Source organism: Mesocricetus auratus, unplaced genomic scaffold (assembly GCF_017639785.1).
Source record: "Mesocricetus auratus isolate SY011 unplaced genomic scaffold, BCM_Maur_2.0 Super-Scaffold_100006, whole genome shotgun sequence".
NCBI lineage: Eukaryota > Metazoa > Chordata > Mammalia > Rodentia > Cricetidae > Mesocricetus > Mesocricetus auratus.
Window position 1 is genome coordinate 85,300,251 of NW_024429190.1, and position 144,179 is coordinate 85,444,429.

Below are 144,179 nucleotides of genomic sequence, written 5' to 3' on the forward strand. Positions count from 1 at the left end.
ATTCATTTAATCAAGTTTGTTGGCAGTGCTGCAAACACTGGGAAGGAACACCATTAGAATTAGGAGTTTAGGGGCTGGAGAGATGGCTCAAGGCTAAGGCTGCTGGCTGCTCTCGCAGAGAACTGGAGTTTGGGTCCCAGCAGCCACATTAGGTGGCTTTCAGCTGCCTGTAACTCCCATTCCAAGTGATACAGCTCTCTTTCTGATCTCCATAGGTACCCACATTCATATGCACATGCACAACATACACACACAACACACAGGCTCATACACTGCATACACACAGACATGCACAACACACACACAGACCCACACACACACAGACCCACACACACACACACACAGACACACACACACACACACAATGTAGTGACAAACAGATGTGGAACTCAGGCCTGGGGTAAAACTGACAGCTATGTCAAGTGGATTGCATGACCCCCAAAACATCAAATGATGTAGTTGACCTATTGAATAAATCTGAAAGTAATTCTACAGAGAAGCAAGGTCCCCAAAATGAGGTCAGTGTTCAATCAAGAAACCCCACTCATGGAAGCAAGGCATTTACAGTTGAGTCTTGCAGGATCCAATCAATTTCATTAAGCCATCTAGGTAGGACAGATCATTAAACCTTCGTGTGAGGCCTTATGATCACAGCATCATGCTGCACTTTACATGTGTCATCTCATTTAATCCTCTTAACTCTACCAGAGAGCTGTCACCACCTAGTGTTGTACGATCAAGGTAAGAACACTTGTCACCAAGACCTCTGACCAGTTAGATCTACAGAACGTACATGAGAGAAGAAGAGAACCAACTCCTACAGGTTGCTATTTGGCCTCTACACCTGTGCTGTTAGCAAGTCCATGATCCCCATACAATCGAACAAGCAATCAATTACTATAGTAAAAGAGGAAACTGAGATTGAAATACTCAAGGAAACCTCCATAGAAAATGGAAACTCCAAGATTGCAATCTGGGTCTATCTCTATGGACATAGCATGATGTAGGGAGAGATTTTACGTGTCCGTAGTGCTAACCACTCCCATGTGGGTGTGTTCACAGGTATGTAGAACATCAGGGGTAAATAGAGTTAGGAGGAGGAGACTCTCTTTGGGTTTCGGTTTTGACCTGGAGAGCAGCGTGTGTACCTTTGGTTCCCGGCTTTCTAGGCTTTTCAAGTAAGTGATTTTCTTTCAATAAAATATCATGGGACATCCATATTTTGTGTAGTTCAATATTTCTGCATCAGCATGGGTTATGAGATACCTTTGGTAATTCATTTCAGGCTATGATTCCTATTCGTGAGCCTTTAACACCAGAATGAAGAGGGGAGGAGGAAAGGGAGAAGGAAGGAGAAAGGGAGGCAGAGAGAGGAGGGTGGTTGGGGGTGTCATTGATGCTCTAGATACCTGTCTCTGGCTGGAAGAGCAAGCACAACACTGCTTGAGCAGTGGGTTAATGTGCTCGTAAAACCTCGATGAATCCCACGTCCACAGCTTGTAATTATCCAAAGTTTTACGATATTTCCAGTTCAGTATTCAGGGAAGCATTCAGACATAGACATTGGCATGGTTGGAATCAAGCTTTTCTATAGCTATTTTTGGGCGTGGATGAAATATTAATTGACACCTATGTGGACTGTCATTCATGTCATTTGTCAGAGTCAAAATGAATATACAACATGTTGATGAAGGATTTTTTTCCCCATATAATTTGGCAAAGGACGAGGATGGTTATCTCTGTGAGCAGCACATACATTAGTTCTCTATGAAACAAAGCAGCTATGACCTCCAGCTCAGAGTGCAGCAGCAGTGACCAATTTCTCCCTAGCATTAGTGTCATTCACTCACAGCAGGGGACAGAATCCTTGAGAGCTCCTTGCCTCATCTCTTCACCTTTAGTTGTATTGCTGATATCTTTTAGGGTTATCATAGTCAAGTGTTAGAACTGTTCTGCTGGAACCTCCAGTTCACTCCTGCGTGATCCAGAAAGCCCCATTTCTCTGTCTGGAACACCACCCCCTCAGAGAATCTCCAAGAAAGGGAAGGCACCAAAAAGTCAGTTCAGCATACTTGGTGGCTAAGGCAGCGCCTTCCCTGAAGTTGCCAGCAGCCAAAGTCCCCGCCCAAGCATTCCAGCTTTTGACCATACTTGGGCACAAACCCAGTTTGTGGAGGACACATCATCATCCCTCACCAATAGGGTATATAAACTCCCTGCTTTAGTTTGGTTCAAATTCTCCTGCCTGGATCTCTGGGGCTGGAAAACTCACCCAGGAATTAATTGCTTTGCTCAAAAAAAAAAAAAAAAACCTGTTTTTCTTTTTTCTTTTCAGTTTGACTTTATCTGGCTTACTGTGTCAGCAGAAAAACCTATTATCTGGCTACAGAAAACCTATTAGTAACCATAACACTGCCTAATGAACAACCAAATGTCTTAATGTCCTCAAGGAAGAAGCAGTTACTTGAGTTGCTCACTTTCTTGAAAATCAGCAAGGGTGATTGCTACCAAGTGGTCCATCTCCAGGAGTTAAGGAGGTCTGCTTTAGGGGACTCCCATTCTCCTTTAATCAAAAATCCTGAGATTTGTCCTTCTCATAATAAACAGCTGGCTCCCCGGGGTAGGAAAGGGAGAGTTTGCCACCGCTTGTATCTGGGCTGTGAATTGGCACACTGTTGCTCCTGCCTCCATGCCTGGGGTGTGGGGGGGGGTCAGACGTGGTAGGAAGATCACTAGTGAGCTTCTGTTTCCCCCTTAGCTCCTTAAGTCTCGTCTATACAGAAACAGAGCAAAGAGTTATGGGGGAAGCACATGCAAACCACCTTTCAATTTAGGAAAATTTAAACCCTAGGAAAATGAAAACTAAAATTACCCTCCAAAGCTTCTGGCCCTGGTTTTCTTTTTCTTTCATTTTCAAGACGAATCAGAATGTCATGTTTTGAGATATCTATCTTACTTAGGAAAAATCGCAGACTTTCTGCCAGAAAAACCAGCTATGTTGTGACTAAAGAACTCAGTTTATCACAGAGAAATCAATGTGAACATCCAAGAACGGGGTTCAGGAACTTCTGAGGTAAGACAGTAGACTCTAGTTGTTTCTAAGAGGCTAAAAGACTCAAAAACACTGGAACACCAAGCAGAAAGCAGTCACAGCTCCTGCTGGTGCCTCAGGGTAAGGGTAAGGGTCAGACACTTCATCATGTGGTTTAGTTTCATGTAACTGAGTGGTGCTGCAGACTGAGCTCTCAACATTGTTAAGATTCCCACACTGGGCTTGGCGTGGTGGTACACACCTTTGATCCCAGCACTCCAGAAGTAGTAATTTGATAATTTTTGGAATTACCAAATCCAAAAATAATGAAATAGTTAAAATGCCAGACAACTAAATAAAACTTTTACTTTCAATAATAGTTACTGACTTTGAAAGGGAAAAAAGCAGACGAAAGAAATAAGAGATTCAACATGTATAGATAAATCAGAAGGTCAAATTCGTTGGAAAAAATTCAGCAGCATGGGTGAGAAGTATAACAAGGAAATTGAGATCTTAAGGAAACTGTACTTTAAGCACAAGGCTCAGTTCGCCCAATAAATGCCTGTAAAGTATCACCAGTGCATTTGGTCAGACTGAAGAATAACATCAGCATTAGAAGACCAAGTTAATGAAATTCCACATTAAAACACCAAAAAATAAAAAGTTAAGTATAATCATTATGTTAAGAATGCTAAAGCATAATTAAAAGATCAAATCTATGAATCTATAAAGGAAGAAAAACAATTGAGATAAAAGTTAGAGGCATTAAAATCTATTCAATGAAGTGATAGGAGAAAACATCCCAAATCTAGGGAAATAAATGGATGTCAAAGGAAAACAAGCACACACACACACACACACACACACACACACACACACAACCATCAGGGAGATAAAGATACAAAAGGTGTCTAGATTATAAAATTAGAAATTCTACTAAAAAAGACAACTTAATCAGAATAGTATCAGATGTCAGTAGAAATTCCAAAATCAAGTAAAGTATGGAGTGATGTTTCAAGCATTAAAAGTAAATAACTGCCATCCAAGATTGGTAGGTGCATAAAAGTGAAGAAAGGAGAAGATATTTTTATAACAGCACAAACTAAGGCAATTCATGACCAAAACCTAACACTGCAGAATATACTTAAATTATCCTACAGACATAATAGAGAGAGGTCTCAGTCTCAAGAGTAGATCAGTTTCATGAGAGTAATGTATGAATGTAGAGGAACTCAATCACATCAACTCCAACAAAGCAACTAACCTCTACAACTAACAAAATTACAGGAACTGTTAAACCCTTCTCAATAATAACAAATGCAAATGGTCTTACTACCCAAACTAAGAGACACAGGCTAGCTAATTTGATTTAAAAATAATAACTACATTGAGTACAATGAACACTGTTTCTTTCATTGGCAAAGAAATAGAACAACGAAAAAACGATGGAAGTAAATGCATCAAGCAAACAGGAGCCTCAAATAAGCAAGATTAAATAGCCATATAACTGGTAACATACACTGAAAGTCAAAACTGGTTACAGGAGGCAAGATCATTTCATATTAATAAAAGGAAAATACAAATTAAGATATATTTTAACTATGTGTGCACTGAATGTTGACGAACATAATTTTGGAAAAGAAATGCTAATGACTGTAATAGGGCAGATGGACCCAAAGACAGTTATAGCTACTGATTTCAACAACAATTTCTCATAAAAAATAAAGATCATCTGGAAAAAACAACAACAGCAAAGAAATTCAGGGGTAAGTATACCAGAGAACAAAATAAACTTAGCATGTATTTTATAGATATTCCATCCAAAATCTGCAGAGCATATATTCTTCTCAGCATCTCATGGACCTATCTCTAAACTAGATGAAGTTTTAGTATCTATAGGTCTTAACAAGTAAAAATTAAAGTATTGTATCATAGAATAGTGGAATGAATCTATAAATCAATGTTAGAAGAAAATATAGAATGATATGCAGGCAGAAAAATATACTCTTGAATGAACAGAAGGGTGGGCCATGGAAGAAATCCCATAGGAAATTCTTAGAATAAAATGGAAATGAAAGTATAACTTCTCTGAATCTCTGGGATACAGCAAAGGTAGCTCTATGAGAAAGCTTTGGGGCTGTGAATTCTTAACTAAAAAAACAAACAAACAAACAAACAAACAACCCAGAGATTTTGATGGGGATTGCCTTGAATCTGTAGATAACTTTTGATAGGACTGCCAATTTTACTATGTTGAACCTACCTATCCAAGAGCATGGGAGATCTTTCCATTTTCTGATATCTTCTTTAATTTCTTTCTTTAACGACTTGAAGTTCTTGTAATACAAGTCTTCACTTGCTTGGAAAGAGTTGCCCCAAGATTTTTTATGTTATTTGTGGCTATTATAAACGGTGATGTTTCTCTGATTTCCCTCTCAGCCTGTTTGTCATCTCTATATGGGAGGGCTACTATTATTTTTTTAGTTAACCTTGTATCCTGCTACATTACTGGAGGTGTTTATCAGTTGAAGAAGTTCTCTGATAGGATTTTTGGAGTCACTTATGTAAACTATCATATCATCAGCAAATACCAAGTTTGACTTCTTCCTTTCCAATTTGTATGCCCTTGATCTCCTTTTGTTGCCTTAATGCTCTAGCTAGAACTTCGAGTACTATGTAGAATAGATATGGGGAGCGTGGACAGCATTGTCTTGTTCCTGATTTCTGTGGGATTGTTTTTAGTTTCTCTCCATTTAGTTTGATGTTGGCTGTTGGGTTACTGCATATCACCTTTGTTATGTTTAGGTATGTTCCTTGTATCCCTATTCCCTCCAAGATCTTTATCATGAAGGGGTGTTGAATTTGTTGAATGCTTTTTCAACATCTAATGAAATGATCATGTGGTTTCTTTCATTTTGTTTGTATGGTGGATTACATTAATGGATTTCTGTATGTTGAACCATCCCTGTATTTCTGGGATGAATCCTACTTGGTTACAGTGGATGATTTTTCTGATGTGTTCTTGGATTTGGTTTTTAGTATTTTATTATTTTTGGACCTATGTTCATGAGGGAAATTGGTCTGTAATTCTCTTAGTTGTGTCTTTGTATGATTTAGCCTCGTAAAGAGTTTGGCAATGCTCCTTCTATTTCTATTGTGTGGAATAATTTGAGGAGTTGATGGGGAAATCCTGTGTATATGTCAATAAAGCACTATTGGCCAATAGGGAAGCAAGATAGGTGGGACTAGGAGTCCAGGAGGACTCTGGGTAGGAGAAACACAGAGAGTCAAGATGTAACCTCCATAGGGGTAAGAAGCCCAGACCCTTTTCTCCGGTAAGAGAAATGCTTAGATTGGCAGTTATGGGGTAAATACTTAACTCAGAGATAGCCAGTGAGAAACAAGCAAGGCCAACAGCTTCATAATTAATACAGTGCCTTGTGTGTTATTTGGGGACTACAACACAGCAGAGCCCAGGCGACTGGCGGGGGAAAAAACCAAAGCAACAGTCAAGAAAAAGGCTTCTCTGTACAAGGAGTATTTGGCATTAGATCTTCTTTGAACATCTGGTGGGATTCTGTATTGAATCCATCTGGGGCTGTTCTTTTTTTTTGGTTGGGAGACTATTGACAGCTGTTTTTATTTCCGTAGGGGTTATAGGTGTATTTAAGTTGTTTATCTGTTCTTGATTTAAGTTTGGTATGTGGTACTTATCTAGAAAATTGCCCATCTCAATTTGACTATTTCTTGCTGGCTACCCCTTCTAGGTGAGTTTGCTTCTTTTTTTCCTAGCGCTTTCAGTTGTTCTGTTAATTCAATAGAGTGGGGTTTTTCCAGTTTCTTTATATAGGCATTTAGTGCCATGAACTTTCCTCTCAGCATTGCTTTCATTGTGTCCCATAAGTTTGGGTATGTGTGTAGTCATGCTCATTAAATTTTAGGGAGTCTTTTATTTCTTTCTTATTCAGTTGATCATTGTTCAATTTCCATGTGTTTGTGGGCTTTCTGAAATTAATGTTACTGTTGAATCTAACTTTAAAGCTGCGGTGATCTAATAGGGTACAGGGGTTTATTCCAATTTATTTATTTTTGTATCTACTAAGGTTTGCTTTGTTATAGAGTATGTGGTCGATTTTTGAGAAGGTTCCATGGAGTACTGAGAAGAAGCTATATTCTTTCGTGGTTGGGTGGAATGTTCTATAGATGTCTGTTAAGTCCGTTGAGTCATAGCATCTGTTAGTTCCCTTATGTCTCGGTTAAGCTTCTTTCTAGCAGATCTGTCCTGTGGTGAGAGTGGGGTGGTGAGGTCTCCCACTATTCGTGTGTAGGGTTTGATTTGGGATTTAAGCTTTAGTAGTGTTTCTTTTTACAAATGTAGGAGCCCTTGTGCTTGGGGCATAGATGTTTAGAATTGAGATTTCCTCTTGATGGATATTTTTCCTATGTTGAATATGAAATGCTCTTCTTTATCTTTTTTTGATTGATTTTAGTTTGAAGTCTTGTTTTGTTAGAAATTAGGATAGATATACCAGCTTGTTTCTTAGGTCCATTTGATCGGAAAAATTTTTCTCAACCCTTTAATTTGAGGTAATATCTGTTTGTGAAGTTGAATTATGTTTCTTGTATGCAGCAGAAAGATGGATTCTGTTTTCATATCTAATCTATTAGCCTAAATCCTTTTATAGGTGAATTAGGCCATTTATATTAATGGATATGAATGACCAGTAATTGCTAGTTCCTGTTATTTTGTTTTTGTTGTTGGTGATGGCATTGTGTGTTCAATCTCCCCCCAAAAACAGAGATCTCAGATAAATACCTTAATAATATACCCAATGTTTTATAGAAGGAAGAATAAGAAAAACTCAGTATCAATAAATAGAAAAATAATAATCAAATTGTAGAAATAAAGAAATTGGTCATTAACAGAATGATACAGAGAATAATGAAACAATGGGTTGGTTCTTGGAAAGGATAAAAAAGATAAAAACAGTCTAGGCTAAAAAAGTGAAGACCCAAGTTAAAATTAGGGATAACAAAGGCTGCATTATAACAGACACCAGTGGAAGACAGAGAAATAAGGTTATAATTTGAGAACTTATATTCTAGAGAGATTTTAGAAAGAACATGTAAATTAATAGACTAATAAGAGTTACCAAAACTACACTGGGAAGATATTAATTACGTAAGCAGGCCTATACCAAAATAATGGAAGCACTAGCGAAATTTTCCAACAGAAAAACTCAGGATCAGACTGATTCACTGTCACATTCTACAGTGTCCAAGAAGAACACAAATGCTCTTCAAACTGTTCCAATATGGAGGGCAAATTAATTCCGTAAAACCAAATCATTCTGTAAATGCTTACAATCTAAATCCAACAATACATTGAAGAAATCAGACATCAAAATAAGTTTGGTTTAATTCCACGGATGCAGGGATGCTTCGCCATTTTCAGTTCTATAAATTTAATAGTGTGCATAAAGCAGACACAGAGATCAGTGGAGTGGAAGGGAGGATCCATAAAATAAAACCATGGCCCTACAGTCAGCACCGAATTCTGATTAAAGTGCCAAATGCGTACACTGATGGGAATGCAGTTTCTCTGACATGTGATGCTGGGGACAGGGGATTTCTCCACGTAAAGGATGAGACTAGATCCATATCTCTTATCTCTCATGAAGTATGATGTAAAAGAGATCAAATACTTCAATGCCATACCTGAAATTTTGAAGCTGCTAGGAAATCTTAGGTAGGACACTGAGATATAGTTGAAAGCATTCACTCTTGAAAAGATTCCTGTGGCACAGGAAATACGAGCATGGGTTCTCTCACGAAGATGAAGCTGAAACTGCCCCCATTATCTTGCTATGCCTCTCCTGGGAATGTGATCAGAGAGGTCAGAGAAATCCAGCTCTCTATAGAAAGGCCCACACAGCCATGATTTTCGTTGCACTACTAATTACAGTCAAGATGTGAAACTGGTACAGTCTATGGGGTCCTGCTCGGGTTCTTTTCCCCAGCCTGTTAAAGAATTAAAAGGCAGGGGGGAAAATCTGAAGCTCAGCGGGCAGCAATAGAGAGATTTCATGTACTGCAAACAGAATCAGCAGTTGAAGAAAGGCGTTTGTTGGGGATTAGGAAACACAGGCACGCGGCAGACACACAGAGCAAAAGACCCTCTGTGATGCATGTGGGGGTCGGACTCAGAAATCAAGAACTCCAGTCTCTTCTCCAGGGCGGGGGTTTTGAAGCCTCTGGATAGTCTTCCTCCCCTAACTCGGTTGGTCAGTTTGAAGACAGTCAAGGATGGTTGATGTCCCAGAACTGCTGTGCGTGTTCCTGAGCTGGCCTTGAACTTGCTGAGTCAGTCCATCGGCAGTGTGCCCTCTGGTATGAGAAGCCGCAAAACCTTTGTTTTCAGCTGTCAGGTTTTTGTCTCAAGTAAGTAGGGTGTGGTGGAAGCTGGCCAGCTTGGAAATTCGCCACCTTTATTATCCAGCCCTGGCCCCTCTCCCTATTGTTTGTGGACTGGGAATTCTGTGTAACTCCCAGTCTCTCAAAATCAGCTTAGAGGCCCTTCAATAGGAAGCAGATAAATATGTGAAATATACATGTAATGGACCTCTGATTGGCCACAGTAAAGAATGAAATTACATCATTTGCAGGATAAGAACTAGAGACCATCATGATAAGCAAAATAAGCCAGGCTCAAAGGGACGAGAATTGCCTCTAGAATCGTGTGTGTGTGTGTGTGTGTGTGTGTGTGTGTGTGTGTGTGTATCCTTGAAGAAGAAAGGATACTCTCTGAAGTAGTGAAAATGTGGGAATAAGAAGGAGTAATGTGGGGAAAATAAAGGTGTTTTGAAAGTTGTGGCTCCTATTTGCAATATTAATAAAGGGAGTAGGAGGATATGGAAAGGTAAACAAAAGAAGTATAATGATATATGTACATGAAAGCAATATCATGAAAGCCATTGTTTTGTTTGCTGACTAAAATATTATTAATAAAAAAAACAAAGCAAAGACTGAATTAGGAAGGAAGTGAAAGGATGTGAAAATAGCCTTAAAGAGTACAATATACCAGGCGATGGTGTTGCATGCCTTCAGTACCAGGCAGAGGCAAGCAAATCTCCATGAGTTTGAGGCCAGCCTGGTCTACAGAGCTAGTTCCAGGACAGCTAGGGCTACACAAAAAACCTTGTATTGAAAAAGAGTACATTATGATCAAATGAAATAATTAAAGGAACAAAGAAACAATGATTGTAACATAGTAAAGACCAAGGATAAAATATCCAAGAACCCATAACACATAAATAAATGGTTGCTTAAACACAAAATCAAGGGAAATCCATGAATCTTTGCTGAATTTCAAGCACTGTGCAGATACCCCCTTCCTCAGTTTCACTTCCCTTAGGCCTAGGATGAAGCAGGCCATTTATTTTCAATGAACAGAGAATAAAAGGGGGAAATCACAACTTCCTGGGGGAAATATTGGCAGGACACTCTTATGAACTAAGTGATCAGCATTAGCAGCAGCATAACCTTGTTAAGGGATTTAATAGGTAAGAGTGTTCCCTGCTCCCAAAGTTTGACAACGAAAGCATTATGCCTCTATGTGTTCTTTATCAAAAATTGCACGCTTCCAATCTAATCATAGAAAATCTGTAGAAAAAGCCAAAAGCATTTTACAAAACATCTATCCAGTGCTCTTCATGGGTCAAGGCTATAACAAGTGAACAAAATGTCCAAGATTGTACTGTTGGGAGCACAAAGGTCCTTGTGCCCAAGAATTTCCAACAAAACCAGGAATGTTATGTACTCAGGATTGTCCTTTCAAAAGGAGGGACAATCTTGTTTTTCCAGAAAGCTTGGAATTGGAGGTTAATAATATCCTGTAAGGCCAGACCACATACAAGCTCCCACAACCAGGGTCAGAGGCAGCTAACAGCTCAAATGGCCTCTATGTTCGCTATATGATGGAGACCTGGCCAGGTATTTCCCTAGGCCCTTAAGCTAGTACAGGTAGGCTATCTTCAGATTCCATCTTCTGGCAAGAAATGACATGTTCCCTGAGTTGAGTTTCAATGTAATCACACTTGCTTGTGCACCAGGGGTTATATTACACCAGGAACCATGTTTTGAAATTATGTTGTGTTCAAATATATGGACAATAAACCACCTGGCATCAGACTCCCCACAGTCTGATAGAAGTTAACAAAGAGGTCCATCTGAACAGAGACTCTGTTCTCACCTCTTTGCTTCACGGATCGTTACTGGCGTTGACACTTACGGGGACCCCCATAGGGGATAACAGTAGCCAGTTGTAAATCTCAAATCATTCCATAACTCAGTTTTGAAAAGGTAGAAAATTCAAGTCCTATAAATAAAAATAGACCTGAAAATATTGTAGTCACTGAAAAGAAAGTGCATTATGTACAAATATGGCACATAATGGTAAAATTAATTATTTTGTAATTTAATTGCATATGTATTTCAAATAAAAATATTTGAACTGAAAAATATATGAACTGAAAAATATATGAACCTTAGTTCAGTTCATAACACGATACATTTTGATTTGAAGTCTCAAGTTGTACTTTTTCCTTGCCTATAACTATTAATTCTTTTTTTTTTTCATTTTGTTTTGTTTTTGAGACAGGGTCTCTCTATGTAGCTTTGGCTACCCTGGAACTACCCATATTGAACAGGCTAGCCTCAAATCCACAGAGACCAGCCTGCTTTTGCCTCCTGAGTGCTGGGATTAGAAGCATCAACACCACAACTAGCTAAACTACCAACTCTTAAAGTGGTGGACAGATACCCAGCACTGGCAGCACACGGAAACCAGGTGAAAGTCAGAAATTTGTTCAGTTCTCAAAATATCCAGCCTATTATTTTGATGAATGAGACTTTTGTATTAAATCATGAGAGCTTGGTTCAATGTTAATCTCTTCCCTGGGATTCAGTTGACTTAACCATCAGAAGCTGGATTAGGCGCGTCAGAGTGTTGACGTGTCAAGGGAGCATGGGGCCAGCTAGATGCCTGACACATAGGAATGACTGTTTTTATTGTTTTGTATTAAGTGTTGATTATGCTACACAACAGGGTCTTGAAGAGCATTTTATTATATTGAGTCCTAAAACCAATGTACTCCATCTTATTTTGACAAGCAGACATTAGTCCTTTACACGGCAGCATCCTAGTGATGACTCCCAAGTAGCTTTGGAAAGAACATTCAGTTGTTTGCATCTGTCCTTAAAAGACACCTCTGGTTTGAATTTGAGGTACAGCATCTCAACCCCCTTCCTGAACAAGGAGCACGAAGTGATATCGGGTTTACAGGCAATGTGTCCTTGAATGTGTGGGCACGTAGGAGAAGCTAGAAAGACAGAGATGCTAGATGATGGCAACTAACGGCCAAGGATTGATCAAGAAATGTAGTCAAGTGTGTAACATGAGTCCCATCAGTTTTCTGCGAGGTGACAGGCAGTTCCAATTAAACCTATTATTAAACAAAGTCTTTGGATAGAACTAGCTCCATCAATTTCAGACAGTCACCAGAGATTTCAAGCCATTTCATCTATGGTTCAGTTAGAATCAAGTCTAATTTTGATTATGTCAGGTTGAGCTCAGAAGAATAATTACCCTGGTTCATGAAGGCTCATTAGTTCTGTGTATTTTCATCATCAGCTTCACAACCATTAAATTTAAGGGGCAGAACACAGCAAAATAATAACTGCTAAATGACGACAATGACCATGAGGAGGAGGATGGCTACTGACTCATAGTGCCGAGGACAGCATTGAAACACCTCCCAAATTCACCTCTAGCCAAGACCGCAGACTTTTCTCACTCGGGATTAGAACAGCAAGTGCCTGGCTCTCTGGGCCTGGAAATCAGCCCTAATGCTGTTCTCAGGGAGGTTTTAGAAAGCAGAAGCTGGCCACATTCCCATTTGAGTTTAGTACTCTTCGAAGAACCTCAGAATGGGAAAGGGTGTTGTTTCTAAGAATTCAAGCTAGGGCGCTAAGCAGGACCATGTTAGCACTGGGTAACATGAGCCAGACCCATAGATTACACACATACATGTGCACATGCATATACTTACACACATGTGCACAGGACACGGGAAACTAGAAAGGAAGTTATTTGGGAATGGGAAGGGAGCTAGCAGAAGAAGGAGAAAGAGGGGGCAATGGATCATGAAGATGGTCATTTGTGTGAGACACTTCAGTAAAAACTATAATTATAAAATCCACTTAGCACAGTGAATATGCATTCATATAATTTTTCAGAAAAATATTCACATTGTCTGCAAGAGGTCTGGTATGAACACTAGGCCCACTATTCACAAAGAGCAAGGAATGGAAGGAACTCCAGTGTCCATCAACTGAAGCATAGGTAAGAAAAACATGGCACACATAAACAAGGGAATGCTATTCAGCCATAAGCAGAACAAAACGTGTCATTTGCAAGACGTAGATGGAGCTGGGGATCATTGTTTTAAGTGGAATAAAGCCGGCGCGGAAAGGCAGGCACCATGGGATAGTGTTCATTAGGAGAGGCTTAAAATCTTGGTCTCATAGAACTTGACAAAGGGATCACGTGTGATCAGAGGCTATGAAGGGACAGAAGAAGGCCACCCCGTGTACTGTTGCACAGCAAGTGACTGTGTGTCAAGAAGTGTTTCAAAAATGGGAACATGGGATTTAAATGTTCTCAGCATAAAGAGATGTTCAGTGTTTGAGGAGATACTGGGATTTGAACTCACACTGTGTTTGTTCTGATTTCAACTCACACTGTGTACACACAAAGATAAACGCCACACTGGAACCAATAAATACATATAGTCAAAACCATATTTAATTTTTAATGTACAATATTAATAAATTAAACTTATGTGAACACATTCATAATATATTCACTTATTGACATTTTATGATGTATATTCTATGAAGTAGTGATCATCTTTATCTCCAAGCGACGATATTTAGGAAGACATATTTTCCTTATTCTATTCCATATTATCACATTTTCGTATTCTAAAAGATTCTATGTCCTTAATTTATGTTGATGCTTTTTGTTTTGTTGTTGTTTTTGCACAGCTCAACTAAGCTGGCCTCAAACTTCCTATATCCCAGGTTGGTCATCAGCTTCCTGCTCAGGTCACACTGACCACACCCTCAACATTTTTTTAAACAGACTTTTTTATCAATTCTTTGGGAATTTCACATCATGCACTCCAATCCCACTCATTTTTGTTTTTTCATATCTGCTCTATACCCTTGTAGCATCTCCCCCCAAAAGTTTTTAAAAGAAATAATAAAAATAAGAACATTAATAAAAAACAAACATAAAAACTAACCAGCCAAAACCAAAACCAAAACACTTGGCTCCTCCATCTTTCCATCCTCTCCATCACATGTTAATTCGCTCCTCCATCTTTCCATCCTGTCCATCACATGTTAATTCGTCTCAGTGGGCCTGGGAGCTGCTGTGTATCATGCAGTGGACTCTTTTGTCCAAACAGCTTTATACCCATGTTCACAGTCCTGGTGAGAAGTTTTTCAATCTCTCTTCAAAGGGACAGTCTTGGAGCTACAAGCTGAGCCTGTCTGTAATGGAAATGTCTGGAACAGACCGAGACTACCCTATCTTTATTTCAAGCGTTCTGCTCTGAAGAGGGCTCTTATTAGGAACTTGGAGCTATGAGGAAAATTCTCAGTGAATCAATCCATGGGGACACAGGATAGACTAAGAGCTGCGTGTGACTCAATGTAGGACATGCAGATAATTACAGCAGTCTTCTGGTGTCCATGTGATGTCACCAATGGCTTTGAGAAGGATGACAAAATAGTTATGCAGACATGCAGCTATCAGGTCATTTTGTCACTTTATATCTGTAAGGAAACCCTCACTTCTGTACTCCTCAGCATGAATCCTATTCAGAAGACAAGTGAATTCATTAAAAACAAAAACAAAAACAAAGATGCTCCTGAAAGCCAAGGCCAACACAAGCACACATACATGTGGTGCTAAAGACTTGAGGGGCTTAATTACATTTTCTACCACTTTCCTTGATTGCCCCAGTGAAACCTTCCAAATGCTCCTTGGCTAGTGATCACGTACAGAGCTTCCTGGGTGTGCCTGTCTGTGTGAATGCGGCCTGTCTGTGAGGCAAAGGGGAACCTTCTTATTACAGACTCACAAGCTACTCCATGAGAGAATAGTGTCCATGTTTTTATGTCAGCAAAGTTCTGCCAAGCACAATGTTGCCCAACAAAACAAAACAAAAACAAAAAAGCCTGTATCACTGTGGCCTGTGGGTGAGCGTTCCTACCCTGACTGGTGGCAGTCTACCTGAATGGGCCAGCAGAAGATGGGAGGTTGATCCAGCCTCTGGAGATACCATCTCAGAAGATGTGGGTACAGCACAGGTAACTGGATGCTCCCAAAGTAATCTAAGTATAACTGATCGTCATGTGGGGTTTAAAGCGATGCTGTCTGGTAAACTATTCAGACAACTTAGTTTGGACTCCTCCAATATTTAGATACACCGAGTTAGTGATTTGTAAGCAGAATTTATTTGCAGGTACAGAAAATCCCAAGGAAGGCATGGGGAAGGGAGGGAATGAAGAAGTATGTGCCTCCCCAGACCTCTCCCCACAAAGGCCTGCAGAGATCTTTTCTATCAGGGAAACTAAACCCAGGCTAGGACCCATGATGCAGAGACTGAGAGAGATGGATTACATACACCAAGTTCTCAGCTATTATCAGGGGAACTCTTATTAGAGACTAAGTGTACCCTGGCATCCCTACTGTGGCTATCCTTGCCAGAGAAAACACTCAGGCAACTGCATGCAGGAGGTGTCACCACACATAGAAATGTCCTCAGCTAGGATTGGCCTGTCTGCTGCCAAGCAAAGAATTGAGTCTACCTTTGTTGACGTCCTAAGAGCAACCTGAAATGAAATCATTTTCATGGCCAAAACCTAAAAGTATTTTTTCTTAACTTTCACTAATTTTTATTATTGATTAAAATGTGATAATTAACAAAACTAATTATTAGTTTTATCAATTATATATTTATTCTTTCTTAAATTATTTAAATTATTTAATTAATAAGTGTTGTCATTTAATAATACTTAATCAATGTAATTAATTATTTATATTTAGATGCTCCTAAGTAGGTGACATAATATTAGCAGAACAAAGTTATTTGCACACAGCTGATCAGACTCCAACATTTCATCTTTCCTGCTGATCTTGGTGGAATGCTTTCTGGGTCTTATTTTACTCATCTGTAAAATGGGTCAAGGTCACTCCTTAAGTGTTATTGTACACACAGGGTTGAATTAATTATCACCAATATGCTTTTCATAAATTGTACTGAACTTAAATATGCCTAAAGTAAATTGCCCAGTGTAAGATAATGATGGTTGAACCAACAGTGGCTGTCGAGTTGGGTTGAGCTGGATTTCTTGCTTGTATCACAAGGATCATTGTTCTGCTGCCTGTGGTGTTTGCAGAGAACCCACAATACACTTGGTAGTAAATATTGTAGGAACTAAGGACAAGAGAAATAAAACTCTATACTAGGCAAAGTAAATGTCTTTTAGAAAATGTTTGAATCTGTTGTCTTTATTTGTGACTTAACTATGGATTCCTCTGTCTATATTTAAGCTTGAAGACACCAGTCTTGTTGATGATAAAGTGATGTAATGTCAGTCTGGTTTGTCTCCCTAGGACCTTCCTTCAGACAACACTATCCTGAGAGATCCTTTCTTTTGATTTTACATTCTCTCTAGCAATAGGAGCTGACTCCACAGAGTCTGGTAATTGGCAAGCTTGTTGTGGGATGAAAGGCTGTGAGAGATGGCCAGCATCTTTCCTGTTTTCCCACAGAGGAAATGCGGATGATACCAAGGAATCTGTGTGATGTAACCCATCCAACTCCCATGAGCCACTCTATTTCCAGCAATCAATGGCATTGGCTTAATCAACAGTTTAGTGATATCTGGCCAACAACCAGATTTCAGGTTGCCCTCTATTTTATAGACTCCAAGCATAGGCAAAATAGATACACATACAAGAAAGCATAAGGGTTTGGTCTGAAACCCAGAGAGAACAGAACAGTGAGTATTCTGTTCAAGGCAGCTTGTCAGGTAAGACTGTCTGCCATTCAGATGTCTGCATATGTACAAGAAAACAAACTGACTTTCTTCTTTTAATAGTAAGTTGCTGAACATTTGCCAGACTCGGAAGAAATATAGGTCACAAAGTTGATTAACTCACTGTTTACAGTGAACTTGGGGACAGCTTTAAAAATACTTTTACAAATTTCCCCAGAAATCCCAATCTTAAGTAACTCAGGTAGATTTACTGTTAGAGGTGATTTTTCTCCAGCATCTCACCAATTCTTTCCCTGGCTTTTGAAACTCAGCTGTATCATAGAAATATGAATAGAAAGGAAGAAAGGAAGGGAGAGAGGGAAAGGGGAGAGGAGAGAGAGGGGATAGATGATAGATAAATGGATAGATAGATGGATGAACGGACATACAGACAGACGGATAGAGAGACAGACAGATAAATGGATGGGTGGATAGAAGACAGATAGATAGATGGATGGATTAATAGATAAATGGATAGATAGATGGATGAACCGACATACAGACAGACGGATAGATGGATGGGGGGATAGATGATAGATAGATAGACAGATGGACAGAGAGACAGACAGATGATAAATGGATGGGTGGATAGATGATAGATAGATAGATCGATAGATAGATGATGGATGGGTAGATAGCTGGATAGACAGACAGACAGATGGATGGATAAAGTTAGCTAGCTAGCAAGCTAGATGATAGTTCCACTAATGCATGATAACGATGTTTCTCTGTACTGTCACCACTCAGGAAACCATGGGACTCTCTGTCCACTTTGTCGATTCAAAAGACTCAAAATAACCATTTTCTTGACCTGAACAAAAGTTTTCTTGGGCCCTGGCTTGGTCTTTGGGTGCATTCTGGATGTGGGTGGGCAAATGCGGTATGCAGAATGCAGGCAGGTCTTCCTTTCTTGCTCTCTGTTTCGTAACACGGATTTACACATGTGTGAGAATTGAGCTTGCCCCTGTATTAGTTTGCTTTCTACTGCCAAAACAATTGAGCAGAGGGAACTTGGGGAAGAAACTGTTTAATGGCTGCTACATCCCAGATCGCATTCCGTCACTGAGGTAAGTCAGGGCAGGAGTTCAAGCAGGAAGCTGGACGCAGGAACTGAAGAAAACAAGGAGGAATGCTGCTTGCTGGCTTGGTCCTCAGAGCTTGGCCAGCCTGATTTCTTATACAACCCAGGACCACCTACCTAGAGATTGCACTGCCCATCAATCATTCACCAAGACATTGCTCCAAAGGCTTACTCACAGGCCAATCTAATGGAGGCATGTTCCCAGTTCCCTCCTCTCAGATGACCCTAGTTTATGTTAAGTTGACAGAACCAAAACCAAAAATGACCAGCATACTTTTTGTTTCCATTTTCTGGGTGAGAACTAGCCAATTGAATGAATCAGTGACACCACTTTGGGAATCCAGGCAGACAAGAGGCCTGAAATGGAGAAGGGCATTGAGGAGGGGCAGCCTTGTCTTGTCAGCTTGGCTGCACTTGAATACTTGTGGCTTTGCTTAAGGAAATAAATGTGATATCTTTCTTTCTTTATGGGACATTGTACCAGCATCATTTTTTCCCATTTGGGAGGCCAGGTCATACACACTTTTAAACATGTTATTCTGGGCTACTTATGAAGGCAAGTAGATTCTGCTACCTGATCTTGAAGGAACATTTAAAATTGCAGAATCATGGGTAGTCTTTTGCTCACAGTAAAGTAGGAGCCCTCAAAGACAGTTGCTAGTACACAGTGACATTTTTCCCATGCGTGTTGTTATGATGTTCACGACTTATTTTTGATGATCGTGACAGAACTCATCAGGAAGGCAGTTAGTGTCCTACGGGAAAACGTTGAGTCAGATGCACATCCCCAAAGCTGCAAGCATTTCAGTGTCTGTACCTGTGAAGTGGGTAGATGAGACTATTCCAAAGACTCTCGACCCTAATGCTGTAGGAATGCATCAGCCTTCAGGAACTGAGCAGTGATAAGCAGAATTTTCCATTCCATCTCTCTGCCAGCAAACGGAGAGAACTGTGTGAAAGACTTGAGTCAATAAGGAAACCTCATGACACCCCAGACTGCCGTATGCTTGGTGCTATCAGAGCAAGAATTAATGTGGGGAATCAGAGACAGACAAGAAAAAGGGAAGCACTCACACTGTTCACCATACAGCAGTGATTACAATTTGTCCAAGTGTTATTGGAAGTTCAATCTTCCATTATGTAAGTTTTATCACTTTTAAATGTGTTCTAGTTGAGTTGGCATGTTTTATGGTTAGCTCTGCTTCAGAGATAAGCACATTGTCAAAGATTAGATTAAAATTCCCATGGGCATTTTTTTTAATCTGAAAGGTGGAGGTTGAGAGTAAACACAGCCAGAGAAAAGATACCGCCACTTAAAGTATTAGCATTTGAGCTGCTGTGTGCCAAGGACAATAGGATGGTGGTTAATTCCAAGTCTTCCCGTGGTTCACCATGAACAGAAACTCCCTCAGAGGGGTGGGAAATGAGGCATCAATCTACAATCAAGACTACGGACTCTGGTTTACCAGGTCCTCCACTCATCAGCTCGGTACATTGTTGGCCTTGTGGGTAGACATTCCCACATGCTGGCAATTAGATCATTTCCCTTCTGTTCTGGTCACAAATAGACATGTTAATCTGCTACATTAATTATATTTATTTGATTTTTATTATCTAATAAACTTCCATTCAGTTCATGGCGACCTCAATTAATGTTTGCCTGTTTGCAGCACCAAAGATGCTGTAACCTGGTAAACTACAGACCGAATCGGGGAGGGTGCCCTGTAACCTGTTGACTGTTTCTCAGCTCTACATAGAGAGCTGCCAACCAGGTGTGTGGGTGTTTAAATGTTTTCCAAAAGGTCAAGGCTATGACTCTTCCCACCAAATCCTGAGAGACCCTCCATCTACGTATGAGAACATTCACTGGATTAATGGATTAGCCAGGAGGAAAATAAGCTTTCATTACTAAGGACATAAAGACAATTTTAGAGGGAGTGACCTGAAATGGATTATCTAACACATTTGTGGATGATTTTCCAAAGTGAATGTGACTCATACATTCAAATAAACACACTTGTTTAATTTTCAAACGATTCCTAAAGCTAAACTTCTGTCCATTGAGGTTTTCGTATGTAGTACTTGCAGTGTATTATAGCACTGTCCTCCAGGGGGTGCTATACCTTCATCACAGCTCTGACTCTTCTGGCTAGTTCTTCCACCCAGTTTGAAGGCAGGCCATCAGACTTTAGTCTCCTGTGAGCAGGAGTTCTAGGCCCTAACACAAATTTCACATCTGAGAGTTATTTCTGAATTTTGGGGTAGACTTATGTATCTCAGGATGGTTAAAGTGTCTGTGAGCACACAATGGCCAATACTGTATCTTTCTGATTTCTTTAGCAATCCTTTCAGCAGACTATGGTTATGGTTAGACCTCCAGGGCTTTCTGAGAGTAGAACCATGAGTCTTGGCACCCTGAAGACAATCTCATGTGGGCTGGACAACGCCACGTGTATCACAAAGACACACTAACCCTCTTTCCTACACGGGCCTTATACAGAGCAATTTACTTCTGCTTTTTACATGGAATTGTCATGCAGGTGTTTGCAAACCCATGTCACTGAGGAACTGGTCACCTTATGTAGCAAGCCAAGACTATGACAGAATGGCAGGACGGGAGTAGTCCAGAGACTATGGGTATCACTGTATGTGTTCTGAGCAGGGCCATACAAATTTCGAAAACTCTCTAAACTTAGTGTTGGTGCATAAGCAATGCTTCTTACAAGGGTTAGAGTCCTGAATCTATTATATAACTAAATTATCTCATAGGGTCTTGCAAGCATTAATTAAGATGACTCAGAAAAGTATTTGGAGCAAAGTAAATGTTCCTTCCATAAGCGGTGTGTGATAGACTATGGCCATTCTCCAGTTTAAAGTCACTAGAGGGTTTGAACCCATGTCTCACTCTCCACATAGATTCCTTCACTGGGAATGGCTTTCCACCTTCGTTCCTATATGCCCTTAGCTTTGGTCCTTCATGCTTACTTGGTCACATTCATCCCCAAAATCAAGCCCACCATTCCCCACTCCAGGAGCCAAATGTGCCTCCAGTATTTCTGACCATAGTTAGGACAGGGCATCTCCTTTGTGTGGCAAACAGAGCAATAACAAAACTCATGAAACGTCATGTTAGTGCATTTTTACCACGTGAATTCTGTTTGCAAACCAATGTAGAAGGACTATCGATGAGCAGACTTCTATTCAGAAAATACCTGGCTCAAATTCAAGCTCTAATGCTCTCTACCAGGCAGGGGGCTGAACCTCTACTTTCTATGTACAGCCTGATGGTCACTTTCTCCTCTGTTGGTGAGAGGCTAGAGACATTAGTGGTAACACCATCCCCACCCAGTGCTCCCACAGAGTGGGTGCTCTCTTCCTTTCTTAGCATAGCTATTTCTGTATTCACCACACATTGCTGCCCACCATAAAGCAATCCCGAGGATAAGATAACATGCCATTGTTTTTGCTTTCCCATTGTGTCCAACACAGAGTAGAAGCAAGTATTTGTTTTTTATTGCTAAACCTACTCATTTTGAAAATCAGATGCTAGTCAGCGGCCATCCTCACATAGCCTGTCTGGGGGAAACACATTTGTAAAATCATCTTGGCTAGCTAAAGTCTGACAGACACTTAACCGGTCAATAATTCAGCTCTGCTTCTCCAGGGTACCCCAGGGCTTGTGATATACCTTTCAATATAACAGTCCTTTAGAGTAGCAGGATTGCCCTTTTCTCTTCAAAGCAAGTGGATCAACTGTATTGTTTCTTAACCAATAAGTCACACTCTTTTCCATGGTTCAAAGTTAAGCTTTTATTCAGTTTTAAATTAAAAAAATAAATTTCATTATTAAATAGTGAGATGGGTCTAACTAATGTTCAGAGAGCTTGTTACTTAGGAACCAGGGGCACAATTAATGGGGGGAGATCACCTAAACTAAAATCGTTAGTGTGGTAGTGTTTGTGAAAAGTTCAACAGTGCCATGATTCCAAAGAAACTAAAACACAAAGTTTGAAACGTGTACAATGGAAGGAGAAGTGAACCACTTACTCTACTACAACCAGAAGCTACTTTCCCAGTGCCAGTCAGCATGGTCACTATACCACAGTGCTAACATCATCGGGTTCATCTGCCTTCTTTTGCCTGCTTGGCAGGGATTTCAAGTATTCAAGGTGTCTCCGGGCATCCTCCTGATTCTGCCTCACATAATACACCACGTAAGAGATCACCATGGTGAACCAGCCGAACATGGTGACCAGCATGGCATAGTCAGTGGTCTTTTTAGGGAGGTTACAAAGGTCAGCATCATTGGCAGCGTTGAGGAACGGTCTCCCAGCATGTTCATCCAACACTGAAGTCTTGCAAATTACATTGTGTGCTGTCTCATGATTGGATGCCATGCTCCTCAGAACTTGCTGGAGAGTGCAGTCACAATGCCAGGGGTTGTTGGCGATTCTGGCCCTAGCCTTCAGATTGTTGAAGGCATTTTTGTGCACACTTTGAATCCTATTGTCAGACAGGTCAAGGGTCTGCAAGGTCTCTGCTACTCCTTTGAATGCATGCTCATCAATAAACTCAATGCCGTTCTTGGACAGGTTGAGAACTCTCAGTTGATGGAGGTCCTTAAAAATCTCATTGGGGATGGATGTGATCTGGTTGGAGTCCAGATACAGCAAAACTGTTTCAGGAGGGAGATCTCTGGGTATTTCCTTGAGGTTTGCATTGCTACAGGTAACATTTAAACCCCCAGAGGAAGAACAAAGGCAGCCTTTGGGACACATACTGGCAGAATGAAAGCACAGGATCATCAGAACAAAGCTTTGGAGGAGGAGACACATGGAGAGGGAACGGGATAGCCACAGGTCGACCAGATTCATTCTGGAATCTCAGCATAATCCCGAGTCCATCCCTCCTTTACTCCGAGTGCTGCAACAGTTCTGACCACACTCTGGACTTCTTCCTGGGTGCTTCAAAAGGATACAGCTAGCACACAGTCTTCATTATTTCTGTCCTCACTTGGAAACCTAAAGGAAAGGGAAGCAGATGCAATTAGCTCACTTGCAAGGAGAGGTACATGGCAATTAAAATGTGCCTCAGGTGTCTGGCCTTCCACAGGGGCAGGAAGGTGAGTTAGGCAGGCAGTTTCCGTCAAGGCCACTGGAGGTTTCCTGTGCAATGGGAATCTCCTGCTGAAGTCCCCAGTGCTGGGAAGAGACTCTCAACAGAGGTCAACATTTCCATATCCCATCACCTTGCTTTCAGCCAGGACAGAATTAGAACAAACTTAATCCCATCTCTTCTTGTCCACTCGTGGGCCTTTCTATGGCAATAAAATTTAATCACATCTTTCACCCTTCCTACAGTAACACAGGCATTATGCAATTCAACTCTGCACTGGGCAGCAACAAGAACCGATATCTACATTTCAAGGTTAATGATCATAGACAAAAATGTTTGTCATGGGCTTTGTGAAGATACTCAATGAAGAACATTGTCTCTAAAGAAACATCTGATTTAGTTAAGAAGTGGACGGATGCCTCTGAGCTTCACTATGGTGCTGGAGGCAAACTAATAGGAACCTCAGCAGGAACTGCTTTCTTCCTGAGCTCCGAGACTGCACGGTACCCAGGAGGATGCTCACAACTGCATCCCAAAGGATTTTCTGTCTGTTTCCTAAACAACATATCCTCTGCCCAGCTCAAACAAAGCATATTACTGTATGATGTTTTATATAAAAGATAATTAAGAACCCTGACTTCTAGACAACCCCAACAGGCTATTCTTTCATGGATGCTTACCCACACATACACACATATGTATACACCACATGTATTATTCATATACGTATTGTCTATACATACTGTTATATGTATATACTGTGTGTGCATAAACACACAGATACATATACACATGTTGGTGTTAGAAGCAGCCATGGAAATTCCCCATTAGTTGATTTTTCTCTTTCTTATATGTATTATATATATTATTTATAAATATGCACACATACACATAGACATTGTTAGTTTTGGGAAAATGTAGGAATTGCAAAATTGATTAGCATTAACAATATTGCAGAGTTTTCTCAACAGCAGAGAGAATGCAAGCTAACATTCAGAACTACCCTATGATAGTAGCTCATAGGAGGAGTGAATGGATTTTAGTGAGACATGTGTCTTCTCTAAGGTCAAATAACCTGTAGGTGTAAAGACAGGACTCCTGCCAGGGTATTGGCTCTGACTCATCCATCTCTCCTCTTTTTCAGATGCCCTCACAGCTTCCTTCACTCCCATCTGCTCCAGAGGTGCAAGCGGGCTCCACAGAGTACTGCTTTTAGGGATTTTCATTACTATTATATTGTAGGAAAAACCTCCCTCCTTTGGGTCTTGATCCACGTTGGAAACTCAGGGAGCTCAACTGATGGACCCATTAATGATAAAGGAACCCCAGTTGACTTCAGAAGCATCCTCCCAGGATTCAGGGAACAATAAGTACCTTCACTCTCAGCAGCGAGCAACAAACAGTTTTGTGCAAACTTATCTTTTATAGAGATCCCAGATGGATAAATTCATAGGGAAATGATTCCAAATGTTACCAAACTTGCAGAAAAGATGATTAATGTGCGCTGGAAACATAATGAACTAAGTTGTTAATCATGGAAAAAACTAGATTAACAACAACAACAGAGTGGTGTGGATGTGCTTTTGGAATTCCGCATTCCTGGAGTGCCAGAAAGTAAGAAAGAAGGAGCCCAGCACATTCCAGTGGGTTCCTGCTTTCCTTGAGTCCATTAAACACCAGGAAGCATCAAGGAAGAATCCGCAGATGCCCCAAACCCTCTCTAAATACCTTGTTTCATTTGTGGTCCGGTGTCCTTCCCTCCCATGTTCTCCTCTGAAGCTACACTGTGACGTTTGCGAACCTAATAATTATCATCTAGGTGGGAGAGAGACCCAGGGAACAGGAAAGGGAGGGAACATACAAACAAATCAGAGAGGGGTAGAAGTATTCACTGGGGATGCCGGGAGGACATGAGGGACAAGATGAAAGGTATTGTTGGAAATAGAGGAAGTCCACATCAATCAAGAGACTTCCAGCAACACGGTGTGCACGTCAGCCACAGATTAATTGAAAGGTGGCAATCTCTTTGGGGTCTTCACACTCCTGAGATCTTGAAGTGACTGGTTTCTGGGTAGACATGTTCCTTAGCTCAGGGTATGGATTTCTGGAGGGTATGGACTTGTGTCTGTCTCATGTGGAAATGACAGCAGATGGTCCATACGCTCTATGTGGCCAAGGTTTTGTCTTTGTTAACATTATTCTTTCTCTCTAAAGACTGTTCCTTTGTCTTTGATTCGATATCACAAAGGCACTTAATTATGAAGTTGATCTTCGGATTGTATGAGGTAATATATAGACAGTAAGAGCTCAATACTTCTCAGCTACAGTTACTACCACCCTTCTTGGATGCATGCCCACCATCTAATAGTGACTGACACGTTGTAAGATATAAATACTGTTAGTGGGTGAAGTGATGTGATATTGACAAGACTCTCTATGCTTTCATTACTCATAATGACAACTGTTACTATCTGTAACTTAAAAACCAACTCATTAAATATATTTGTTCCACATGCTAATGTAGTCAAGCTTGGATAAACTGTGAGAACAGGCCCTTGGGGAGATGGAAGGATGGATCTTTTTGTCATTAGACTCCTCTGGACTTGGTGATGGATTCTCTAGTCTTGCCATTTCAGCAGCCATGGCCACACATAAGAAATGGCTCTGACTCACACTGAGGTCTCAGCATAAGAGTGCGTGTAGCTCATCTTGAAATGGGACCCTTTGTTCCCAATTGGCATAGAATGCTTGTTAAGAAAACTAATACAGAACATCTCTTTCTTCCAAAGATGTTGGCTCCAAACAAGTGTTTCACTTTCTGTGATAAACGAAAAATGAAGAAAAATAAAGCCTTTTGAGATTAACCAGATGGCTCAGCTACTGTGACTTGGTTTATACCCCAATCTTGGATGTAGTGACAAGAGATACAGAATGTTTAGAGCTGCTATAGCCTGAATATTCACGGACTGTGATGATTCAGATGTTGAAATCTAATACCAATACAAGGGTAACAGAAACATGTCTATGGAAAAGCAGATCCCTCACGGGCAGCATTCATATCAGTGTAAACATTTCCAGAGAAATTCTTGTCTCTGCACTACATGAGGACACACAGAGAGTACCATCTTTGAAGTAAGAAATGAGTCTCCGCTACATACACAGACTTTTGAGACCTTGATTGATCTTGGATATCCTATTATCCAGAATCATGAAAAGTGAACCTCTGCTATATCACAAGAACAAGTAGATTGACATAGTGTCCAGGAGACACACCGCACAGTCAAAATAATCAATTAAGTTGGGTCATTTTTACAAGGGAGGAGGGAAAGGCTTTTGATGCTGAGTAACCAGTTCAAAGTGATTGGCAGCATGGCCTGACCTTAACTTACTGTACAAATGGACAATAACTGGTGGGCAGCTGAGGTTCCAAGAAAGAGATAGTATTCTCTCACCCATGAAGAACAATGCTAACAGAAGCATAGAAACATGGACCTCCCCGCAGTCTGTTTTGATTCAACTCAAAGAGCAAATAAGCTGTGGTGCTGGGAGAAGAGGGTTAGCAGATTTCCATGACAATGAGAAGGGCCTGGGTCACAGAGGGATGCCAGAGACAGTCACAGTAGTCACCAGCTGCCCCTCTGATACAGGGCTGGACTCACTGGTCACTGGCTGTCCCTCTGATAAAGAACTAGACTCGCTAATGAGAAAGACCAAGTTCAAAAGCACCTTTTCTAACTCAAAATGCCCCTTCACACCCAAATCACTGAAGTCCATTATCTCTATTCACTTATCCCCTTGCCCGCGACAACAGAAAACTGTGATATTTCCAAATGTGGTGTCTAGCTGCGACCTGTGCCAAAAAAAGGACCGTTTTATTCCAAGACTCATGCCTTGCTTAAATTTTCTAACTACATAAGCTTTTGAGTTACAAAATTAATGCTGGGGTTGGTGACAGCCATCAGATTCCTTTTCCAGAATGAAGAAAAGTAAGTCTACTTTACAGAGAGAGGACAGTTCCCTTGGCAGCAGACTGATTGTCCTTGCCCAGTTTTCTATTTTTTCCTTGTGATTAAGGGATAGTCAGGACTATTGAGAGGTGCTATCCCAAGCATTGTCAACCCTTCTGAGTAACAGCGTGAACCACTGCAGGAGAAACAGATGTACTAGCTTTATTCTCAACAATGCTGCTTCTGGCCAGTAGGGTTTAGTAAGAAGGCAAAAGTCACAGAACAGGAAAGCCTCTAAACACACAATCTAGAAGTCAAATCAATGGCAGAAATATCGCATAATTACATACATTTGCAATTTCTCTGTGTCAGAAAGTAAGACCATACACAAGTCAAGAGGAAGATGGAAAGACAAAGGTCTTGTGGTTGTCTATTTTTTAACTTACAGAAAAGTCTTCAAAAGAATAAGAAACTGATTCAAGAGAATGGGCAGAAATACATACATACACATGCATGCATACATACATACATATGACTTTATAATATATACACATGCATACATATACCATAAATGTAAACACACACATATATTACATTCCATGTAAACCATAGAATATCATTGTGAGTAAAACAAATTTAGTTGAGACATCTATAGGAAGAACATCTAATGTCAACAGATGTGAAAAGAACAAAACACTCTCAGCCCCTTTTGAGTTCAGAGCAGTGAACTCTTTTCTCGAGTAGTATCATCCTAAATTTATAGACAAGCTTTGCGGGTGCAATGATAGCCAAGGAGAACCCCAAAACTGGCTTGACAAAGGATGTTCTTACAGTAGAGTCCCAGGTATGTACAATGTTTTTAGAAGAGGTAAGCATGCAAATGAAAGCATACATTCACTCTGCTTACATAGGTTCAGGCAGTTTCCAGAAAGGAAAAGTTAGTAATGGCTAACTCTAAGCAGGACTAAGCCTGCCAGAAGAAAGACTGTGTATTGCCTACTTCCGTATATGGTTTGAAACTCGTAAGGAATAAAACATCAAAATGATAACAGTACAAAGGAACCATGGAGTAGCTAGAAAACTAACCCAATGTGGTTACTTAGCAAGGAATTGTTCTCCCCATGTAAGGGCTGGAGAGTGGCAGCCCAGCGAACAAAGGCAGATCACATTTCAGGATGAAAGATCAAAACATCAATGAATAAAATAAAAGTGTGAGCCACACCCTGAAACAATCAGCCTGGAGATCCTCAATAACGCCATTTGGGAGTGATTATTCCATGGAAGGCACGATTGCTCCCTGAGACCCCAACCTCTGCTTCTGTGGCATCCCAGCTGCCGCTTCTTATCCCTTTCTTTCCTAATAACTACTTACCTGTTACAGTTACTAGACCACATGGTCACAGAGAAGATTCAGTGTCCTACCGTTTTCACATCAGACATCTTAGTAAAAATTTACTGAAAATTAGTTTGGATGTGTTATTATTTCATCATACACAACTACCATTTGACATTTATTATGTGCCAGGCATTCATGTAGAGATACACCCATCTAATAAGGTGGTACCTTTAATTCTGACCAGGGTCTTAGTAAAATGAATGTAGAATTCCCAAGTGATGTGTTAAGTCACCATATGATGCTTGACTGACACATGTCATGGTAGTCTAACATCTTCTAACCTACTTGAAGGGTGAAAAGGGCACCCCATTCACCATCTTCTCCAAGGAGAGTTTATTACATGACCCTGGGTATTGGTGGAGAATCAGAGTCAAGCAATGTGCTGTTAGAAGATAGTCTTGGTAATATTTGGAGGCTGAGTGGGCCTGCTCCTTAATGTATGCTCCTTACTCTGTTTAGAGACGTTAAACTGGTTCTTATGGTCAGAAGATCACTAAAGACAAAGATGTCCTCCAAGGCAGAATAGGTACTATATAGTTTCCAGAGCAAAAATACTCCAGCAACAAGAAAATAAGGGAGAATCCTGAATCCTAATCAAGGAATGCCATGCTTAAGTTTAGATGTGTGAACATCTGGAATTTATATGGTTCCAGAATCATGAAACCATAGAGCAGCACTGTGTCATGGAAGAGTCTCAGGAAAGAGTCACCAGGTCAAGTGACCATGAATCTTCCCATCCATTTGTACGTTCAAGGGCAGCTGATACTTTACCTGACATGGAAGTGGAGTGGATAGAGAGGAGAATACAATTCCCCCTTTCTCTTTCAGTCTGAAACAAAAGATTGTAGGGAAAAGTTGAATATGAGATTCAATGTTATGCTTAATCTTCTAAAATAAATTTGTGCTTTGGTTTAAAGTTAGTTTGTTACTTAACAATGATGGTAAGGCTATCTACAACCTTATACTAATCATGAAACTATGGAGCTGACTGGTGCTCTCATTCGGAGGCTGAGGTCAATCAAAGGAATGGCGAGTAAGAAAATGCTGGAGGAGAAAGTGGAACCGCATTTTCTCAGGGATGCACAAAAACCCTCCTAACTTTCCATGAGCAGCTGTGGCCCTAGTGTGTTGAACAAGCGAAGGATTACATGGGTTCCAGCTTGTTTGTGGGACACCTATTCAGTGTCAGAAGCAGAATCCCGAGTCTAGCGTTTCAGCCTTGGTGGAATATGACATTGTGGGCATGCTGTGCTAATAGTTAACCATGGTCCTCTGTTTCCTGTTCATCTAATGCTACTTAAATGCCAGCCTAGATGGAGTTTGTCTCTACACAAACTTCTATGTGTTGTGAAAATGATGGCGGTAGAAGAGGAGGGAAGAAGGAGACTCTCAGGACAGAACCCTGACTACAGACTTGCCCCACGACAGAGCTTGGAATACATCACCTCTCAGCACAGATCTCAGATCCTCTGATCAGCTAAGGTCAGAATCCTGGATACCAGAAGTCATGAAGGAAAGAACTGGGAAACTACATTCTCAGACAGAATCTGGATCTTAGATGTCCTCCAGGACAGAAGATAGACCCCTAATGTCTGCCAGATAAAACCTGGAATCCCAGGTGTTCCCAGATGAGCAGTTGGTTGCATATGTCTTCAGGACAGAGCTTGGACCCTGGGATAGAACTCCAACCTCAGATACCTTCAGGGCAGTTTGTGGACTCTAGATGCTCCTAAGGCCCCCATCCACTGTTCGCTTGTTTTGAGCCTCTTTTCTTTCTTGTGTCCAATATTGAGAATCTGTGAATGAAAGTGCCTGGTTTTAATGTCAAACCAGCTCTCTGTGAATCCCTTGACTGGGTCCTGTGGAATTGAGACTACATACCCTCAACTTCTCTTGTGAGGCCCTCATATTTCATCCTGACATCACAATGGTGTGAGAACCATCTGCTCTTATTCCAGTTAGCTGTAGTACAGCTTTTCCTTGCCTAAAACCTACATCACAGAATATATCTTGGGCTGGCTGATTTTATGTCAATGCAAGCTAGAGTCATCAGAGAGGAAGGATCCTCAGTTGCAGAAATGTCTCCACAAGATCCAGCTGTAGAGCATTTTCTTAATTAGTGATTGATAGAGGAGGGCCAAGCCTATTGTTTTCCTGGTTCTATAAAAAAGCAGACTGAGCACGCCACCAAACATCACTCCTTCACGGCCTCTGCATCAGCTCCTGCCTCAAGGTTCCTGCCCTATTTGAGTTCCCATCCTGATTTCCTTCAGTGATGGGCCAAGATGTGGAAGTATAAGCCAAATAAACCCTTTCTTCTCCACTTTGCTTTGGGTCATGGTTTTATCACGTAAACTGAAACCCTAACTCAGGACACATCTTTAAGTGAAACCTTGACATAGTAGTCAAAAACCCAGCCTTCTGAACATCTTACCTCCTCTCTGCATGATTTATTGGGTACAGTGCCCATAAGGGTTAAGAAGTTCTTCTTGTCCATTAATTCACTGGAAAAACAAATAAAGAGTCCAAGACTCCTTTTGTTTCCAGCCAAGAATTTTTCCTACTGTGGGTTCAGAGCTCAAGGTAAAGATATTCCCATGTCTTGACTAATACCCATAATTATTATACAGTGTGCCATAAATTTATGAGATTAAATGGGAACCCATCCACCTTGGCTTCTCTCTACTTCTCTATTATTATTTCTCAGCATGTGCTTATATATCTACAGTAGTGAGCTTTGGAAACTTTTAAAATATAATCTCCATAAATTAAGCTCTCATTGTCTCAACAGAGTACAGGTTGCTTGAAGGTCACTTTTACAAAGACCTAACTGATGCTGGATTCAGATGTTGCTCTGTGTCGGTGGGTTACTATTACCTTTTTAATAACATCTTATCCTTTTTAACCCTGCCTCCTATCTATTTTATATTAAATTGATAATAGTCACTGGCTTGAGAGAGAAAGTATGGGATTGAGATCCCAAACCAATATCTATTATTGGATTCAACATCAGTTCCACTAGGAGCAGTGTCCAGGAATCTAGCAAGTCACATACTCTCATACTTCAAATACTTTACTACCAACCCAAGGGCAAACCAAAACATCCACCTCTGGGCTGTCAGAGTTTCCAGGAGATTGGTCAAAGTTCAGGAGGAAGATGTTTCCAGAAACTTTAGTCATTAAAGAGGATTCTTAGACTTCAGTAATTGTCACAAAAAAATAACACATAATTTTGTTGGAGAATTTCAGTTATTTTCTTATACATAAAGGAAATGGTTTGCACCTCAAGCATGCCAGACAAAACTCACCACCTGAATCCACTTGAGATGGGAGAGTTAAACTAACAGAACTGGAAGATTCCAGAGTGAGCTGTGACAGAAGGGAAATAGACATGGAACAAGACAAAAGGAAACCACAGCAACAACAACAGGAAGACTGGACATACAACTTCCAAATGAAAGCTACTTCACAAAGACATCATAAAAGATGGGCTTCCAACTTAAAAAAAAAAGTACTGACAAATAGGTGTTTCTTGAAGAGCTGGAGAAACCTGAGTGCAGAGTGACCTTTAGATGCTACTGTGCTAACTTAACATTTCCTAGGCATCATGACTATGCGAGTAGGACAGAGATGGTCCTTACTCTCAGGTTCCATGCAGAAGTACTGGGAATGAGTTCTCAGAACCACTGTTCAGCAAACCAAGCTGCATTTGCCTGAGAGTATGAACGGCACAGGGAGCAAAGGTTTATAATAGGTAATGGAATGCCAGGATACACAAAGGTCATTGTAACAATTTTTCAACCTCTCTTAAAGTTTTTTTTTTGTTTTCGGATGAAAATCTGGTGTAGGGGAGCTACTGAGGCATATAAAACAGAACCCCAAGGAAAGAAGAGGTCCTCTCAGTGCAGTGGGCGTGTCTCAGCAATCCCAGAGTTAGACACCAGTTCCTTTTAGCTTGTAAGTGAAAACCCAGTGAGGAGTAAGGAGGGGTTCTTTGTGACTGTGCTGTGTAATCCCAGGTCTCAGGCACATTTTTCTGTGAGTCTTACCAGGTATAGACATGGTTTTAATTGATGATTGCAGGTATTATGGGCTGGCCACTTTCTAGTCATGTCTCTCCATCTGGTTTTTCTTATCTGAACTTTGGGATAATAGTGATTCCCACGCCAGGATTGAAATGGCAGGAGTCAAACACAGAGCAGCTTCAGTCACGTGCTGAGCTGTCCATAAGTGATTGTCACTGGCTGTCAGACTTACAAATGTTCACATGGGAACCCCGAAGAACTGATCAGGAAAGCACACAGTAGCTACAGCCTGACCAAGTAGGCAGGAAGTAGATTTGAGTAGAGCAAGAAAAGGGAGGCTATACCTCATTGGCTGTGTTGCCCCTTGGTCACATAACCTTAAAGATGCAGTTAGATTCTTCCAGCCATACTAGAAATTACATATGAAGCCAGGCTACTTTCCCTGCAGCCACACATGGCCACCAGCTACCACCTTAGTAAGCTATAAGGGAATGAGTCACAGCGACATTTTGACCTTGGCACACATGCAGAAGAGTGAGACAAAAGGAAGGCGGTGCCTGGGGCTGGGCAGAAACTTGACAACGGCATCATAAGAAGGAAGTAAAAAATATTCTTAAAGTCCACAACACAGGACCCAAGGGGCTATGCCTATAAAGAAGATCAGAGTGGCCCACAGTGATAAATTAATCTGTAGCAGGAAAATGAAGTGGTACAGCAAATGCAGAATGCAATGAGTAAAGGAGGAGGGGATGCCTGCAAGGTAAGAGTATGTGGGCACCAACTGTGTGCAAGGCACTGTAGCAGATGCTTGACTTTCAAGATGGAAGCCAGAATCTCAGAGCTGCTCTTTCTCCGAGCTGTCTCATGTCTGACCTGAGACAATTTATGATGAGGCTTGGGACTTTTGAGCTGGTGGTATTTAGATGAGATATTGAACCCTGAATGGATTGTATAAGTGAGTAGAAATGTCCTGAGGTTGCTGAGATATAATGTGTATGTTTTATATGGATGGTTGAAGCACACTGTTTGTATAGCCCTGCAGGAAGGAAACAATGGGAGATTCAACAGAGAAGAAAAAGTCCTGTAACTACTGATGAGCTAGAGATTAAAGTGATGAGGTCAGAAATCCAGCCACTACTAGAAGCTGGAAATCTCTAAGATGGATTCTCCCTTGCAGTCTCTAGCAAGGTGTGGCTGTTTAGCAAACTGATATCTTTTAAAACAAACTTGAAGATTAACAAGAAGATGTTTTATATAGAATTAAGGATGAACATTAAGATATTGGTGGCAAGAGATTCATAAGACATTGACAGTAGCATCATAGTACCCACACTGGGCTGAGTGTGGGCTCTCAAGAAAGAGAATAATTCTTAATATGCTCTTGGTGACCTTTCAAACCATGTTGATCAAAGTGTTCAAAATATTTTGGCATGATTATTTTTGAGTAAATGTGCTTTCAAAATGCTTGATGGTGTTTGGTACAGGCTACAGGCTGACAAGATAAAAAGAGGTCACAAAGAAGCAACAGGATTCCTACATGCACAGGTTACAAAGAGGTCAGGACATGCATGTTGAATGTACATATAGTTCTCGTGTAGTTTGCATGTTCTTGTACTGGACACTGGGTTTCACTATATACCCAGGCTGCTCTCAAGCTTGCTATCCTCCAGCCTCAGCCTCCTGAAACACACATCATCACACCTGAGAAGCAAATTTGCTTTTGCCCAGTGAAACCAGCTTCAGTCTTCTGCCTCTGGAACCATCCATAAGATGACAGATGTATGTTAGTTTGGGTGTCAAATTTGTGACTACTTGTTGAATAAGCCACAGTGACCACAGATACAGCAATGGGAGAGAATGGAAAGTTGAGGCACTTCTGTTGAACTTCTCCCTACATGGGTGAAGAACTTTTGCTACAGTTGAGTACATTGTGGTGATATATTGTTTATGATCTAATAAAGCCACTGGGGATCAAAATGCAAAGCTAGCCAGGCAGTGGTGATACACATCTTTAATTCTAGTACCCACACTAGCTAGCCATAGAGGCCAGGAGGTGGTGGTACACACTTTTAATTCTAGGACTCAGCAGAGGCAGACGGATCGCTGTTAGCTCTGGGCCACACTGAGCTACAAGAAATTGATCCAGTCTAAAAGAGAAACAGTTCACACAAAGGTGATTCCAGCAGTTGGGGTCACACGCCTTTAATCCCAGCTCTATCAAGGTAGGGACAGGAGTGATATGGCTGGGCAGAGACAGAAGGACACAGGAACTCAGAGGATTGCAGTCTGAGGCTTGGTGGAGAGCAGGCAGTCAGTATTGCCCTCTGAGGATCTGTGGAGGCAGGATCACCCATTTCAGTCTGAGATAGAGGTAAGAGCTAGTGGCTGCCTGCTTTGCTTCTCTGATCTTTCAGCGTGAGCCCCAATATCTGTCTCTGGGTTTATATCATTTGTGTTATGGGTCATGTTTTAGCTCCGAGTTTCCTGGCATCCAAGGGAAGAAAGCAAAGACGTCAGAGTGGAAAAATGTGTGCCTTATAGTGCAAAGAAGGATGACCAGCTGCTAGAAGATATAAGCATTTTCAAATCTCAGGGTCGCCACAAGATCCTGGGAAAGAATATTGAGAACATGACACACAGTGTTGACTCCTTTGGTTAAGGTAGAATCCAAACCTGCCAGAGACCTTCCATACCATGCAAAGCTACGTTGATAATGAAGAATGGTGGGCATTAGAGACCGGCATGAAAGGAAGGTGGGATTGAAAACGAGGCAGAGCAAGCGTTTCCTCACAGAGGTTTTAAGAAGCCAGCCTCACATTTGACTAGAACGTTGTTGGCGTGGGACAACTGGTCCAGATGAGCAGTCCATGAATGGAAGATGTGGATTCATGTCACTTATAGACAGCATCCTAGAGATGTCTGAAGATTTATGTTTACTCTAGGCCAGGACTCAAGCGTACTATTTCTCACGGGCTTCCCAGGCATCAGCAGAGACAAGCTTGTATGAATTGTTAATGTAAAATTTCACAAATTATATTATAAAACAGATTTCCTTTTAAGTGAGATATTTTAGGAGTTGTTATATTCAAAAATCAAATTAATTCTTTCAGACATGTAAACAAAAAACATTTTATAATCACCAGCTAATCAAGTTTGTATGGCTGTCTTTTCCAAAGGACTAATGACCATGACTTCTTAACTCCAGCAAAGGAGGGCTTATACAATATTGGTTAATACATTAGCTTTTGGTTAGATATTTGTACTGTCTTCCATATTTTGCTATTGAACTGATGTCAAATGGAAACATTCTATGCATGATCCACATCATTGAGAAACCACTAAACAACACAATGGATGATGGCTTTAAATTGGGAGATCTGTCAGACCTGTCCAGTTTGTGGAGCATCTGTGCCTATAACATAGAAAGTGAACCACACAGAGTTGGGCTAGCCCCTCAGGAAGAGGTCTCTTGATTAGGCTGGGTCTCATTTTTTATGTCTAGCCAATTGTAGCTGAGGAGTCTGATGGGGAGACCACCTCAGTCTTTCCACTTCCTGTGTACAGAAGATCAGGAAGACAGGGTGCTACTTCTTTTATCAAAAATATATTTTAAGAAACCTGTTGGAGTAAAATGAGAAAAGATTGTTTTAAAGTTAAAAAAATTTAAAAAAGAAGCCTGTTGGCATCGGGGAGAAGGCTCAGTGGTAAAGTATTTGCTGTTCAAGTCTGAGGAATGGAACTTCATGCCAAGAAACCAAATTAAAATCAAGTTTGAGGTGCAAAGATGTAATCCCAGTACTATGGTGGCAGAGGCAAAGGGTCCCTGAAACTTGCTGGCTAGCCAGTTAACTGGATTGGAAAGCCCTAGGTGAAGAGAGATTGGAAAAAGTTCCACAATGTTGAACTTAGGCCCCCACATGCATGCATATGCACACCTGTACACTCTAACCTATACACAACATAGATGTATACACACACACACACACACACACACACACACACTGGCAAGAGCTTTCAAAGGATGAATGAACACCAACAATTGTTAACACTTACACCTCCAGGAGAAAGCTCTGGTAGCTAACTTACATTATAAACACTCGCCGTAAGTGTGATTAGAAACCAGAATAGAGAAAGGGTTTGGCCTGTCAATCCTGACTGTTAACCTAGCGCCCCCTTTAGGATGTACAGAGGATAAATGCATAGAGAAGAGGCATTTATCCTTACCACCTAGCCATCCTGGACACTTTAAGCTTTCTGAATCTTAGAAAAGTATATAGGAGATGGCACAGGCCTGAATCTATGCAAATCCAGGTTCTGCTCTCAATTCCCATTCCAGCTGAGGCCCCAGGGCAAGCCAATGTTCTGGTCTCAGACCCCACTCCATAAAGGAGTGTATTCCCTATTTTATTTTCACAGGCACTGGTGGAGCTGTGTATTACAGGCTGCTATATATCCGGACAGAGATCAAACCAACTTTGCATTTTCAAAGGGCTCCATGGGATTCCTAGTATCTATGAGTTTCATCAAATGAATATCCTAAAATCATCCTTCTGGCTTTGAGGAAACAGTGGACATCAGTCCCTTAGAGTTTCTGAGAGTCAACATCAGATGAACTCATATCCCAGATTTTCTCAAGCACGCCAGCCCCTGCCAGAGAGTCCCCATACAGTATTGTGTTTACACAGTACTACACTCTAAATTCAGAAGGAACTGAATGGTATCAACACTCCCTCTGCCATAGCTCCTGCTGGTGATGCCCCTCACAATATGCTCTGGGGGAGTAGGAGGTGAAGAGCTTGCATACAGGATTCTAGTTGCACACTTGATCAGTACCAATCTCTGCAGTACTACTTCGAGAAACACTCACCCAGCTAAGGCCTACCTAGGCAGAGATGTGAAGATAATAACTTGTAGCTATCACTCCAGGCTGGAATTTTGTTTAATTAAAGCAATGTCCCTTAACTGACACAATCCATGCCTTTAACAATGAAAACGAAAGGGCTACTGCTTTTTTAATTGCAAGATTCCTATTTCCTCATCTTTGGTCACCACTTTCATTGGGCGTTTACAATTCTAACACTTGGGCCAGAGAGGAGTTCAAGGTCACCCTTGCCAACATTCTGAGTTTGAAGCTACCTTAGCTACATAAGAGCCCATCCAATCAAAATAAAATAATAACCACAAAGCTTCGCCTGGGCCTGGTGGACATATGAATTCAGGTCTGTAATCTCAATATTCAGGGATGCTGAGGCAGGAAGATTACAAGTTTAAGGTCACCCCAGGCTACAGAAGGAGTACAAAGCCAGTCTGGATAACTTAGAGAGACTGTCTCAAATTAAAAAGTAAAAAGCTCAGTGCTTGCTTAGCACTCAGAGTCATTCATTATTCAACCAACTAATCAGTCGACCAAAAAATTTAAGGTGAAAAAGAGCCTTGGAATTAGACATGGCTTAACATCTAACTTTGTTCTCCAACTACCTGCTAATTATTACTGAGTTAGAGTACTTTGCTAGTCAATAGTTTTGTAGTATTTCTCTAGGGTATCCTATTTAACATTTCACATCAGCATATCCATCTGTAAAATTAATTTAGAAATATTTATTTCCAGTGCTTATTCCTCACACTATAGTAGCCATGCCTCTTTGCAACCTGACCTTAGGACTGTTCCCATCCAGGGATAGAGTCTTGGATCTACCTGACTAAAGACTTTCTTTAGCTACACCAGTAGGCAGAAGTGACAGGGTTACAGGTATGACTGAGATTGAGTGTCTCCGAAAGGACTCCTGCACTTGACTGTCTCCTGAGGACACTGTCAGCACACTCCATGGAACCTGCTGGATTATGGGAGGTCATGTGATATGGAAGCCAACTGTTCCACCTGAGGTTTTCAAGCTTGAGCTATCTGTAGCTTCACACATATGAGAAAGTCCAGCCGAAGTCATAAAATAGTTATCTAATCTTTAGTTGACCCATTTGAGTGAGTCAATGAGATCAGAACCAAGCTAACCACACTGTGAATGATGACAAGTACCTTTTAGATAATTTTTTTATGTAGATAAGAGGTACACATGATATACAAAATACCATCTTTCAATTAAATACCTTAATATATTTGCTCCTAATCACATGCATGACTGGTACGTGTTTACCATCTATAACTAATAAGCGTATGCTCTTTAACAAAGTGTAACAGAGACCTCATTCACAAGTGCTGTCATTGCTCAGTGCTGAAGGACACCAGCAATTCTGCTGTCATTAGAAAACAAATTACTTAATTCTATTTGCTGACCATCACGGTCAATAATATTCTGGGTTGTTATGGTAACCTCTGAGCAGTCCAGAAAACCTGACACATAGATGAAAGATATTCATGCAATCTGAAGGTCAAACCCGAATAACAAATTGAAATACTGTTTGCTCATGTAACCCTGACATCTAGAACAATGGGTGAAGTGGGAACATGCACCTTGTGCAAGCTCAGGACCAAAAGATTCTGAGCCAGACTGTCAAAACCCCAGCTCCTCCACCGTCCTTGCCTTGGTCCCCCTGTGTGTGAGCAGAGAGCCACAGACATCCTTGCTGCTTCCACGTTTTATGAGGATAACATGAGATTTCGGTAAGACACCTGAACAGAACCTGGATCTAGTCTGTGGACAGTGAATCTGAATTATGCGCTTTTGCTGAACTGTTGTTGTTTCCGATGTGATCATGGAAACGGAGCCCATGTTTCTCTCCAGCTCCCAGACTTGCTCTACAAACAGACAAATGTCAAAGGAAGCAAAGGTTGTAGAAATCCAGTGGGAATTGAACATTGTGCCTTGGTGATCCTATGAAACACAGGTGCAATAAATAACAATTTGTCAATTCAGGACTCACTGCCCACATGTCTGGCATGAAGTACCATCTCCCTCTAAACAGAGTCTTGTCCTTGCTACCCTGGAAATGCATGGAGTGCTCTCCCATTTGTACCCTGGTCATTTCTTTTCCAGGAGCCATATCCAGACATGTGGCCTCACATGGTTCTCTCTGAAGCACCCAAATGATGCAGAGACTGAAGCTTGCTCCTGACCTCATTTCTCAGCTTATCCATTCACCACCTGTTCTTCCTCATCAGGGCAGAGGCAGGGGAGTGAGTGAGGGCCGGCACGGAGGCAGATTACATGGATGGTACAGAAACGCCAGAAGAGTCCCAGATCGTCACATACTCAGAGCATCCTCTCGGCTGGACAGTTGTCCTTTCCAGGGTCGCTGCTTAGCACATTGAGCTGAAAGCCTCAAATCTTCCTGCAGACACAACTGGCAGAAAACCATCACCAACATCTCTGCAATGCCCCTTTGATTTCAGATTCCCATTTTCATTTTGCTAAACACCTGCATGTGCATTTTAAAATCCCACCTTCTCCATGACAGGAGGTCAAGGTTGATATCATAGGTTCCATCTTGTGATATATACTTTCAAAACAGCTGACACCCTTAAAGGTCATATGGAGGGTAAACCCTCTGACTAATGACCCTGGGCAGGGCATTCACACAGCATGGGTGCTGCTCGTGGGCCTTTGGTTCTGACAGAGGAGGGTCACAGAAAGGTCACCTCTGCTTACCTAGGATTGCAGTGGGCCCCTGAAGCAGTCATTTTTAGGCCACTTTAGGGCCCTCTCCATGCTGCACCTTTATTTTCTCATGTAAATATAGATGCTATTTTCCAACCAAAAGCAATCATTCTGTAGAAAGAAATGCCCCATATCAAAGGACGTGCAACCTGAGATTACTATCTTCTGTGTCCTGTGCAGTGTGGCAAGCTGTCCTGGGAAACTCATGGCTCTGAGTTGGCATGGGTCTCCTCTGGGAAGTACCCGGAAAAATTAACAGCCATCCTGGGACTTGACTTTGTCAACAACACCAAATAAAACTTTCCAAGTCCCTTTAATTGTCTTCCTGAAGCAGCGAGACTTCCCTGTCTCCTTGCTCAGACAGAACAGGACAGCTTTTCTGCATTTTCCTGGGGACTCTACCGTAAACCAGCTAGCAGGTGACAGGGCATGAAGGCAGGAACCTATTCAGGGGAGGCTGAGAGCCCAGGAGAAGGGAGCAAGTCACAGCATAAATCCCCATTCTGTCTTCTCTGAATGCTTGCATGAGCTCTAATTCAGACCATTAGCACTGACACCTGTTCTAAATTTCACTGCTTGTGGTATAGTTGCCCAAAAATGATGGAGGAAGGGAAGGATAGAGAGCTACTAATTGAGAGCCATTCCTAATGCAATTATGTTCAAAAATCGAAGCAGAGAGCCTGGCCCACCAGGAGATGCATCAGGAAATGGAGGCAGCAGGGTCCTCATGAAGGCTGTTATCTGGCCAGATGGGATTTACAGTGTTTTGTTTGGGAAAGGGCATCTCCCTTCTGCCGGCCTCTCCCCTTTTCCTGCATTGATTCCTTTGTTTCACCTGTTGGCTGGCTCACAGAAGACAAGTCAGCATAAGGAGGCAGAATGCCCATGCTGCCTTACAGAGCCAATCTTTATTCTCAGTAAGCTCACGCATAGGTTTAGCCAGGTGCTGCTGTATTATTTTTACCGAGTCACAGCTTGTGACGACCGGAACAATGTGTCTGGCACGGTCTCTCAGACTTATCGGGCTGAGGAGCACAGTCCACTGAGTACCTCGTTCCTTGCTTTGAGTTCAACAATGCCTAAGGTCACTGAGGGAAGTTTGGGCAGAGTAGAGCAAGATGTCCAGGCATGGTCCAGACAGCAGAGCATCAGAATATCACAGCTGTGGGCATCCCCAGGACTGCTGGGGGCTGATGGAACCAAACGTGTGCAGGACAAGCTGCTCAGTGGAGGCCCGAGTGGATGAAAATAGGACAGAACATCGCATGAACCTAAAATGTGCATGGGAAGAGCTGGTCTGTGGCACTACCCAGGGCCGGCTTTACCTCCTCTGAGCTGTGTGCAGGTCACAGGAAAACGAGGGAGGAAGGGAAGACCATAGAGCTACTTAATGAGAGCTGTTCTTCACAAACTTAGATTCCAAACAGGAGCAGACTTTGCAATCAGCCAGGGCTGATTCTGATGTCCCTAATCCTGTGACACAGATCTTTCCAACAAATTTCAGAAAATACACATTTGAAATATGAAGGCAAAATACTCAGAGGGAGTGAAAGGCAAGGAGAGACAGGTCTGGAAAGGGATTTCTTCCTCTTTCCATGTGTTTGGAGGGAAAGACATCATCGTAGACCCTAGGCAGATGGTGAGGCTACAGCTACAGGGTTCCCAGGCTTGGCTGCTGGGCCCCTGGGGTCAGCTTCTCCCTGGAAACTGAAATACCTGACACTTGTCTGTGACAGGAAAAGTGAGTCTCTGGCCACATGGAGAGCTGATACTTGCCAAATAGAAGAGTCAGTTCACAACAGCCTAAGTGGGAGCAGGGCCACAGAGGGACTGAGCAGTGATTATGGGGGTGAGCTAGGAACAGCCATTTCCCTTTGTTGGTGCTGGCAAATTTTTCTTCCCCAGGATAAGCTTTCCCCAGCATGAAGAATCAGCAGTATTTCTGCATTCTTCTATTAAAATGTGTGTCTGGTCCTTCTTCAGGGGATCCTTCTTTGCTGGCCAGAAAAGGGTGTTGTGGTGGTTGGAAGATGTCAACATATTTTTGAACATTCGTTGTCCTTGGTTTCATTATTGTTGTGACAAACATCATGACCAAATCACTTTAGAGGAGGAAAGGGCTTGTTTGGCTTACCCTGCCAAGTCACACTCCGCCACTGAGAGAAGTCGGGGCAGGAACTCAAGGCAGGAATTAGGAAACAAGAACCATGGAGTAATTCTGTTTTCTGGCTCACGCTCTGGCTTGTTCTCAAGCTCATGCTCAGCTACCTTTCTTATATAAGGTCCAGAAACACCTGCTAGGAATGGCAGTGCCTGCATTGGGCCGGGTCTGCCTACAGCAATCATCAAGACAAATAAAAAAAGACACAGACACAAACGAATCTGATCTAGGCAATTTCCCCACTGAGACTCCCCCAGATGACTCTAGGATATGTTGAGTATAAAGCTGAAGCTAACTGGGACATTCGTCCCACTAGCATTAATTTGTAATATTTTAAATGCTTCATTAGCCTCTATTAATTGGACACAATAGTTGAGTTTCACACAAACAAATAACATATGTTGATCATACTCACCCCCATTCCCCTATCTTGTCTCCCAGTGTTAGAACATTCCTGTCATCCTTAGTATCAAGGAGACACTTGCAGAAGCAATGCAAGAAAGAATTTGCAAGGGATCTTTGCTGAGGCTACAGGGAAGCCTCTGCCTGTGTGGCTGCTCTGCTCGGGAACCAGGGATGAAAGAGACAAGGCTGGGTTAGGTGACAGGCCAGTTTTTGACTAGTGCAACTGTGGATGACCTCACCCTTTCCAATCTGACTCCTCAGTGGTCTCTGGTCAGTTTTGCCACTCATTATCTCCAGTACCAGAGGGAAGGCAGAGGAAAGGAAGAGTGACGACATTCAAGTGAGTCAGTTCAGACACTTGTAAGCTGCTCAGCTCCCAGTACACACTGGGCGGAGGAGGAGGAGGAGGAGGAGGAGGAGGAGGAGGAGGCTGCAGTCAGTGCCACTTCTCTGTGGCTTCACTTCTCTGTGTTGTTCCCATCCGTCCCCCTGCTGCCAGGCAATCTTGAGTGGGCTATATGGAAATGATCTGTGGGATGAGAGAAAAGGGGGAGGTCTCTCCCTGTGAAGCTTCTCCAAAGAGGGAAAGGGGTGTTATCCTCAGAGCCGCATGCCACTGAGACCAGCCAAATTCTTATTAAACAAACCCTTGTTTGGACACACATGATCTCATTAACACCAGAGGAAACGGAAATGCAGAGAGTAAAAGCCCTGATTGCCACAACCACAAGAAGATAATGAGTGTCCCTAATGACCAAACCAAGGACCACAAAGGCAAGGGCCGCAAAAGTAAGACCATGTTAAATCATAACAGAGTTGGAAAAGGGGAGAAAATACAGGAAGACTTTAAACCACTGCACTGTGGGGGGCCAGGGAACACAACCTAGAGAAGACAAACTACTTTCTTTACTCTGGGTTGTTGAGTAGAGTAGAGGCAGACTGGTCAATAATCTCCTACCTTCTCTGTCATGGTGGTCAATGGGTATGTGGGTACTCCAGAAATGAGGGCTTGACAACACTGGAAGGGCTGGAAGCAGTTAGTTCTGTGGCATTGGCTTCTTTGAGGCCTGTCTCTGTGACAGACAACCACAGAGTCTCCAGGAACAGCCACAGCCAGTGAGTGACCATCAAAAGGAACAGGGCTTGGTGTCTCAGCCCAGCTTGGTACCTTGTAAAGGTACCTTGTAAAGGTTCCCAGAACCTGTTTGGGTGCCAGTCTTAATCTTGAACTGCTGCAAGGTGGGCTGTGTCTGTTGTGTGGCTGCATCAAAGCCACTGTTTCCCTGTCTGCAGTCCCACCCACTCCAAGTGTTAGCTGTCAGGGTGCTCCTCAGTAAACTTCCTGTGAGGCAAACTCTGCCCTCAGGCTTTCTAGAATCCAAACAGGCAGCTGTTTATTTGTTTATCATACTGCAATGAATCCAGCTCACCACTTCCCTCTTAGTTTAAGATTTACTTCATATGTTATATACAATTTGTCACAAAAGAGAGACTCTGCTATTCATTTAAAAAAAACAAAAACAAAAATCGACATGCAAGGTAGAAAGGGACAGACTCAGGAGAGAAGGTACGGGTGATGCACGAGGGGACTGAGTAAGCATTTTGAGCTTCTGGTACTAAAAGAGGCAAAGAGAAGTTAGTGTAAGAAATGAGATCACTAGGGACCAACAGCTACGTCCTTCGTTTAAAACGGAATCCATACTGGGCATGAGTACTGGGGAAAGGTGATCTTAGGGGATGGGTGTGACCCTGGGAGATCCCGTTCTGTGAATGAGCCGGCCACTGCTCATTTTGGCTAAGCCTGAGAACACGACATTTTCTATCTAGGGAAGCTATTGGAGATATACATTTAGCAAACGCTTGCCACCAGAGAAAGACATTGCAGCTGAGAAACTGAGTGGCCCATTTGACATGGGGGATCTGAGCATACTATATCATTGTACCACAGAATGGCATCAGGTTCATACTCCATATCTGAAGGGAATAAAGATTTGGGAACACGACACCTTTCTGAATTACTTTACAGAAAATTTCTATCAACTGGTGTGTCTAAGTAGAACAAGGGATGGATGCAAATCAGTATTGACAGCACAAGTTGCTTTTAAATACAATGAAGATGGGTATATTTGACTCTATGCACCCTGTCTTCATTCCAGCTCTCGATACCATCTTCCATATGGATGGTGTCACAGCATCACCACACTCCTTTAAGAAAGTCAAAGTGCCTGATTCTCCTAGGACATCGAAGAATTACCCTTCTCTACTCTTCCTGGTCATGGAAACCCGGGTGATATTGAAGTCTGAACACAACTTGCGTGAGCTTTTGTCCTCCCTCAAGTTAACATATACTTTCACCAGTCTCCCTACGTCAAGGTCTAACTGGGAAGTGCAGGTCTACAGGCTGGACAATTACATGAGTGGGAGAGAAACTCCCCTCTTTTGAAGAACTGTGATTTGCAGCACATTACTGCCCCTGTACTGTGAAGTCTACCTTCTGCAGATAAAGAGATGGAGACTCAGAGTCATACCACCCTTGTCCATGTCACATGCTAGTGAGATGGCCAGCACTTTGGAAAGCAATGTGGCGGGATCAATCACTGCAGGAGAACAGGACACTCAAGGCCAAGAAAGGTGAATAAGAGCTCTTAAAGCATCCCACATGCATGAAGACAGAGTAATGAAAGTAACAAAGTCACCCACTGCCAGCAGAACACAGGTCTTTAATGCCCCAAGAGAAAGCTTGTATGTTCCCGGAGTGAGAGGTGTGACTTGAATGTTTGCCATGTGAAAATTTACCATGAAAGCAAAATAGTCATTATAGCAGCATGACGATTAGGGACCTTTGAGAAAAGAAGATCCATGCCACAGTACGGGGGCAAGTGAGACCCCTTCTGCTCTTTGTCCTGTTTCTTGTCATCTAATGGTGTATCAAGAAAGACCCTCAGTAGACACTAGACTCTTGGACTGCTCAACCTTCAGGTTTTTGAGAAGTAAATTTCTGTTCACAATAATCCATTTGGATATTTTGCACAGCAGCGTAAAACATACTTCCAAGTGAGGGACTTTTCACTATGCCTTCCAGAAATGGTAGCAGTAGAACAGACATTGCCAAGAAGAGACAGAAGAGAGGTGGTAACATGCATCCCATGAACAGACATGGCCTTGATACTGTCCACCAACCCACCAGATTCCCAATGCTGCATGGTCCTTTGATGCCACATAGATTGAAGTTGACTTGATTTCACAAGAACCAGTTGGGCTGGTTCAGTATAATCTGCTCAGACACTCTTCATAACTAAGAAGTCTTTGCAGACAGACCAAAAATGTTCTCAACCTTTTCTCAAGACAAGAGGCATTTCCAAGAAATTGTTCAGCCAGCTATGGACCTGAATGGATAACTTGAGCAAATCATCTGAATTGGCTGATTCACCAACAGAAATGGGATGGATCCATGCAGGACCAGCCTGCTGGAAGAAGCCAAGACAATACTGAAAGGAGCAATCTGTGGAATAAGGGTCAGACTGCCTCACACCAAGATTCACCAGACAAAATGTACTGAAGTGAGAATGGGGAATTATTCCTGAGAGAATCTGATGATGTGCCATAGCCCAGCTCTCCCCAGACAGCAAGAGAGCAACACAGAGTGGAAATGTGACTAGACTGTGATGTTGGGTCTGACAAAACAGATGGCCAGTGGGCTGGACATGGTGGTGGGTGTCTTTGTTTTTGTAGGAAGAATTTTAGGCTTGGAGTCTTGAATTAATTTCACTTCTTGGTAGGGATGTAGTTCCTTAAGCACTGTGGGTTAACTTACCTATGACCTTTCTACTCCATGTTGGACTAAAGCATCAAAAACCCCCTTATGTATTCAGAAATCTTGGTGACACTCTACTATGAGTCAACCATGTGCATTTCCTAAGACCATGAAGGGGCTTAGACCTGACTGATGGGTATGGAACCATCATAGTGCAGTTGTACATTACAAGTTTTGCCAGCATTTGGAAGCCACCACCACAATATGCTCAACAGGTCAGAAGCCATGCTGTTGAGATAGCATCTTGAAGTATGCCAGTGTTCACCATGTAGTCCCCTCCTTTCACTTGACTTTTGACATTAATGTGCTGGCTAATTTCTAAAGAGAGACAGGTAGCTCAAAACCAAGAGCAAAGGAGGCCCTATATAGTTTCCCAGCTTTGCCTTTCTGCTATGAGCTCTCCTGACTTCTCTTACTAATTTGTACCCTGGAAGTCCTAGTATGTCCTAAATATGACTAGAAAACAAAAATTCTCAAGGTCTGATGAAGTGGTACCTGCAGATTAATGATTTCTAGGATATCTTGATCTATACAATGAGGCCCTGCCTGGAAAAAAAAAGAAAAATAGAAAAGAAAACAAAAATCTTCAAATTATGCTGACAGAGCTAAAGACCTAAATAAACAAAGCTGGGATTATATGGAGATTTAAGTAGGAATGATCGCCTACAGATTCATGTGTTTGAATGCTTGGCTCATAGGGAATGGTATTTTTAGGAGGTGTGGCCTTGATGGAGTACATGTGACCTTTTTGGAGGAAGTGGGTCTATCACCTTGAAGGCAGACTTTTTGGTCTTACATGCTCAAGCTGTGCAGTGTGTCACACAGTCTCCTTCGCTTTCCTGTGGGTCCAGATGTAGAACTCTTAGCTCCTTCTCCATTACCATATCTGCTTGCATGCTGCTATGCTTCTCATCATGACAATAACGGACTAAACCTCTGAAACTGTAAGCCAGTGCTAATTAAATGTTTTCCTTTATAAGAGTTGCTGTGGTCATGGTTATCTCTTCACATCAATAGAAACCCTAAGACAGATTGATTCTGCCTGCCACTAGTGTTTGTATAGAGAAACCTGGGCACCAATCAGGAAATCTTAGTTCTTGTACTGTCTTCAGTAAGCACACTGGAAAAGTGAAACAGGAAACACAAAGCTAACCAAGGTAAAGGGAAGCCAGTGAATGGACATGATAGTGTTGCAGCTTGTGATGTTCAGTGGCAAAGAAGAGGGCATCCTCTGGAGTACTGCCAATCTCACATGAGACACCAAGGAGGGTACTTACAGGGCTAGTACTGCATCATGGTGAAGGATAGCCATCTTCAAATATTTGTTCCTATTGGTCCAGGCAGGGGAATTATCTTTCCAACAGCATTTGGACTGGAACCAATGCCCTATCCCACAACAGGATTTCCTGGGGGAAAATAAATAACTCTTCCCACAAAAACACAAAGCATATAGAAATATGTTTTCTCAAGTAACCAGGAGACTTGATAGAAAGAGCTGGAGACCTTTTCACAGGGGACACTGGTGTGTGTGGGGTGGCACAAAGAGGAAGCCAGGGAGTACTTGAATTAAGCTGAGCATTATCTAGGACAGGATAGTGGTCGTGAGGGGCAGGTTACAAACAGAAGGGCTTGCATCATGGCCAAGGTGTCAAGCAAAAAAGGACCATGAAATAAACAAGTTAGGCATGATGATAGCCTGGCATAAAGCCATTGTCTGAGTCTGCATGATTTCACTGGACTACAGTACAGAATGGACCTAGTTAACCACTAAATCTGACAGACACACAGCATATACTGATTTATTAAATGAATCACTTGGTTTAAAAATTCAAGAACCTTCATTCATTTCAGAAAAGCTTTTATGTATACCAAGTTCATCAACTACCTGGTTGTTCTCCTACCAGACAGCAGTTGGCACTAAAGCTAGTGCAGCATAATAAGAATAACTATTGTAACTGCTGTGACTGATGCTGATGGAGTCTTATCCAGGACTTTGGGCTTTATGTTTACACATCCACCTGTTGTGCCTTCAGAGCCACCATAAAAAGTCTAAGCCATTAACTCTTGCCCTTTTAATAGCTGAGGAAATCAAGGCTCAGAGAAACATGCTGACATTGGTTGCAAGAGCTCGGATTCCTACACATTATGCCCTGCTGTCTCTTGCAAAGCAGAGACAATAGGTTTGTGTCTATTCTGTCCCAGGAGGCTAGAAGGAAGAGTGATTTCATGTGCTACTGCTATGATGCCATTAAAAGAAATGTAATGTAGTTTTAGCTTTCAAATCAATTGTCCTGTTACAACTACTTAGTCAGTACAACATTTTCCTCACAAAATCTATACCTATATTTAGTGTGCTCACACAGAATTGGCACCATGGTAAGTTAAAAAATATTTCATAACAAAAAGATTAATAAAAATACTTAAGCACACATCAGTGGGCGAAAGGATGGGCTTGCCTTCCTCCTTTCTTTTTTTTTTTTTTTCTTTCTCTTTCCTGCAGGAACACAGTCAGTAAATTGTTGCTCTAGTTAGGGTTTATATTGCTGAGATGAAACACCGTGACCAAAAGCAAGTTTGGGAGGAAAGGGCTTATTTGGCTTACACTTCAGCATTGTAATGCATGACTAAAGGAAGTCAGGACAGGAACTCAAACAGGGAAGAGACCTGAGGCAGGAGCTAATGCAGAGGTCATGGAGAGGTGCTGCTCACCGGCTTGCTCATCTTGCTTGCTTATAGAACCCAGGACCACCAACCCATAGATGGCGCCACATACAATGCGCTGTGCCCTCCCCCCATTAATCACTAACTAAGAAAATGCCCTTCAGCCTGATCTCATGGAGGCCTTTCCTCAATTGAGGTTCCCTCCTTTCAGATGACTTTAGGGTGCGTTAATTTGACATAAAACTAGACAGCACAATATCTTTCTCAGTATATAAATGGCAAAATAAATATTTGAGAAAACAAAAGATCACATTTTTCTTCTATGTCCAACATCGTCTTCAGCCTTTAGCTTCAGAGACAAAATCCAGTGGCTAACAGCACAATAGGAAAGCAAGGCACACCTAGGTAAGGATGATTTTTTAAAATACACGTAAATCTGTGTGTGAGGATATGTCAAAACAGATTCCCCGCTGTGTGGTAGACCATGCCCTGCTCTGATTTAGAAAAAAGCCATTGATATTCCAGAGGAATGAGCCGTGCAGTTTTCCTATGAATATTACAAGACAATCAGCTTCCCCACATTGCACGAGGCTCTGCACTGTGTGGGAAGGTGTGGAGGCCATCTGTGCCGTACATTAGCTGTTTGTTCTAGAGGGAAAGCTGCATGCTTGGCATGCGCGAAGGAGCGGCTGACTGGATTACTAAGCAATCTCATATGTGGCTTTTCATGGTGGGCAAACGGGTGAGGAGTAAACTCTCCTTTCCAGTGTCCACAGAGAAAGTCCCAATTCCTGACACGGCACAGACTGCAGACAAGAGAAACCCCCGCACAATTCTCATTCCCTGGACTTGTGAAGCTAAGGTACAGGCGGCTCCCTAGGTAGGAAGAGACATGCAGCTGAAAAGTGCAACTTAGCAGGATACCCAAGCACGCAGAGCAACCTGAATTGTGTATTTGACAGTTTCCTCCTCAATGAACATTTTGAGTGGAGAAATGAATGCCAAGGGCTTTGAGGAAATAAGCAAAAGTTATTGATATCTTTGGGTTCATACAAATAGTAAAATGTCGGCTGCGGCAGGAACCAGGAGATTCACATCCTTGTGAATTTTTATGAGCATTAATTTCAGTTAATAGTAACAGTTTGTGCTTCCTGGTTTCAATAAAAAACAATAAAATATGCTTAATTATCAACTATATTTGACATTGTTGTGCCCAAATTCTGAACCCCCAAATCACCAAGAGGCCCATTTCGATGCAAAAGCAAAGAGTCTTTTATTGTAGATGTTTAACGAGTAACCCCATTAGCTTGGGCCCTTCACCCCGCCACCATTGCGAATGGCTGGAGAAAGACCCCAAGCAACCTCGAGGCAGGGGTCTTAAAGGGCAGCATAAGGGGAGAGTCTAGGGGTATGAAACAGTCTCAGAATTGGTGCGCTTCCAGGTTTGGGTGACGTGCCCTGTGTTGATTGGTCAACTGGTTGTTATGGCCCATAGGCCATCCCAGAGCAATTGCTATGCTCTGCACGTCACTGTTGTGCACTGTCCGTAAAGCACACCCAGAGCCATAAAGCACAGCCCCGCCAGCTAACTTCTGATTGGTTCCTTGCCACAAGGAGGGCATCTGACCTTAGTGACCATGACAGGAGAGGCAAGGTCATGCAAGCACATGTTAGCCTGTCATGGCTGCTAAAATGGGGAGGCTGGTCACTACAGCATTTCTTCTATAAAGACAAACTCGACCTTGTGGACCTGCATCCACTGGTTATCAGCAGCGTAATTTCCAGCAAGTCATTTTCTTTCTGTTGCTCGGCCTTTTCACCTGCAAGCTGTCCCTTCCCTGAGGGTCACAGTCGTTACACTTTCTGCTTTGCCTAGATGGAGTCAGGACAGGGATCCGGGTCCACCCGGGCCCCACTGTTACTTGGAAATTATGATACTCTTGCAAAGGAGGCCATCCCTCTCAGAAGGCAGAAAACAGCCAGGATCCGTGGATCCTCGGGGCAGCTCTTGCTTCCTCACAACCGCCAGATACAGTGACACAAAGCTGCCCACTGTAAGCTGTAACTATGGCCGAGGAAAAGGATAGAGTACTGGCTTGCATGGTATGTGCTGCAGCAGGGGGATGCTAACCCACCACCTGAATCCTAACGCCTAAGACCGCTGGGCTGGGCCTTGCTTCTCTTCCAGGTGCCTGGCAGAGGAGACACACTGGCAGACAGTCTGTTCTTTGTTTTTAAATAAGGGATTTTAGGTAACGACTCCAAGGATGACTCTGCCCGTTTGAGTAGGGATAGGGTAGTGACAGCATGAGAATGGACACCTAGAGGACAGGAAAAGATATGTGACTAAGGTAAGCCTGAGACCTGACACTGACAGGGCATATCACCATGACTTGGCCACAGACACACATTGCCACAGACTAGACAAAGTCTCTGTGAGACAGAACATTCACCGTAGCAACTGTCAGCAGCTCCATCCATTCAACCATTTGTTTGGAACCAACTATGTGCCAGATACTAAGAAGCAGTGGGTGCAGAATCAAGACGACAGAGTCCAATGTTCATAGCAGTGACTAGACATTGCATAAGGGAGCCATTGCCTATCATTTGACAATTAACTCCCAAATCTAAACACTGGCGACAACAAGGGGTCATGGGGAGAGAGAATGAGCCCCGAGCTCACTGTTACACAGTCTGGATTGCAGATGGCCTAATGGATCTAATATTATGTGAGCTTTCTATAAAATGAAAGCAAGCCTGCATGGTCTTTCATGTCCTTTTCAGTCTGCTGCGACTTATAAATGAAACCCAGAAAAATACTTTCTTGTTCTGACAAAGATACTTATAAGGGCTATAGGAACCAGGTGCTGGCAGCTGCTTAACAAGGGAGTATTTCTTTCCCTGGAGCCTTGAAAGGTTGAGGAAATCCCCAATCATGTGAGCTAAAGGGTGCCAATTCTCAGGTGGATCATCAGAGAAAGTGGCCTTCCCAGTGAGAAGAAAGGCTAATACATGCCCCTGTGTGGGTTGATTCTAAACAGCATTAAGAAGCAGCCCCTTTTGGGCGGGAGTGGTTAAAGACAGCCACATGGAAGGTGGGGTCGGGTTTAGGACAGGCCTTTTCCCCTTTTGAAATGTAAAGCAAAGCCTGGGGCAAGATTTATTTTCTAAACTGAGTTTAGTCAAAATATGTAAATCTCAAATTTCCTGGCTAGCTGAGGTTGACTGCTATTTTACAGTTGCCTTTAACAACTTAGGTTTCAAATTAAGTTTAGCACAGAATGAGAAGCCATCCTGGGTGAGTTTGCCCCAGGGTAGACTGACTCATCCTGAAGCTAATCAGGCCCTTTCCTTATTGTCCCTTCACTGATGAGGCCGCGAGATGCAGGAAACAGCAAGGGGGAGGGGCGCCTGTTCTTCCCTGTGGGTGTGCATACTAACTCCTGCCAATGCTGGCCCGGTAGGCAGCCTCTGGCAAGTTCTTAGAAATGCAGATTCACAGGCTCCACCATCTTAGGCTTCTTCTAGTGACTGAGCTGCAGGGACTGTGGTGCTGGATGACTGAGACCTAGGGATGCCTGCTGATTTCCTGCATCCTACCCTTTCTCTTTCACTCAGTCCCTGTGATCTCTTCATTTGCCAGACACTGTTCCCAATAGAGCTGGTAGTGTGGCAGACCATATATCTACCCTCAGGAAGCTTTGCACATACACCCCTTGATGTGAGGGAGTAACACACGGTGGGCTGATGACGTCACTACAGATGGAAACTTTAACAGCAGCCTCTCCATGGCCGTAAATGGATGCAGTGTTTAGAGAGATAGATGTCTCTGAAGGCAAAAGTGATGGAGGGCATCAATGCTCAAAATCACTTCCACATCTTAGGGGAAAGAACGAAAAGTCTGAGGTCAGCCACAGTGCAAGGGACAGCAGCAGCAGTGGAAGGAAGAGTCTGTTTCAAAGGCCCTAGGGAGGTGTCACTTTGTGATGTTTTACCAGGTTGGCAAAGTAACTCGCTCTCCTTTCCTTACTGAGGAGGCAGTTCTGGGTCTCAGGCGGCACCACTGTTCCCCATTACTACCTTCCCACAAGAGCCCCTCCACCTCACTCCAATGTCTGGAAGACTGAGTAACAGAGAGGTCCATCATTCTCTACCACCGCTACCCAAAGCCAAACAACCTCTGCTGCGGGTGATGGGCCATTTCCTCACCAGTGGGCTTGAGACCCGTGTAGGACAGTGGCCTTGGTATGAAAAGAGTCCACTCAAATATTGCTAATCTGACGTTGAGGCTATCAATCTTCACTTTTCCCCTAATGTTTCAATTTTTTCTCCTGGGAAGAATCACTAAGGCTTCCTTCCGGAAAGCCTTTGTTTCCTCTTTGATCTCACAGGCTTTTGTTCCGACCTTCAACAGAATGCAAATTGGGAACTGCTCAACCTTCAAAGTCTGTTTGATGTCTGGTCTTCTGCCCCTCTGATTCCCTGGCCCATGGTGGTGTGCTTGGAACCATCTCCAGAAGCGACGGCTGCTGTGACTCTGGGAGCCCTGCTGTCCAGTGTAAATCCTGAGTGGAGATGGTCCTCAGGAAACAGATTCTGATTCCTCAGGCACCAGGAAGGAGGCTTGGACTTTCCTGTGAATATGGAATCACTTGTAAACATCGCTGCTTGGCCACTGATTCTAGCCACAGTTCAGTTTCTGTGATGACTGAGAAGATGGCTCATAAAGTCTCTCTGGAATTTGGGGGGCATTATCCCTCATCTCATTGCTGCGGCATTGGAAAGGAGCCGCTCTTGACATCTCCCAACAACTGGCCCACTGCCAATCTGTTGTAACTCATACAGCTGCTCTTTCCTCATGGTCACCCTCTAGACGGGACTATCACAGAGGTGGAAGAGCCTGTGCCCTGAAAGCCATGCCAGTGCCATGACAGGCAAATGCTTGTCTAGAACAGTGGTTATGGGCTGGACTTCCTTTCAGGTCAGCAGTGCTGTTTGCACAGCTCTCAGACCTAGGGAGGGGTTCAATATCTTCCACAGCACCTACTTCCCACAGTCTAGAGGAAGTATGACCTCCATATGCTCTTGGGTATTGTGCCGTAGTGCAGTTTTCACGTATTTGATACCTGTTATTTTCCCTGACGTTCAGCATTCACCTGAGGAGAGCAATGTGGCTTTATCTCCACATGGCACTGGAGGGCACTGATGACTCATCTCTGTGGCTCTCCTGATGGAACTAGCTTGCTCTCTGACCCTGAGGTAGATGTATGACCCTTGGTCTAGCGCCATTTCTTCTCAGCAGACTTCTGTACTAGGGAGTGTCTCCGAAGCCCAACCACTTCTCTGGTCCACGACCATCCAGTGAGCACCTGCAGTGAACTTTGGACTCTCATCTTCCAAAGCATATTGTTGGACTCTTTGTCCTGGTCACCAAATGTTTAAAACAAAATACAAGAACAGAGGGACAGCCACGTTATATATTGTCAAAGGTTACTGTTATCATGAAATCAGGGATATGTTTCACCATACAGAATATGAAGGAAGTCATTTAGAAGAACAGCTAGTTTTCCACGAAGAGCAAGCATCAAAGTGTGTTACAGCACCTTACTTTTTTTAAAAATAATACTTTATTTTATTCTGTTATTTTTTTAAAACTGTACAAGCTAGGAAGGGGACAGAGGACAGAAAGTAGGTGTGATTTGGCAAATGCCTACGACACAAATTCGCTTATAGCTCCTTAGTTTTGAAAAGCAAAAAGCTAAAGTGATACTGTTATTATGGTTTTGCATGTAATTACTTAATCCAAGTAGGACATCCAAGAATGCATATATACATATTCAATTGTATGTGAACTCAACAATGCAAAAAAAGCAGTTATTTCAGTTAATCTCTTTTTTTAATCAATACCATTGTCAAACCTCCAGTTTCACACCATTTGGCAAAAATGGAAATACCATTTGCTAGGGTTTCTTCACACAGCTTGGAATATTCTGAGCAAACTGAATAAGTTGAGAATTAATTGTTTCCATGCCACCAGCGGATTTCCCACTCTCTTTCTGGAGCTCCAGGGAGACTGTGGGTAGCTGGCAGACTGCGTCTAGCTGAAGGGAGCAAGTGCTCTAGGCAGGATAATGTGGCACTGAAAACCACTTCTGGGACCAGGGCTGATGTCACAGGGCATCGAATAAAGACATTCCAGACATTGAAATGCGGACCGGACCCTGTTGTGGAACCACAGACTTACAGCTAAGGGGAAGGTTCAGGGTAGAGCACCTGTGTAAGGATATTCAAGAGTCACATTCAATCACCAGCATACTCTCTCTCTCTCTCTCTCTCTCTCTCTCTCTCTCTCTCTCTCTCTCTCTCTCTCTCTCTCTCTCTGTGTGTGTATGCATGTATGCATGTATGTATTTATGTATTTATGTATATAACAAGTAAAATTATTCAGTAGATAAGAATGCTTGTAGTCCAAGCCTGATAACCACAATTTGAACTCTAGAACCCCTACAAAGGTATAAGGAGAGAACTGACTCTGAATTGTTATCCTCTGACCTGTGACACTTGGGCTGTACACACACACACACACACACACACACACACACACACACACACACACACACAACGCACACATGCAGGCATGCACGCACATGCTTGCGCACACACACACAAACACAATTTAAAAATGCCCATAAATTAAGAACCACAGACTGTGTGCACGCCATGTCTCAATGTTTCTCAGTGTTTTGGTTGTATTGCTTTAGGAGAAAGATTGACAATCTCTAGCTCTGAATCATCAGCACAGCCATTTAGCCTTACACAGTACAAATCAGGTAAGAATGACCAAGTGGGGAAAGTCTACTATGGTGTACAGATAAAGGTCCTTTCTGGCTGTGTGGCCTCGGGGTGAGTTTGATGGTTCAATCACAGAACCCAATGTAGGAAGAGCACAATGAAAACTATCTCTCAGTTTTTCATCATATTTAAGCACCTTCCATATGAAAAACATTCAAGAAGAGGCAACTTAGGCAGGCAGTGTCAGGGAAGCTACCGGCTGAGAAGGGAGACCCTGGAGGGTAGCTTATGAGTTAGGAAAGACAAAGAGGGGACAAGAATAGACTCATTCTTGAGAAACTCCAAGAGAATTGAGGAAACTGTGGGACTTTAAAGCTGTGATGTATTGTAGGTGTTTCTAAATCCACACAAATCATCTAACTTATTCATCATTGATATTCACTGTTCTAGGTGTGATTAGTGAGGAAGAATGTGGGCCCTACTTCCACGAGGAATCTATATTTTAATAGTAACAGCACCTGGGATAACTGACACAACGCTGTTATTCTTTCAGAAAAAGCTGTCCTGAAATAAAGAATGTACATATTTTAAAGAGCATCCTTTATTCATTTTTATAAGAAAAGTGATCAGAGCCTGCATTAGTCATTTGCCCATAGTTTGCTTTATTTGGGTACAGCTACTTCAGTTAAAACCTTATTTTTACTTCAGTGCATCCAATTTCATTTTCATATCCATAAGTAAATGTTTTGCTTTTGTTCCATATCAACAGAACAAAATTATTTATCAGACATCATAATTCATCTGTCAGATTAGAGATGCTGTGGTCTTACCTCTCAGACTGCAGAGGGATGTTCCCTACTGATTAACTCTAGGTGCTGATGGAGTCATTTCTGAGAGCGGTGTCTCTAATTTCCTGACTGTCCTGCATGGCTCTCCTGGAAAGCAGAGACTGCCTGTGGCTCAGCTCAAAACTTTTGTCATTGTCAGCAACCTGCTTATGAATCCATTCTTCACTTGTTTATCAATCCATTATTTGTAAACTACACCAGGACAGTGGATAGGAGTAAGCTCCAGGCAGTCTGCCTACATTCCCAACATGTTCCACAGCTTAGGGCTCCATTTCGTGACCAAGAAACTCAGAAGAGTGTACTGGAGATGGCGTGTGTTACTTTCCATGCCCAACAATTGCATCTTGATATTTCTCAGAAAGTGACTGATTTACTCAGACTTTGGACAGAACCCAGGACGCCTCTGTTCCCTGGCTGCCATGCCAATGGGGTTTGCCAGAGAGGCGACAATTGGACCTTACAGTTCAGTGACATGCTAGAAAGAACAGCCAGGGAGACCTAAGCCAGAAGCAAGACCAAGGTGAAAGCTGCCTCTTCAGTAGGCACCTCAGGTGGGGCCACTGGAGTATTCTTGTCTGCTTTACAAGTGAGGATGGGCCTGGGGCAGGAATCTCACTGTTAGGTACTATGTCTCACCACCTTACTGGGCTGCCTCAGATTCTAGCATTGCTCTTCAAATCCTCCCTAACAGCAGAGAAAAACCTAACAAAAGAATGTGTGTCTTGTTCTGTGGCTCAGCACTGGGCTAGTGATTCTTTATACCTATGGACCTCTGGGACCTGCCTTCTTCGGTGTCATTGGGTTTACATCACACACACATAGCACCACTAAGGACACTGCCACACATCAGTGTGACTTGATGTGAAAACTTTAGGACAAGAAAAATAAAAATTCATAAGCTCAGTTTTAGATGTTCTATAAAGAATCTGATTTATATCCTTCTATTCCAATGGGGAAGAGGGAAATGGGGAAGGGAAGTAATAGAAGGAAGGACTCAGAGCCATTTGAAGGCATCACAAGGTGGTACCTAATATAGTAGAAGTTTCTTAAAATATATCATATGTGGAAGAAATCTAAATTGGAATCACCAAATGTCAGGAGAGATAGAGCCCTAACTAGGCATCTTTCTCCACTGATGAAACCTTCAGTGCCAGTGCTGTGAATGGGTTACATCTAAATGAGTTACTGACCAAAGGGGCTCCATAAAAACCCGCAAACAACACAAGCTATTGCCTAGGATTTACTCTGTAAAAACTAATGATAAGTTTCTATTGCTGAAGACAGCACCTACATAACTCACTGACCAAGGAGCAGTTTGGGCTGCTTCCTGTCTAGACACTTCACTCCTACTGACTAGTGTTCATGGTACTGGTTCTCAGTACACTGCCAAAGGAGAAGGGTAAACACCAATCCGGCTACAAAACCTTCAGTCTACAATGGTGACCTGCCTACAAGGTATGTTAGTGTAATAATGGCATAAAAGCGGTGGGAGTAACCAACTACGCTCTGATTGGAATTAAGGAACAGTCTATGAGATGGAACATATGCCTGACCCTGCCCAGGTGACCAAGAACCTGAGGCTAGGTGAGTGAGGGATCTAGGGGGGAAACCAAAACACTACTGTCTGTTAAAGGAACGTGTCTGTACAGTGACTCCTAATGGCCCTCCGCTGGAACGTGTCTGTACAGTGACTCCTAATGGCCCTCCGCTGGGCAATGTGCAGAGAATAAAATGCACTGAAACACTGAGTTCTAAATACAATGTCTCCATCAAATCCCTGCCTCCAGGGCTCAGGGAACTCTGCATAAGTGGGAGAAGAAAGAGTGTAAGGCCTGGTGGGGGCAGAAAACACCAAGGAAAGAATATTTTCCAGACACAGAAGGACTGATACACTTGTGAACTCACAGAGACTGTGGCAACATTCACAGAGCCTGTGCAGGTCTCAAACAGATGGGGTCCCTGTACTGAGAGGGGGAAGCAGACACAAGCTTCCCTAACCCTCTCCAATGGATAACTGCCTACAAAGGAAAAATAGATTGTCCAATGTAGTTTCAGTGGGAATACAAACATTTAAAGATAGCCCAATGGCCAGTATTAGAGGGCTAACACAAAATAAACTTAATGGTATTTTTAGAGGTTTTTATCTTCTGTCTCACAATGCTGCGTCTGAGCATTTCCTTTTCCTTACAGATCTTTTGCTTTTATATTATGGTTCCTGATTTTGCTTTTATGGGTTTTCTGTGTGTGCAAATGTGTCTGTATCAGTGTCTGCTTGTATTTCTTGTGCCTTTTCTTGACTCTTCTTTTCCTTTTTGCTTGTTTTGTCCTATTTGAGTTTGTTTTATTATTATTAATTATTAATACCTATTTGTATCCTAATACAAATAGGGTGAGTGGGGAAGTAGGAAGGATCTGCATGGAATTTGGGGAGGAGCAACTATAATTAGAATATATTATATAAAAATATTTTCAATTAAGAAAATTAATAGGATGTAAGAAAAGAGTAAGAAGAGACTGAACACCCTGATATTTTTTATTTGACATTTGTACAAAGCATGGCCACTTGCCTCCACAGCAGAGCTCTGTCTGGATTATGCGAGAGTAATCCCTGAGAGCCACCTCACTGAGCAGCGCTGACATTTGCCAAGGTTGGGTTTTGAGTCACAGATGCTGTGTGCGTGGACTAACAAGAGATGAGAGAAACTATTCAAGCAGCAAGTTGGTCTAGCTCGTTGCCTTGAATCCCCAGGCCATCATGTAGAGCTGCTCTATTGTACCCCCAAAGTGACCCCTCTGACCCAAAGAGCATACTCTACAGTTGTGTCTGAGTGAAGATGTTCCAGAGTTAGATACAATCTACTAGAAATTCTTTCAAAGACCAGGGGAAAATGTCAAATATCGTACCCCCCCACCTCAAATCTTAAGCAATTAATTAAACAGCTACTTTGATCTTAGCAATAGATTTAGAGATTATAATTGCTGATAAAAGTCTGATATTTTTGTGTTTTACAACAAAAATTATAACACCATTGGTAGCAGGCAGGGAACAGGGTATGGATACAATCTGCCAGGAGTAGGTGATAGAGAAATATTCTTTTCAAGTCTGGTGATTCATACAGTGTAGCAACTGAGGGATATGCATTTAATAACTTACAATTAATCATCTTGAAATTACTAGAAGAAATGCTCATCTCTCAGCTTCATAACAAGTTCTTTCCAATAGTTACAAACTGATGCAACCACAGAGATGAAGGCAGGTAGAATATAGGCAGGCCTGTCACAAACTGTTTGTCACCTCCCCAGCATAAGATGATACTGCCTGTGGTTCCCAGAGAGTTACATCTTATATCATGGAATGAGTGATTTCCTCCTTTCCCAGTTCCTCCTTGACAAATTATGCTTTACCTTTTGAAAAAATTATTCTTGAAGTGGGAAGGTCACACAGTGGGCAAAGCAATTTTTGTGGAAACATGAGGGCCTAGGTTTACATTCGCAGCATCCACGTAAAATGAGTTGGTTGTGGAGACGTGTGTGTGTGTGTGTGTGTGTGCGTGCGCGCGCACGTGTGTGTGTTTCTACGGTTGATAGTCAAACAAATTACCAAATAGCAAGTTCCATGATCTGTCTAATCACTATGAGACAGAGCACATTTGAGGAGGGCACTGGACGTGAGCCCCTGGCCTCCACATGAATGGCACCCGTGTCACACAAATAGTCTCTTCAGAATGATTTCGGCTGCCAAAAATTTACTCAGTTTTATTTTTTGTTGTTCTTTGATTGTTTATTTTTGACACTAGGTAATCCAGCTTGGTTTCAAATTTATGATCCCATAGACTTAGCCTCCTCAGTGCAAACACTATAGACATGGACCACTGTCCCTGGCTTTCAATGTTAACCTTAAAGGACTGTATTTTAAAGATTAACATTGCCTACAGATATATGTGTCTATGTGCATATATATGTGCAAGTATATACATAATCAATATTTAGTCACAATATAACATGCATTTTATGCACTATATTCATTTATGTATATTTGATAGGTGTGGGTTGTTTTCCCTGTGAGTTCACAGATAAAGAATGACTGGCTTGCTTCATAAGAATAAACAGGTATTTGATTAGCTCAATGGTAGACAGCAGTGTGCTTCATCTAATTGCAGCTAGAATCGGGAGGGGAGTGGTACTCACACGGACCACTGTTTAAGAAGGTATTTAAAATGTATTTAAAATGAGCTTGGCAATGAGTCCTTGTTAACTTTCCTGGGGTTTTAATTTCTACAGAGTAAATAGATGTTACATTTAAAATAGGCAGCATTTTTATTCTCATCCTGTCTAGCTGTTTGCTTCGGGAGGAAGGAGGTCAAATGCTAAGTTCAGAGGTAGAAGGATGAACTTCAGAACAGGTCTGAGGATAAAGAGTGAAGTTCTGTGTAAAATCATCTGCCGCACACTCTGAGTATGCATCCTCTGTGAACTTCAGCACCTTAATCTGTGAAATGAGTCTAGATTTGCCCACTCCATCTGTAAAACATTTATGTGTAAGACGTACAAGAAGGCGAGCTATGTCCATCTCTCCTAGTGCTAAGCATAGCATTATACAAGTGTCATACAGGTAGGAGCACACAGTGATTCAAATACCTCGGTGCCAAGATGCTCATTGGAAGTTCTTTGCATGTAACAATGAAACCATTACTGTCTACTGAGCTCTCACTGTGTGCTAACAGTGAAACCTTATTACTGGCTACTGAGCTCTCACTGTGTGCTACCTTCATACAGAACTTGCCCTGAACATTGCTGCTTTCCATTCTCCCAGCCTACAGACGCAGCACTAGGGTGGCCCCTGTACCCTGTTGGGAGAGAGACACAGAGGTTGTACAACAAAATCAAGATGCACTCCCGACTTACTTCTTTATTCAATAAGGGAGCAAATGACTTTGGCCTTTTGATGGTTAGTTAAAGCCTTAACACAGCAATGGTTCTTGACATTTCACCAGCTGCATTGTATGAGTTTACCAAACAGCCTGGGAGCATCATTTGCTCCATTTCGTTAAAACCCAAAACTTGGGGGCGAAAGTATTTTCCTAAGGATATAAGTAGCAGGATGAAAAAGAACTTAAGTCATTGTGTTTTCTACCACAAGGCCCATCTATCCTCTTTGCACACAGTACAAAGTACATTAAAGCCACAGATATGAGAAGCCAGGGGCCACCATAGGGCCCTGTTGTATTCTCCTTGTGGTTGAAAGGCAAAGGGATAAAATGAGGTATTTTTGGGGGTGCGGTTTGTATTTAGGCATCCATCCCTTGGGAGATATACACCTTTTCCTAAGTGACCCTAGTATCCTCTGTGATAAAAGTCCAAATTCATTAAAAGAGCACACAGGATAAAAATGAAAGGATCAGAGAAGCGAAATGATAACTGCAAGGAACTAAACTCAGTCTCATCCAGAAAACATAGGGACAGTAATTCAAATAACTGAAAAAAAAATAGGTGTCCTTTTAAAGGACCTGGGTTGGATCCCCAGCACTCACATGGTGCCTCACAACCCTCTGACTCCCACTCCAGAGCATCTGATGGCCTCTTCTGACCTCTGCACACAATGTATGCACAAGTACACAGACAAAGAATCCACATGCATAAAATACAAAGAAAGCTTAAAAATTCCTGAAGAAGACAGAGAGGGGAAGAATATTTTATTAAGATCAAGGAAATGTAAAATTAGAAAACAATGGAATGTCTGAGGATAGTCTTATCCCATGGATTAAAATTGAACTTAACCTGGCTAAACTAGATCAAATCAAAATTACCTAAAATGCTGGTCTACAGAGTGATTTCCAGGACAGCCTCCAAAACAGTACAGAGAAACCCTGTCTCGAAAAAAAAAAAACCAAAATTACCTAAAATGCTCAGTGTGGAATGGCCTTCCTTTACACACCTGATTATGGAAAACCCAAGAAGTCATCTTTTACTATATGACCATAAAGAAAGATTCAATTTTGGTGAAGAAGTAATGAAGTGTGAAATAGTTTTATGGCAAATAGGAAACTCTTATTTTCCAAGTTGCTGGTTGCTCCCTTAACACAACAGATTTTTTTTTAACCAAGAAAGTAAATCTCAAAGAATAAGAATGAAGCAATTAGTAAGCATCAAAATGTATGGTTTTTTGTTGTTGTTGATGATACAGAACACAGTTTTAACCTCCCAAAGAGTAAGAGATGGGTTATTCAAGAGCCAAATATGAGTGATCATTGCCTGGGAAACCAAATTTAGGTTAACTCAAACCCCAAGTTCCAATGTGGTAACTGTTCAATGAAGTGTTCATAGTAACAGGACACAGACAGTCATACATTAAGATGTTTTTCTAATACAATGGTAGGAACTTCATGTATCTAGGCTAGAGCAGAGCAGAGAAACCTTTGTTATAAGCCTCAGCTACTTTCTGATTACATTCTTAGATTTTGGTTAGGTGGAAGTTAGTGATCTGATATGATCATCATAAGCAAGTTAGGTCAGACAAGGAGGTGGGCAAGGAAAAGTTTAGTAGGCTAAATATATGAGAATTCAAGAATTGTCATTAGACTGTGGACCTGCAACATTCCAACCACTCCAAATCACTGAAGTTTTAGACAGCTTTGAAAAAGGTTCAATGTGAGATGTGGCTTATTTTCAGAAAATTTCCTTCACTCTGACCAGGGCAATGGTATTTCCAATGCAGAAGTTCTAACATGTCCAATATGCTTTCCCTAACCAGGACAATGGCATTTCCAATGCAGAAATTCTAACATGTCCCCTATGCCTTCCCTGACCAGGACAATGGCATTTCGAATGCAGAAGTCCCTAACACATCCCTGATGCCTTCCCTGACCTGCACAATGGTATTTCTGACACCGAAATCCCTTACACATCCCTGATGCCTCCCCTGACCAGGACAGCAGTATTTCCAACATATTTCCTGATGCCTTCTCCGCCTCTCCTATTGAGTCATCTGGTGAATTCATGACCCCAGAGCTTTCTACTCCTGTCCACCAGCCTCTCTGGTCTTATGGTACCCACTTGTTTAGTAACTAGCTCTGCTCTGCTGGGGCTTTTATAGACACTGCCTTGGTGACTGCTTGAATCCTGTGTAGAACAAGGCTTCTAGTTATCCTCATGCAGCTCATTTATTCACAAAAAACAAACAACAATACTATATGTATTCCTAACGTAGATTATACAGAGAGCAGAACTATTATTTAAAACATTTAATTGTAATATAGATACATTTTAATTACTATCTGTAAAGCATAGCTTATATAAAAATTGAGGATAGTTCCAAATCAGTAAAAAATCAGAATTAACGATGTTCTGAAATACTTCTATAATCCAGTTGTCTCTGCCTGTGTGTTTATGAGTTGTTGGTCAACACTGCCAACAGTGGCAGTGACCATTCATCATCCTGCATGCCCGCCATCTCCATCTATCTCATAAGAGGAATTCCACTGCTGCCAGAAACCTCATCATCAACAATGCCCATCATCTTCCTCAGTGCCCTGTGATTTAGAAATGCCCTAGAACAAAGGTTTGCCCTACCAAAGAGAAAATACCAGGCAGCACTTGCAGAAAATTTTCTCAGGAAAGAAAAGACACATTCTCCTTTTCTTCCATCTGATTCATGGAATACAAATATAAAGGCTGGAGTTTCATCAGCTTCTCTAGGTCGTAAGGATGATGTGGGTCGTATGTAAGCATGGTAGAAGAGTAAGATGGAAGAGGCACAGGCCTGTCAATCATTTCTATTGCTCCCAAGCTCACTCTGTGAAGTCTCAATGGCTCCTCCCATATCTGCATTTACAGATATGCATGCAAGACTTTTTATAGCCTTCTATTTGCAGCCAAACAATATCAGGACTTGTAGAGCTGTGAGAATTGCCAGATGTTTTTAGCAGGACACTTCATTAGAAACTTTAATAAACCCCACATACCAGCCTAGTACAAGTGTACCAAGTATTAATGATCTTCAGGAATCTGCTTAGAAAGTTCTACTTGCATCAGATTTCTCCAGGGATGAAAAGTCAAAGCTTTGGTAGACCAGCCTAAGCAGGGATGCTTTTCTTGACAGTGAACCACTATTTACAGTGAAAAAAGTCATTGAGAGACAATTTTTCCAGAGTTCAGATAGGTCAAGCTTTACTACATAACAGCAACTTCTTAAATTAATTTATGCTAGCAGAGAGGCTAATATATGATATCTCTCTTTTCAGTCCCAGCTTGGGTCTTTGATGAAAATGCTATAGTTGGTACATTACTTTTGAAACACCAATTTCTATTCTACAGCATACCTGGCCAGTATTGCTAAAAACTGTCAACATGATGATAGCAATATTAAAAAAAGGGAAGTCTGAGAAAATGTCTCAGACCAGAAGATATGGAGAGAGGGTTGGGGAAGGGTGATCACCAAATATCCACACACTCCTGGAAAAGAAAGCCACACTAGTGGAGGACACCGCCCAGCTGAGTGGTGTTTGCAGTTCAGCTGATGGTAATCTGCTTGCACTGATCTAAACTGGGGCAGGCCAGCAGACCACAGTGTTCCATGAGCCATGGGGACGAGAGAGGGAGACAAAGGAGCTCTAGGTTCCTCCTTCATTGTCAGGAAGTGGATTGTAAATAAAAGGGGAGGGCATAGCACCTCCTGCCAGGTTGTTGGGAGGATTGTTACACATTAGGGAACAAAGCTCTGATCTGAGAGTGGGAATCAAGTAAATGAAAATATCCTTCTTTCAAATTGAGTTCTCCACATCCCACTGACTCTTCTTTTTAATCCTACTAAAGAAGTGCTTTTATGTATGTGTACTATGTCTCAGCAAGGAGGAATCTATTTTTCTATAAAAATGCTCATAAATTAGAATTCTTATTTCTATCCCCTTTTTCTCCGCAATAAACTACCCATTTGTCGAAGTTCAGCTATTCTTAAGTTGCTCTACTTTCTTTCTAGAAGCAGCTTGACAGTTTTCTCCTAAATTTTACACATGTCAGGCCCAAATGGTGCTTCTGTGCCCCCAGAACCACCCATGGCTAAGGACAGAGGCCCTGGTTTCTCCATGGTTCTCCTTCCTGTGCTTACTCAGATTCACTTCTCAAGAGATTCCTTTGTATTGAGTTTGAATTAAGAAACAAGGAATAAGTAAAAGGCTTTATACATGTATATTGAATGATTTATGACATTTGGAAATGTTCCAGTGTGATGTCAGACTTAATTATGACAGTAAGTGTTAGCTGGCCCATATTTATGTCAAAGTACTAAGTCGGACAGATTTCTAGTGCATGAGCTACTTTGGTGACTATTGGCTGTCCCTTGGGGCTCCAGGGCTGCTTTCATATAATCAGCAGCACAGGAAGAAACTCCTTTAGTAAAACAAAAATGTGCCTTAGAACTGACTATGTCCCCATGACTGTGAGGGGGCTTCTTTCTTTGCAAGGAATTCTTTGTAAATCAGCAAGCTAATTTTTTATTTCAGATCCTTTTCTGTTTATCCAGTCAATTTTAGTGTCTGGTTATTTCTTTTTCACTGTGTATTTTTATGCTTCAACCCTACTCTCTATACTTGTCAATACTACATTCAACTCCTTTCTGAGATAATAGCATTTTGAAGTTTGTTTTAGTAGATTACAATAAAAGAGAGCACAGGAGGTGTCAGTTGGTAAGAAAAACATACCCACAAGAAAAAGCAAGAGAGCCACCAGGAAGTATTTTTATCAGAACTGAATAAGGAATGTTGGAAAAGAACAAGAATGATAAGAAGGAATGCTTTTGTGTGTGTGATTTCAATCTCAACAAAGTGATGTTTGATTTAGAAGTTGTATCTGAAGATAAGTCAGCCATTCAAACTGAGAGCTAGCCCTGCAATAGAAAAATGGGAATGGTAGATTGATGGTGTAATGCTCTTCCCACCACCTTGATGATATCTAAATACAGGGCATACTGGTGTGATTTCACCCCCAACCACCCATGCCCATGTGTTTATCAGAGTGGCCTTCAGTAGCCATGACTTTCCTCCTTAAGTCAGAGCTTCAAAAGGAATAAGCCACACATAACAACATTAACATCACTAGTAAATTGGTTGGCCATACAAACTCTTGGATTCTACTCTGGATCTCTTAGCCTCTCTGGGGATAGGGCCTATCTTAGTTAGATTTAATTATCGACTGGACATAATCCAGACTCATCTGAGAAATAAATCTCAACTGAAAGATAGATTAGACTAGCCTGTAATCATATCTATGTGGGTTTTTCTTGATGGCTATTTGACGAGGGCCCACCCCACTATGTGGGGCACCATTCCCTAGGCTGTATCAAAAAGTTACACATAAACCTACAAGCAAGTCATAAGAGTGTTCCTCCATGGTTTCTGGTTTTGAGCTCTTGTCCCAATTTCCCACAGACACTGACTTGTAACTTACAAGCTGAAATAAATTAATTCTTCCCCAAAGTTGCTTTTCATCACAGTGTCTGTCACAGAATGAAAATAGAAGAGTGCCCAATCATCTGAAGTTATTTGGGCCTTTTATGCCACTCTAATCCATGCTGGATTTTGAGATTCACAGATGCATACACAGGAAAGCAAAGTAACTGGTTGCACACGCTGAAGGTTGAGGCAGCCTCTAGCCAGTGCTGATGAGTCTAACACTGTACATACCTCAGCTATCTCCCAAGGCAGTCAAAATTCTCTGGAAAGATGAGCCAAAATGATCTTGTATGAGACACTCTAAGTGGCACTCCAGTTTTGGTTTTCCTTGTCTTTGTTTCACTCCTCTATACCATTCCCAGTCCACAAGACTACTTCCTAGTAAAGTCATTCCATGCACATCTTCAGCTCAGGGTTATCTTCTAGACGATCGTGCTAAAAATATTTCCCTTTGTGGGAACTTGCTGATGAGCTGTCACTGTATTAGTAATGGCTGCTAGACTGCAGCACTACAGGAGAAGCTGAGGACAAGGTAAAGGGGATTCCCCTCTGCTCTCACAGAAATCACCGTCAGTAACACAGAGATAGAAAGATACATGAATGGGTTTGCATTTCTCAACAGTGGTAAGAAAACATTGGCCCCAGTTTCTAGGAAGACATATAGGTCAAACTAAGAGTCAAGTATGGATGGAGGTTAGTCAGCATATGAAAAGCAAACAAAATAAGCCAGCAAAAACTATGAACTAATAGAATACAGGAGTAAGAAACAGAGGAAACCCAGGAGGAATTTGATGTCAATACAATGTAATATTTAGGTGTTGTCAACTTGACACAAATATAAACATAGACCTAGATTTCCAAGAAGAGAAAATAAGTTAAGGAATTGTCTCCATCAGACTTGTCTGTGGGCATGTCTGTGGAGCATTTTTGTGACCGCTAATTAATATAGGAGGGCCCAGCCCACTGTGGGTGTTACCATCCCTAAGCAAGTGGTCCTGGGGCCGTATAAGAAAGAAAACTGAGTAAGCCATTGGGAAGGAAACCAGCAAGTGGCATTCCTACGTGGTCTCTGCTTCCAGGCTCCTTCCTTGAGGGCCTACATTGGCTTCCTTTGATGAGGGACTGTAATCTATAACCATATAAACTCTTTCCTTACCCAAGTTGATTTTGGGTCATTGTTTCACTACAGAAACAAGAAATCAAACTAGAAAATATGCTATGCCAATATATGGGAGTAAGGAACAGGAGACACAGGATGGGTTTGCTTTGCTGTGGCATCAGGTTCCAGTGGGAGAAGACAGGGGAAGACACTGAAAATCTAGTGATGTTGCAAAGTGGATGAAGAGCTCTGTACCTGTAGTAGAGACAGCCTTCTCCCTTATGCAGTGGGTATGCGAGAACAAGTTTTAAACACAGAAGTTTTAAAACGTGTAACTGAATGTGCTCTTAGGAAATGGCTCTGCGCTGGACGTAATAGTGCATGTTGTAATCCTAGCACCTAAGAAATGACAGAGGCAGAAGGATCCTGAGACTGAGGCAAGCCTGAACTGCATAGAGACAAATCCAATGTTCAAATAAAACAAAAGATCAAGGGCTAGGGATCTAGATGAGTGAGCAGACACTGATGTGTCAAGACCCTAGTTCATCCCCAACATCACAGAGAGAGGGGAAGAGTGACAGGAAGAGAAAGAAGGGAGGAATTAGGCCTCTTAGTTTGATTAAAGGGGAGGGGGCGGCAAGTCTATCAGCAGAGAGATCAGGTAGAAAGTATAGTGATGACCCAAACAAGACACAATTGTATTTGAGGAGCACAAACCCCAGGAAGTAGTGAAATCAGCAAGAATCAAGAGAATACCCAGCACAAGTATCTACTTTCATCCCAAGGAGCTTAGCTATTCACTTAAATCATAGAACGAAGGAAGCAAGCATAGCATTAAGCTGTTAACTAAATATTGAGCTGAATGACAGAGAGGAAGGAGGCAAAGTTGAATCCATGTTCTAGATTGAACAATGCAATTATGTCAGAGTCATTAGTGCTTCCATTTTGCTATTTCAGGGCAAGGACTAAAACAGTCATGCTGAGAATCAGTGTCCCACCTTGGAAAGCTAGACATTGACATCCTAAACTTAAAGTGTCCACAGAAAACTTCATTCATGCTGCTAGACACACAGCTCCAATTACCACTAATGTAGAATATCCAATCAACAAAATCACCAGGCACAATTAATACTCAAGTCCTTTCAGATAATCACAAATTGTGTATGATTATTTTAATGGAAACATTTATGTGTTTTTCAGTACTGTTTAAGCAATTAATTACATTCTAAGCTTTAAGAGAACTAGTTATAGAGGCATGCAAATGTTTACTAGAAGACCAAACATTGAAATTAAGATGCAAGTGGTAGCGCACCCTTTAATCTCAGTGCTCTGGAGGCAAAGGCAGGAGAATCTCTGTCTGGTCTATAAGAGCTAGTTCAAGGACAGTCTCCAAAACCACAGAGAAACCCTGTCTCAAAAAAAAATTAAGATGTAATTTTGTTGGCGAAAGGTGACGAAAACATAACTTGGTGAGGAAAACTGTAGGATCTCACTGTACAGTAGCAGCAAACATGATACCTAATTCCAGCTCGGAAACATTGCTCTCAAGTGTGCACATTACTCAAAGGCAGAGCTCAACCAAGACAAAAGCTGGTGGGGGAAACTAGCTCAGGAGAATAGCTCGCAAAATGTTTCTCTCCTGCCATTGCTCAAGGGGGAGGCTGACAGCACACCCCCTAAACTCTTTCTGAGCTGAGTACATTGGGAGAAGTGGGAACAAGGTCCATTCAGCACAGACATCCAGCAGCCTGTCTGTCTGTCAGGTATTCCGACAATGAAACCCAGAAGTGACCCAACAGACTAGATGTCCACCCCCTAGGCTATCTTCCTCCTGCTCCATTTAACTTCCCAGTTTTGGAACCTGAGATGAGAGAAGCGACAACCAGGCAATTGTCGGGAAGTGCGAGGCTTTCATAAAAGTAATGGAGGTGAGCACTGGGGTTTCCATTTCCTCATCACCCTGAGACACCATCTTTGTCTGCCTTAGAAGCAGTTGGGTCAATGAGAAAAAGAGGCTGTGACTGGAATCAAGAGAATCCCAGAGCCAAAATACCTACTTTCCTCCCAAAAAACTTAGCTCTTAGCTCAAATAGTGTTAAAACAGATACATGAATACATACTCAAAATGTCATCCCCAGTCTATCATCTCTTTCTATCTGTCTCTATCATCTGGCCATATGTCTTTCAGTTATGATTATCTAGTACCTACGTGTTATCTTTCATTTATCTATCCATCCATTATATCTATGTATGTATGTATCTAACTATCTATCTATATACATACATAAATCATCTATCAACTATGTATCCATATATCATCTGTTATCTGTCTATCATCATGGTTATTTGTCTATCAACAAAATAGCATGAACAAATTGATTGAACTAGGAAGGGTTAAGATCTGGTTGGTAGAGATTTCAGAGGATGGGCTGGAACTACTGATTATATCAGGAATGAGAAGCAGTTAATGAGTGGGGGTGCTTTAATAAGACAAAGTAGTAGAAACAACTAATCATTATTAATTCCAACTGCTGTTTATGTCCATGCATAACAGATCAAAATGAAGGTAGCAAACGAGAATGTTATCTTGTACTAAAGTATTCAAATTTCTGAATTTGGAGTACAAGTGGGCATGACCAATTCTAAGGACAGTAAATGAGTGTAATTGTCTATAATGGTCTAGAGGAAAAGATGACAGAGCAGACTAACATTAAAAGCTAGAAAAAGTGACCCAATTGTGTAATTCAGGAGGAGGGTGAAGACAACTTTCACTAAAAGGCCTAAAATTCATATTTCTTTAATGCTGAGGTTAATAGGAATGATTTTTGGAACAGATAAGTGAATGCCAAGGACAACTGCATTCTTGGAGAATTTTAGGATCACCTATCTTCAGATTACTAGAAGTTTCTAAGGGATTCTGAGAATACAGCTATTTTCTAAGTAACTGCTGTCCATTTGAGCCATTATGGGTTTCCTGAAATGCCAAACTTTAAAAGCCTGTAAGAGAAACCAGCCTAGCCATTGAACTTGATCTGAAACAATCGAACAAGATCATGAAATATGCACCAGACATCAAGGTCAGCTGCAATAAGGCATTGCAGCTCAAGCAACATTACAGATTTGCTGTGTCTCTTGGTGAATGTGCCTATCTCTACAAGCACCAGACAAGGTGTGCACAAAGACATTCATGGCTGCATACCTCACCACAATGAAGAAGTGGGAGATGCTTTGCAATGAGGCTGGTTAGACTGCCTGTCATGATCCATTGGATGTGAGATTGTGCAGCCATTTACAAGGATGCATCAATGGTGAAAGGGAAGATACTAAATTAACTTTGCAGGTGATCGGAACTGATGACAGAACAGTCAAAGGCACACATTTCACAGGTGTGAAGAATGAGAGGTTGGCATGGTATGCTTGCATCTTACTTATTAGCATTTTCCCAATTTACTATAAATAAGCATGCTGTAACCACAGAATGGAGCTGAAAACAACTTCAAGTTTGGGGGAAGGTGTGGGTACTTACACTACCTGCAGATTTCCACAGATAATAAAATAATAGTTATTTATTTATTTATTATTTTGAGACAGGGTCTCATTACAAAGCCCAGACTCCTCCTTTAGTTTTCTAACTGTTATGGTTACAGGGATGAGTTACCAAGCTTGGTGTAAACATGGTCTTAAGAGAGGAACCACTTGGGTCCATAATGAGATACATCCCCTGTGCATAGGACCCTTGGTCTGTATATGTGCACACTGAGGAGATTTTAGTCAATGACACACACCTCTTGGGTCATTTCTATACAGTGGTCAGAAAGGTACTAACAATCTATTTGGAATGTTTTCAAAATTGTTTCCTTGTCTAAAGAAAATTACTGGAGTGCTTATAATGCCTTGTAGATTAATAGATCAAAGACAAATTTGTTTTTCTGAAAGTTAATTCTTACACTGAAGATTTCTATTGTAGTGTATCATCTCTACCCAATGCTCCTGAGATAGATACTATTGTAGTGAAGGACATTTTCTGTATTGTGAAGGATATTTTCTGTGTGCTACTCTATGACTATCATCTCCACCCAATGCTCCTGAGATAGGTACTATTTACATCTACAATGTAAAGACAAAAAATAGAGGATTGGCAAAGACAGAGCTCCTCCCGTTGTCACGCGGCTGGGCTCAGGCATGGGCATCTTTGACCAGGATGCTCTTCCACTGGTGTCCTCACCTCTGATTGCTGTCCACATGTTTTAATCAAAGTGTCTTATGACCCAGACTTCACAGACTACCCTACTTTATTTAACTCTTCTCTGTAACAATTCCAGAGAAGTAGCACAACGCTTTGGAAGACACCGCTCTGTCTGGTAGAGACCACTTCAAAGCCTAAGTGAGTAACACTGCTATGAAAGGCAAGCAAAGGAAATGATGGCACTAATGACCAACTTTCCTCTCACTAAATCATCTTTAAAATGTTACTGAGTTACACTCACAAAACTCATTCCATTCCTGTTCTGTTTTGAATTTGATAATTTTACCTGAGAGATAGAATCGTATCTTACAGTAACATTTACTAAAGACTGATGATAGTCTGTGATCCAAAAGAAACAGTGATCTACTTAAATGGAAGAAAACAGAAGGAAGGCCTCATTTAAAAGTCTCTTGCTGTTGTCAGGAGGTCCTACCACCTCAAGCAGCATCAGATCCCTTCCTTGTAAGAATTCCACACACTCATAACCCTTGATTATTTTGACTGTATTATGTTTTTCTTTATTCATTAGAACCTCATGCATGTTTGCAATGAAACAATTGAATTTACCCTCTTTTCCCACTCCACTCCAATCAATTTCCTCCCAATAACCCTTCCTAACTTCATGCCATTCTTTATTTATTGTATAACTCAGGTCCAGTTGCAGACGTCCATATATATAGTGTGGGCCCATCCCCTGGAACATATGGACTATACCAGCATAGAGGGAAGAGGTGTCCCTAGGCCTCATCCCACTGAGGAAAACTTGGTGGTTGATAGGTGCTGGGAGAAGGGGAATCTTGGTGGGTTTAGGGATTGAGGGTGTGTGTATATTGGGGCTGTACAGTGTCTTGTGTAGCTCAAACTGATTTGAAATTCCCAAGCTATTTATTTAGCTGAGGATGATCTTGAATCCTTGATTGCTCCTACCTTCCAAGTGCTGGGATCACAGGTGGATGCCACCACACCTGGCCTCAGCCTCTTAAATTCTTTCATGGGCAGAGTATTCAGTGGTGAGAGGATCTGTATCTCATAGTGGAGAGAGCGTGTGAAACTACAAGCCTGTCACTCCCACAAATGTGAGAGCTTTTACAGAATGAATGCTTGCGGGGATGAGGCAAACAGCAAGAATCATGGTCTAAATTTGAGTGTGAAATGCTAGGGTGAAATTGCTTTCATCATGAAACACCTAAGATCTAAATGCAGGCAGTGTGGAGAATCATTTCAACCCAGATGCGATGACCTTTCCCAGAACAAACTATAGGAAATACTCCTTCACAATACACGAATGAATAAAAGCAGCCGATGGATCTTTTAGTTGTGTTCAGCCTCTGCCAAACACTATCTCTGCAGACCTAAACCACGAAAATTCAAACAGGCTTTGTTTGGCTTGGTTTTCATTTCACTAAGAGTCCAGGCTGAAATAATTCTTCCCAAAGAACTCACCAAAATATGGGGATAGAGACTAAAATGCATACATTAGCTATGTAGAAATTGTTATTCAAATTATCTCAGTACTAATCCAGTGTTCTATCCATGGATTTCTCTCTTGGTCCTAGACTTTCTCTGTACTTCTGCCTGTTATTTATAGAATTCCTCTTGGATTATCTTATTTCAATTTCCCAGCAATCCTGGGAGGTTTTCAGAGCACTGCAAAGTCTGTTTCTCAGTTAGTAGATGAAGACCAAAAGGATTTATTAAAAGGCAAAAGCTAGTGGAAGAATGCTCTTAAGACACATTCATGTGAGTATGAGAATTCCCTATGGCAGGGAAGACTCATAGCAAAAGAGAGGGAGCCAGCCTGCTCTGACTTGAACTCTCAGTTCTGTTGAACTGGGGAACATACTTAGCCTTTGTGTAACTCTGTGTTTCATCTACAGGAGACAACAATCGTATCTGCTTTATGTGATTGCTGTGAGAATTTAAAGGAATTAACATTGGCACAGAGCTTGGCAGCCAGCAAACACAGTCCATGTGATATTCCTAGCAATGTTTGTACAATGTGGCCTAGGCCTGTAATCCCAATCACTTAGGAGACTAGAACAATGAGACCAGAAGTACAAAACCAGCCTGGGCTACAGAGTGAGTTCAAAGCCAGACTGATCAACTTTTGGAGACCCTGTCTCAAGATAATATAATAAATAAGCAAGGCACTAGGGATATATCCCTGTGGTAAAATACTTGCCTAGTACGCAGAGACACCAAGGTTTGCTGCCTATCACTACAAAAGAGAAAGAGAGGAAGAAAGGAAATGAAAGAAGTCTATTTGAAATTGTTTCTAATATTTCTATCAAATATCACAGAATTCTAGCCAAGCAAGCTAGCACCCACCCCTAGCTCTGACCGTCAGCCTTCTGTGGGCTCCTATGCATGCTCACCCTCATGGTTGACCATCGGTGATCAATCATTTTGCTATAGTCATGGCCCGATCACCACCACTACCATGGAGAGGGAAAAGCTTCTGGTCCTGTCTCATCATGGTCAGGGCAGATGCAGCCTTGGATGTGGGACTGCTTAAATGATGCATATTTAGAAGGATCTCGAGGAGGCCCTTTGTGAAAGCACTGTAGATTGGAAAAGAAAAGGTCTGCTCTCCTCAGATTGCAATTTCTTCTTATTATTGTAAGAGCAGCCTGGTCATTTCTCACAGACATAATGCATCTGAAAGTTGTTTGTATAAGATGAAGGATTGGTAAAATTGGGACCTGCTTCATCAGCTCCCTGAAACCCAGTGTATGGGGGTTGGGCTAGCAGCAGCCACAGAACCTGGGTGGAGACACCGAATCCCAGCATTTTAGGATCTCAGGTGAGTCCTGTCCTGCACACATGAAAACCACTCAACCACCTCTATGCAGGCACTGTGGTTGTGGATTGCCTTTTACTGAGTTGTATTTACAAAGGTTGGCACTCTGTTAGTTGGCTTATGGGGTGGGTAGTCAAGATTATCTTGATGTGATATGCCTCAGGTACAACAAAGATTTTATAATCAAAGTAGCAAGTCTTCTCCTGATTGTCTCTCATATTATTTACCTATTACAGCTTAAAAAGACAAATGCAGCCTCACCTGCACCAGCCAGGATATGAGTGAGTCATTCTGCTCCATCATTAGAACAGGCTCTGCCTGTCAATTCATGCTGTACCAGCTCAGCAAGTACAGAAAGCAAGGCCGGCCTATCACCCTCTGTCCAGCAGCTCAGGAAGCAACATCAAAGGCAACGTCCTCCCTGACTAGACAGGAGACACCCCAAACGACTCCAGCAAGGCAAAAAGGAACAAAAGGGAAGTAGAATAATGAATCGATCTAATTCTGAAGCTCCTGAAGGCATGAAGCAGGAACGAGTCCACTTAAATGACTAATGCCACAACCCTGAGAAGTGACTTAGCCAATGTGGAGCCAGAATGGGACATCTGAGGAGAGACACACAGGAGGGGCCAGAGCGAGCACTGCACGCCAGGGAGTGGGCGAGTCCTTACCACTGTGCAGCCACCGGACCCTGCCACTGTCTAGAGAGCGGGTTTCAAAGTTGCACTTAGTTGAGTTACAGATGGAGCAAGGACTTCCCTACCTATTTGACATCTCAGAGTTTCTGTACATCTTCTCACGGGCGTCTGTTTCCACTCATAAGGAAGGTACCACCATGTCCCTTCTTCCTGAATTGATAGCTGTTCAGACCACAGGGATGGGATAAATGAGCTGGAATGCACGGATAACTAATGGCAGAAGAAAGGATGTGAACCTGACCTGGGACTATGTGTCTCGACTGCTAAGTCCTTGGTTGTTTTAGCACGCCCTGAACATTTCACTTCAATTTCGGTCTTACGTTACTCTGACGAGTAGAGAGCAACAGGACCACTTGATTGGGGTTTCAGATAGGCAAACTTGCTAAGTGGCTCTCCTAACTGGAGGCTGTTATTCCATCTTCAGATTTCTATACATGGTACATTTCTTCTGCTTCTCTGGTAGGGATGCCTTCTAGAGTCCATTTTCCTTTCATTGGCTTCCTTTTTTTTTTCTTTTTCTTTTTACAGCCATGTGACTGAATTCTGACCAAAGAAGTAAGAGTTCAAGTAACACATGCCTCTTCTGAGACGTGGTCCCTGAGGTCCCTCAGCCTGGTCCTCATCAGTGGATGGCTAGGACGGGAACAATAACAATCTTCGAGGCCATGAACTGATTACAGCCAAAACACAGTCAGCTGAGTTTCTAAACGGTGATGTGATGAGTAATCTTGATTGTTACTTTGAGGAGATTTCGAATTATTAGAGAAACAAGCCTCTGGTCATGCCTAAGAAGGCATGTCATTTTACATCTGGGGGCCCAGACAAATAAAAAGGGGAAATCAAGTTTAGCAAAGACATTCGTCCATTCCTTTCTTGGCTGTGGATGCAATGTGAACACCTCCAGCTCCCCATCCCTTCCCTTCTGTGACCATATCTCCTGGCACAATTAGTCAAATAAATCCTTCCTTTTTGAGCAGAGCAAAGATCGCCAAGCCCACACAATCGCCAGCCTCAACCATTCTCAGACAACCATGTCTCTAAAACTTACACTGAGCTGAGCCACTTTGTGTCTGAACTAATTTGTCTTTAACTCGTAGCTACAATGCATGCCCAGCCCTGCATGCCAGGTCTTTGGTACAGCAGCAGCAGCAGCAGCAGCAGCAGCGTAGCAGCATGCCTCTTCCTTTGCTTTATGGAGACTATCAATTGCATCCCCACAGTGATTCTTCAAGGCACTTGTCAATCACTGAGCCAAAATCATCTGGGGGAAATGAACAGCCAGGCATGGTTCTGTGGAGGCAGGTACCAAAGTGGATGAGGACAGGCTTTGTAGTCAAACAGAGCTTAGTGCAAGATTCAGCCTTATTGTGAATTAGTTATGCACACCCTGGATACTCCCCCAGCCTCCTTAAGTCATGGTCTCTTCATCTGGTGCACAGCTAGGTTCATTTACATGCAGAGCAAATGCATCACTGCCAGGATTATCAAGACAAGAGGGGCTGCCCTTTTCTGCAGACAGAATAAGAAGAGATGGCTGGATCTGTAAGCACTTTGAAAATGGGTTGTGATTTTTGTCAGGTTCCTCAACCACACCTCCAGCATTTATGTGAGCATTCCAGTTGACATGAGGCCAATTCTGCTCACATTCTCGGGGCAACTTCAACAAAATGCCCATCATCCCCGGGCAGGTGTCTGACAGGTACCGGGTCCTGCCTGCCCATGGGCTGTCATTGTCATCCCCCATTCTTCACCCTCAGTGCCTACCGTGACTGGCTTTGTTTCAACACCATTTACTTATTTCCCCTTTCTGTACAAGGACAGAGTGAGTGACAAGTATCTAAGGAATCACTTCGATTTATTTTTGTGGTGTTGGTTTCAAAAGTTGACCTTCTACTTATGAAAAAGCCTATAGTTTTCCACCTAGGGGGATATTTAGTAGACAGAGAAGTGGACATATGGATAGATAGCTTTTATAGATAGATTTAAGCAAAAGCCAGCAAGTCCATTTAAAGGAATATACCAGGGAACACTATACAAACCTCTGGAGATGGCAACGTAATGGTGTGAGTTAGGAAATGCCCATTTAAAGAAATATACCTGTAAATGTTATACACACCTCTGGAGATGAATTAGGAATGCCATTCTGAAACAGGCCTCCTCAGGTTGGCACAAGCATACACTTCCTGCTTTCTCCCTGGCTTTGTTTACTCCAAACATGAAGCAAACAATTGCTCCTTTCTTGCTCAGATACTCCATGAAAATGCCCATGACAGCTCAGTGTTTGGGTATTCCAGGACCTAGGAAGCACCCTGCTACCTTCTCATACTCAGCCTGCTCTCCCTTCATGGGAGACAGTTATAGGGAAGTCTGCACCTCTCCTTTCCATGTTTCTCTCATGTCTTAGCATCTACTATTTTCTCTGCCATTACAGTCTGTTTGTCTTTGCTATTTCTCTTCTCTGAATTGTTGCTGTGGTGTACTGGCATTTCTCATCGGGCCTTTCTGTACCATACCTTATTTACAGCCAAGCATCTGAGCCACCTGGAAAAACTTAAATAGCCAATGGCTTAGTCCCAGCTTGGAAATTCTGACTTAATTTGTATGGATTGTAGCTTGCAACTTAGATGTGCTAAGTCTTTCAGGAAAAGTCTAGGGGTAGAGAGAAATGTGAGTGCCATTGCTCTACACAGCCAGACTCATCCTGAACCCTTGCTACTGCAGTTGGCATCTGCTGGCTTGACTTGCTTAGATGACACGGCAGCAGGGAAATACTTGAGTATCCACTTCAGGGTTTTTATAAATCCATCCCAGCACTGTTCAAGGACACCCAATCTTTGAGTGATTTTAAATCATGATTCCATTCCATTATTGCAGGTTATTAGAAACAGGCAGGGAACGGAAGAACATCACAGCAATTCTGCCAGGCTCTGGACTGCTGTCCCCATCTAGGAAATGTATCACGCAGGCTATTTCAGGTTGTTAATCAGTCATGGAAAAAACAGAGCCATCTGGTGCCACCAGGTATGGACACTATAGGAATTCTCTCCACTACCCATAAAACACAACTCATCTCTGTAGAAACTAAACTTCAGTGTGGAGTCTCTCCGCAGCTTCACTGACCTCGGCGCGCCAAGGAGACAGTTGGCCCTTCCCAATAGACAGATCTTGGAGGGCATATTAATCTCAAACCTGGCTTTGAGCTGGTGTCAGAGAAATCACTTCAGCCCCTGAAACACACGTCAGAGCCAAGGGATCTCAGAACCTCAGGTTGTCTTAGGACAGTGTTGATTTTCTGTTCTGTGCATTCTTCCTTTGGCAGTGTGTGTTTGTGTGTGTGCATATGCATATGCATGTGTGTGTGTGTGTGTGTGTGTGTGTTAGTCCCCTATCTGCCTCCCCAAGGCTCAGGTCAATGAGAATTGACATGTCAGCTGCTTCTAAACCATTATTACTGGTAGGCCAGTTTCTGCACCATCTAAACTCATGTGTATATCCACTCTTTGCTTTCATACTTCTGGGGAAAAGTGACAAGAACTCTAGATTGTGGAAGGACCTACTCAGAATTGGCCCTGGCTACCACAGGCAGCTAGTTAATGGATGGGGAGAGACAAGCTGTGTCTCTTCACTAATGACTCACACCTTCTCCTTTTCTCTTTCCCTGTTTCCCTGGTCCCACAGCGGCGCACTCCTGGTGTTTCCTCATCTTTTAGGCATTGCTGTCCTCTCACTATGACCCTTGTCCCTGGCTGCTCAGTCACTGTCTTTTCACTCTATTCATTCCTTCTTGGCTTTGGAGGCCACCTGTCCCTATGTGTACATTTACCAGGTATGTTGTCGTCTCTGCCCTCTCTTCCTCGCCCCAGGTAGTGTGTGGTGGCAAATTCACTGCAGAAAGAGAATCCACCACATCAGAACTCTGGACTTCTGCCCTGGCAAAATGTACATGGATGTAATCAAGAACAGCACAGAGAAGAGCACCAGAGAAGAAAAGTGAACGTGTTTTTAGCAGGGTGCTACTCAGGGAAACACTGTTTATTCTGCTTAAGCTACCATGATTTAGTTAGTAGAATTTTAAATTAAAATGTGTACACTTATAAAACAAATTTCATCCTCGAAATACCTGTTGTTTTCTTTGTTTTTAAAGCCAAAGTGTGTTTCACGTGTATGTGTGATCCCAAAAGCAAGATCCTAACTGGGCACGTTTGCCAGGGCTGACTTACACTTGAACACAGAAGGGTGGCCATCTTTGAGTGCTGGCTGTGTGGGCCGAGGGGCTCCAGTGTTTGCTGGCTACAGGGATAACCTCCCGGACACGGCCGCTGCTCTTCCTCTCCTTCCTTTCCTCAGCCAGCATTTTCTTTCCCAGCTCCAAGGTGCCATTCCTTGGCTTCTGTCTCCCACCCAACTTCACAGCTATAAGGTGGCATCCAACGTTTCCCAGCAGCATATGCTGCCAGGAACATGTGCCAAAGCAGAGACTGTAAGAAAAGGAAAAGGATCCCATGGAGGAGTGTGTGTGTTGGGGGGGGAGGGGTGGAGGCTCTCCTGCTGGCCAATGGGACAGAGCCTCAGCTGGTTGTACTGCTGGGGCCTCACAGGAACACACAGCTTTCTCTGGACTTTGCGGTAGCCAAAGGTCACCTCAGCTAGCTGTTTTCTTTTCATAGTCCAGGAGGTGTTGTGGGATCACATACTGTCCCAGAACCCCTGGCCTCCCTTGCCACCACCCAGTACAGCATGGCAGAAGGCCAGACACTAACAGCCTGTGATAGTGAAAGTGGCTCAGCAGCCAGCTCTGGGTTCAATCCCAGGCTCTCGTTCTTGTTGGTAATAGGACCTGGGTACCTTCTAGTGCGGTCACTTGACAGAGATGTAATACAAATGATTCCTCCTTCCCACTGTTTTTTGCATCCTCTCTTAAGATGCCTGTTAGGGTTAGTTTTTGTCAACTTGTCATAAACTAGAGTTGCTGGAGAAGAGGAAATCTTAATTAAGGACATGCCTTCATCAGACTGGCCCGTAGACAAGTATGTTGGGTCTACTATGGGTTATACCTCTCCTGGGCACAACCTAGGTTAGTTAAAAAAAATGTAGGTTGAAGAAGCCAATGAGAGTAAGCCAGCAAGCAGTGTTCCCTGTGAAGAAGCCAATGAGAGGAAGCCAGCAAGCAGTGTTCCCTGTGAAGAAGCCAATGAGAGTAAGCCAGCAAGCAGTGTTCCCTGTGAAGAAGCCAATGAGAGGAAGCCAGCAAGCAGTGTTCCCTGTGAAGAAGCCAATGAGAGTAAGCAAGCCAGCAAGCAGTGTTCCCTCGTGGCTCCCGCTCTGTTCCTACTTCCAGGTCCCCACTGTGGACTTTTTCCTGGCTTCCCTTTGTTGCTAGACTATAGCCTCTAAATGAAACACTTTTCTCCTCAGGCTGCTTTTGGTCATGGATTTAACCCAGCAACAGAACCCTAACAAAGACAGGCCCTCTTCTACTTTCATGGCCTTCATACACACATCACACGTGGATAAACTCCCTATGAGACAAAATGCAATATTTGTCTAGCTATGGCTGCTTTTACTTACCACAATGACCACAATTTCCTTCTTCTTCATATCTGAATAAAATCCCTGATCTGTCAACAGACAAATGGACCTCCTTCTTTAGGAACAAGAACATTCTGTGGCCCACAGGAAGCTCATTTCATGCTTGCCAGCTCGGGTTAACCCCTGAGATAAGAATCTGAACACAGGTCTCTTAGGACATGGCGGCCCTTCTCTCAGTCCTCAGGTGCCTCACTCATGTCAAACCTACTGAGCACTGACTTCACGCCAGACACATTTGTGGAAGCCGAACAGAAGCACAGACAGACGTAGCACATCACAGAGCTCAGAGCGCAGTGACAATCCCGATGTTGAGGGAAATACTCGGAGTATAGGACATCATCTTAGATCAGTGGCTATTTTTAGATCAAGGTTGAAATATAAAACAGAAATACATGGCCTACTTAATGAGGCAGAAAATACACATGAAGTAAATGTGTAAAAGATATTAGTTTTTCAAATAGGGGTTACTATCCCCAGACCTGGTTAATGGAGACTTCTATTCTGGTTTCTGTCCTGGGTCACAAGGATAGAATTGCATGGAATACACAAAGACACACAGAGAGGAATGCTCCAAGTGGAGGAGGCCACACCAAAAATGGCGGGAAGCCGGAAGTAAAGCAATAGTCTCGATTGTGAGTTTCATGAACTCAGAAGTACAAGGTGGCCTCGTGTACCAGGTTCAGGTTTGTGGCATCAGAGAGTTGAGTTTCCAAACGGTTTAAGCAGTTAAGGTAATCAATGTGTCTTCAGAACATGGATCTGGTGGCAAATGGGCAGGGTGAGGCAAGAGGAAGGGCAGAGAAGGAGCAGTTCTGAACCCAGGTGTGAATGATGAAGACCCAACTGAGGAAGACTCCATGTAATGGAAAAGTGTGTCCACCAAGAGGTCTCCTGTCATGAAACTGAAACTCAGAGCATGTGTCTATAACAAGAAGGGCCTGGTAAAATTAGATATTCACTTGGCATCTAGGAATGTGCTCTTGAGTCATTCACTTGGGTTTGCTAGCTAAAGACACTGAGTTAAATCATCTCCAGGAAACGGCACACGGAAGAAATGAGAAGGGGCCAGGTACCGCCGTGAGCATCAGAACACAAATGTCAGTTCCTCCATGAGAGCAACAGCTTCCCAGAGTTACACACAAGGGAAAGGATGGCTCGCACCATCCAAGCATATTCTGTGAGCTGCCTTCTCAGACAGCCCAATGTTAAGTCAGGAGATACAGAGAGAGCCTGTTCCAACCCAAACCCCAGCTTCTACTTCTAATTATTTTTCTTGACTATATAAGTGTCTCCCATTATAAACATTTCTAAAAGCTGTATGTTAGCCCATCCTCTGCGAGAAGGTCATTTTCTAACCGTATTCTATCTGTGACTCCAATATTGCTGCTCTCAAGGAACCTGTTGCTGACCCCCACAAAGTATACCCATTCCTATTCATAAGACACTCTAATGGAGGAATGCATGCTGTTGGAATCTGAGATAACCAGGTTATTTATTATCTCTGTCCTGGGTAGGTTGCTCTATCCAAAGCACAGTGTACAGGACAAATTTGGTGTGGCAACTGTGTTTGTTTAAGACAGGCAAATTAGAAGTGAAAATGCTCCATCGAGAATACTACAGTCAAGAGCATCTGTGCTATACACATTTTCACAGAGGCTGACAGACTCCTGGGAGGGCTCCTCTCCCAAGGTCAACAGAGACCCCGCATCCTATGCCATGTGTGCAGGATGCTGAGTCTCTCACAAGCAGACAAGCAAAGGAGGCTGTCTTTGAGCTTTAGGAAATGGAGAGAACAATTTTAGAGCTCAAAGTAATTTCCCGACTCAAGACTTGGTCTCATTTTCTCACACTGGGTACCTTCATTTCCTCTGAAATGAAGGAACCTTTCTCAGTTCTTACAAGAACGAGGGCAGAGGGGGTGGGGTAGCACCTTCAGCACCTTATCTGCAAGTGCTAGGGAATTAAGGAGGGGTTCCTACCACTTGACATCAACACCCTCTGCCTACTTCGGTTTCCACCAGGATAATTTTCACACTTCCAAAAAAAATCCATGTCTTTCTAAACACCATGAATAATGGATTGAGATCTCTGAAACCCCCTTCCTCTTCCTCCACAATTTAAATCAAGTCTCTTTCAGAGCCAACGTACTCTACATACTGATTGAAGTCTGAAAAGGTTATAAATAGCAAAGGTTGAAAACTTTCCACAAAGGTAAGTAGATGAAGAAAATCACACATGCCATCCACAGCCAGGATGTGTTCCCATCAAGTGCCATTCATTATGGCACTATTGTCTCGCAGAGGTACGGTAAGTCAACGCTGCAGAGTTGTCACTGTGCTGGCCTCTGTGCTCCACGCCTTGCTCCTCAATTCTGGGACATGATGTCATTTTCCTGAGTCGAGTCTTGGTGCAGTTAAGCTGCATGAGGCTTAAAATGAACAAAGTCACTACACGGCAATGGACACTGTTTAAATGTCATGCACTCTGTGGGACTGGAGCTGGCGTCTATGAAGCTATTGGCTGAGTAGCAAGTTTTAAGATTCTCCTGCTTCAAATTTCCCCCCAAAATTCCTACCTATGGATTGCATCAGGATTGTCAGGAACATCACATCTCTATAGTGATGCACACTATAGGAATATATACATATACATATACATATGTATACATATTCAAGCATATATGCATATATATTTGAGTAAAGGAAAGAGGTTCTTCACCGTCAACATGGTAGAGATTACTAAAGTGCAGTTTGCATGGTGTCTATAATTTACAAAGCTGTCACAGATTTGTTATTTGATACCAAGAATATGCATGTGGGACTATTCTATTTCTCACAGAGTCCAAGTAAGTCCTGTCCAACAAATAATCTACAGAATGTTTGGTATGTGCAGATGCTGATATGCTGGGGGTGTGGGCGGCATGGGGATTTACTCCAATGGGGTTCAGGGCTGAGGAGAAATAGGCAATAAACACAAAACACAATCATGGAGCTGGTGAGAGAGAGCTATGAAGGAAATCCATCGAGGTAAAAATGCTCAAGGGTGAAGAACAATGGGGTGGCACTGTTCTTGTAGTGACTTTTGAGGTAAAAACCCAGAAAGTTGAACAGCAAGGGTGGGGTGACTCATCATAGAGCGGGGCATGTCTAGCAGTAGGAAGCATGAGTTCAGGAGCTCTGCAGAGAGATGTCGTGGCGGGGTTCTCTGCACACAGACTGCTGAAGTGGAAGCCAGGCTGGTGGGAAGGGACCACCACTGAGGACAAGGAATCGTGGTAGAGCAGGAAGGTGTCAATCACACACGTACAAGGGCCTTGACCCAGGTTCACGGCCCTGTGATGACCAAGCCCTACTCATCTTAAGATACTTCATGCTGCGTCTTCCAAGCCCTACCATCTGGAGCCGGCATGGTTCACCCAGGTAGAAACAAGGAACATGGAATCAGAGTCCCGCTGAAGCCCGCACAGCCTGTCTTCTCAAATTCCACACAAGAGGCAAGCCATTTGCCTGGCTTTCAAATCTGAAATTCTCCTCAACACAAAGAGGTGTTGCTTTTGTTCTTTGTCCTTGGTGGCCTCCTGGCTGAAGTCCCATCTCGGGCTCCACACTCTGGGGGAAACTCGAGCACTGCAGATAGAATATAATTACTGGAGCAAACTGGAAAGGTGACTGAAGAAAAGATAAAACATATTTAATGCCTCCAGGAAACGAGTCCAAATGGATCTGATGAGCATCACAGGGCGAATGGAGTGTCTGTTCTCCCCCACCCTGCTTGGACACAAACTGAAATTGCTTTAGAAACCTGTCACATCGAATTAGCAAAGGCAGATAGCAATTCAGAGGCGTGCCAGGGTGGCAGTGCTGAGGACTGCTGTGGGAAGGCTTCCTGAAGCATCTCCGGGGGTGGGGGAGATCTGACTCTTTCTTCTCCCTTTCAGTACCAGCAGGGATGGGAGTTCTGGTGGGTTGGGGATAAGCCTCTTTGAAGACCTGCAGGGCTGTGCTGCAGTGCTAGGGAACAAGGACAACATGTGCATCTCTCAGAGGGAAAGGAGAACGAGTCTGCCATCTTCAGTTGGTTCCAGCCTGTGGTCGTGTGACAAGGCTCCAGAACGCAGACCTGAGTTGGTCCAGCAGAGTGAGGAGCTGTAGATGACTTGGCTTTTGACCTTAGGGTGAACTCAGTCCGGAAAAAGGCTCGAAAACCAGAGTAACGTGTTCTTCCCTTGACCACGGTGGCTGGTGTTCCCCTCAGGGGACAGCCTACTGTGATCCTTACTCATTTGTACTTCCTTTAAAATACGGTGCCATGTTTGCAGTCTCTCAAACACTTACTGATATGTTTGGCTACTTTCTCTCCCTCAAACTCCAAAATGCAAGGGGCATATGAGCTGCCTTATCTCCAGATCTCAGAAGAAGACCTGGACACAGTGACCATGCTAAAATCTCACTGAAGGAACAGCAAATTCACAAACCATGTAGACAGCAGCAGAGTATGAGCTGTGGGTGTTGGCATCCATTGATTAATGATAATAGGCAATGTTTGAACCCATTGGAAGGTAGGCAGTCGAACCTGTCCTCAGCCACAGGGACCAATGCCCACCTTGAAGGCTAATCTCTCCTTTGTAATGAGATCTTGCTTGTGGAGTAATTAGCTAAATAGCCTTGTCTGGTCTCAGAGGGGTAAAGACATATTCCCCTCTGAGGGGAAAATTTTATGCATCACCTCAAAACTGGTTCCTTGCTCTACACAATAGCATTTTTAGATTTTTCAATTTATGTCTAGGACATCCCAAACTCAAAATGGTCTAATACTTTTTACTTCCTTTTGAAATGTCTTCAGTCTAAGTCTGCAGAAAGATTGCAGTAATGGAAAAATAATGATCCAGACTGACTTCATATTCTATCATATTTGCTCTGCCTTGAGTGTATCGGTAAGGATGCATGTGTCTAGATATATGCCTAAATATGTATGTCTGTGTATATATTTTGCATGGATCTTTGTGTGCATATATGTTATCATGCATATGCATATGTCTATGACTGTATCTATCCCTATATACATATGTACCTGTGGATCTATGTTTGTATATATGTGCATGCATATGCACATGCGTGCATTATTTACTCATGTACCTATACACCTATACCTATAGATGGACACAATCTGTGTGACAATTAGTGTGGGTATGTATACATTGACTGAGCTTTTGGGATATTGGTTGGAGACATGGATGCATTACATACTTATACTTCAGGATGAAGCTATGAAGTTGAAAATATGGTCTGTAATAATATTACCACATTAAGAAGTCTAAATTTTATAACTACCCCATTTTCTAGTAAGCAATTCATCTCTCAAATGTCAAGAGTCCCAAAATGTGCTCATGGCACTTTTTTTTTGTCTGGGTCCCATGAAGAATCACATGGCGATTCGGTGGCCATGTCTCTTCAGTCTCCTTTAACTTGAGTGCTTCCAGCCCAGTTTTTCCTTGTACTTTTATGACCCTGACATTTGTGTAGAATCCAGGGCCAGTTGTCTTACATAATTTCCTTTCATTTTAATTTGTCTGCTTGTTTCCTCTAATTATATCCAGGTTAATGTCTAACATTCTAAGTACCCAAAACAATCAACCAGAGGTACATGTGAAATAGCTCAGGTTTCCAAAAGGACATTTTAGAATAAGTTATCAAACCGGTGAAGATTACACGCACTCACGACAGGTGCCGTATGTCACCTGGTCACCTGCTAAGGTGGTCCCTCCTGAGCTCCTCAGAACAAAAGCCTCATCAACATGATCACGCTAGTGCTTCCCGTATGCCAGTTATTCGATACAAGCACGGGGTCTTACCGCGTCACATTCCGCTTGCACTACTGACAATGAACTCTCTTTCTCAAACTCCATTTTCTACCAGCAAAAGATAAGTTTAATATAAATGACTTTACAATGCTTGCTGTATTTGTTCTTGTGACTATGAAAGTACTTATGAACATGCACAAAAGTACAGCCATTTGAAATCCCCTCAAGCAGTAAGGTGCTGTGCTAGGGGACACTGAGCAGAAGATGGCTACATTTCTTAGGCAATGTGTGAGAACAGGTGTGACTCTGGATCTACGCATGCTTAGCTGGCAAAAGGTTGTCCAAGAAGTATGGACACTGGAGTCAGTGAGATGACTGAGTGAGTGAAAGGCACCTGCTGGCAGCCCAAAGATTTGCGTTAACCTCGGAACCCACATGGTGGAAAGAGAGAACCGATTCTCGCAGGTTTCCCTTGGTCCTCCTCATGCTAGTCCATGCTACATGTGCTTCCCTAGCCCCCTCCCCTTCCCAAGTAAGTGTAAAAACTAACATAGGAAGCGTGAACAAGAGAAGGTGCCAGGTTTTAGGCCTAAGGGGACTGCACTAAACCAACAAGACCATGCCTTTGAAGTCACACAGCTGCTGCCTCCATTCCTCTGAAATCTGACTGTTGGATTTCTTACTCATTTCCACGTCTAGCAATGATCGAAAGGCCTCAAGAAAATGCTTCTACAGCAAACTGTGACAAAAAATGGAATCCCTGTGTCTACCAGATCACTCTTCCGACATGTCTCAGAATTCTTTTCACTTCACAAACCCTATCCTTACTAATTCAGGATCCTGAGCCCAGAGACCATGGTTGTGCTGTCCAAGATCACACAGCTACAGGGTGACTCAAGTGCTCCTAGTAGCTGCTCATTCTGACTCCAGCCCATGTGAGATCAGACTATAAAGTACTCATTGCTCTGAGACTAGACTTCTCTACCTTCTCACCTCAGGCCAGCCTCATGGAGCAGGACACCTGCTTGGTGTGTGGACGGTGGAGGAACATCCCCATATCCATTCCCATAGTTTGCAGATAGCCTGTTACTCACTGACCAGGGCATCTCAGAGACTCCTGTCTTCCATTCTGTACCCAACAGGTTACTAAATTATCTCCATCTCTTTCCCCTTCCCTGTGGGTATGCTGTGGTACACGCCTTCATTTCCTCTGTGCCTGCTCTCTTACAAGGGTTCTGAAAACTTCCTCACATGGATATGGTAACATAGTCAACACACAGAGCTGGAGAGATGGATGTGGTTTCAGATGACCCCAGTTAAGTTACCACCACCCATGCTCAGGTGGCTTGTAAGTCCTGCCCCACGAAACCCTATGCCTCTGGCCTCTGTTGGCACCTGCACAATTATGCACATAGCCTTACCCAGAAACACAATATAAATAAATCTTTAAAAAATACACAGAAAACACAGAAGCACATGTGTGTCAAGCTGTCCTTTGTTACATCAGGTAGCAGAAAAACATAGCACAGCTCCTATTCATTCAGATATTTTTTTCAGAAAAAATATTCTTTTTACATGAATTTAATAATCATTTTATTATTGTTATTTTAACAAGTTAACAAACACCTGTGTGTGTTAATTCCTATCATGGTTACCATGGTTAGCCACATAACATAAAACTCTTTGGGGTTCTCTGTGAAAGTTGAATCTGTTAGTTTCTGATACAAAAAAATGAGGGAACCACACATATAATAATATTTTTTTAAAGAGAACACTTACTTAATCAAGTTACCCCTCTTTTCTAGTCCATTCGTATGCTGAAGGCAGTGGACAGGGCATTTGGCAGCACCCTGAGCCCCATCATTACTGGGACCAACACCAGGCTTACCATCTCTTTCTCTCGCCAACGTTTTTCCTGCTCCATTCTGCCACATATAATCTAGGGCTTGTATTGAAGTGGATGCATAGATGGGTGACTCTACCTAGATGCATGGACCAATGGCACTATTTCTTCTTTATCTGAGTAAGTGATGAATGGTTCTGGCTATGATCTCGGTCCATGGTTCTTCATCCACCTGGCTATGTGGAATGGTGACTCTGTTGTGTTGGCATTGCTGGTGGACCCTGTCGCGTCTGCCGCACAGCCTGTGTCTGAGAACGTGTGGAGGGTGTCGGGGATTGACAACACAGAGACTCGTTCAACGATATAAAGAAAACTTTAAGCAGGCCCCAAAAAGGTTCAAGAAAACTTCCTAAGAAAGGCTCCCACCAGAGAAGCTTCTGCTCTCTCCTCTACCCTGGCTGGGTCTGCTCTGACACCAGAGGTAGATGTGGGTGGGTCTGAAGGTGTGGTTAGTCTTTTTACAAGGTCGAGGTCTGGGTGGTTTCTGTGGGCAGGCTTTTTCCAGGAACTTATTGCCCCAGGCTTTGTATAGTTTTTAGTAAACATGTTTTTAGTAAACATTGTCTTAAAGCTGTCTACTCCCAGGCCATGGGGAAGTGGGTCTCTGCTCAAGGTCTGGTGTTCCCACAGACCCCATGTTGGTGTTGGGCTCTGAGACTTGGAAGTGTTGAACAAAGAAGGCACTCTCTACGGGACACGCATTGCCACTGCTTCATAGATTGTCAGTTCAGTGGTCCGCCAGCTTTCCCAGCTCCTCCTGGGTCTATCGCTTCAGTGTTTGAGTCAGTGTGTGCTACTCCAAGGCCAAGATCTCTGGTTTCTTCTTGCCACCTGGCCTGCTAAAACACAGGACATAGTTCTCATTCTCAGGTTCCAGGCAGCCATGGCTTCTCCCCTCTGTGTTCTCTGACTTGTTTTCTGAGCCCAACTGGTCTAGAATCACTTTAGGCCCATCAACTATCACAGAGTATATTGTCTATGGGCCTCTTGCTGTTCTCTCATGGTCCCTGATCATTAACTTGCCCTTGATGCCCAAACCAGGCCTTTGAACTCTGTGTATCTCCCACAGTTGGGAAGTATCTGACACAGTAATTAATGTATTATCCCTATAATTCACAAGTTCTGCTTCCCTGCTTAGATGTTAATTTATCTTAAGTCTCCAGCGTTCTTTCTCAGATCCATGTTTGGCAGAAAACCAAATGCATCTCCTCTGAACCAAACCAGAACCCTTTCGGTCATTTGTGCCTCTTCACCCAACTTCCAACCAAAGGGAATGTGACTCTTATCTTTATATCCCCAAATGCCCATGTAGCCCTTCACCTACAACTATCATATAGACTTAGTTTTCCACAGGCTTCTCTGCCTTCTATTTCTGAAAATATCTCACAAATCGTATGTTGGTACCCAAGTACCATAGTTAGATGACCTAAACAGTATAGTATACACCATCGTGTGGGCACCAGTACCATAGATGACCTGGACAGTATAGCGAATGCCATGCTGTGGCCTCAGTAGCATAGTTAGATGACCTGGACAGTATAGCAAACACAATACTGTTAGCCCTTCAGGAGGACTCACATTACAGGGATGGAGAAAGAAGATGGAAAAGAAACCAGGCAGGGCTGGTGAATTCAGGCCAAATATGGTGGTACACATATGTCATCCCAACTTTCACTTCTCTGGAAGCTGAGGCTGGCGGATTTTTAACTGGAGGCTAGCCTGTATGAAATGACAGAGCCCTTCCTCAGAAAAACAATGTCAACACAAAACTCACATTTTTAAATTGGGAGTCTACATCAAGCAATAGATTTTGAGTTTGTTAGGTATCAGAATTACAAAGGGAGTTTGCTCAAAACAAGGTACTTTAGATGTTCTGCCCTAGTTGGTTTGGGACAGAGTACAGAACTTCTGTTTAACAAACGGGCTGTCCTCATGAACAAGGTCTTTGGAACACATCTTGAGAGTCACTGCCAAAAGAGCTGCAAGGAGGGGTGCTTAAAGGCAAAGTTCTAAAATGAGGATTTTTAGATCATTCAGGGACGAATTTGGGGGCAGGAAGGAGAACAGAAAACCTTGGCTTTGTATCTCCAACACACATCTTCAGAATCCAAGACGTTTATAATATGAACCCTTCTGTTGGGGAAGTTCTGTGTATATGTCAATAAATTACTGCTGGCCAATAGGAATCTAGATAGGTGGGGTTAGGAGTCCAGGAGGATTCTGGGAAGGAGAAACACAGGAGAGTTCGAGATGTAACGTCATTGGGGTAGGAAGCCCGGAAACCTCTCTGGTAAGAGAAATACTTAGATTAACAATTATGGGGTAATTACTTAAGTCAGAGCTAGCCAGTAAGAAACAAGCAAGGCCAACAGCTTCATAATTAATATAGCCTCCTGTGTGTTTATTTGGGACTGATGCGGCTCTGGAATCAGGCTGGCGGGAAGGCATTCTCTCAAGAAATAGCTTCTCTTTACAGAATGGTTGTCAGGAGCGGGATTGAATTTCCACGCAAAATAACAAAAACTTTAAAGGAATTTAGAAACAGAAGAACGGAGAGAAGCACAGATTTTTGGTAGCAGCATTTTTCTCAGGTGTGCTCTGTTTTGCTAGCAACAAGCCGAGATTCACGCGGCTCGCTTACTGGAGTCTTCCTGACTCGGCATAAAAAGAAAAAAAAAAAAACCAGCAAGGTTGTTTTAAGAGACTCTGCTAACGATTTAAAGGTGTGTACGTACAGCTGGAAGTGGCAGCTTTTGCTGGATGTCAGCATGGACTGAGGCGGTAAGCTGGAATCACGCTTTCGCCGGCCATCTTGGAAGGCACCAGTTTAAAACAGCCGCGGTTTTAACAGATAAGACACGTGGCCAGAAAAACGTAAAGATTTACAGTAAAGTCAGACTTGGATGAACAAACCTCTAAAGGTTTACAGTGTGTTTAAAAATATACGTGAGATTGAGAGAGAAAATGAAACGACAAAGTGGTAAATAAATACAAAAGCCGGCTGTGGTGGCGCACGCCGGTAGGATTTACTTCAGAGGCAGAAGCAGGCAGATTTCCAAAGAGAAACCCTGTCTCAGAAAAAAAAAGAAATAAAAGTAAAAGAAATAGAATAATAGATAAATAAATAAGCCACGTAAAGATGGAAAATACACAGAAAGTCTGGATACTGTACGCTATTGTGTTTTTCAGTTTTTTGATTGCTAAGGAAGAAACAGCTGCTAAAGTACACTTGATTATAAATGCTGATGAATTAATCCAACTTCTATCTTTTGAAAATGCCTTGACTTCAAAATTTAAGTATAAGGATATGTTACTCGGAAAAGGAGTTTTTGCTTATGTTTCTACAGAAAATGAAAAGCTGAGGATTCCTTCCAGGCTTTTGTGGTTTGACCAACCAAGACCCCCGGAAGCAGTGGATCAGATGTTCCAACAATTGAAACAGCTAAGATGATGCAGTCTTACAGACCCCGAAAATATGGACTTATACAGGTTTCTGAGTTTTGTCATGATCCCCATGGTATGAACGGCGCCCCCTTCCAGCAGGAAGCAGTTTGGAATGAGCAAAGTCCCAATTCCCATCTTGTTTATAAATCTTTGTTTTCATTTAAATGGGATTGTTTATAATTGGCTAGTGATCACAGCCAATCTTTTTTAATGGTAAAAAAGGGGAATTATGATATGGGTATTGTTTTTCATTTATTGATACAAATTCAAGGTCAATTTTGTGATATGTATATTTCTCCTCTTGATTAAGTATTGTGCTTATACTGATCTTTTACAATGTAATGCATAATTGAATACAGATTATAGATAGTTACTTATAATGTCAGAACTTATAGTTAGGTAAGTTAGGTTTTCTAGATATACAGAAATATATTTGAGATAAACAGTCTTCAAACCTCTCAAAGACCTTCAGAAAATGGCATTTAAAATGGTTTAGGGTTTTTCTTGACAATGAGAAATGTCTGCTCCTGGCAGCACCAATTATGTCTGAGAGGAAGATGGGCATCGAAGAAACTCATTATGGAGTTTGCTTTCAACATGGCAAGATTAGCCATTTGGGGAAGAAACTGCTCTTGCCTGTACTACTTGACTGTTGTTGTATAATCTGGACATGCAGGACCCACAGGAAAGTGACTGCTGAATTCAGTCTTACAGGGTTCCTGCTTCATGGAAGAGTCTATCAGACTTTCTGCAGGACACAGAAAAATGACTGACAGACTGCCAATGCAGATGGACAGTTTGAAATTTCCTGCTTTGCTGAGAAGTGTTCCAGACACATTGTGGCCTATGGGCTGAAGATGGATGCCCCAACGTTACAGAGGAACTTCGGGTGACTGTCCAGGCAGTAAGATGTCTCTGTCAATCCTAGTGATTATATATTATCCTTCTGTGGTCTTTGATGGAGTTGAAGACAGATAGTTATAATTATAGTTTTCCTTAGTTATAATAAAAGATAAGCTACATATAGGACTTTGGACTCACAAGGATGGGATGGATGATATTTTTTTTAAATCTTGCTAAATGTTAATAGACAAAATTAACTGTGTTCTTACTTGATAACTGTTCTGTTATATACAATTTGACTGTGTTAAAGTTAAGACCTTTCTTTTTGTTTAAACAGAAAAGAGGAGATGTTGGGGAAGTTCTGTGTATATGTCAATAAATTACTGCTGGCCAATAGGAATATAGATAGGTGGGGCTAGGAGTCCAGGAGGATTCTGGGAAGGAGAAACACAGGAGAGTTGGAGATGTAACGCCATTGGGGTAGGAAGCCCGGAAACCTCTCCGGTAAGAGAAATACTTAGATTAACAATTATGGGGTAATTACTTAAGTCAGAGCTAGCCAGTAAGAAACAAGCAAGGCCAACAGCTTCATAATTAATACAGTGTCTTGTGTGATTATTTGGGGACTAGAATGTGGCAGAGCCCAGGCGGCTGGCGGGGGATATACCAAAGTGGCTAGCAAAGGAAAAGCTTCTCTTAACACCCGTCTGCCTGACTCACAGAAGAAAAGGGGGGCCTTTTCCTTATGACAGAAGTAGAAGCATCAATTTCCATCCTTGATTTCTCCACCTAAACTCATCCCTGAATTTTCGGCCCATGCAACAGAGACCACTAGGTACCCAGGATACAAATAATGATACTCACAAGGAAACCTTTGGGGGTCATATAAAGGAGAGATGGTGGAATGTTTGGGGAAAACACTTGGTTCACAAGAAGACTAAAAAGAAATTCTGAGTGCAGATCAACGTTAACAATGTGCCTATGAAACCCTCCATGTCTGTCAGCCATGTTGGGCTACAGAGCACTTAGAACATGGGTAGTGAAAATGAAGAAAGAAACGCTTGATTATATTTAACTGTGATTAAACTAAACTTAAAAATGCTTTTTCTAGCTGGGTGTGGTGATGCATGCCTTTAATCTCAGCACTTGGGAAGCAGAGACAGGCAGATCTCTGTGAGTTCATGGCCAGCCTGGTCTAACAAGGAGAGTTCCAGGACAATCAGAGATATGAAACCAAACATAGAAACACCTTTTTCTATTCTTGGAAAATGTTTAAACATGTGGGGCAAAACCTGGCTATATACCATATGTATAAACCATACATTTTATGAAATGTGAAAAGAAGCCAAATACTTCTGATGAAAATTCAAAAATTAGCATGTGGAGTTGTATATGTCAAAATGTAGGCTAGCTCTTGGAACCTTAACATGAATAAAACTCAATAAAGTTTAACTTGATTATTTATTGAAATATTTTAATGTATTGAGACAATTGTTGAAACCAATTTTATATTTTTCTTCTTACATGCTTAGTGTGGTGTTGCTGATTAGTTTTTTGTCAACTTTACACAAGATAGAGTCATTTGTAAACAGGGACTTTCAATTCAGAGCCTTCATCAGACTGACCGGTTGGTTGAGCATCTTCTTAACAAATGATTGGTGTAGGAGGGTCTAGCACTTTTCTGGTAGTGCCAACTCTAGACAGGTTGTACTGAGTTACATAAGGGCAGGCAGAGTTAGTAAGCATCAGTACTCCATGACCGAGCTTCAGTTCCTGTCTCCGGGGTTCGGCCTTTCCTTCATGTCTGACTTTCCTTCATGACAGACTGTGTCCAGGTCCCAGAAGCTCAAACAAACCCTTTCTTCTCCAAGTTGTTTTGGTCACAGTATTATCAGAGCAATAAAAACCCTAACTAAGGAAAACTTTAATTATCTAAATGACTAGAGACAAGGAATTTCTGTTGAACAATACAATACTACCCAAGAACAAATGGAAGGTGGATATTGAAAGCGGGGCATGATAGCACACATTTGTAAACCTACACTTAGGAGGCTAAGAGATAAGATGATCATGAGCTTAAGGCCAGCTTGGGCTATACAGAGAGACCTTGTCTCTTAAAAATAAAACTATACAAACTTATGATTATTGAATGTTATTTCTAAGCATTTAAAAAAGCCAGTGGAACACTATGATGGAGGATAATGAGCATCTGTATCTAAGGTAGCCATTCCAGGGGTCTATATTTGACTCCAAGGATACCATCATCTAGAAATGAAATGTTAACTGAGCCTTGTCCAGCTGGCCCTGCCTATGCTAGAGAAGCTGGAACAGTGTATGAGTCATTTGGAAAAGAAGCTGAGGGCTTCTGGTCTTACTCCAGTACCCTGGTCACATCCATATTCACCATCCTTATTCCAGATAATGTTGTATCTTCCAAACACCACGAGCACTTCAAAGAAGCAGAATAATAAACATTGGTGGCTGGGTGCTTTCCAGCAGAGTAATGGCCTGGCGTGAACAAAACCATGAACTTCAGTCTCCAATGCTAGATAAAAAGTGGCAGAAAACAGTGATGAGGATCTTTAAACATTTCCCACTGTTGTTAAAGATAAACTAACTTTCTGGGCATTGGCGGTGCACACCTTTAATCCCAGCACTTGGGAGGCAGAGGCAGGTGGATCTCTGTGAGTTCGAGGTCAGCCTGGTCTACAGAACGAGTTCCAGGACAGGCTCTAAACCAATACAGAGAAACCCTGTCTCGAAAACCCAAAATAAATAAATAAATAGAGATAACCTAACCTTGTTCTGAATAAACGAAAATGTATTTCTCTCCTACAGGACCAATTATGAGCTAACCACATTTTTAGGTTGAATTACGGCACGTACATTTTTAAAAAGTTAACAAGCACAGTCACTACTTTAGAATCTGTGTACAGGTTTCACCTGTATGGTGACAATGCCAGTCTGTAATTGTCTGGGATATTTTCTGACTTTTTTCCCTTTGACCTCTAATTCTCATTGGTTGTTCTCTTCCATGCTAAAGGGATGCCACTGATTACATCACCACTACCTGTTCCCTTGAAATCATAAGTAAAAGTCTATGAGTTAGACGTCAGTTTGGGCTCTCTCTGTGTTTTGTCTGTTCAAGCAGACTGCCAAACGGGTCCACTGCAAGAGTGATGGCTTAGATCCCCGCTCTAGAGAACCTGCGACAGGAAGCCCTTGGTGTCTTACAGTCCACTCCTGTACCTGACCCGAGTCTTGCTTATGCTTCCCACTCGGCGCAAACTGAGGAGACCTTCGTTACTATCTGCACAGAGGAAAGAGAAGGAAGGAACTGGACTTTTAAAAGAGAGACTCACAGAAGGAAGTCCCAGAACTGATGGGAACTTAGAGCTTTAGATGGTGGGAAGCTATGAGCGATCTCCTAGGAGCTCAATTAACCAGCGGTTTTTTCCAGAAAGCAGGTGACTATTCCACCTCCATCCAGAAAAGTGAATTCATCTTCCCTGGTAGAACCAAAGTGATTTCCCTCAGCTACTCCACATGGCACTGCAGTGCCCTCCAGACAGACTGCAGCGTGAGGCTCACACAGTAAACACAGCTTCAAGGGAAAAAAGCTCATGTCAGAGGTCTGCATAGCATGACTATTGGAGGGAGGGAGGAAGGGAGAGAGAGAGAGAGAGAGAGAGAGAGAGAGAGAGAGAGAGAGATTTTCAGCCTACCGTTAAATACTGTCAATATGTTTTCTCCATTACACAACTGGAATGCTGTTACCTAAGCACGTCAGACTCTGCAAACCCCACACCCACACGTTCTGAACTCAGCTGCACCCGATGTGGTAAGGAGGAAGAGTACCTTGAGGAAAAGAGGCCTCTGCTGACAATCAGCAAGCCCCGTGGAGTGAATTCTGTGGAGTGTCTGAGTCACTTCTTATAGCAAGACAGAATTTTACAGCCACCATTTGGCAGAAAATCCTACTTGTTGGGAAGGCCAGACCACTAGATCTGGACAGACCACTGGACCTGGACAGACCACTGGACCTGGACAGACCCCTGGACCTGGACAGACCACTGGACCTGGGCAGACCACTGGATCTGGACAGACCACTGGACCTAGACAGACCACTGGATCAAGACACACCACTGAACCTGGATAGGCCACTGGACCTGGACAGACCACCAGATCTGGACAGGCCCTGTCAGCACCAGGGTTCTAAGTCTTCGGGAAAGAAAGGATCAGAGGTTTTTCTTTCTTTAAGCTCTAGGACAGCAGGATTTGGCAAGTTGGCATCCAGACTTGGAAGCTCTCTATTGAGAAGAGTTAGTTCTAGGAGACCTGGATGAAATCACTAATGCGCAGACACAGTTACTTGCTGCATGCTGGGGAAATAGGAAAGCATGCTGACTGCATTTACTTTACTGTCATTATGTCTCCATGGGGTGAGCCAGCAAGAAATGCAGAGCTCATTAGCATCTTGGGGTGTGGTATGTGTGGAGTGTATGTGTGTGTGTGTGTGTGTGTGTGTGTGTGTGTGTGTGTGTATCTATACATCGCTAAGATAATCAGACTTATCATAATTTCTATTTACTATTGCAGGAATTCTTTCACATCAGATGAACTGTTTCCAAACTATTCAGGTGGGTATATGATATTCTCTTCTCTTGAGTTCACACTTTCAGTCAGTACATGGTTATTGAGAGCCTACTGTAGGTCAGATTGTAGTTCATCCCAGATAAAGAAACAGGTACCTTCTTACTTATCAATAGGTGGTGAGTACCCAAGTTAGCCTACAGTAACTTCCTCTCAGAGTGGTATTGAGCAGGGTGGCTTCAACAACAGGAATTTTTCTCTGACCTTTCTGGAAAAGGTGCAGCAGGGCCGTAGCTGCGTGAACTTTGCTTGGATGGCAGTGAAAGTCTTCTCCCTGTGCCTTTACAGTTTTCCTTGCATGTGAAGGAGGAAGAAAGGGTTGGTGTCTCTTCTTATGGGGAAGCAATACTATTTCAAGGGCCATCATCATGGCCTCCTCTGCTCCTAACCCTGTTATAAAAGATCCATCTCAAAACATCATACCAATAGCTTGAAATGTGATGCATACTTAATACAAAACTCATTATTCTGTCTCTATGACCCGAGCATTCACTATTGCCAGTACCTAGTAGGCCATGTGTCATGTGTGCCATGTATCTACACAGAAGAGGGATGCAGGGGCTGCTCCAGGGGCCAGCCCTTACAGTAATCCGAAAGATAGCTGAGGAAGATCTACAAAGACAAAAGACACTTCAGTCCCCAGGACCCAGACGGTTTAGGCTTTGAGTGTCTAGGGTTGAGTAGAACTCCAAAGTTCAAGTGAGCTCCTGAAACACTGGGGTCAAAGTTCAACAGTAGAGCTCTTGTGAGGCAGGTACTCCATTTCAGGACTTGTCTGCTTCTCTGAAACTGCCTGTGACCAAACTGAAATGGGCAACACAAAACCAAATAAGGATGACACAAATTAGACAACATTGTGGTTGATGGTATAGCTAACCTAAAGTTTTCACAAAGCTACAATGGCAGATTTCTCTTAATCCAGTGATGTAATGCGTGTGGAGTGTGGGCCTGTTTCCTGACAACGTTAAAGCCAGTATCCACTGAGCTCAGTCCCTTAACAGAAAAATTAAACTCTTGTAGGGTTTGATCATCTCCTTGAAATCCTGTGTGGTCAAAAGTAGGATCAAGGGAGAGAAATGACAGTGCCAAGTTCAGGATGAGAAGATCTGCCTGACTGACACTTGGATGTAGGTGAGACCTGAAGAGAAGGTCTCCTGGCAGGAGCTAGCGGCACACACTCAGAGGAGCTCGGTGTCACCCTGGCCTTGCACCCCTGCCACACAATGGGTGACTCCTGGCTGGATCTCTGACTTCCAATATGCAAATACAGACTCTCAGAGTGCTATGCATGGAAGGAAGCAGGGAACACACCTATGGATCTCTCCCCATCCACTGTTGGAATTTAAGAGGCATGTGGGGGCATTTGGGAATCCTAGAATGACTGCTATTTTGGGTCTGCTCTGGGTGTGCGGCTCTCACAGTACCCAGGGACCTGTGGATTATACCAACACTTGTCTGATTTGCACGGGCTTGATATCCGTCATCCAAAGATCTCCCACAGTCAGGTACAGAGGACAAGAAATACAGTAAGCATTTGGCAGAAAAGTGATGCTCAGAGTGTATGGGACTCACCTGAGCTCACGTACACTGGCAGGCAGAATCACGTTAGAAATGAGGAATTTCAGTTGCGCGTCTTAGCGCCTTTGAACAGGCTTGGGAACTTAGGCTCCCCTTTGTGGTGGGAGACTGAAAACTGCCTGCGTGTATGCCCTCTCTTGTTTTCCTTTTGTTTTCACTAACAAAAGGCCTCACTCCACAGCCCAAGCTATTCCCAAGCTCAAGATCCTCCTGCCTCAGCTTCTGAGGGTTGAGACTACAGTCACACAGTGCCATGCAGGATCCCATGACCACCTTAGCTGATGGAGCCCAACCACCAACTGAGGAACTCTCAGAAGCAGCCTGGCTTCCAACTTGTGCTTGCACCTAGCCCAGTGCAGTCAACAGACTAGAGGAGGCAGCAGCTTATTCCCTGGAGCCTTCACTGAAGCCCCAAGAAGGTTAAACTGTCTCCCTCTAAAACCACAGGCTCTAGAACCAAATCCTAACAGGCTTTTCATCTGGTTCCCTCTTGGGTCCGGCTAATGAGTTGCCTCATCTGCCTTCAGTACTAGATGGGTACCTATGATCACCTTTTGGAGTCAGCCTAACTGTCTCAGGCTCTATGAAGTCAATTTTGATAACCCTGGAATAGGCAGCAAGCTCTGGAACATTTTCTTACGCTTGTTTTATTTGTTTGTTTGCTTGAATTTTGATTTTATGTGTACAGGTGTTTTGTCTGCATGTAGGTATCTATATTATACGAATGCAGTGCCCATGGGGGCCTGGAGAGAGTATTGGGTCCCCTAGAACTGGGGGTATGGATACTTCTGACCTTCCATGTGATTGCTAGAACTGAACCCAGGTCCTGTGCAAGAGCAACAGGTGCTCTGATCCATGGAGCCACCTTCCCAGCGCCTTTAATCTCTTTCACTGGTACATGTTCAATGCTGAGCACACTCAGCTCTCAATACTGCTTTGCCTAGTCAATGACAAAGCCATGAGCGTTATTTGTCAGGTGCCAGACACTGGAAGAAGCATATTGCACGCATAATCCTCTCATGTCTCTCAACCGTCTACTTTGATACCCATTTCACATAGAGAAAACTGCGGCATACTGAACACAGAAGGATGACCCAATTGCTCAGTTGTCTGTTAAATGGCAGGAGAGGTGTTGGTATTTGGTCTGTCCATTCGGGTTATCTCTAGGTGTAGGGACATATGGGTAGGTAGATAAAAGCTCCACATTGAGACAAGGGAGAGATAGAGAGCAGCAAACCTTTGAGAATAAGATGGTAAAAGTGGAACAGGCTGTGGTGTGTGCAAGGAAATTTCACAACTAGATTTCTGGGAAAGTGTCCTCCTTTGTAGTCTTAACACTGGCCCCATTGACTAAATATCAACATAGAGCTGTAGAGAAGAATGAGGACAATTGTCTGTATGGATAAGCCCAGGGGTGCTTCTATGATGCTAAGGAATAAAGACATATCAAACAGCCAGTGAAGGACTGTGAGGCCACCCTAGAGATGCAACCCTCCTACATACGACCAGATTCATACCCTTCCTCACCGTCATTCCCTTCCCCATCCCACCCTTTGCCATCCAGCTCTTAAATTTCTGCAGCCTCTGCTCACATCTGCTAATTCTAGGGTTGCAAAAATATGCTCCAGGTATCATTGACCCTCAAGATCTCAGGATGTCTACCTATGTTTGTAGGATCTGACCCTCAAGATTTCAGGATGTCTTCCCACTCAAATAAGTGAACATGAAGTAGTTCACATGCGGAAGCTAGTACATGGACTATAAACACGACACACCCTTAACCATTACAGTCCATGCTGTCGGGGGCTTTGTAGGCGTCTGAGTCCCAATTAGTCCTCTCACTGAGCATTCATGAAGCAAGCCCAATGGCAGATTACGACTGGAAAGCTGAACCTACCTACACATGAAAAATTTTGTTTTCTGCGCCGTTGCCTCTACTCTCCAAACCAAAGATTTTCTTGAAGGACTTGTCTTTCTACTGAACAAGTTCCCTTTCACCAGCCTGAGCAAACAAAACTACTCATCTCAGGAGCTGGATATTCAGTCATTGTCCCCAATGCAGGACAATGAGAGCCATCTGTTTAGGAAACACACCATGACTGCAGTCCATCCCTCAGCTTAAGAGTTCTTCAGATCCTGGATTTTTTTCCATGAGTCTCTAACCACCTGTCTGAATTCTGGAAGTTTCCTGGTAGCTAGAAAGTGCTCAAGGAAAGAAAGTATGCTTTTCAAAACCATTGACAGTTCTGCTGAAAGGGAAACATGCTGGAGGTCACTTCAGGACATGCTGGCCAGGCCATGGGGCTCATATCCAAAGGGGCTGTTTGTGGAAGCTAAAATGCAGTCAGTGCTCACCTCACCATGATCACAGTGCAGCTGCTCTCAGATGCCCCCTACCCCCTCATCACCACCCATGTCCTTAGTGCAGCCTCCCACAGCCTGGCAGGGTCCTGATATGGGAAATTCTTTCAGCCTACATTCTTCTCCATTTTCCTCATCTCTCATGCCCATGAATAAGGAAGAAAAAGCAATTCCTTGGTGCAGAGGAGTGAAAGCTGGTCTAGGGAGAAAGGCTCTGTAGCTAAAGTAACAATGAGACCTCTGTGCTACATACAACTCATCAGGTCTCCCTCAAGCTAGAGCCAGAAATTTGGAGAAACAACCACAGTCCTTCCCATTTTCCAAAGATGCTTGGCAAACTCAGGGGTCACCCCCGTCCAGTGATCTCATATAATCACAGACTTGCAAGACATACACCAACAGAACCCAAGTGACCAGTCTATGAACTTGAATGGACAGAATTCACAACTTTTGTTCCTTAGCCTTCTATCACAAAGTAGTGTTCCATTCTAATGCCAATGCAGACCCCATGGGAATTAGCAGAGGTAGGGTTCTGTCATTAATACGGGGAAGGCATGATCAGACCACAGTGCAGTTAGCTCACAGTAGCTCTTATACACACTGTTACTTTGAAGGGGCAGCACCTACTGCAACCAAGGAGGTTGTATTAGTGTATGCGTTCCATGAGAGCCACAGATGGCAGCAACAATGGCTGGAAATGAATCTTAGGTGTAATCTTGCATGTATGCAATACATTTAAACATCTTATTCCAGGGTCCCATAGCTTCATCTGATCTGCCAAGGACGCTGTGCTACAAATGGCCATAAGAGGCCAGGTCTGGGGACAGGGGAGGGACAGTATTGAGTTGTTCTGGCATGTGAGAAAGGAACTTGGCCCTCTGTGCAGATTTAGACAACTAGGAACTTCTTACCTCACTTCTCTCTAACATTCATCACCACTTCAGGAGACATATCTCACACTCTGTCTCCTCTTTGGTTTTTCCATTGTTCTTGGGTTTCTAGGTGACATAGGCATCACTCTCCTGTGTTGAGACTCCCTTCCTTTGCCTGGTTCCGTTTGCTGTGCTCTCTCTCTCTCTCTCTCTCTCTCTCTCTCTCTCTCTCTCTCTCTCTCTCTCTCTGTCTCTCTCTCTGTCTCTCTCCCTCTCTCTCTAACACCTGTCTTCTCTACTACTCTTGCCTGTCACCTAGCCCTCCAGCACCTACTGGCCACTCCTCAGACTCTGCAGCAGAAGTGTTGGTCACAGACAGACCCAATCATACCATTTAGAAATAAAACATATTTCACTGATGGGAGGTATTTCTGAAACACAGTGGGAAGAATAGACTGTACACTACTCCCAACTGAGAAACGAAAGCTTAACTTGTGAGATGGGTGGAAAGCATCCTGCTGGGTAATTCTAATGGCCCCACTGTAGGGAACCCCAGAGGCCAGACCAGGACCTTTCTCCTGCCCAAATTCCCAGCCAAGGACATTGCTTAGTCACTACAAGCAAGGAGCCCCTAGGGCAGGCCTGTTCCTCTAGGTCAGAGGTGAGGTTAGAAGACTGGGGGAGAGCCAGGGAAAAACCTCATGACTGGTGCTTTAGATAAACACACAGAGCACAGATCCTACAGTCCTTCCCTTGCCTAGAGACATGTCCTGTGAAAGTTTCTCCCAGTAAGGTAGTGGAGAGAATGCCTATCCTATCACTAACCCAAGGAAGAAAACCAGGGCAGAAAAGAGAGAGGGAGGGCTGGAGAAAGGGGAAAGGAAAGAAAACCAGGAAGTTAGCATATACTTGGAAACACAGTGCACTATCAAGTTTGCTCCATGATATTGGAAATCATTTGAGATACGTATTTGTTTCCATTTTGTTTTCCCAACAAAAGGCACTAAAACACTGAAAAAGAAAACTCCCTAGGAGTGTAGTGATATTTTTACTAGACAAGTATTAACATAAAATGTGCTTAGGAGCTTAGCATGAAATGGAATGAGAAACATTGTAACTTTCCTTAATCTGCTCATTTATCCCTTGAAGATGAAAATCCATTCTTATGGGACTATTTCTCTTTCCAAGACTTAGTCATTCATTTATGAAGGACTGTATGGGCCTTCTTATTAATTTACTCCTTCGGGAAAAGACTTCTGGTCCAAGAGAAGACACTAAACTTCACTGTCACAGGAAATCACCATGTCACATGACTCAAGAGAAGAATCCCCAGACTTCAATGCCACAAGAAATACCATGTCACATGCTAAGCTAAGATGTATCAATCTTCTAACATTTTGTAAACAGTACACAAAAGTAGATGGCTGCCTTCTGATCTAAAACCCTGGTTCACCCTGCATTGCCAAAAACCATTCAGAGTCACAATCTACAGGTAAAATGAATACAGTACTAAATTTTTAGTCACATAGAGAACTCATGGTTTAAGATACTGTATAATGGGTTAAGACAGAATTCACGAGGATGAAATCTCTCTGGTTCTATTTTGTTCTTTTGTTTTGTTTGTTTGTTTATAGAATCATCTTCAAACTGTTTCTTAGAATCCATTTTGTCTTTTCTCGCTATTATTAAAAAATCTAAGGTGGATACTCTCACCTTATTATTAATTTTTAAAAACCAACCCAAAATGAAAATTACGTGCATTAAAATGCTGAGTGTTTACAGTCAGTGTGTTCCAAAAGATGTCTTTGTTTTTCTTGTGAGTACTCTCATAGTTGTTTAGATTCCCTCTTGTCCACAAGCTTGCATTTTAGGATTTAGAATGAATACATGTGTGAGAACTGTGACACCCTCCTGTGAGACCCTCGATAGGCTATCATAGAGGCGCCCACAGAGTGAGAAGAGGGGACATGTGTCACAGGAGGCAGAGGCTGCAGCTAACTCCCACCTCCTCTGAAAAGCCTCAAATGACACCCAGGGAATCCACCTAGCTTCTCAGGATTCTCCTTTCTGTGGTTCAGAGCAGAGAGCATTTATTGGTATGCCGTCACAATGGATTTCAGGGATACATCTTACTCCTTAGCTGCTATGCCTTAACCAAACCAAGTGTCCCAACCTTGAGACAGCTACATTTTGGGGTAAACTGCTCACGCTCCTTCTGAAAGAGTGTAGCAGGTGTATGAATTTTCCTTCTCACATAAAATCATGATTCATTTTTAATGAACTCTCTAGAAAATGAATGTAGTCCCTGGAGACCGGGGACCCTGGGATTTTTCCAGACAGACACAGGTAGCAGGTGGAGGTGAACGGGTGGAAAAAGATGAGCATGAATAGTCTCGCTGACATACCCCTTGCTTCTGGAACTCCTGTCACCCAGAGGAGCATGAATAGTCTCGCTGACATACCCCTTGCTTCTGGAGCTCCTGTCACCCATAGTCTCCAGCAGGCCTCACCTCTCCTCCTCCATAAGTCACTCCCCAGGACCTCTGTGCTGGTATGTCATCAAACTCAGTGTCCATATTCACTTGTAACTACTCCCATCCTGGTGGGGCTGAGAAATGGGCTCTTCCCACTCTCCAGCTGGATTTTCTTCATTTGTCTTCAAGAGGAGGTCATCCTGGAACTATGACCTCAGAGAAATAGACTTGACCTATTCATAGCAGCCAAAGTCCTACTCTACAAGGCTTTAGAGTACAACAGAATGCTTAGGTGACAAGGGAGTGCTTGCTATGGAGTCTGTGAGTGAATGAAGTATTCCAGTCCTAAGTACAGGGAAGTACTTAGAATTATGTCACTCAGGAAGTCTAATGCAATAGTCAGAGGGGACAAATCCACCAATGCTTTTGCTTTCATCAAAAGGAAGGAGCCCCCACCCCATGTTCTACAGTTTCTCTACTTCTACAAAAGTTTGTGAATAGGGTATGACAAAACTCTCAAAGTTGATAAGACCTGTCAAAAATGGCTGGGAATCCATTTAATCTTATTTAGACTCATTAAAGGTTAACATGGTTAGTTAATTTTTGTTGACTTGAAGGATTATAAATAGCCTATTGCAATCCCCAACCCCCAAAAGATCTGGTTTTGTTGTGGCTTAGGAAAAATAAGCAGAATTATTGTTTTTAAAATTAGAAAGTCTTTTTCTCCAAATATTTTTAAGATGCTGAAAAACATCAGAGATAACCACCTATTTGTGCATAAAGCAAAGTTCAATGAACCCAGGGGTTGAAAGGCCATGGTTCCCACACTACTGATGCTACAAGCTCATTGAGTGGTGATGCCTAGTACCAACTGGCCTCTGCAGGAGGAACCATGGTCTCTGAGCTCTCAATCAGTGCTTCTGTTCTCATTCAACTCCCAGAAAGACATTCTCCTGTAGGATATCCTTGCTACCCCAAATGCCTTGGACTTTTTAGCACAAAGCAAATCACACATAGACATCCAGCTCTGAATTTTAAAAAGAAACATCTGCTAACAGGTTAAAAGGAGAAGTTCAACAACAAGCAGTTCCTTAGACTGGCTTCCGGGACACCCTAGAAAACTCTAGACACACAATGTTAGTCCCACACTCTGGAGTCTAGAGGAGAGGCGAGAATGCAGGATACACCCCTGGGCTTAGACAGAAGCACTCATTCATTCTCCCCTGCAGGCAGCAAAATCTGCCTGCGAGTTTGGGACTCACAGCTTGTCCTCTAGGGGAACCAGCCATACCATGTACTTGGGGGGGGGGTGACAAAGAGCAATCTGGTTCTCCATGACTTGGTTTTCCCACCTATGGTCATATAAAATTAGTTCACCTAGTTTTTATGGCTATTGTGTAAATTAAAAGTGACACAAGCACATATAATATCCAGGATAGTGTCTTGCCTTGCATGCAGAACCAACCCAATGAATGCTAAGAGGTAGTATTATTACTCCAGTCTCCCACACACAATTCAACCACTGACCCAAAGCCATCTCAGCAAAGCTTTGAAACCTTCCCCCAAGTTCCCAAGACAGCGTATTTCTGTGAAAAGGGGAGAGCTCTAATACATGTGAGAAACATCCAGAAACCTCTCAGAGTGGTTGAGGTCTGGGGTCCTACCTCAATATCCAGACAGTTCAGAAGAAGCTGCATGCTGTCACCAGTCAGAACTGGCTGGTGAGGGTGTGGCCTTTGTGCCCCCAAAATGCATCAGGAGCGTGTGTGAAGGGAATCCCCATTCTTCCTCCTCTGGCTCTAGAGCTGTCTGTTTTGAAGCCCGGAGCTAGCAGCTCTAAGTAGGCCTGGGGATGGGAATGACTACCATAAAATTCCTCCTAGAGCCCTGATGGTCCACCTCTCTTCTGGGAGGTTCTGACCCAAAAGGCAAGCAAAGTCACTCCAATCCTGCTTTCCTCAGGCTAGTGCAGGACAGGAGAAACAATCACCGGACAACCTAGGGCAGGCTCTTCTCCTAGAAGCCAGAATCTGAGAAGTTCATGCAGGGAGAACCTGGGAGCTGTCCACAGCCCCACACCAGCACAACCTCCAAATGCTTCCCCTCCAGGCTTGGTAGGAACTGGAGACGAGCAGGATGGTCAACCGAAAGTGTACTGGGAGATGAGGTGAGGAGGGCTGTGATGATTTGTTCCCCAGCCAGGAAGAGAGGAGGAATTTGGAGATAAACAGAGATGCTCTTTCTTTGCAATGAGCACTCTATGCCCCTTCCCACAAGTGGTCTCGAAAGCCAGATGGCTGGGCTGAAAAGGATTCCTGCATCCACCAAGCCATCAGAAACAACCAGGGCGATTTATCTGGGGGTTGCAAAGTGGGTAGACCCAACTCTGATCCCAGGTCAAGAAGCTGGGTCTCCCCTCATAAGAGGAGCTGTGCACACCCCCTTCCGCTGAGACTCTCCACACACCCTCCAGGTCTAAGCTAAGGATCTTTCTGCAGCCCAGCTCCGTGCTCCCCCACTCCCTTCTTTGCTCCTCCCAGGTGCAAATCTTGAAGCAGCCGGGAGAAGGTGGCTCCGGGTGCAGCCTCCGCCCTATAAGCTCCTCTGGAGGGTTGGGACCCCAGCCTACATGCTGAGCGCTGGGGACTCCCCTTTGCTCTCCACACGTATACCCCTAGGGATCAGGCAGGAGTCCCCTTTCCCATTCCGGGACGTGGAGACCTCCTTGACGCCCCAATGCTGTCAGAGACCGCGGGTGTAGATCTACCGACCCGGATGCGAAGATGAAGGGGAGTAGAAGCGAGCGGGTGCTGGAGAGGAGAGGGGCTGTGATCCTCTTGGAGCCAGGAACAGCGTCCTCGGTCCATGATCTGAACATTCAGTCACCGCCCAAGATGCCAACGCATTCAGAATGTAGCCGAGAGGTTTGTTTGTTCCTGGGGAGGGAGCTCTTTCTACCCTAGGCAGAAGCAGCCAGCCTTCCTAAATACCCCGGGGCAGGAATTCCAGGAGCAGCTTCCCACCTCTGGACCTCCCAGGTACCTAGCCCCTCCCCCTGCATTTACACTTCCAGGCCGGCCGGCCTCCCCCCGCAACCCCCACCGGACTTCAATCTCTTTTCTAAATCCTTTTCAGTGACCACGCTGGGCTGTCCATTTGCCCACATTAACAAAGCCTTTCTGTGCCCTCACCCTTAGGCAGATCTCAACCTCTGGCTGCCTCCCGCATCCTCAAGAGAGACCTTTTCCTCCCAGAACCACTTACTTCACCCACCCAGATCCGCACTTGGGTTTCCCACGGCACAAAACCTTGAACGAAAGCCACTCTGAGGATTTTATTATCGAGTTGGGGGTGGCATGCTCAAGTGGCCTGACCCCCACCGCTCTGGACGGAGACCCCGGGTGGCAGCAGCCTTCCCTTAAGTCCCAGCTCTCCTGGTTCTCCTTCTCTGCCCCTACCCAGCTGCGACAGGCAGGGGAAAGCATTGCTAGATCCCAAGCCCTCCCTCGACTGGAGCTGCAGCAGGGAGCGAAAAGTCGAACTGCAAGAACACAGTGAGAGAAATGGGCAAATGCGTTAAGGAAAGGGGAGCTGGGGGAAGGGCGTATGCAAGAAATGAACAGGCACCACACCAGGTGAGGACCACGCGGAGGGTCACAAAAGTTTGCAGACTGCTGCATGGCACCTGGTTGCTCAAGAGCGAAAAGGGTCGACTTCCCTTCTCTAGGCAGAGTCTCTCCAATGATCTGTGTCAAAGGGACCCGGGGATTTGGACTGACACGACTCAGAGCTGGGTGACTGTTCTCTGCTTCCCAGAGAGATGGCCTAGGCAACCTGACTAGGAGCTGATCCCGCGCTCTGCGTAAAGCAACAGGCGGCTGCACCTTACCTTGCGCCAGTCCTGGCTTGGGATGGCTGCTCCATCCTCGTGGCGCAGGGAGGAGGCGTTTGGTGCATATGCCTAGGGGTGTGCGCGCTGCCAGGGCTGAAGCGGCTGCCACCTCCAGCAGACAGCAAACTGGGTTGCCCACCCTGACCCGGCCCGCCGGCCGGGCTCCGCTCCGGAGCTACCGCCGCGGCGGCGTGGATGCGCTGTGGTCGGGGCGCAGGACGCAGGCTGTGCGTGGCGCGGCTGGCGTCTTTGCGCGCCGCCACCGAGCGAGGGTGCGGCCCCGGGCTGCCGTGTGGGGCACGACTTGGCTTTCGCTGCGGCGGCGGCCGCTGCAGACCCTGTGCGGGGAGCAGGAGCCTCTCTGGAGGTGGAGACAAAGATGCGAAGGAGGCAGAAAGCCACTCGCCAACATGCAGGCGGCTCAGTCACTAGAGGCGACTCGCCTCCAAACCTGGGCTGGGCATGGAGGAGGGGCGAGGCTTCTGGGGACTAGAGGAGCTAGAACGAGTGAACGTGACAGGCAGAGCTGGCTATCACCTCGCTGGCACCGGTTTCTGCCTTCTAGCTGGAGGGTCCTAAATGGGGAGGGGAAGGACTTCAACGTTTGCTAAAAAAAGCCAGAGCTGAGGTAGGAGCCTTAAGCCTCCTCTGCTCTAGCGCAGTTTCAGGACAGGTTGCTATGGGCCCATTTTCCCCCTCGTTTCCTGATTACTAAACGGGGCAACTGTTTAGCCAAGGTTCATTGCTGTCAACAGGGGAAGAGCAAATATTTAAAATTAATTCTACAAGTGACTTCTTAGTGGGTGCCAAGTACTGTGCTAGCCTGTTGTGAAGAAAGATGAGTGAGAGAAGAGATAGGGGTCTCCATACCCCCCCCATGGTTCCATTGTTGGATTTCCAAATGAGTCTACCCTGAATTCATGGTACCTAACATTTAGGCAGTCATTTGTAGCCCCTAATCCTTGGCAGCCAGCCAGTATCTCTTCCTTCCCCAGGATTCCCTGTCCCTCCCAGGGATGCCTTTAAAGGTGCAACAGAAAGTCTCTTGAGGTTGTGTGTGTGTGTGTGTGTGTGTGTGTGTGGTGTGCGCGCGCGAGCCCTAAAGGTAAACAGAAACTGAGACAGAGAAACAATTGTTGGTTTCCGTAATATTCTTATTTCATGACTTTAATTATAAAGTCAGCACCAGAAACCAATTTAAGAAGGTTGAATTACTTGCTTTTCCAGGCTCAACAATCACCACGGGTTTTCTGTCTCTTTTGTCCTAAGCTTCGCCCCAGGCCAAATCAAACTTTCTCTTCTCTAAACTGTCACAGACTTTCATCTCCCATCACTTGTAGAACTGACACGTTGATAGATTTTTATCATCTCACTCACCTGTGAGACCCCTTGCAGGTGCAGCATTCAACAGTGATGGTATCTGCTGAGTCCACCAGATACTAGGAATGCTTATCTAGTCTAAGATCTTCTTCAAGAGCAGTGAACCCAGTGTCCCTGGAATAAAGGACTGTGTGATGGAACCTTTGGGGAGTACAGTGATTTCCGCCGGCCCCTTTGCTGACAGCACACTGCTCTTCCTTCCTCTTTGCTCCTAGTTCATCTGCTCCCAGGGACCATCTCACTGCTCTTTTGAGTTCATTCCTACAGGCCAGAAAGACATGCTGTTGAGCTCATGCACAGGGCAAGAGTCAGGCATACTGCAGCTAGCACCCAGAGCAAACCCATTCCAGATGGGGATCCACCAGAATAGTCTTTAACATTTGGTGACCTGTATCAAGCATGTTGAAAGCCTCATGACATTTTCCACATTTGCAATGATGCTTTCTTATTGCAGATGCATTTAGAAGAAACTGAACAGTATTTCACTGCTGAACTCTGAAGGTAGGTATATTGGTTCCAGACACACCTCAAAAATGCAAACCACTGACACTCCTATCAAAAAGCCTCACATTAGATACTCTTATATTTCATGGCTTACATTTCTAATATTTCACAATGTGATTTGATTAGTCTGGATTTCAATTATCATTGACTTTATTTATTTATTTTTTTGCTGTTTTAAACTGAGACTCTTAGGACCTAGAAATAAATACATATGAAGAGCAGGCATGCAATGTAGTATAATTATTCAGAGGGAAATTTGGCATTCTTACTGAAAGTATAAAATTTGTTTGTGGTGCCAATGACCCTACTTCTCACAACTCAGGAGATGACTGATAACATATAACTGAACTCAACTGTAGAGGTGCTTGACAGACTGGGAGAGAATGAGAGATGGATAGTGAAATATTTCAAATGTTAAGTTGTTATAGATGGGATAAGTTTAGTTGAAGGTTCCAGAGGCACAAGATGACACAGAACACAATGGGGTTCAGAATCTGGGCCCTATAGATCTGGTTTATATCCAGGCCTTCCCAATTGTTGACTATACAATCTTACATCTGAAGCTTTAGTTTCTCTGCTGTGTGATTATCTTGATGCTGAGTTTGAAATGAAATAGAACTAATGTCCATAGCGCATAAATTTAGTGAAACATAAAAAAACAACTCCTGACTGTGGCTCAGATAACCTTTATGGTGGCTTTCTGGTTTGGTTGCCTCACCAAGTTGTCAACATGACTTGTTGACTGTTGGTGTCACCCATGCTATAAAAAGGGTAAATGACAGGGCATGGAGTTTGTCACCTCTGCTATAAACTTAGATCTGTTTTGTAGCAACCAGGAATCAAGTCCAGCTCTGCAAAATATGGTATTTAATATGAGACTCTGGTTGGTTGTTTCCTCTGTTTGTGCTGACGTCCAATTAAAAAACGAAACAGGAGAAAGGATGCTTCTTGGAAGCTCTGCCTATAACTTAGTTAGTGAACCAGAGAAGGAACTTAGTGTGAAAGGGTCAGGAAACTGTCTTACCTTCAGGGTCACCTCCAAGGTGCTGCTGCTTCAGAGATGGGCCATTTATAAAAAGTTGTCTGCACACTCAAGAAATGTTACAAAGATATCCAGGGAAATGGGATTTAGTGATGTTTTCTGTTTAGGGTCTTTTAGGAATGGAGTACATTGTTTCAGGTAATTCGTTCTAAGAACCTTTGCATGTACAAGAAATTCCTTCAATTCTGCACCACATTCCCAACTGAAACATTTCTACAAAAGTGTCAACCCCTGCCTCTTGGGGGGGGGTGGGAGGGGAGGCTGAATTTTTCAAATTCAGAGAGTTGGGGTACCTGAAGCCCTGTTGTCTATGGAATGAAACAAATCAAGGCATGGAGATGTTGCTTCCACAAAACCTTTGCTAAAGGTATTCCAGGTAGCAGGAAGCCATTGCAAAGCAACCTGAAGCAGGAATTTGGGCAAGGAGCCCCCTTAAGAGCATGCTTGCTGCGGGGCTCACTCTCAAGCAAAAGAAGGCTGTGCTGTGCTTAGCCTTGAGCTCCATGGGAGCTGAGGGCCTGGTGGTGGTTTCCTTACACAAATCTCTCAGGGAGCTCTAGGTCTTTCTCACTGGGTGTGGCTTGGTTCACATGGAAAGGGAGACTCAAATGTAATCAGACCTCCCTTTAATAATGACTACCTGGTGATTCATGAATGCCAGCGACACAGGCCTTCCCAGTATTTACAGAAAGTATCAGCACACAAACTAGAGAACCACCAAACCATCTGACTATTTTTGACAATGAATCAACCCTTTTCCAAATATGGGGCCAATTTTATAAAGAATTGGAGAAATAATCAGTTAATTACATTAATAAGGTTACATATTGTTTGATTTTAACAATGATTCCATATAGTAAAGACTGAAGACTTTACCCTGGTCTGTAATTGAACAATTCCTATTGTCTCATAAATACCTCCAGTTTTTCACCAATCAGTTCATGCCCCCATGACTGAAGGCCAGATTCATACGCAGAACATAAGCTTGCTATAAACTTATTGAAAGGATGAGTAATCCAGAACTGCTTACTTTTCCCATCTCCAAAGCAGCAACGTCACTTCTGAACTATTCCACGGGGAAACTAATTAATTCTCTGAAACTGGAAAATAGTTTGAAGTTCCATGGTACTTTAAAAGCACTCAAGAACACTAATATGCGCAATAAAAACATTATTATTACTTCCCTGACATATCAATGGTGAATAATCCCCTCTTAATGTCTTTGTTTGAATATATCCAACACATTTGCAGAAGTAATGTATTGTTGGCTCGTTTCTCTTAGGGACACCTTGTGTGGACTGAATAAGTTGTGGCCTCTCCTAAGCTCTATTGTGTACTCACTTTTTAGTGTTGAGAGCTTCTATTTATGCACATTGTTTACCAGGAAGGTGACATGACGTCAGCCTTCTGGGGTTCTGTCTTATTAGGCAGAATGGGTTTCAATGGGCAGCAGAAGAGCTCTGGCCTTATCCTGTCATCTTCCTACCGACCTGAGCAGTCTAATAGAGATTCTTATCTGACTGAATTTTCTGGAAATTTTCTAAGAATTACCTGTGAGAACTGGGTTAGGCCATGGCATCTGAATCTACCATAGGTGAACCCTACATGGAATATACACGTTTGTCCACCATCTGTAGAACGAGTCTTCAGCTGTCACACTGGGATAATGTATGTAAGAGAGAGTGGCTCCCTAGATGGCCTTCAACCGCGGCTGCAACTATTGGGGCCACTTTCTGCGTCTCCCTTAGCGTTTTCTTCGTCTCCTTGTTTAAATGAATTCACCTTTCTGCTTAAGGTAGTTCAAATTTCGTTTTTGTCAACCAGGACCAAAAGAATCCCCACTAATACTGCCTTGAAGAAGGATTTGAGGAACGCCTCCCGGAGAATGTCTGACTAAAGCTTAGAGACAGTGTCTGCTTGTGTGCTTCCGCAGAATGGTTTCCTCTCCCGAAGTCAGACACTCAGTACACGATGGAAATCAGCTTCTAGAAATACAAATGTTACCTCAAATATAAAAACCCAGCAGCAGAACAGCTCTTGGCTAAATGAAGACGTCCTGAGGGCAGAGGACTGGGTTATTTGCCCCATGCCCTGACAACTGGAAGAGAATTTTGCACGTTTGTGCATTTCCGCTTAGTGAATTCATGTGTTTCTACCCCCTCCTCACGCGCATTGGAAATAATGAAGAAGTACATTTTGCTAACTCATTCTATAAACCAGCCACGATATTGAAGCACTCTCAGAGCCCCACTCAGCTTCTTAAAGCCCCGAGGGTGTGGGCTGCCCGGCTCTGGATCAAGAGGACTTGTTCTCATAGATTAAATAGTTTGCTCTAGGGCACCCATGTTCTTTTTTTGCTGTGATCATGATTTAAACCTAATGTCTCCAAAATGTTTTTTATCTATTGTATCACAATCCCCTTAATGTAGCTCGCCAAGGAGCAGAAGCCTGTCCTGGGTGGTAAGCCCCCACTATCCATAAAACTAACCAGCTTTTCCCCTTCTCATGTCTTTCTGCCCCTCTCAGAAACCCACCAAAGCACTCAAACCCACCCCTTGTGCAACAGTCTATTTCCCAGCTAACCTGAGCATGCGTCTAGCCTACTTACTCTTGGTCCCCAAAGGAGAGGGTCTTTATGAATTAGATTCCTCACTTTAGTAATAGGTACTATACAGGGCATATGATTCAGAGTGCCCTCTGTGATGGCCTGGACATCCCTCCTGGGAATGTCTTAGTGACCAAATAGAAAAAAACCAGCTTACCTCAGAGAGCCCAGATCATATTTTTGAGTAAGGCTCAAAAGCACCAGGATGGATATCGCCATCTCTATCAAAATTAGGTCCACATGACTCATAGCGATGAATAGGTGAAAAGTACCCAAATATTGACCAGCCAAGAGAAAGACAAAATATATCCATGCAATTATTATTTAGAATATCGTTTGGTCATACGAAGAACTGAAGTTAATTTACTATTTCAAACTCTCTGGGTGAAAGAACTTTTGAAGTAGGTGGCACTGTTTTATTCATTATGAAAATGATTCCCCTGGCATCTAATTAGAATCTGATAGCCTAGTGGCCTTTCCATTTTGACCTGTAAGCCCCCGGGTTTTCTAGGCTCTTTTGTTTTTCCAGCATCCTCTGCAGTCATTACCTCATCTTATCTCTGATTGAAAGCCGTTTCCCTCCCCTGCTTCTATACCTTTGAATCTTCTCCTTTTGTTCCCAACATTTTTATGATTGGGACATTTAAAGTTATTTTATCTTAATTAATTTACTATCCAACAGTTTCATACCTGTATATGATACATTCTGCATACACTTCCTCACATACACTCTTTATTATCCACCCTCCCCAACACCTCAATTTTTAAATTTGTTTGTTCATTTTCTTTTGTTTGCTTTTTTACCCACTAGATTTCTGCCAGGGACACTTGCGTGGACATGGATGGGAGTCTATCTGCAGTAGCATAAGTAGCTCATCAGGGGTTATAGATGGCTTTCTACACACTCCCAACAGTCCTTGACTGCCATTAACTATGCTGAGTGAGGTGAGGCCCGGTGAGGCCCTCCCATCTATGATTGAGCGTTCACACAACCCCTGTGAGTTTATGAGCGTCACGTTACTCTCTTAAGACAGTGTCTCACCATCCTCTTCTCTATCACCCACCTCTTAGATTCTTTCTGTCCACTGTGCTGTGATGTCCTCTGAGCTTTCAGCATGTGATTATGGGTGTTCTACTTAAGTCTCAGTGCTCAGTAGTCACTTGCGCTAAGCACCTTGACTATCCTCAAGTCTCCATAGTAACTGTATTCACTACAGTGATGAGCTTCCTTGACTAAGGCTGAGGATAAGACTAAACTATGGTTATAAACATAAATAGCTAAAAAGCAGTTTGGTAACAAATTAATTCATGGGCTTTTGGCCAGAGCAATGGCATTCCTCCCTTAGAGCAGATCTCAGATCCAATTAGGAATCAGTTGGTTGGCTGCACCCCTAGTCAGCTGCAACACTCAGGGGATTGGGCCCTACACCTTGCCAGGGCAGCACACTAGAACTGGCCCTGGTGGCGTGAATATGGCTGAGTAGGTGAGTTGACACCAAGGGCATGAGCCAGGCATGGGAGAGCTGGGCCCGTCCCTCACCTGGACAAAGCTGGAGCCGTGGTGCTGGTGGCACAGGCAGAGGCAAGCAGGCAGCCTGACCAACTCAGCTATCATGCAGGCCCAGCTTCAGGGTTGAGTTGGCCCACCCGTGCAGAACCAAAGATGCAGGGTCTCCAGGACACAGGCCAACAACAGGATATTTGAGAGGAGTCCTCGTGTGGCTCCAGTGTTGACAGTGTGGCAGAAAGCAGAGGCTTTGAACTAGACCAACAATTCACCTATTGCAATGAGCATTTATAATCAAGGCTGTTTGGGTAAAGGGTAGAGTGGGTGACACACAATCGTACACCACAGCTTTCACTGCAAGATTCTTGTTGTCGTTGCTTGTTTGTTTTCTCTTTTCTCTTTAATTTGATCTTTAGTTTTTAATTTTTTATTATTTTTATTTTCTTTTAAGGGGAGGTTGTAAGGGCAGAAGGCAGACAGGAGGGTTGGAGAGATGAAGGAGTTTGCAGCGCATGATTTGAAGTTAAATAAGAATCAATTGAAAAGAAAAGAAATAAGTTGATTACCACCGTAACAGCTGTGCCATTCCTGCACCAGGAGGCACAGTTTGCCTAGCAAGTTATCATGGCATGCAGAGTCCAAAGCTGGAAAAGATACTCACTGACCCTTCCTTTCCCCCACTGTCTGCAAAACAACTCTGGAGGAGGCTTTCAGCTCAGTTCCAGCATGGCTTATTTACATTCTACAACTAAGGTGTGTAGCACCTTCAGCAATAGGATCTTAACCTTTAATTTCTGGGGTCAGCCAAGAGCAGTGGTCATGTTTCCAACACCAAGAAATGGCACAGGACTAGGGTAGAGGTGTACTGGTTACATTGATTGCAACATTCCAATTTGTGTAAATATGTTGGACTATCACATTGTACTCCCTAATACATATGGTAACAAGTGTCTATTAAAAATAGACATGTTTTTTTTTAAATGAAGCCGATGAGTGAACCTTGAAAGCATTACTGCCTACCAGAGAAATTACTTTGCAAAGACTACGTACTGTATGACCCCATCACATAAAACAAGTATGACAGGGGGATCTACAAACTCAAGGTATATTTATGTTGCTTGAGGCTGGACTTGGGGCTGAGGTTCCTTTTGAAGAGATGGTTGTGTTTTAAGATCACCCAGTGCAGCAGTTGTACTGATCTGTGCAGATACTAAAAGCTGTAGAAACGTGTGCACATGAGTTCCAGCTAAGCAAAGCTATTGTGGTTCCATACATGAGATAGCAAAGTTAACATTAGGATGCATGATGACTCTATCTTCTTATTCTATCTACTAGTCTTCCTTCTCTCCAACTAGATAACAGCCTAGGAGGCTAGAAGCACCTCAGTGTCCAGACCATCTCATTTCTTCCTTAGGTTGCCTTTACCTACCATGTCTCCTTGATATTCTTCAGATGGAGATTTGCACCTGTGAGGTCTTTTTGGAGTTTTATTCTTACCATTTGGCCAACATATTCTGAATTGAGGTTTTAAAGGAAATGAAAATAGAGAGCCGAGTGAGATTAACAAATGATGCTGAAGGTCCTCACCAGCAGCTACATATTCTAGTTACTTTTGCATCCCATCCAAGATGTTTGCATCTCCAATTGGTTGCTCTATGCCTGTTTATGAGCTGTGACTGGTTGATGAGGCCTCACCTCCCTCCCCCTGTTTTGCTTAGGGAAGCCAGCACAATATTCTTGCTAGTTGGTCTGGAGTCAGTTCAGTATTTAATTATGGGGTTGATTTCCTTCTTTTGTACTAATGTTTTCTCCACCCCCGGGGGTGTTTGAAGGATCTGACAAGGAAGCTTTCTGGCCGTCCAGATTTCATTGTAAGAAGCCAAGAGCACTAGGGAAAAGTCCTCCCTATATTCAGGCTGGGGTTTCAGTCCTTCCTCTAAACTTAAGAACACAGGAAGCCCCAGGGAAACCATGGAACTTCCTAGGCATTGGTTTATCTCTGGCAGAAAATGAGAGAATTTATCCATGGTCTCCAAAGCTCCTTTTAGGGCAGGTATTCCCCCAAACAGGCCTGATAATCTCCAAACACAAGCATCTCCACAGGTTGGCTAACAAAAGCTGACAAACACAAGGGAGTGCAGATGTGTTTGTTGGCTAATGAAGTCTCACTTGCACAGCTTTTTGCTGGGACATCAGCACTTGAAGGAGATTTGTGTTCTGAAGTCCCTCCAAGAGAGTTAGCAAGCCTATAAGCAGTGGGTTAGTGAGGGACCCCGAAAACATGAACCTGAGTGGTGTGCTGTCAGGATACCCACATAGATACATCCTCCAGTCATTCTACCACACAGACATTCAGTCCAATGTGGGCCAGATAGCGTGACTTCTGTCAGAATATACACACAGATAACCCCTCCAGCATGGGCCTAGGCACTGTACTGTGTCTGAATCTTCCCTCACAAACACTTTCTGCAGTGTGGGCCTAAGTGGAGTGCTCTGTGAGGATACCCACACAAATACCTCCTTCAGCCCTGTCTGGGTGGTAGGTTCTGTCAGGACACTCCCACACAGACGTTCCCTCCCAGCATAGGCCTGGATGGTGAATTCTGTCAGGATTTCCACACAGACACCCGCTTTAGTGTGGGCCTGGGTGGTATGCTGTGTCAGAAGATTCCTACACAGACAACCATGGGCATTGGGGTGTGCTGTGTCAGGATACCTACACGGTTGCTCCCTCTAGTATATGGGCCATGTGGGATACTATGTCAGGACACACACATGGATACCTCTCCAGTATGGGCCTGATGGTCTGCTCTGTTAGAAGACTCCAACACAGACATCCCTTCCAGTGTGGGTCTGCATGTTGTGTGGACTCCCACACAGACACCCTCTTCAGCAAGGTGTACCCACACCGTGTGATACCCACACAGCTATGGAGAGACCTCCTCAGGGCTGCCCAAGTACATAGAGGGTGAGTATTGCATAAGTGCAGTCTTACTCTCTGCCTTAATCTTTCCTGAGGCAGTTGCCTTCATTCTATTTTCAGTGCATTGCTAGCAATGTGGCATGGCCTACTGGCAGTTGCTCAAGAAACTTTGAGATCATATTCCAAGAGGGAAAAGTACAACAGTCACATGTGGCCAATGTGCTGCTTCTGTGAGCCACGGTCCTTGCTTCCACACTGGATAAGTGGGGGAAGCAGCCGACTTGCTTGGTGAGAAGGAGATGGAGGCCTGTGAAGCAGGTTCTTGAGTAGATCTGGCCCATACTCTGCATACGAGGGGTCAAGGAAGCACTTCAGCAGAGAAGAGCCTTCTCAAGAAAAGGGCACCAGAAGAGCTGTTTTCTTTCTCTCTACACAGTCACCCTTCCCTAGAACCTTCTTGGACCACATCAAACCATTCTCCTCTCCATTCTCCTACACTGCTGTGTTGACTGAGAATATTATTATTCCTCACTTGAATATTATTTCATTTCTCTAAGAGGTCTCCCTACCCCATAGCCGCCTCTTCTCTCGCCTGCCACACCCTCATTCTGTGCAGAGCAGTTTCAAGCCTGCAAAGTGACTGTGGCATGCCTTGTTCAAAATTATTCAATGGTTCATGACAGAACTTTAACTTCATCAAACAAGTTGGATTACAGTTGTGCCCAGCTGTTCTGCTAGCTACATTGCCTGCTTGTCTCCCTTCTCCTGTGGTCAAGGCAAATTCAGGTGTCCACAGCTGTGTTTCCTCCTGGAATGCTTTCTGATTTGAGCTCCTCACTCAGGGGCCTTCTCCTTACCCATCCGGCATCTCCTACCAAAACCCTCTTCAGTTAGGGTTTTGACCTCTGCTTGAGTTGGTTTTTACATTTCTAAAGATAGCGTTGTTTGTATAATTGATGTTCCATCTACATACTTACAACAGCAATCATGAGACTAGATAAGAGTTTTCATGGTGACCTTGAACATAATTACCTGAAACTATGACAATGTATAGGATTTCTCAATAGTCAAACCACATAATGGGTGTTCAAAAAATGCCCAAAGAAGAGAAGGAAAGGGCATGCATGAAGTATATTGATCTCTGCACTCCTAATATTCATTAAAGCTTTCACATTATGACTTTGCATACAAGAAAGAAAATAGTCTATTAGACAGATCTAGTAGAATAATAAAAGTAATGAGAAAATGAGAAGGTATTGTAACAAAAATTGCATATATTGAAAAGTCAATAAGCCAAGAAGTACAATTGTCTGTGTAGGAACTGAAGATGACATTGACGAGGCATCTATCAGGTGACCTGGACTGCAAATGGAGATGTTACATATGATTTAGGGGAATCCTGGAAGCATGAGCTGGGAAAGACACTGAGAGGAATTCTCAAATATACAAATCATATGCACTGATTGTAGAAAAGGGACTTACCAGTTCCCTTAAATACTCAAGAATGCAACTGTCAGTTTCAGTGGGGGAGGAAATAGAAAGTAAGACTGGGTGAACCACACAAAGGGAATTGTGAGGAGTTGTAAGAGTGTATGGTGGAGCTAAGACCTCATCAGGTAGGTTGTGGGAGAACCTTACTGTAGATTTTGAACAAGGTGCATCTTTTCATGTTTGCAGGCTCGACATCTTGCTGTGTTCTTGATGGGGATTAAAGGTGTCTGTGAAGGGATAGAGATGATGAGATGGAGATCATCTGCAATTGCAATACTTGAAAAATATTATTAGTCCATGGGTATGTGTGTGTATCAGGGCCAGAGGACAACCTTGTGGAGTCAGTTCTCTTCTATTTGCTCCTGGGTTCTAGGGATCAAACTCAGGCTGCCTGACTTGTGTGGCCAATGTCTTTATTCAGAGCAGTCAACCAGTCTAATGTGTTTAATCTTGACTGTCAATCTGACAGGATCTAGGATCTTTTAGATTTCCAGATGCAAATAACTGAGAAGGAAAGGAACACCCTAAATGGGGATAGTACCATCTCATGGACTGGGGTCCTGGATTGAATAAAAGAGCAGTGAGTTGGACACAAGCATTCATCTCTCTCTACCCCCTGAAGGTGGACACAATGTGGTGAGCTTCCCCCAGCTCCTGCCTCTATGCTCTCTCCAATCAAGGTAAACTGTACCCATTAACTGCAATACAACATAAACCCTTCTGTCTTCGAGGTCCCTTTCTCAGATATTTTGTCTGAACATCAAGAAAGTAATGAATGCACCCTCACAATATTTGGGGTGAGAAGCTGGTGTTCCAACAGTAGACTGAGGATTGGTGAGGCATGAACAAATTCAGGGAGAGAGTTTTGCAGGAAGAAAATGTGTCTGATCTTGGCAACATAGTCAAGCATTCAGTTAGGGGGGTCATCCTCATCCTTCAAGATTCCGATGTCAGCACAGAACTGGAAGAGCAAGTATCAGAGAGACGTACAGTCAAGTATGCACCTAGATGTTTACAAGGATGTTTCTAGACAAAACTTTCCCCCTGTAAAAGATTCCTAGAGGAGCAACACTCCTTCTGGTCACGTTCTTGCCATGAGTATTTGTTATGGCTGGAAACAGTGCAACCATCTGGAGACTAGGATGTGAAACCTAGAAGACAAAACTCAGTAGGGCAAGGACAGAAGACTGAAAGAAAAGAAAGGTCCTTCTGGGTGTTATTTGAACTATTCCAACACTATGATAATGACCTATAGCCAGGCTTTGGTTGCGTGAAATAGTACAGAAACTTACTTTGAAGTTCTTGCTACCCAAATATTGTCAGTGGATCAATTATGTCAATGTCTAGAACTCCTTCAAATTGTGGAATCTTGAGTATTATCACACAGCACTGAATAGTGTGTGCATTTTAGCCAGATCACCAGCTCAAGATGAAGCCACTTAGAATTGTGAGTCCCGTTCTTACCACTGGAAACACTCTCTCATTACAATGTACTGCTCTGTGTGTAATAGAATTAATTCCTGTTTCTTACCACCAGAAGTACTCTCTCATATAAAGTATTGCTCTGTGTGTAGTAGAATTAATTCCTGTTTCTTACCACCAGAAACACTGTTTTATTACAATGTACTGCTCTGTCTGTAATAGAATTAATTGTAGTTATTTAGTTATTCTAAGTCTCTGACCACACTCTCTAAAGCAAAGGACATTTAATGTTGTCACTTATGGTACAGCATACACATAGGACTGTGGAAACTAGCCATGGCAGTTAGCCCTCACAGCCTTATGTATGTCTGAAGGGTAGGCACCATCACCTGTCTACTTCTGCATTTCTCTTTTTACTCATCATTAAGCTTCACAAAACCTAAACATTTAAATGTCCGTTGACTAAAACAGCAAATGTGACAAATTTTTGCCTTTACTTTGGCCAATGAACTTTTAGTAACTAGGCAGAAAGGATTCCAAAGCCTGCTGTGCCCTGCCTGCTGTAGACAACAGATGTATCCTATTTTCTTGTGAAACCACCTTTACAGGAGTGCTCTTCCTGGCCAAACATGCTTGATGGATCTCGGGTCTTTTTTACAGGGGTCCACATTGCTGCTGTCTTCCTAAGGCTCCATTGCTTGTTTGACACTGGAATAATGAAAGTCATTTCAAGGTTGCCTCTTTCAAAGGCACCAGATCCAGCCCTCGAGGAACTGCTCTGGATATATAAGTGTTTAATTGAAAGCAATCAATGCCACAGATCACGTCAAGATTTAGCATCAAACGCTGTTTGCTGAATAAGGCCAGGAAGGAAATCCCTGGTCTTACAGACTCAGGAAAGGCCCCAAATGGAAGGCTCTTTCTAGCAGACTGCCTTCCTTAAAAGGGGATGAGTTACAGGAGGAGGATGCGAGGATAAATATAGAAAATTGATTTTACTTTTTCATTTAACAAAAGAATCAAAAGATTTAATAAGTAGAAACTCTGTATTTAATATAGGTCATTCAAATAGAGGGAATATACACACACATACACAGAGAGACAGAGAGGGAGAAAGGGAGGGAGGGAGGGACTGGGAGAGAGTGAAAGACAGAGAGAAAGAATCTAGTCATAACATGTACACCAAAATATGAAATTCCATTTGGCTTACTATTTTCTCTAATTTTCTAAATACACCATAACATCTTGCTTATAACTGTGCATTGGCCTGCATCATCAATATCTTATGTACAGACTCTGTTGTGGTAAAGTTCAACTTGAGAGAAGAGAATGAGGCTTAAGTCCAGACTCCATTCTGCTGGGAGGTATGAAGGGACATTATGTCATCCCCAGAGCACATGGCTCTGCAGAGCATCAACCTCGCATCAGGGATGGGGAAGAAGACCACGCACGGATCTAGAAGAAGTGGCTTCAAAGACTTCTTGGAAATTATGTGAGCTCAGTTAGAGAAGCTGGCCACCAGATCTGCCTGCTGTGACAATGGGGTTCTGCATGTGTGGACAGCTCTAGATGTGAAAAGGAACACACTTGGCACAGCAACACCATTCTCAGAAGTGACAACAGCTCCTTGCTGTCAACCAAAAGCCTAACTCTGTGGAATCAAATTGCCAACAGAAAAAGACCCCCAGAGAAACTGCGCAGGACAATGGAAGTTGTGCACCTCCAACTGCATTTTGAAAGCAGAAATGCTCAAAAGCTCATCTGGAGCTTCAGAGAACCTAGTAGCATGTTGCACCTATTCATGTTATTGTGAAAGATTGGGAGAAATCAGGCCTATCTATAGCTTTAGGGTTATCATGTTTCATTGCCAGAATAAAACTAACTTTATATCAATATTTACAGGGTGCTTCTCTCTCTCTCTCTCTCTCTCTCTCTCTCTCTCTCTCTCTCTGTGTGTGTGTGTGTGTGTGTCTGTGTGTGTGTGTGTTTCAGATTTGCCATTTGAAATTCAGTAGAAATGAATTATCCATGAAAACAGTCTTGAATAATTGACTTGTAGTTTCCACCTTAGGCTCACAGGTGCTTAAATTCACAACCACCACTCAAGAAACCATGGCATCCTGAAAGGTTTGATGGTTTGCCCAAACCCACACATCACAGTCTCTTTTTTGTTCGAGTTTTCTTTTGCTGTGAAAGAACAACATGATCAAAGGAAAGGGTTTATTTCATCTTATAGCTCACAAGTAACATTCCAACAACGAGTGAAGTCAGGACAAGAACTCAAGGCAGGAACTCAAGGCAGGAACTGAAGCAGAAGCTGTGGAGGAATGCTGCTGACTGGCATGTTCCTCATGGCTTGCCTAACCTTCCTTATATCACCCAGGACCTTCTGTCTAGGGTGGCATTGTCTCCAGTGGGCTGGACCCTCCCATAGGCATTAATCAAGAAAAGGCACTACAGATTTGCCTAGAGGTAAACCTGATGGACACATTGTCTCAATTGAGGTTCCTCTTCCCAGATGATCCTAGATGAGGTCAACTTGACATAAAATTAACAACACAGTCACTGCAGCAACTTTGATTCAGAGCAATGATTCAACCTCCCCAGGGAACACCAGATAATGACAAAGGCCATTTTCATGCTTATAATAGGAATAGTGTGCCCTCTCTGCACGCCTCAGGTTGAGACTGCTGTGACACAAAATTCCACCATATGTAAAATAACACCCAGTTTGGCAGTTTCACTTTTAAGTAAATAAAGGTTTACACACAGGAACACACAGTCTCCTTCCCTATACACCCTTCTCTCAATGTCCACAAGGAAAGGATAAAGCAGCTCCTATGTTAGTCCAACATGTTCTTATAAACAAAATGAAGAGTAGTAAAAACAGTAACTCAGAAAGTTTTCTATGACCTTTCCCTTACATTTCTACTCTCAACCATTCATGTCCAGTGTCAGCATGTTAGCTGCTTCGCTTTTAATCTGAGTTCTCACACCAGCTGGTTGCCACCTCCCTGAGTTCTTACCGTCCCACCTTTTCTTAGCATGAATGGTCCCTTTAATATCTGTACTTCTTACCGCTCCCTTGGGATCTGGGGCTTCTGATTCTCCTGCTTCGGAGCCTGAGTTTTGGCCTCATGTATCTTGTGTTACCATGTCTGTTTTAAGGGATGCTTGGGGTCAAACTCAGGGCATCGTGCATAGCAGGAAGGCACATCACCAGCCAAGCTGCATTCTGGGTTTCTCTATTTCATCTCAACATCCATTCAGTCTGCTTTCTACTCAGCAGCCACAATTGCTGTACTTCCTCTCTTAGTTGTCCAGTGGGACTAACATAGTGTTCCAATGCATGAAGGGCAAGTGTTGGGAAGGCTTGCAGTGGGCTGCAAGGAGATTTTTCTGCAGTTAAGACATTGTAAAGATGATTAGTCTAAGCTATTTCTGAACCTCTGAATCATGGTGGAGAAAATACTTTATACCTTGATTGTTCTCTGTGATCCACTCACTGACCTAAGTGTCCAGCACCTGCCAATCTATCGTGTTTCAAACTCCAGGACAGGGAGCTGGTTGATTCCAACTTGAAAGCTCTTCTGAACATCTGTCAGTCTCACCTGAATATTCCCATCATCCAAGAAACATCATCAGCTCACAGTCTTAGCTAAGCTGTGTCTCCTTCTCTGAGGGGAGGAATATTCTCTCCTGTATGCATACTTGCTGTCATGGTACAATGTGTTTATTAGAAAGGAAGTGTTGAGGGGACAGGGGTTTTGGTTATTCCTTTGTGTTTAGTTCCAAGAACAGCTCTTGGTATGGAGAAGAGATGGTCTATCTTCACTTTCAAAGCAATTACGTCTACCACGTGGAAGTGTGGCATGTGTTCAGAGCACAGAGAAAACTCAAATTCCCCTTTAGCTTGATGACTATGCACTTAAAAATCCTAGTGATCAGTGATCTTCAGTGACAATCCATGCTGTATCCAACCCTGAGCTATGTGTTTGCACAGTTTCAAGAGACCCTCTGCTAGCACCCTCCATCAGAACCATTCTAGAGTATTCCTGAGGCCTGAAGTGTTTGGGAGAGGTCATCAGCGTGCCATTTGGAAACCAGTATGGAGATTCAGGAAAATGGGAATTAATCTACCACTAGACCCAGCAATTCCACTCTTAGGCACTTATCCAAATGATCCAAATGAGGCAAGTTCATACAACAAGGGCATCTGCTCCACTATGTTCATAGCAGCATTATTTGTAATAGCCAGAACCTGGAAGCAACCTAGATGCCCCTCAACTGAAAAGTGGATAGAGAAAATGTGGTACATTTACACAATGGAGTATTACTCAGCAGAAAAAAACAATGGAATCTTGAAATTCGAAGGTAAATGGATAGTACTGGAAGAAACCATCCTGAGTGAGGTAACCCAGTCGCAAAAAGACAAACATGGTATGTACTCACTCATATATGGATTTTAGACATGGATCAGGATAGTGCCAGTCTGCACTTCCACTGATAGAGAGTCTGGGAAACAGGAAAGAACCTAAAAGATATGCATATGTGCATAGTACCCAAGAGAAGAGGACTGAGACAAGATCCTCTGAATGGATGGGGAACACGGCGAGGGGTGGGGGGGAGTGGGACCTGGGAAGAAGAGAGGGGGTGAAGAGGAAGAGAGTTGGTCATGGGGGAACAGGAAGTTGAGGGGGTGGGGGTAGAATAGGGGGAAGAGGGAATCATAGGATCGAAGACAGATCAGGCACCAGAGTGACCTCGAGTGATCTAAAGGGATAACACCAATTGGCAAGCTAAGCAATAGTGGAGAGACCACCTCGAATGCCCATTCCTGATAATGAACTTGATGTCTATAACCATCCAGGAGCCTTCATCCTGTGACTGATGGAAGCAGAGGCCAACACACAATTAATCACTGAACAGAACCCAAGGAACTCAGTGACAGAGAGAGAGGAGTGATGAGCAAATTGGCAAAGAATGGGCTGGCAAAACCAGCAGAGACAGCTGATCTGAACAGGGTAGAGCTCTTGGACCCCAGACTGACAGTGGGGAGGCCAGCATGGGACTGATCTGGACTCCCCAAATGTGAGTGTCAGCGAGAAGGCCTGGGCAACCTATGTGGCCCTGAGCTGTGGATCAGTGTCTATCCCTGGAATACAAACAGTCTTCATGTGCCTATAGCACAAAGAGGGATGCTCTCTCAGCCTGGACTCTTAGGGAAGTGCCTGGACCCTACCCAGAGTGAAATGACAGACTCTAGATATCCCCTATGTGGAAGGATTTGGCAATAGGGTGGGAGGGTGGGGGGGAAGGGGAGCGAGGGAGGAGGGGAGGGAGAGGGAACTGGGATTGACATGTAAAACAAGCTATTTAAAATTAAAATAAAAAATGATAAAAAATGCAACACATTTTCAAAAGTTGAACAACAGGATGTTCTTTGATATTATAAATTGTCTGATAGGAGAAATAGACATGGTTTACATTGCAGTTCCACAGAATTTCACTTACAGATTATATTTGTGTTTGTGCATGTGGGTATGTGTAAGTTGAATGTACACTGAAGTATTTACTGAAATCTAAGAAATGTTTTTATAAATAACAGGTCAATGCTTAAAGCTGAGCAAAATATTTGTATTTTTATAAAATAATAACAAGAGGTAGAAATAAAAAATCCATTTCATTGTCCACACACACAAAAAAATCCTAGTCTTCCAAAAACATGCTACATTCATTGAAGACTGCAGAACTGTACTTAAACGGGACTCACATCTGTCTTTGTGGACTGAACATGACCAATAAGTCAAGACATTTCTCAGGTACTTGATGAGTCATGGACAAAAGGAGATATCTCCAACTATTTTTATTCATGTAAGACACAATAGTGTTTTAATAAGACAAACTTTAAATAAGGCAAAATTAATAAGACAAAAATTTCACAGACTGTTTTGTGCAGATGATATTAAATGTGTAAGCTGAACAGGAATGGTAAAGCAGGGAAAATTCCTTCCCATTAACTGTGATACAAGCTCGGAGGCTGACGGAACTGTACTTGCCTGGAGCTCTGGCTTCAGGCCAATGAGACAAATTTCTCCTCGCCGGGAGAAGTCTGTACAGCTCAAGGTTCATCACACTCCTTTTGATCATCAAGAAGAACATGATGTCACCTCTTTTTACAGTTCCCTGTACTCCAGTTGTTCCTGTTCCTCCTCTTGCCCACTGGATCTACCACAGAGATGGAGTTGAGACACAAGGGCCTTTTATGGGCACACAAGCATATACCCAGTCACCCACTGGTGTCTGGACTCCATACATTTTTTTGAGTCAGTTTCCATAGACTCAGAGAAGGGAAATGTATGAAACAGAATCAGGAAAGAGAAGGAATCTAAGTAGAGATACAATCTTGACTGGTGTCCTCCATCCTGGAGTATGAGGTATAGCACAGAACTGGTTCATCTAACGGAAAGCAGGCAGCCTTGGTCTTTACCTGCTCGGTAAAGTAGGATGTAGTACACCATCATCTCACTGGGAGAAGCTCTTACCCCACATACTACTCTTCACTAATCAGAGACTGCAGCAACCCTGCTCACAAGCACAGGTATGATGGTGTGCTCCTATCGTGTGAGAGGACATGGGGTCACACCAGGAGTATTTTCTCATGTTTAGCAATCTCAAAGACTCACAGATCACAGTTATAACCATTTTAATACCCCAAGTAGTCTCTCAAAGTACTGCTACTTGGCACAGGGTTATTCACGGTGGCTTTGAACATCATATGGCCGATGTCCTGGGTTTGTTCTGAGGAAATTCTTCTAAAGCAAGGCAACATGTCTACAGCATTTGAAATCCCAATTAGCACCTTCTTGAAATGCTCTGAGTGATTTACAATGAACCATTTTAACTGGTCTCAGGGAACAGCAACTTGGTAGAACATGTGACCTAAAGATGAGAAGAAATCCTTTTATTACCAACTTTGAATAATAATTATATGAAGCCATTTCAGCCATCCTTCAGAAATTATTTTCATTCTATATTTTATCCATTTATTTTTTATTCATGTCTCTGAAGAAACATGCTCTGACACAGGATTGTCCAACCTCAGCATATTCATAGTTGAGGTGAAAAATTTTAGTTGTGCTCTGCATTGTAGCACATTCAACAGAATCCCAGGCCTCTATCCAGAAGATGTTAGGGATCTGTCCCCACCTCCCACTCTGCCCTTATATTGTCACATATCTGCTGGATGTTAAATCGACCTTGGTTGAGAAGCTAAAGAATCAAAATCAGCATCTCTGGTGATAGCAGAGGTCTTCACTAGTTGTATCTTGAGCATGTCTGATTATTCTAAGCCTCGATCTCATTTTCTGCAAATGGCAAGACACAGATAGTACACTGATGACCCAATGTTTTGTGAGATAGTGCTGCTACTGCCTCGGATGGACAGTGGTGGTCATTTCACTCTCTTGTCTTGGTTTCTGCTGATTAGTAAGGACTGCTTTAGAGTTATAAGACCATGTTGTACAGCTTAAGTTTTAAGTTCCTGATATTGAGACAAAGAAGTCCAATTCATACTAAGGGGAAAACATACCATCCCTAGTTTTCTGCCTTTGCTTAGAATCTATGAGAGAACTGTATCATATACTCAAGGCTTTGCTAGATATTAGGCGATATTGTTGCCAAGTAGGTGAAGTTTCATTTTGGCACTATGAGCAAAAGGGCTTGACATACACAGAAGTGGGTATCCCACTAGGTAAGCCAAGTAATCCTTTATAAAAATGGCAAAGTGATAAATTCTCTGCCTAGATGTAGAAATTACACAGTCGATGAATTGTAGTGCAAGGATGCTTTTCTAGAGAATAGTATCTAGGCATGCTTAACACCATGAAACTTCTTAGTATGGGAACTTAACGTGACCACTCTGGGGTCCCACTACAATGGGGTCCTCTCCCTTCACCTTTCCTCCAATTCCAGTTTTCCTGGAGTTTACATAAAATCCTCTTAGAGTTATTTATCTCTGAGTTTGGTGTGAAAAAGTTCTGATGTATGCTTTTTAGGGTACTTATGAAGGTCTTCTCATCTGGTTGCACTTTTTACAGAAAGATCAACAATCAAATAAAGACTGCCATGGCTATTTCTTAATATTCTCTTTGACCAACAGATGACGTATGATCTATTGAGGAATATTTGTTTACACTGTAAAGATTTGTCTCTACCTAATGTGCTTTCTGACTGATTTAACAAAGAGTTAAGTGGCCAGTAGGTAGGCAGGAGAGAATAGGTGGGACTTCCAGGCAGGGAAAGAGAGAGAAACTTGGAGGAGGATTCTAGGCATGCAATTTTACCAGCAGATTCAGAGAAAACCAGATGTGCCATACTAAGAAGAGGTAACCAAGTCATTTGGCAGAAGCAGGTTAATGTGAGTTATCAGAGCTACTTGGGGAAAAAAGCCCAAGCTTTCATAATTAATAGTAAGTTTCCATGTCATTATTTCTCGGTTGATTCACTGATCTTTATAATTTATAACCATACTTCCCTTCTAAAAAAAGTCCTTCCTCTGTGGTTTCTGAATCTGTCCTCTCACTTGGCTTCGTGGTTCAGCTCTGTGGCTCTTTATCTGTTGTAGGTGCTGTGGATCGTGGCCCATGCTCAGTCCTCTCCTTTCTCCACAAGTTCATTCCAAGAACTCTTAGCTATTCCTGTGACTTTTACACCACCAACCCACTCATGAGTAAAAAGTCTATGACCCACAGCCCCCAACCAACCAATTAACCACTGTGTGTCCTGCTATAAAAAGACAGATGCATTATGACAGTGTGAAAAAAAATCACGAAAGAGAAGTCAATCTCAAGCCTCTCATCAATAGCTGTGATGGACTGAATTTGTATGCTCCATATTCACCCCCCCCCCAGGAGGAGGCAATGGGAGGTGAGGGCATCAGGAGGTAGCTAGATCATAAGTTCAGGACTGTGATGTTGCTGTTTATGAACAAGGAGATCCTCACTGAATGTTGAACCTGCAGGTGGCTTGATCTTCCAGAACTACAAGAAATAAATAATTCTTCCTTATAAAATACCATGTCTTTGCTCCTTTGTTATAGTGGCCTAATTGGATCAAGTCAATACTGTAGTTGTTTTTTTTTTTTTTTTTACTCTTTAAGAGGCTTGCCACAGAATTCCAAAATAAATAGATGGAGACTTGTTCTTATTTATGAATGCTTGGCTTAACTTGTTTCTAGTCAGCTCTTCTAATTTAATTGTCCCGTTTCTCTTTATGTTTTGCCAACGGGCTTTTACCTTTTTTTTTTCTGTATATCTTTCTCTCCTTCTTACTCTGTGACCACATTGTGGCTGGCCCTTGGCATCCTCCTCTCCTCCTTTTCTCCCTCCTCATCCTTCTTTTGAGCCTAGATTTCTCCTCCTATTTATTCTCTCTGCCTACCAGACCTGACTATCCCTGTCCTGCCTAGCTATTGGCTGTTTAGCTGTTTATTAGACCAATCAGGTGTTTTAAACAGGCAAGCTAACACAGCTCTGTAGAGTTAAACAAATGCAGCATAAAAAATGCAAAACATCTTTGCATCATATCATGTGGACAACGTCAGGGTTTTACAGCCCTTGGGCTTCCCAGCCTCACGGTGTCAATATATCAAACCATAATATATACAGACATTTTCCTCTGCAAGCTTCACTTTCTCCACCAAGTCAGTCGAGGTAATCCACAGCTACTCACCTGACTTCAACACCTCACTATATCTAGTTAGTCATCAGTTATTGTAATTGCTGCCTGATAATAATGTTTCAGATCTATCCCTCAGAATCACAGACTCCAGCTTACCAGTTACTGAATGAGTTCTCACATAGTGTCCTACTTAGTTTTCTTATTTCTACTCCTGTCTCCATATGCCTGATCTTCCACATAACCAAAAAGGTGATCTTTCCATAGGAGCAAACTTTCCCAGGGTAAAGGCTACATGTAAGTTCTCTCATATATCCACCCTCTGGATGACACAGAAGGTCATAAGCTAGGTAGTGTACTTTAAGCCTCCATGACTCCAAGCTTCCACATTACAGTGAATAATGATTAAATGGGAAGGACAGCTGAGCTCGCTGCCTAGTTGTACTGAGAGACTAGACTGCATATGGAATTCAGCACAGCAGTCAACGTACATGTTTAGTAAGTGGAAACTGGGATCAATATCCCTGTGATCATCATCAGGCTACGAGGACTTCTCCAAACTCAACAGCTGGAACACTTCTCTTTATCTCAGTTACTTTAATTCAGTGGAAGTGACTCTTACTCGGTGTCTTCTGCATCTAAAATAATAGCAAGAGACACTCAGCTGCATCCAGCTCCAGTCTGAGAGACAGTGTGTATTAATAACTCCACTTTAATGCCAATTGTTGCAACGGCTAGAAGTGTGTATAGACAGGGATGACAGGAATTGGGATAAATTTCAATGGATGCAGTGGAAGGCCTCTGGGGACTCTAGATCTGATGGGTCCCCAGGAGGTGAAGCATGTATCATGAGTGATCTAGGGTGGGGTAAGGGTGGTCTTGTTCATTCCGAATCTATCAATTATCCCCACTGCCACTAATAAGGCATGACCCAGGGCTGTCCACTGCTGGATACAAGGGCTCCCTAGATAGCATTTCTACTCCCAGTTTTACTTCTATTCCCAGTTCAAAAAGATTTCCAAGAATTGGCTGAAATAAAAATCAAGTTGTGCTATGAGCTCAAAGGCCTTCCTCAACTCTAACCTAGACATGTAGGGTGTGGCACTATCTTGGATTCCCTGGGGTGCATTCACCATTCCCCTTACCTCAGCCACAATGGTTGTCTTGCATTCACCAATAAGGACAAAGTTCACCCTTGATTATTGTCTGCCACGGTTCTCCTCTTCCCTGGAATGAACGTCTTCTCATCACTAATTCAGAACACAGTGTCTCCTCAGAGGAAAGCCCACAAGTCCCCTATCCACAGCGGCCCGCCCTAGTTACGCTTCGCATCTTCACTCTCACTGTGGATTCATTTCATTGCCACCTTCCTCCACCACTGGGGCACAAACTCTCTAAAGTCTGGATCACTGCTGTATCCACCACATACAAGACAAAGTCTGTGATGGAAACACCGAGAAGTGCCGACTCTGGGGATGTGTACTTGGAAGGCACAGGCTGCACAGTTAAAAAGGAAAGACCCTAAACAAGGGAACGAGTTCAGGCTTTGCACTGTGTTGATGAATCCTTTAGAAGTCGGTGTGTTTCCATTTTCTGGGTCTGTCCTGGTAAGAGTTTCTGTTGCTGTGGTGAAACACCAGGAACAAAGCAAGTTGGAGAGGAAAGGGTTTATTGGACTTACATCCTGAGTCACAGTCCACTGAGGGAAGCCAAAACAAGAACTCTAACTGGGCAGGAACCTGGAGGCAGGACGGTGCTGTTTACTAGCATGTTCCTCATTGCCTGCCAAGCCTGCTTTCTTATGGCACTAGGGTCACCAATCCTGGTGTGGCACTATACACAATGGACTGGCCTTCCCACATCAATCACCCATTAAGAAAATTCTTTACAGGCCTGCCTGCCTATAAGCTGATCTCACTGAAGCATTTTCTTAACTGATATTCTCTCCTCTCAAATGATTTTTAGCTTGTGTCAAGTTTATATAAAAGTACAAGCCAGAATTCTTCTCTACAGAGTTCAACACTACTCATTCCTAAAGCTTTAGCCCAATCTGGTCCCTATTTATGATGTTGGTCTTGCCTGGCCATCACCTGCAGCTATTTCTGTTCTCTCTGCTTCCTGGCATTCATCATTCATATCATTTAGGGGACTAATCCATGATACTGGTTATTTGTCTGTCTGTTTACAGATGTATTCTAAAGGTAGATTCCAAATACTTTGAAGAATTTTAAGTGTGACATCTGCCTTCTGTCCTATGGTTTTTGTGGATTTGAATTCTCTCTCCCTCTCCCTCCCTTTGTTTCTCTCTGTTTTTGTCTCTGTCTCTCTTTCTCTAAGTATGTGTGCTCTATTGAATAAGCTATATAAAAATACACATTCCTCAGTTAAGTTCTGCTTAGAGTGTCCTATTTAGCATCTATTTCCCGCGTGTCTAGGAAGTAGTGTGCTCTGTGTTGCTTGAAGATGACAAGGTACAGATTACCTACCACCTTTAAGCAGCACATGATCCACCTGGGAGAAGGCACCAGATGTGGCCACTAACACAGCAATACTTACGTATGTGACAACTCTAGTGAGATCAGGAAAGAGACAATGAAATCAGAAACAGCAGGGGCAAGAAGCTACAGAGGCAGTCAGACCAGTAAAAGAAACAGCAAAATGCAAGGGCAGCCTTAGAGATGTGAGGAAAGACTCACAGTCAGTTTGTCTGATAATAGCTAAAGTCTAAACCATGTAAGTAATTGACACAAATCAATAGGAAAAATAAAAACCCGATTAAAATGCAGGCAAAGGACTCAAACCTGTTCAAAATTAAAAAGTGCAACATGCGCGAAAAGATGTTTAGTATCCTTAGTTGCCAAAGAAATGCAGTGTAGAGCCATGCACTACCATTGCACACCTTAGGATGGTTAAAGTAAAGAAGCCAAGGCATAAGAAGCACTGGAGAGCATGCAGAGCAAAGGGTGGCAGGGCACACTGTTGGGAGGATGTAAATCAGTGCTGCCATTATGGAGAGCAGTTTCGATACCTACAGAAAGCTAAAAATAGACATACCAGGAAATCCAACGGGTGAACACAGACCCAGAAGAAAGGAGAAGTCAGCATGTCCAGAAGACAGCTGCACTGCTATGCTCACTGCAGACCTATCCACCACAAGTGCTAACAAGGAAATGGCCTACATGTCTATACACACATGTGTGTGCACACGTGCACACCACGCAGGCACAAACAAATACATGCCATGAACTATTCGACCCTGCTAAGAAGGGCCATTTTTACATTTGCAGAATGGGTGAGCTGAGAGGAAATGAGGCTAAAGGAAATAGACCAGGATTAGGAAAACTAATAATGCATACTTTTCTCACCGTAGTGAGGACTCCAAAGATTGAACCATGAAAAAGAGAGAGCAGAGCGGTTGTGCAAGGAACGGAAGGGCTGGGAAACTGACAGATGTGTGCCCATGGCACACACATTCAGCTATGAGATAACCAATTTATCACCCTCTGTGGCACAACACAATGCTAGTAACAATGAACTCTGCTTTACATGTATCCAGTAAGTAGGTCTGAAGGGTTCTCCTCCTGAAAGTTAATGACAGGAACTGATGGGCAGGGCAGTTAGCTTGACTGGGGAAGTCATTTCCCAAGGGAATCACGTATCTGAACATTATGATAAATACTTGTCATAATGCTTGTCAAAAATCCTTTCACAGAGCTGAGAAAATACACAAGGAGACAAAAGAGAATATCATGTGAGGAAATCCGAAAGTGGAGAACACACTGCAGGGAACATCTCTTTGGGTCTAGTGCAACTTTGTGAGCCTCCGTGGAGCCAATGGCTGAGGCCTTTTAAAACAAGCAATGTGTTCCTCAGCCCAGTTACAGACTGGCACTGACCCAATTCCATGAGAACTGCAACAAACCACCAGGAATTTAGCAAATTCCCCTGTCTGGAGTCCTAGTTCGAGCAGGAGAATAGCCCAAAATGTTTGCATGAAATTGGCAGCTTGATAGACTTGGTCTTCAAAGCCAGCAACAGTCTTAGAATCCCGAGTTCTGATTAGGGATATGATCATTAAACCTTCATATCCAAAACCAACATGGAGGTGGCACCACTATCATTGCTTTCTGTACAGGGAATCGTCGCCCCTCAGAGCATCCTGCCTCTTGGAACCTTCACTTACTCTCAACTTTGGTGAAGTCCAAACAACAAGATTAAATTCCTCTTCATACTCTTCATAGTCGAGCAACATCTCTCTCTCTCTCTCTCTCTCTCTCTCTCTCTCTCTCTCTCTCTCTCTCTCTGTGTGTGTGTGTGTGTGTGTGTGTGTGTGTGTGTGTGTGTGTGTGAGCATAGGTGAGGCTGGGGTATGCTTTATCACTCAGTAATGGAAATGCAAGTTGTTTCTCTTAGCTTTTGTGAATGGTACTTCAGGGAAGATTGGGTGCAAAAATCTTAACAAGTTGATATCATCTTGTGCATGTCCCCAATTATAGGGTTTCTTGAGTTCTACTTTCCAATATATATAATTTTGTGAACTCTCTATATTGTTAATGTCTGAGTCATGCTCACTAGATTTCTAATTAGAACTGTCTCTACACTAGGTGCAGATAGAAAGCAGTTTGTTGGCATTCTGTAGATTATTTTTGAATGAACGAGCTTGGAAATATAAGAAGCAACTCCAGTGCTGAGTCTGTTGGAACATATCTCCTCCAATTTAATCTTCCTTTTCTATGATGGGTATTATGAGGTGACGTTTGTATTTTGGGGGGAACTTAAGGCTCAGAGAGGTAAGGAATGTGTCCAGTGCACTGAGGTCATAGCCAAAGCATGACTGTTTCCTTGGTTGGCTTACTTCTGCCTTGCACTCTGCACCAAGCTGTGTTAGTTAACTGCTGTTGCTCTTACTCTTAGCCGATTAAAATGGCACTCTGATGACCTCTCCCAAACACTCCGAGCCTCAGGAATACTCTAGAATGGTTTTGATGGAGGGTGCTAGCAGAGGGTCTCTTGAAACTGCAAACACATTGCTCAGGGTGGGAGACAGCATGGATTGTCACTGAAGATCACTGATCACATTCAAACACATTGCTCAGGGTGGGAGATGGCATAGATTGTCACTGGAGATCACTGATCACTCAGAGACATTCAGGAAGCTTCACCTCTCACCACCTACATGTGTTTACCCTAAGAACAGGGAGAGTAAGGAGAGGGAAAGGGGGCAGGAGAGAGAAAGGTCGAGGTGAGAAAGTGGGCAGAGAGACAGACAGACAGGCAGGGATAGAGAGAGTCAGCGGTCGAAGCAGAGTTATAGACTAGAGTCCAAAGGGATCTGAGAGTTGCCCTGTTGGAGGTCTCCCTCCTATGACATACCTACATTCAGAATGTAGAGGGCAGGGCTTTTCTTATCCTTTTTGTAATACAGAGACAAACCAAGAGAAGGACTACATAGAGTTAATTCTGCTTGTATCTTTCCCAATGCCTTGTGTCACTTCTATTGGATGTGGTTAGGGTCAGGGTATATTCCTCAGAGCACTGGACAGTTGGGGGAGGAGCTTCCCACACTCCCTAAACACATACCTGCTTACAGATTGAGTGCTATTGTCTTCTGATCATGGCAGCACATTCTCTAGCTTGGGAGAAGAAAACCCAATGAGGACAGAAAGGGATGAAATGAACCATCAATGTTTGAATCATTCCACAGTACAACAAACAATAAAGTCCTGCTGTTCCTCACATAGATCCGTATCCACAATTGCTCTTGACCCTTTTAAAAATAGCAGCAGGAGACTAGAGTATTTCTGAGACGGGGTGTCATCTTCATTTTTAAACATGAGGAAGCTACCCGGATGAAACCTGTGGGGGCTGGTGCTCCAGACATGGAGAATCAGAGCAGGGAAGGGGCATGGGCTTTGCCTGGCATTCCAGAAAAGGGTTATTTATTCACTCATCCTTCCAAGTAGCACACACAGAGCCTTTATTATTAGCATGTTGGAGGAGCTGTAAAAGTACAGAGTGTGGGCCTTGCTTGCAGAAATGGGATGGTGCATACTGCTTCTCACGGATTTGGTAGACCATCGTGGTCTCGGGGTCTATTCATTTGTGTGCCAAATGTGCACGTGTGAAAGATGCTGCTGCAGTACCAGCTCATAGAAGCGGCGTGTGTCTCCCAGGACCCGTAGTCTGTGAGTGCTGAGTCTGAAGTGAATCCAGGTAAATACGAGGAGAAAGAAATGGTAGAAATGGCAAGGAACGGTCTGCACTGGCTTCAATCTTTGCATCTTCCTTCCTCCTCTCATTCTCCAGCCAGTCCCTTTGAGAGGTACAAAGTCAGAACCACACGAGAAGTGGAGGCTTCAGTAGATACTTGGCAGGCACCCAGGGGACTGCTTCTTGACGTTTACAGGGATAAATCTTATTTATAGCAAAACACGAAGAATAAACTGTCTCCATTGCGGCACCGTGTCATTCAGATCCCACCTAATCAGAGGTGTTCAGAGCAATGAAAAGTTCTCCAGGCTATCATCAAAACTGGAGGAGTAGGAGATTGAAACTGGACCAGCTGACCCTAAGGCACGTGCTCTGCCTCTCAGTCTGGGGTTTCTGCACTAGGAGGTGTGGTGGTCTCAGGGCTAAGGGGATGGAAAGCTATTGGGAGCAGCAGGAGAGATGAATGTTAAGTACACGGAGAGATTTTAGGCAAAGGTAAGTGGAACACTGGCGGTCAAGGCACTTCAGCAGTGCTGAAAGTATAAGAACGTGTGGAGGGGCCAAGCATATGGATGTCAAAAGTGAGAAATTCAAGGACGTTCAGTGACGTTCATCTGAACCCTCTACAGCTAGAAACGCAAGTCCATTTTGGGGAGTGGGGTCGTTCCACAGTGCACCACAGGAAGACAGCATTGAATCCGGTCCATGTTGTCCTCATGGATAGTACTTTACATCAGTGTCTGAAGACAATGACACAGAGCCATGCTTCTGGGACACCTGGGATTGCTAGCACCCAGCTCCTTGGACTAGATCTCCTGATGACAAGCAAGCAAAAGGAGATGCTAGGAAGGGCCAGATCTTAGCCACCTGCCTGATGGCTCACTGAGCACAAAGAGCATCTGGTGAGGAGGAAAGGAATTAGTTCTGACTCCTGTAACATCTCTGAAGATTTCTCCCTACAAGACAGTTCAAACACGGCCTTCCTGCAGATCAGAGTGTGACTACATTGAGGTGCACAAAGAAGCCCAATTCAGGATTTGTTGTTAGTGATCCTAACATTTTCCCATGTCGTCCTTGACTGTCATCATTTTTATAGGTAGTATGAACCATGAATAATAAACATTGATGTCTCCTCATAGAGGCTACTGTATACCAAGCAATGCTAAAGGCATACTGCCTTGTGGAAAGAAGCTTTAGGTCTGTAGCTAACTGTTCACATTCAAGTCCCCACTCTGTGTAGGAGGCAGCTGTGTGACACTGGACACTGTGAGTGCTGGCTTCCTTAATTATAAAATAGGGCTAAGAAGGCATACCTTACTTTATAAGGAGAGGTCAGCCATCCCAGGGTGGATATAGGCAGAAATGAGATAATGGAATGAAACTCAATGCTATTCCATTGCAGTGAATTGCATTTGGGCTGCAGAAGAGATAATGAAAGTCATTTTCTAATATGAGGGGAATGCAATTTGCTTCTACTCTCAGGCTGCCCAGGGCAACCACTACAGCACTCCCAGGCACTAATCTATTTCCTAAACGGTAAACTTCCCCACCAGTACAGCAGTGGCCTCACAGGGCAGGAAACCAGAGGTTCCAATATGGAGGCCACAGCCTGGCAGTGGAAAGAATAACCCTTGCGTGCTGGTGCTGGTGGGTCCTGCTTTAGGGAAGGTCTCTGGCCACCACTCTTGCTCTCAGCATGTTGTCACATATTTAAGATGGTGACACCCAGGTGCGTTTCTGTTTAAGTGTGCCTTTAACCAATATAAGAAGAGTCATCTTTGCTGTTTACCTTTTCAACTGCTCATTGCTGGTTCATGGCCTTGAGGCAGTAATAGAATCCCCATAACTTGGTATTGTCAAAGATCCGATACTGACTGAACCTTTCCCAATTACTATTACTACTATGAAGATAACTTCAGCATCAGGTGTAAGAAACCACACAATAGACACTCAGTGAATGTTCTCTGCCTCTGGCATCGTGATTACTCTACCATATTGCAATCATTCTCCTACACGAGTTCAATTCCACTAGACTGAATGGTCAGCAGAGACAGGAAAGGAGATGACCCAAGAGCGGGCTCACCTTGTTGTAACTAGTGTCCTGCCAGCTTTTCCACATAGTTTTCCAGAAAGCTATAAATAGACAAAAATCACTACAGTAGTGGCTTCTGAGACATGTCTGACAATGATATCAGCTTAAGATGAGCTAGGTACATTCCAGGCAGGATGACATCACTTTTCCTCTAACTCATAAGCATGCACCTTTTCCAGACACAAATACCAAGCATCCCACTGGCCTTTCTTTAATCTCTGTGAAATGCCAGATCTACCTGCCTCTCTTTCTTCAGTATCAGGGCTCCTTGGGGCTGGTCCTCATGTATTAACACCATGCTTTTTTAAGATGCCTGTAACTGTAGTAAATTAAGAATAGTGCTGGGTGGTGGTGGCGCACGCCTTTAATCCCAGCACTCAGGAGGCAGAGGCAGGCGGATCTCTGTGAGTTTGAGGCCAGGCTGGACCGACAGCCTCCAAAACAATACAGAGAAACCCTGACTCATAAAACAAACAAACAAAAAGAATAGTAAAGCCCCCAAAACCATCCACTGATCTCAGCCAGTTGAAACAGAGCAGGCAGACCAGAAGACCTTTCTGGAGGAAGAAAAATGAACTGAAATATAAAGAATTCAGAATCAGTTGCCAGGCAAAGACGACCAGCGGCCTGCATATCTGAAAAGATACAAGCTGCAGAGAACAGAGTATTCATCAGTGTGGCCAGACAGGGAGTGGGTAGCACACACGATGCCTGAAGTCCCATGTCATATTATGTGAGCTGTTGCCCCAGGGTGGAGGTCTCTAACAGGTCTCTCGGGAATCAGTCTCATAGCCCTTGGCAACACTAATCATGTGATGCTGGGGACGATCTGATGCCACTCGCATGCTTGACAAGTGTCTACCTTAGAGACACATCCTTTCTTTACTGTTTTTGTTGTTGTTGTTCAAGACAGGGGTTCTCTGTAGCTTTGGAGGATGTCATAGAGCTCGCTAGCGTTGAACTCATAAAGATTCATCTGTCTCTTCCTCCCAAGGACTTGGATTAAAGGCATGCACCACCACTACCCAGCCCTTTCTTAACTAATTTTGAGGCAGTGTCTTAATCACCAACATTGGCCTCAAACATATTATCCTCCCACTTAGTCTCCAGAGTAGCACAGATTAGTGGCACTGGCAGCCACAACCTCCACTGGCTTTAGGTGGTCTTTGAATCGTCTCAACATTTGTTTAATCAATAAACAATTCCTTTATAAGGTAATTCTTTCTATTGTAAAGAATACCTCTTACTATCTGATGTAAATGCAAGATAATGAAACAATAAACTATTGCTTGGTATTTTGCCTGCTGTAGGTTCTGAACTGAGGTAACTGCCTTTAGCTGATGGTGGAAACCAGCAGGATTCAGGAATGTGATGTTTGTAAAGCTCACCTCTAGCTCTTTACCTAGAAAACTGGAGAGGAATCTGGCAGCATGCTGCTGTGGGGTACAATGGGAAATGACAGTCATTGTGAACCTCTCAAAGCATCCTTGAGGTTCCTAATGGCAAGGGTCCCACCACTTGAGATTCTCTTGGAATTGAGACATGTGGGAGGGCACCTCTCTCTGGGGCACTTGGCAGGTATTAATCACTTTTAAAATTACTCAGTGTTAATGGCAAGGTTCTCCAAGCACTATTGTGAACATTTCTTTTGGTGTTCCTTTTCCTATAAATACAAAAGCACTGAGAGATGGGGAATTTGGACTTTCTAATAGGACCATTGAACTCTGTCTTATTGGTCTATCTGGCTGTCATGAACAAAATGACTGTAGGTCAAATAACCAGAGAACACCTTTGTGTCAGCAATAGCCACAATGACCTACATAAGACTGTAGGAAGTTCAGCTCCTGAAAAGGCAGTCCAGCCAGCACTAGCTCATTTGTCTTGGTCATTTTGGTATCAGAAGTCTTCATGAAATAGATGGTCCAGAGCCCAGTTCCATCTAGGACAAAAGAGGAGGATGTTCCTGATGGTCTAGCAGAGAAGAGGTTACTATGAAGAGTACTAAGGAGTTAAGTCTATAGATTAGGGCAAACATGAACCTTTATTTACACATGACCTTTGTCTGACTATCTAGTCAGCTAGTTGATGAATGGGCTGGCAGACATTCTCTTGTGCTGCCTCCCTGGGTATCTCAACATTAGGGCCAGGAATGGTCTACAGGGGACAGGGTCTTTTCTTGACTGTTTTCAGTAGTGTGGTCTAAACTGGTAACACAAAGAAAGAATCCCAGACAGCAGTACACAATGATGGCAGCGGAGCATCAGTGGTGGCTACAGCTAAGCAGTCAAAAGGACAAACTGTGAAAGCACATGGTCACCGACTGCTCATTTGCTGAAAAACGCAGCCAGGAAGGCAGCTATGACATGAAGAAGACAGCGAATTAGAGGAGCGACAAGAGGGGTCTGAAGACAGAGGCTGAAGGACAGTAGTGAGCCAGAGAAAAGAAAATGCAGGACCTGGTGGACAGAAAGTTTCAGAGAGCTGCCAAGCCTGAAGAATGAAGGGTCAAGATTGGGGACTTGTAGTGACAGTGGTCACAGGACAGGTGCGTGGTCACAGGTGCATAAGTGAGTGTGTGGGATTTGGTCTGGGGTCCGGGACAGGCTTGGTCTCTCTTGGTTCTGGTTGGGTCATGGAGAGCAGCTGGGCAGTTGATCCTCAAAGCTGGGAATTGTGGGTTATTGGTTTCTCATGTAAGTGAATTCTCCTCAAATAAAATTAACCTATATTATCCTAGTGCTGTGTATCTTGATCTGTACATCCACACGAGAGCTGGGCCACTTGGAGAACTAAGCATGCCAATACCTGAGGTCTTCATGATGATCCTAGTACTAGTGGCAGCCACCTGCAGCTGCCGTCAAACACTGAAGTGTACACTTGAAGAGCTTCTCCTTGCATCCTTATGGCTTTTGTCTGGGTGAGCAAAGAAACCCTGTCAGATGATTGGCAGCAGGATGAAGGGAAATCTTTGAAGAGTTTAGGGAAGTTTATCCCTTTGGAGCGTCTTTCTGCCTGTATGGATGAGAATTTGTGGAAGCAGACTGGGTTTCTAGGTTTCAGAAGAAAGGAAACTTATAGCTTAGGTGACAAGGATGGAGGTCTGACTGAAGAAGTGTTTAGAATTGGGAGTATAGAAGTCATTGGTGTCCTCTTCTGAAAGTGTGGCTCATGCTTGATACTTGAATGAACAAAGTCTCTGAGATAATGGTGGTCCAGTACAGAAGGAATCCCATAGGTGGTGCTTGCCTTATCATCTCTGAATTTGGCTTGTCACATTTTCCCAGGCTCCCAGGACCTTTCTGCTGCTTCCAGGTGGTTCAGGCATCCAGGGCATACAAGTCAGACCCAGGGAAGAGGTAGCACTTTGAATCCTTTGTCTTTTGCACAGCTAAAAACTCTTTACAGGAAACTAAAGTGCAAGGAAAATAGCACTTTTAAAATTTACCCTGAGAATTTCAGGAACCCAGAAAGAAGTCTGTGGAGTTCAGAAACTATCAGATATTCTTGCTTTCGGTTAGTATTTAAGTGAAATAAGACAGTTATGAGTTAAGCAAATGTCTGGAACTTGGA

At 43.1% G+C, this 144,179-nt stretch overlaps 1 protein-coding gene and 1 long non-coding RNA gene across 7 annotated transcripts; one reads left to right on the forward strand and one right to left on the reverse strand.

Moving 5' to 3' along the window:
- Positions 1-22,074: 22,074 nt before the first annotated feature.
- Lrrc3b (leucine rich repeat containing 3B) lies at positions 22,075-109,984 on the reverse strand. Of its 6 annotated transcripts, none has more exons than XM_021230860.2 (3): positions 30,441-30,613; positions 29,514-29,571; positions 22,075-23,305 (listed from the first exon to the last, which is right to left on the reverse strand). In XM_021230860.2, the coding sequence occupies exon 3, from the start codon at positions 23,156-23,158 to the stop codon at positions 22,379-22,381; it is 780 nt and encodes a 259-aa protein (XP_021086519.1). In that variant the 5' UTR covers positions 23,159-23,305; positions 29,514-29,571; positions 30,441-30,613; the 3' UTR covers positions 22,075-22,378. The 6 variants fall into 6 exon arrangements, with proteins under 6 accessions (XP_021086519.1, XP_040603565.1, XP_005076469.1 ...); XM_040747631.1 differs by lacking the exon at positions 30,441-30,613 and adding an exon at positions 30,188-30,376; XM_005076412.4 differs by lacking the exons at positions 29,514-29,571; positions 30,441-30,613 and adding an exon at positions 109,753-109,984.
- Positions 108,764-117,153, forward strand: LOC110342073. Its single transcript, XR_002384064.2, has 3 exons — positions 108,764-108,901; positions 111,590-111,636; positions 114,506-117,153. It is a non-coding gene; the product is annotated as an uncharacterized LOC110342073 (long non-coding RNA).
- Positions 117,154-144,179: the final 27,026 nt, after the last annotated feature.

What these genes read in the sequence shown, in the direction of transcription:
- Lrrc3b (XM_005076412.4), bottom strand. Translation starts at nt 23,158, where the DNA reads ATGAATCTGGTCGACCTGTGGCTATCCCGTTCCCTCTCCATGTGTCTC.